At 42.4% G+C, this 144,179-nt stretch overlaps 2 protein-coding genes across 4 annotated transcripts; one reads left to right on the forward strand and one right to left on the reverse strand.

Moving 5' to 3' along the window:
- Nucleotides 1-17,295: 17,295 nt before the first annotated feature.
- On the reverse strand, nucleotides 17,296-59,360 carry rpap3 (RNA polymerase II associated protein 3). Of its 2 annotated transcripts, XM_080191263.1 has the most exons (17): nucleotides 59,150-59,360; nucleotides 55,725-55,865; nucleotides 53,585-53,686; nucleotides 51,504-51,631; nucleotides 50,004-50,125; nucleotides 49,721-49,791; nucleotides 47,970-48,098; nucleotides 46,704-46,831; nucleotides 45,208-45,329; nucleotides 43,609-43,679; nucleotides 41,667-41,771; nucleotides 28,258-28,481; nucleotides 25,418-25,616; nucleotides 24,029-24,126; nucleotides 20,593-20,693; nucleotides 18,390-18,495; nucleotides 17,296-18,201 (listed from the first exon to the last, which is right to left on the reverse strand). In XM_080191263.1, exons 1-16 carry the CDS (start codon nucleotides 59,309-59,311, stop codon nucleotides 18,410-18,412), a joined length of 1,989 nt encoding a protein of 662 aa, XP_080047389.1. In that variant the 5' UTR covers nucleotides 59,312-59,360; the 3' UTR covers nucleotides 17,296-18,201; nucleotides 18,390-18,409. The 2 variants fall into 2 exon arrangements, with proteins under 2 accessions (XP_080047389.1, XP_080047388.1); XM_080191262.1 differs by lacking the exon at nucleotides 17,296-18,201 and having other exon boundaries at nucleotides 18,292-18,495.
- Nucleotides 59,361-63,385: 4,025 nt separating this feature from the next.
- atp23 (ATP23 metallopeptidase and ATP synthase assembly factor homolog) lies at nucleotides 63,386-80,693 on the forward strand. 2 transcript variants are annotated; one of them, XM_080191264.1, is made up of 6 exons: nucleotides 63,389-63,666; nucleotides 68,056-68,101; nucleotides 69,403-69,484; nucleotides 74,912-75,049; nucleotides 77,422-77,505; nucleotides 78,717-80,693. In XM_080191264.1, exons 1-6 carry the CDS (start codon nucleotides 63,507-63,509, stop codon nucleotides 78,918-78,920), a joined length of 714 nt encoding a protein of 237 aa, XP_080047390.1. In that variant the 5' UTR covers nucleotides 63,389-63,506; the 3' UTR covers nucleotides 78,921-80,693. The 2 variants fall into 2 exon arrangements, with proteins under 2 accessions (XP_080047391.1, XP_080047390.1); XM_080191265.1 differs by lacking the exon at nucleotides 74,912-75,049 and having other exon boundaries at nucleotides 63,386-63,666.
- The last annotated feature ends 63,486 nt before the right edge of the window (nucleotides 80,694-144,179 follow it).

Genomic DNA, 144,179 nt, shown 5'->3' on the forward strand with positions numbered 1-144,179 from the left:
TGTTTGGCCATTTTGTCATTTAACCTCTCCTGTTTTTCAACCTGCCCTTTTGATTTGATTTGATTTAATTTATTATTGTCACATGCATTAGTATACAGTGAAAAGTATTGTTCCTTGCGCGCTGTATAGACAAGCATACTATTCATAGAGAAGGAAAGGAAAGTGTGCAAAATGTAGTGTTACAATCAGAGCTAGAGTGTAGAGAAAGAGCAACATAATATAAAGTTGGTCTATTCAAAAGTCTGATGGCAGCAGGGAAGAAGCTGGTCTTGAGTCAGTTGGTACGTGTTCTCAGTCCTTTATGTCTTTTTTCTGATGGATAAAAGCAGAAGGGATATGGTCTTTTTCCAACTCTGCACTTGCTGGTCTCCTCCTTTCACTTACTTTAAACTTACGGCATTTCTAACTGTTATCAGTGCTGACAAAGGTTCATAGACTTTGAAACGTTAACTCTATTTCTTTCTCCACAGATACTGCCTGACGTGCTGAGTAGTTCCAGCATTTTCTTATTTTACTTTCTTAATATTCATTCTTGCATCGAGTGTGGTTAGAGTTAAGCTCGTGTTAGTCAATAATTAACATCACTGCAAGCGAGTGTAACTCAAATGAAAACACGCTACTCATTTAAGTTCTAACTGTAATTGATTATACTAATAACTGATCGCAGTAATTAATTAATCAATTTGATTAATGTAGCTCTCAAATTTAGTTCAAGAACTAAACTGCAGATAACAATAAATAAATTATTTGAATAAATAAGGACCTGAACAAATAAAAACATCTCTATTATAACAAAATGTTGGAAAAACTCAAAAGATCTGACAGCATCTGTGGAGAGAGAATAGAGCCAATGTTTTGAGTCAGAATGAGCCTTTGTCAGAGCTAAAGACAAAGAAAATAGAACATGATTTATCTCTAAGGGTGGGGGGGATTTAAATTGACAAGGGGAATGTAAATGGTGATGATAGAGGCTGAGAAAGGTGCTAAGAATCAGCCCTATTGTCTCTCCACAGATGTTGTCAGACCTGCTGAGTTTTTCCAGTATTTTCTGTTTTTGTTTCAGATTCCAGCATCTATAGTATTTTTGCCTTTATTTTAATTCTCAATGATGCTTTCTACGCATAATTTTAAATTGAATTAAATATTCTAATTCCCAGTTCGTAGTTTAGACTTCGCGCGTCTCAGTCATGTTTCTTTGATCGGATTGTTTGAAGTTGAAGATACAAGTTGGCTTTTTAGAAACATAGAAGATAGGAGCAGGAGGAGGACATCTTCAAGCCTGCTCCACCATTCATCACGATCATAGCTGATCGTCCAACACAATGGCTTATTCCTGCTTTTTCTCCATAAGCTTTGGTCCCATTTGCCTCAGTGCTATATCTAGCCATCTCTTGAATACATTCAATGTTTTGGCATCAACTACTTCCTGTGGTAATGAATTCCACAGGCTCGCCACTCTTTGGGTGAAGAAATGTCTCCTCATCTCCATCCTAAATGGTCTACCCCGAATCCTGGATGCAGGAGTACAATATCAAGGGTAAGAGTCTTAGCTGTGTTGAAGAGCAGAAGGATCTTGGTGTCTGGGTCCATAGGACTCTTAAATCGGCCTCGCAGGTGGAGGATGTGGTCAAGAAGGCGTATGGTGTACTGGCCTTCATTAATCGAGGGATTGAGTTTAGGAGTTGGGAGGTAATGCTGCAATTTTATAGGACCCTTGTCAGACCCCACTTACAGTACTGCGCGCAGTTCTGGTCACCTCACTACAGGAAGGATGTGGAAGCTATTGAGAGGGTGCAGAGGAGATTTAGAAGGATGTTGCCTGGATTGGGAAGCATGCCTTATGAAGATAGGTTGAGGGAGCTAGGTCTCTTCTCCCTGGAGAGACGAAGGTTGAGAGGTGACCTGATAGAGGTTTATAAAATGTTGAGAGGATTAGATAGGGTGGATTCTCGGAGGCTATTTCCCAGGGCTGAAATGGTCGCTACGAGAGGACACAGGTTTAAGGTGCTGGGAAGCAAGTACAGAGGAGATGTTAGGGGAAAGTTTTGCACTCAGAGGGTGGTGAGTGAGTGGAATCGGCTGCCATCGGTGGTGGTAGAGGCGAACTCGCTGGGGCCTTTTAAAAGACTTCTGGATGAGTGTATGGGATCTACTGGCATTGGAAGTTACAGATAGTTCTATGGCTTGGTACGTGTAGATGTGATCGGCACAACTTGTGGGCTGAAGGGCCTGTTTGTGCTGTAGTGTTCTATGTTTTATGTTCTATGAATCCTCAGACTGTGACCCTTAGTTGTGGACTCTCCCACCATTGTAAAATCTTCCCTGCATCTACTCTGTCTAGTCCTGTTTGAATTTTATAAGTTTCTGTGCGATCCCTCCTCATTCATCTGAACTCCAGCAAAAACAATCCTAACCTAGTCAATTTCTCCTGCCATCCCCGGAATCAACCTTTGCTGCACTCCCTTGAGAGCAAGAGCATTCTTCCTCAGAAAAGGAGACCAAAACTGCACCCAATACTCTAGGTGTGGCCTTACCAAGGCCCTGCATAATTGCAAAAACGCATCCTCACTCCTGTACTCCAAACCTCTTGCAATGAGGGCCAACATACCATTTGCCTCCTTTATCACCTGCTGCACCCATTTTCTGCTATATGCACAACTGATTCCCCATGGAGGACACTATACTGAAAAGGATCACCAGTAAACACAAGTTGCAAATGGGCAACTATAAGTTTAATGAGAAGCAAATGTTCCTTCACAGCTGACCACAGGATTCATGCCAAACCATATTGAATTCAAAATTCACTCTTAATCCATTCTGTGCACATGGTTTACTGTTGCATTCGCTGCTGCAAACAATGAAACTAATTTTCAAAGGCCAAATGATTGATTTCATGTTGCTGGACTCTCATTTGTAGAATTTCATCTGCAGCAGCACTCAATGGCTCCATTGACCCCTCAGAGAGTAAATGAAGGTGTTTACTGCCTGTACATAGCAGTTTTCTCTAAAGTACTGCAAAATAGCTTTGTCAATCAGATGACAATCATGCTCGAAAAGCCTCGAAAGCACACTCACTGTCTCATTACCATTTTGTGACAGTGTGTGACAAAATAGAAATGGCACGGGCATGCAGCATTTTAATCTGCAGGTGACAAGAGCCCCCAGCAAGTGCTCCAATATCTGAAGTAGCGGGAGCAAAATATCAAGGGTGAAGATATTAACACTTTGAAGGTGTTTGCAGCTTATGGCGTGGCATGACAAGATAAACATTTCACATCATACAGCTTTCATTGGATGGTAAATAGCTTCACTCTCAACATATAACAAAATCCAATTCAGGAACTAAAATAAGTCATTCATTGATCAGTATTTGGGGATATGCATATGTATAGTTTAGCAGTTTGAAAGAAAGCGTGGCACAGTGGTAAGCACTGCTTCCTCACAGCGCCAGGAACCCTGATTCAATTCCCAGCATGGGTCCTTGTCTGTGTGGAATCTGTATGTTCTCCTGTGTCCATGTATATTTCCTCTGGGTGCCCCGGTTTCCTCCCACGGCCTGAAAGATGTGCTGGTTAGGTGCATTGTCCATGCTAAATTCTCCCTCAGTGTACCCGAACAGGCGCCGGCATGTGGCGACTAGGGGATTCTCATAGTAACTTCATTGCAGTGTTAACGTAAGTCTACTCATGACACTAATAAATAAACTTAAACTTAAGTTTTCTTCTCAAAGAACTTTCTGGTTTGGGGTATTGTTAATGGAAATTATAAATGTCATTTCACTTTGTTATAAAAAGTAATTATTCTTTTTAAATTTTGAATATGTGAAACTTACCTCATGTATTTATCTTCCTGTCTTTATAACATGCACGTATCTAAAGCTACCTCTCTACTTTCCAACACAATTACTGCTACTTCTCTGAGCTGGCTTCTAATACCTGTTGAAAACAATGCAAGTATCTTAGAATTAATATTTCAAGTATCTTTTGAATGACCTTCATTAAACCTTCCAGTGACCCATAATGGGTTGTCTGAGGTGTGGTGAGCCTCAGGTTAAATCACCATCCATCATGCTTATGGTCATCTGGCCTGGGACCATGGTGGCTTTACTTCCAGGTAGGTTGGTTTAGCTCAGTTGGCTGGACAGCTGGCTGGTGATCAGGGTGACTCTAACAGCATGGCTTCAACTCCTGTAGTAGCTGAGCTTGTTCACAAAGGTCTGGCTTTCTCAACCTTACCCCTTGCCTGAGGTGTGTTGATCTTCAGGTTAAATCACCACCAGTCAACGGTCATCTGGGGACTATGATGGCTTTACTTTATGTGGATTGCATTCATCCAACTGTGCTTATAAAAACTAATATCATGTCCTTTTTGGGAGTAGCGCCTTGCAGAGGAGGTTTACTAGGCTGATACCGGAGTTGAGGGGATTGAGCTATGAGGAGAGGCTGAATAAACTAGGCTTGTACTCGTTGGAGTTTAGAAGAATGAGGGGAGATCTCATTGAGACGTATAAGATGATGAATGGGATGGATAGGATAGAGGTGGAGAGACTCTCCCCGCTCAAAAAAGACAGTAGGACTAGGGGGCACAGCCTCAAGATAAAGGGGGGGCGGTTCAGAACGGAGTTGAGGAGGAACTTCTTCACTCAAAGGGTGGTGAATCTCTGGAATTCTCTGCCCGTTGAAGTGGTGGAGGCTGCCTCGCTAAATATTTTTAAGAAGCGGGTTGATGGGTTTTTGATAAGAGAAGGGATTAAGGGTTATGGGGAGAGGGCGGGAAAGTGGAACTGAGCCACGACAGATCAGCCATGATCTTATTGAATGGCGGGGCAGGCTCGAAGGGCTAGATGGCCTACTCCTGCTCCTATTTCTTATGTTCTTATGTTCTTAATACACAGCATGCCCATATCACTTTCATCTCTCAAGCGATGGTTTTGAACATCAAGGCAATCCTTTGTAGCGTTACCACAAGAAAGGGACTTTCTCTTCAGTGGAGATGATTGTGGTAAGGAGACTGTGCTTTGACTCCAGCAAGAAAGTGCTACAGAAAATTTGCAGTCTTGATACACTTTTCAAACAGAATGGAGGAGTTGCAGAAAAGCAGAAGACATCGTGGGCAAGAATGAAGAGTTACTCTTCTCCACCCACTGCTTTTGCAGGCATGGCACCAGCAGGGGTGGGGAGGAACCACTCATTGGGCAGAATTTCATAGAGCTCAAAGGAGCAGACATGACGGAGAGGGCCAATGGGGGGAGGGGAGGTGGGGAAATGGCATCAGATTTGGCTAAGAGTATACCCACATTGGAGAACTGCCCACAGTTAAGGGCAGCATGGTGGCACAGTGGTTAGCACTGCTGCCTCACAGTGCCAGGGACCCAGGTTCAATTCTGGCTTGGGTCACTGTCTATGTGGAGGTTGCACGTTCTCCCCGTGTCTGCGTGTGTTTCCTCTGGGTGCTTTGGTTTCCTCCCACAGTCTGAAAGACATGCTTGTTAGGTGCATTGGTCTGATATTCCTCAAATAATAGAAGTATTATTTGAGGAATATCAGACAAGTACTTGGTTGAACATGGCTCCTACATTCTATCTAAAATAGGGATGCTGAATATGCCAAGGGAACATTGCTTCAAAAACCTGAAGGCTGAATTCAATGGTTCAAGGTCTCAGTCTATAGATGAAATCCTGAAACAAATAAGCCACAATGAGATAATGGCTTCGTCTCAATGTAACAAAGAACAAAGAACAAAGAACAACACAGCACGGGAAACAGGCCCTTCGGCCCAATGAGCCCGCGCCGCCGTCCCACTGTCTCAGTGACCTATTCATGATTTTAGTCTACGCCTAATGTGCGAGGATCAGGGAGGTCCAATATAGGGACAATTTAGTACCCAATCAATCAGCCTAAAAGCACATCTTTGGGATGTGAGAGGAAACCGGAGCACCCGGAGGAAACCCACGCAACCACGGGGAGAACGTGCAAACTCCCACAGACACAGGCCCAAATCCATGTGTCCGCACAGCAACAGAGATAGTCTCTGAGCTGTCATGTTGCCCTCGAGATGGTCCAGTTTAAGCACACTAACGACATGAAGCAATAGGCAACTCCCGAAGCAACGTCCAAGAGCAGCCCACTACAACCTGCCGCATGCATGCCCCTTGCTGGACTTAAATGCCTGTGGAGACAAAAAAATTCATTATTAAACGTAATCCCAAGCCTACAATGTTTAGTAAGGCCTGCTATATCCCCCTATATGTAGCCCGCTCATGTGGCTGTCTAAGTGACTCTTAAACAACCCTAGCGTGCCTGCTTCCACCACCTTATTCGGCAGTGCATTCCACACCCCCACTACCCTTTGCGTGAAAAACTGCCCTCTAATATTTGTCTTATACCTAGCCCCCCTCACCCTAAGCCCGTGACCCCTCGTTCTATCCATTTCTAATAGCGGAAAAAGCTTACCACCATTTACTCTATCTATCCCCTTCATAATCTTATAAACCTCTATTAGATCCCCCCTCAGCCGACGTCTCTCAAGGGAAAACAGCCCAAGTTCGTTCAATCTTTCCTCGTAAGACAGCCCTTCCATACCAGGCAGCATCCTGGTAAATCTCCTCTGCACTCTCTCCAGGATCTCTACATCCTTCCGGTAGTACGGCGACCAGAACTGGACGCAGTTTCCCCTCCACATTATTCCGGCCAAAGTAACAAAGATGCAAGGGAATTTTGCTCCGAATTGGCCATGCTAAATTGCCCCTTAGTGTCAGGGGAATTAACAGGGTAAATATGTGGGGTTACGGGGATAGGGCCTGGTCAGTGTAGACTCAATGGGCCGAATGGCCTCCTTCAACAATGGAGGGATTATATAAGACTACGTAGGAGTCCTGCCTGCTGGCAGCAGGATGTCGACTAACTCATTAGTGATCAACTTAACACCAATTATCCCTAGGGCCATTGGAAGTTAGCGGTGGCTCAGTGATTAAACAGGACTCACCGAACACTTCCATGTGTCCTGAAGGCTTCCCAGCAAACCCTTGTCAGGGACGCCAAAGACATTAGTTCACAAATGTATTCAGTCTGAAACCCCAAGGGGATATTACACATTACAATTGACAAAAGAATTTGCAGGTGGACTACAATACCTTTCGAAATAGCCTGTCTCTCTGATCAGAGAGTCAGTGAGGCTGAAACGATTTACACTGACTCTATACTTTAACTGTCAATGCGCTTCAGTGATGGGTACAAAGTAGAAAGGAGAAAATAGGAAATATTCATCGCCTGTATATTATGAAAATAAACAAGGATCACAAATTGTTCACAAATTATCAGCATGAACATTCTTCATGTGTACTCTCAGAGTCAGGAACTTTAAACACCAGTTCAATAGAAATCAAAGTAACCTTGTTACTTCTACATTGCGGCTGAAGGCACTGGCTCCTGTAGCTGGTGTGGTCCCACCTACTCTTCAATACTTATTCAATTGCCTCAATACTTATCCTTTAATCATAAATAGTAGATTTTGGCAAGATCCAGTTTTCAGATATGAAAAACTAACCAAATATATCATCGTTGGATCTAACTCCAAATCTCAATGTGAATCCATCTGAAAATTTGCTGGAGTTTACTGCCAGCCACCACAAGCTCTCTCCCCAAGGACACTGGAGAGCAGACAGCTTCTTCTATTACATATTGTAACCTCCTTTGTTGGGCTTGATTTTAGTGATTTAATTCTTCACTAAAACTCTCTGGTGCCATCGTCTGTTCACTTGTAATATAAAACGTTCCTCCAAAGTTGCTAAAAGATAGAGGATCGAAAAGAATCTGAAAGAACAGGATCCAAAATATACAATGTGAACATATGGCGAGGATTTCAGAATTCAGAATCGCTTCACAATGTACCATCAAGGTACACAACTATTTCATGTTTCATCTACCACATGATTCTAGTATTGTTTCTTGCACGCTACGGACAAAGCATATCACACACAGGGAAGGAAAGGAGAGCGTGGAGAATGTAATGTTACAGTCATAGCTAGGGTGTAGAGAAAGATCAACTTAGTGCAAGATAGGTCCATTCAAAAATCTGGTAGCACCAGAGAAGAAGCTGTTCTCGAGTTGTTGATACGTGTCCTCAGGCATTTGTATCTTTTTCCTGAAGGAAGGAGGTGGAAGGGAGTATGTCCGGGCTGAATGGTGTCCTTAATTATGCTAGCTGCTTTTCTGAGACAGCAGTAAGTGTAGACAGAGTCAATGGGAGGGAGGCTGCTTTGAGTGATGGACTGGGCTGCATCCATGACCCTTTGTAGTTTCTTGCGGTCTTGACCTAATTGAGTTATGTAATTCTCTTTGTATCCAGGATAACACCCTATCAGGCAATATCAAACTATCAACTATTCAATGAGCTTTTTACTATTTGTGGGACCATGCTGCTAGACTTGCCTGCAAAGTAGTCAATGATTCACTTGCAGGGATCTGCAATGTGATAAGGTAGCAAGTTGATGATCCTTTATCCCCTCGTCACCATCAGCAATCAGTTATCAAGCTTTTCAGTTTTATATTAGGTAAGAGACAGTTTTCATCCAGCAAGCTCAAATATGATCTCAAAAAGGAGTTTGAGTCCTGGAAGTGTGCTGTGGATCAAAGGAAAGAACAACAACAAGAGATCAGACAGTTTGCCAAAATTGTCATTATCTAAAATGAACTGCTGGCATAATGATTCTGTGCAGAGATGTGGATGCCTGGTGAAATCATATAATACATAGTTGGTGTTTGAGTGAATTACAGTGGTTTTTGCAGCAGTGTAACTGCCACAGTGATCTCTAGAACTATGGTCCAAATGGGTTCTGACACCAAGAGAGACAAGCTGTTGTGCGTCTTTGCCAAAGAGTGTGCAGAAAGTGAGTCGAGTTGCTTGGCAGTGGAGGAACTAAGGCCAATGAACAAGAAAGGGGACAGAGAAAAAGATTACTTATTTTGAATGGCCCTGACTACACACATGGTGGCACAGTGGTTAGCACTGCTGCCTCACAGTGGCAGGGGCCTGGATTCGATTCCCAGCTTGGGTCACTGCCTGTGTGGATTTTGTACGTTCTCGCTGCATCTGTGTGGGTTTTCTCCGGGTACTCTGGTTTCCTCCCACAGTCCAAAGATGCGCCGGTTATGTGCACGGGCCATGCTAAATTCTCCCTTAACATACCCAAACAGGTGCCAGAGTGTGACAACGAGGGGATTTTTCACAGTAACTTCATTGCGGTGTTAATGTAAGCCTACTTGTGACAAATGAATAAACTTTACTTTCACATGTAATGTGTTATCCTGCTGAGCCTACCTAGTTCTGTGAGGACGTTACCAGAGCTAATTTATCATTGCAACAACAAAGTGAGTTTGGATTTGGAATCAACGCTGGATTAAAGACTAAAGGAGAATTTTGAAGATGAAACCGTTTGTAACAAATGTGGTAAAAAGGAATGTTCAATAGTGGAAGAATTGAAGTGGACTATATCACTGTTACGTTTGTATGTTTTGATTTTGTAAACTGTATATATACTTATTGTAGAGTATTAGTAGTGTGAAACTGAAAGGGTCTGAAAAATTAAACCAGTTTTAAATGTTGATGGTTCGTTCTTGTCTTAAGGTGGGAGGTGTGACATTAGTGTTCCTTTAAGAGTTTTTTTTAAATCATGTTCTCTGTAGCTCTCAGCTCTAATTGTTGCCGGGCTGGCTGTAGGAGTCCAGTTAAGGATCAAACACATCGCTGTGGGTCTGGAGTCAAATGTAACTAGTAAAGTTGACAGAGGAGAACCAGTGGATGTGGTTTATTTAGACTTTCAGAAGGCTTTTGACAAGTTCACACATAATAGAGTACAATGTAAAGCAAAATTTACATAGTAGGTGGACTCTGGGTCAGCACAGTGGCACAGTAGTTGGTACTGCAGCCTTACAGAGCCAGGGACCCGGCTCAATTCCCAGCTTGGGTCAATGTGCAGAGTTTGCACATTCTCCCTGTGGGTTTCCTCTGGGTGCTTCAGTTTCCTCCCACAGTCCAAAGATGTGCGGATTAGGTGGATTGGCTATGCTAAATTGTCCCCTAGTGTTAGGGGGACTGGCTAGGGTAGATGCATGGAGTTATGGATTGTGGTCGGTGCAGACTTGATGGGCTAAATGGCCTCCTTCTGCACTGTAGGGATTCTATGATTCTATGATAAATCACATGGGATTGCAGGTAATGACTTGAGATGGATAGAAAACTGGTTAGCAGATGAGAAGCAAAGAGTTGGCATAAATGGGTTTTTTTCAGATTGGCAGTCACTGACTAGTGGGTATCTGCAGAGATTGGTGCTTGGATGCCCAACTGTTCACATTATATAATAATGATTTGGAAGAAGGAACTGAATGTTTTATCTCCAAATTTGCAGATGATACAATGTTGGATAGGATGAGCTGAAGAGGATGCAGAGATGACTTGGCGTGAGTGTGTGAACATCTGTGTGGCAGATGCAGCACAATATGGATAAATGTGAGGTTATCCAATTTGGTAGCAATAGTAGAAAGACAGATTATCACTTAAGTGGGTGTAAATTGAGAATGGTGGATACTCAATGAGACCGTAGAGTCCTTGTGCATCAGTCGCTGGAAGTAAGTGCACAGGTACATCAGACAGTAAGGAAGGCAAATGATATGATGGCCTTCATAGTGAAAGGATTTGAGTATAGGGAAAGGGATATTTTACTGCAATTGTATAGGGCATTGGTGAGACCACATATGGAATATTGTACAGTTTTGGCAGTGTTATCTGAGGAATGATGTCTTTGCTGTAGAGGTAATACAGCAAAGGATTGCCTGGCTGAGTTCTGGGATACAGTGAAAAGTCTGACAACACCAGGTTTTAGTCCAACCTATTTATTTGATAATATACTCACAAGCTTTCGGGGTTAGCCCCTTCGTCAGGTGAATGGAGAGTTCTGGCCTCAGACAGAGCATATAAAGCACAGACAGTTTAGAGATTACTGATTAGAATGCGAATCCTTACACCTAACCTGCTGTTCAAGACCTGAAGTGGCTGATAATGTGAGTGGAAGGAGCACTGATCACAGTTTAAAGAGATGTGTATTGTCTCCAGACAGTACAGTAAGTGAAGTTTTGCAAACCTAGGCAAGTCACGGGGGTTACAGATAGTGCGACATGAACCCAAGATCCCTGTTGAGACCGTCCTCATGTGTGCGGAACTTGGCTATCAGTCTCTGTTCAGCGACTCTGCGCTGTCGTGTGTCGTGAAAGCCGCCTTGGAGAATGCTTACCCGAAGGTCAGAGGCTGAATGCCCGTGACCACTGAAGTGTTCGCCAACAGGAAGGGAACAGTCTTGCCTGGTGACTGTCGAGCGATGTTCATTCATCCATTGTCGTAGCGTCTGCATGGTCTCCCCAATGTACCATGCTTCGGGACATCCTTTCTTGCAACGTATCAGGTAGACAATGTTGGCCGAGTTGCAAGAGTATTTACCATGTACCTGGTGGATGGTATTCTCACGTGTGATGATGGTATCCATGTCGATGATCCGGCATGTCTTGCAGAGGTTGCTGTGGCAGGGTTGTGTGGTATTGTGATCACTGTTCTCCTGAAGGCTGGGTAGTTTGCTGCGAACAATGGTCTGTTTGAGGTTGTGTGGTTGTCTGAAAGCAAGAAGTGGGGGTGTGGGGATAGCCCTGGCGAGATGTTCGTCTTCATCAATGATATGTTGAAGACTCCGGAGAAGATGTTGTAGCTTCTCCGCTCCGGGGAAGTACTGGATGACGAAGGGTACTCTGTCCACTGTGTCCCGTGTTTGCCTTCTGAGGAGATCCATATGGATTTGGGGAAAGACACAGTGGACTTTTCACTGTGTTTACGCCAGTCCAACGCCGGCATACCCACATCATGACTTCTGGGATGCCAGGTCTGTCAAATGAGGAGAGACTAAGTCAGTTAGGATTATATTCAGTAAAAAGTCTGACAACACCAGGTTTTAGTCCAACCTATTTATTTGATAATATACTCACAAGCTTTCGAGGGGACTGCCTCTTCATCAGGTGAATGGAGAGTTCTGGCCTCAGACAGAGCATATAAAGCACAGACAGTTTAGAGATTACTGATTAAAATGCGAATCCTTACCTGGTGTTGTCAGACTTTTCACTGTGTTTACGACAGTCCAACGCCGGCATACCCACATCAGGATTATATTCAGCAGAGTTTAGAAGACAGGGGATCTCATAGTAACTTAAAAATTCTAACAGGGTTGAATAGGGTAGATTCAGAAAGATTGTTCCCAATGGCAGGGGCGTCCAGGACTGGGGGGATCATAGTTTGAGGATAAGAGATAAGCCCCATTTTAGAACTGAGGTGAAGAGAAATTTCTTCACCCTGAGGGTGGTGAAGGTATGGAATTCACTACCACAGAAAGTAGTTGGGGCCAAAACATTGTCTGATTTAAAAAAAATTGGGCATAACTCTTGGGGGTGGGGTTGCTAAAGAGATCTAGGGATGGGGGCAGTGGAAAGGGGGGAATCAGGACATTGAATTCAATAATCAGCTATGATCAAAATGAAAGGTGGAGCAGGCTCGAAGGCCCAATGGCCGACTCCTGCTCCTATTTTTTATGTTTCTATGTTGACCTGACCAAAGAACAAAGAAGAACAACCCAGCACGGGAAACAGGCCCTTCGGCCCAACGAGCCCGCGCCACCATTTCAACAAAGCATTCTCCTACACCTACCCTGCCCCGTGTGTACGTGAATGGTACCCCTAATGTAGCCAGATTCAGGGGAGAATAGCGTAGGGTCAATTTGGTACACCAATCAGCCTAAGAGTGCATCTTTGGGGTGTGGGAGGAAACTGGAGCACCCAGAGGAAACCCACACAACCACACAAGTGATGTTGACCAAGACCTAGGGTGATGAGTGAGTGGAATCGGCTGCCATCAGTGGTGGTGGAGGCAAATTCGTTAGGGTCTTTTAAGAGACTTCTGGATGAGTACATGGGACTTTATAGGATTGAGGGTTATAAGTAAGCCTAGTAGGTAGAGATAAGATTGGCGCAACTTGTGGGCCAAAGGGCCTGTTTGTGTTGTAGTTTTTCTTTGATTCTAAGTAAGGATGGCAAATTTCCTTCCCCAAGGACATTATTGAAGCTTTTGTTGTTGTGACAAATCATGATTGTTTCCATTTCCATCAATTTTAGCCATCTCACATGATATCCATCAGAGATGGTAAAGTGCACTAACAGTTTGTTTCATCCAAAAGACAAAGGATGTGAAATTCAGCTCCAGACTGCCAGTTGGTTTGGTACTATGGTTGCCAACTTAGTAACAAAATGCCTTTGCTGCTCCTGCCTAATTTTGGCACGATGATTTACAGAAGACACTACACGTATGCAGCCAGAAGAATGCAGTGTGTGTGGACTGCAAAGTCAGTCAGCTGATTTGAGGTACTGCGGCTGTTGGAATCTGAAACAAAAACAGAAAATGCTGGAAAATCTCAGCAGGTCTGACAGCATCTGTAGAGAGAAAGAACAGAGCCAATGTTTTGTATCTGAGTCATCCAACTCCAGCTCTATTCTCTCTCCATAGATGTTGTCAGATCTGCTAAGATTTTCCAACAATTTATGTGATTTGAGGTCAGGCCTGGCATTTTGGGTCTCTCTTTTTTAACAAATGACCTCTCAAACATGCATGAAATAGCATGAAGGACAGTCCACCAGTGTTACTGACAGGTACAATCATATACCCATTTCTCAATTTACACCAATTCAAGTAATAATCTTCCTGTTATTGCTACCAAAGTGGATAACCTCATAGTTGTCCATATCTGCAATGTAGATGCTCACACACCCACCCTGTCCAGATCATGCAAGAATTTACTGGTTAGTTGCTAATTACTTTCAATTGGCTTTGTTTGATTTTGTGGAAGTGCTGTGTTTGGGGGTGATTGAAAAGAATGTCGCCATAGTCCCAGTGGACAATAGAGCATGCTGACTGATGGTGATTTAACCTGAGGGTCATTACACCTTAGGCGAGGGGCAAGATTGAGAAAACAGGGCTTTGATGAATAGCCTGAATCAGGATGGGACTTGAACCTGCACTGTCAACATCACTCTTGACCCACCCAACTGAGCAAACCAACCCCTGATTGGGGGAGTTTAACACTGTGCTGTCTGTAGGGAAAAAACACTGCATGTGGGAATGGTGTTGGTCTTGACAGTAAGGTTTCAAGACATGGGTGCTGTAGTAGCAATTCTTCTTGCACCACAGGATTAGGGGGAAAGGGTGTACTGGCAGCAAAAAAGTCAAGCTGCTTACAAAGGAAGAGTGGAGAAAGTCTTTCAGCATGAGATCTTATCCATCTAGGATCTTATAGACAGAGCACTTACACCTTTGCCAATACTAGGTACAGTGTATGAGATGGTGGCTAAGATATAAAGGAGGTGGTCACAGAATTCTGTTACCTCTTGGAACAGTATTTGCAGCTTCAGAATAGGGGGAGAAAAAGGTGCTGCCAGTAATTGTGAAGGTGATCGTGGCCCTCAGATTCTTTTAAACAGACTGGAACAGATTATATAGTTGCTATCAACTTAGTTAGCCATCAACTGCTGAAAGAGGCTCTCGTTGCCAGAACAGGGGACTTGTGTTCTCCCCGAGCAAAGTAGGCACATGGATTTACCCAGATAGCAGATTTCCTCACAGTGCAGGGTGCCATCAACAACAATCACGTAGCTTTGCTAGCACCCCATCTCAATGTTGAGATGCACTGAAACTGCTAAGATTACCACTGACTCAATGGTGTGAAATCACACACAGCACATCATACTGGCGTCTGCTATACTGGCAGCAGGCATGACGTGTTTATTCTGCACTAGTTCACCATTCTATCCCTATTTTAGCTATCACGTAAAACTACAGCTTTTAAGTTATCAACCTGGCTATCAACTCTGCATCTAGCTAATGAACCCTCCCCCTCCCACCTCATACATACCCAAATATATACGGGCAGTATACTGAAATCGAGGTGGTGCTGCCATGGCGAATATTGAATAGATTATTGGGGTGCTTAAAAAAATGCCTCAATCACTCTGAAGGAGTCTTCCAGTACTCTCCAGAATTGGTACACCAATTCTTGGTGGTCTGGTCACTGACCGTTATGAAGGCACAGTCCTTGCCATCAGTGAATGCGACTGAAAACAGACATGGTGCCGAAGCTTTTGTCCTGTACTCTTCAGGATAAAAGCAAGAATAAGAACATAAGAACATAAGAAATAGGAGCAGGAGTAGGCCATCTGGCCCTTCGAGCCTGCCCCGCCATTCAATAAGATCATGGCTGATCTGTCGTGGCTCAGTTCCACTTTCCCGCCCTCTCCCCATAACCCTTAATCCCCTCTCTTATCAAAAACCCATCAACCCGCTTCTTAAAAATATTTAGCGAGGCAGCCTCCACCACTTCAACGGGCAGAGAATTCCAGAGATTCACCACCCTTTGAGTGAAGAAGTTCCTCCTCAACTCCGTTCTGAACCGCCCCCCCTTTATCTTGAGGCTGTGCCCCCTAGTCCTACTGTCTTTTTTGAGCGGGAAGAGTCTTTCCACCTCTATCCTATCCATCCCATTCATCATCTTATACGTCTCAATGAGATCTCCCCTCATTCTTCTAAACTCTAACGAGTACAAGCCTAGTTTATTCAGCCTCTCCTCATAGCTCAACCCCCTCAACTCCGGTATCAGCCTAGTAAACCTCCTCTGCACTCCCTCCAGGGCCAAAATATCCTTGCGCAGGTGCGGCGCCCAAAACTGCCGAAAATGCCGAATTTCTAACACAATTACAACAATTTATACTACAGAATAAAAAGGGAAGTTGACTGACCGGCCAAGCCATTGCATTGGAGAAAGCCTTTAGACATCCCAAGTTCACACATAATTCAACAAAACTATAAGACATGGTCACAGTCCCTGCTGGCAGAGAACATGTCACTCTGTATGAATGTATGATGCTTCTATCAAGGTAAATGAGCTGTTATGAGCTGGGCTCAAATTGGTTGTTAGTGTAGCTATTGGTGCACTCTGCATTGTTCAGCAAGTGATGCTGAGTTGCAGTCACATCTAACACTAGATGTTTTGTTTCAGGCTTTGCAAAGACAGGCTGCTTGAGTAATACGTATGCTGCTTATGACTAACTGAAGGAACAAGTTATTTGATTTAACCAGCCAATCACTGCAGCAAGTGACTTCTATACTTGGCAGAAATTCCTACACGTTGTTTTTCATTTGTATGGGAGGCAAGGAGTACTGTGTACAGTTTTGATCTCCTTACTTGAGAAAGGATATACTGGCACTGGAGAGGGTGCAGAGGAGATTCACTAGGTTGATTCCGGAGTTGAGGGGATTGGCTTACAAAGAGAAACTGAGTAGACAAGGGCTATACTCATTGGAATTCAGAAGAACGAGGGGAGATTGTATAGAAACATAAGATTATGAAAGGAATAGATAAGATAGCAGGGAAGTTGTTTCCACTGGCAGGTGAAATTAGAACTTGGAGTCATGGGCTCAAAATAAGGGGAAGCAGATTTAGGATTGAGTTGAGGAGGAACTTCTTCACACAAAGGGTTGTGAATCTGTGTAATTCCAGTGAAGCAGTTGAGGCTACCTCACTGAATGTTTTTAAGACAAGGATAGATAAATTTTTGAACAGTAAAGAAATTAAGGGTTATAGTGAGTGGGTGGGTAAATAGAGCTGAGTCCACGAAAAGATCAGCCATGATCTTGTTGAATGCGGAGCAAGCTTGAGAGGCCAGATGGCCTACTCCTGCTTCTAGTTCTTATGTTCCATCATCAACCTTTACTTCTTCAGTTGCCTAAACCACTAGATAAGGGTCCAGCCCACTAGGTGCTGCTACAGAGAACTCGAGGACAACTGGTTTGGTTGGCAGACAACATTCTACAGACTTTACAGAGAGCCAGTTGCCTGACAGACAGAAGTAGCCACCTGTCATCAAACCCCACCCTCCACAGCAAGTAAATACCTTTGTAGATCCCAAAGGATACCATTCTCAGTTAAATAAATTAGCCAACCCTTACATCAAGGACTTATTTGGGTGAAGAGGAGGCATTGGACTAGTCTTTGTTAACTGTTCCAGAGTGCGTGCGCGTATGTATGTGTGAGCGTGCGGGGGGGGGGGCTCCACTCAAGCCTATGTCTGCCCTGATAACAACAGATTAGCATCGCCACCTGAATGGCTCTGTTAATTAACATTCAAACTTGTTTTAGAAAAAAGATTTGATTTTATTAGCACAGAGTTCACTAGCTCATTGCGTATTACCAGCAAGCAAGGCACTATATTTGCTATTGTAATAATTGACATTCATGTGCATAATGTATTTAAATGTCATCAATTCCTATTAATAGTCCATAATTATTCAAGTTCATCTTGTTGTAGATTATTTGACAAGGCTGCTATCATGTTTTATCCTGATCTCCACAATTACCTCTAGGAATTGTCAGCTCATTTGGCCATCTGGTTTATTTGAATAGATGGTCCATTGGCTTATATTATTACTATAAGGAATTGTTAAAAAGTATTTTTTGAAATTCAAAACTCTTTTATAATGAAGTGGGCAAGAGCAGCTACAAACAAGTGGAAAATAAAATATGCGCTAAGTACATTAAAACAGTCATTCTGTTTACTGCTTGTACATTTCAAATTAACATTTGTCATATGATGCAGCTTAACTGAAAAATAATACTCAGACACAATCTCTCAAATTGGAATACTTCCTACATGGCTTGTTTCTTTTTACTTGCATATAATAATTGTTGGGAAACCTGATAATATTAGACAAAAGCTCTTGGAAATAAGTTTATTCACAATTATTTTGACCAGCGTCTCAAACATACTGAAATGCACAAGATCTCACACAAATCTGTACATGGAAACAGACGAAACAGGAAAAATATAATCAAAATTGGAATTAATTTCCCAAGGAAAATCTAATCAAGAAAAGTCCAGAATCAATATTCCCTGCAACAAAAACAAAACTGTGGCTTGGTAGCTCAAGCAGCCAATATCCAGTCCTCAATTTGCTCCTTCAATTTCCAAGGAGTTCTTCTGGACAAGTTCTACAGGCTCATCTGGGCTTGAGATTGAAGACAATGAGATGCTGAAGATATATCTCTTCATGGCTGCTCAGTGATTTCATCTACAGCAATAAAAAGAATGGCAAAGCACTAATGATCAATCCTTACCAGCCAAGAAAGGAACTTGCTCAGGAGAAAAGCCAAACAGAACATGGGACAAACTTTAGTATTTATTTATTTTTAATGGGAAATATACAAAGAAAATTAGTTTGAGGAATCTGGGTAAATTGAGGTAAATGTTGCCCTTAACTGTCCACGCCAGAGGGAGTTTCAAACGCTGTATCTGCTCTTCAGTGTTTTAAGTGACTCTTCTTCAATACCAGATTTCTGCAGATGCTCAAATAAATCTTTCACAACTGGAAAAGGAAAAAAAAACCTTTGTTTTATATCGATGATCATTGGTACAGTTTATGCACAATAGCAATAACACCAAGGCCAAAAGATATTGCAACATATTTTACCAGTTGCACTAATTGACATGTGGCTATAATTAAAAATTTTAATCACTTAGACCATTTACGCATTTATACAGATCCTTCAAAAATGGACAAATGCCCCACAGCACCTCAAAAATAATTCTCAGGTTACTAATATCGTTCAGAAAGCCCACATTTACCGGCCTTTCTAGTTGCCTTCAAGATGAAGGAACACTCGTGAACCAGTTGGATTCTAGTCAGTTTAATTTTACGACAATCCCAGTTTCATGCTCACTTTTATCAATGATGTGGAAATGCTGGTGTTAGACTGGGGTAAGCACAATAAGAAGTCGCACAACACCAGGTTAAAGTCCAACAGGTCTATTTGGCACTACCTTTCGGAGTCTCAGGCTCCTTCATCAGGTGAGTGAGGACTTGTGTTCACAAACACATTATATGTACAGACACAAACTCAATTTACAAGATAATGGTTGGAATGCGAAGTTGGAGGCTATCAGTTTCTGCTCAGTGATTCTGCGTTGTCGTGTGTTGTGAAGGCCACCTTGGAGAATGTGTACCCGAAGATCAGAGGCTGAATGCCCATGACTGCTGAAGTGTTCCACGCACGAGGATGGCCTCAACCAGGATCTTGGTTTCATGTCACACACTATGTGTAACCTCCATGACTTTCCTGGGCTTGCAAAAGCTCACTAACTATCCTGGCTGGAGACAATACACACCTCTTTAATCTGTGCTTGGGCATCTCTCCACTCACATCGTCTATACCTTTAAGACTTGATTACCTGCAAAGACTCACATTCTAACCATTATCGTGTAAACTGAGTTTGTGTCCGTATATGACCTATTTGTGAACACAAGTTCTCACTCACCTGATAAAGGAGCCTGAGACTCTGAAAGCTAGTGCCAAATAAACTTGTTGGACTTTAACCTAGCGTTGAGACTTCTTACCATTTTTATCAATGCCAGTTCTTTAATCAAGATTTTTAAAACTGAATTCAAATTCTAAGGCTTCATCAGTGGCATTTGAACTCATGCTCTCTGGATTACTAGTCTAGCAACATAACCACTAGATTGCTGTACTATTAACAAAAGCAGAAAAGTAAAACAGATGATGAATTAAATGATAAACATGTGTGGCCACAACTCATCACTAACTTGATTCTAGGTTCATTTCTACAACTCCTCTGAACACCAATTAAAGGGGTATCAAACTACCAACAGCAAAATGGCTCCAAATGATTGACACAGTATAAAAAGGCAGAATACAGCAAATGATCATTGCAAGTTATAAGATCGGCTGGGCTAACTCCTGAGTATTGGTCAGTGATCAGAAGTATTTCTACTGTACACCAAACAAATGGGTACAAGTTAAGACTAGTATTTTTATGATTTTAGTTAAAAAGTAATCTCAATGCAGATGTATAGAACACAGGGAACATTTCAAACTGCACCTCGCTGCTACCTGTCCTATCGTGTGCTGCACTTGGGCATAAATCCTCCATCAACAATTACTTATTTTAGGGCAGCACAGACCAAGAGCATCTGCTTTTTCACATCTTTCACAATAGGTCCAAGTCAATATAATACCCTGTCAGGAGCTATACTCCACATTGCTTAATTTTAATGCATTCTATAATCGTAATCCAAAAGGGTGCCCTTTTCAGTCCAAGGAAAATGGACTAAATGAAAAAGATTGCTACCTGAAAGTAGACAAAACTTAAGTTTTACAGGACCTTCTCATTTTTACTCCTTTACCTATAAGGGTGTGCTGTGATTTCTGCCCTCTCACATCTGAAATCTCTGACTGGGCTCATCTGTAATAACGTACTTGGAGATGCTAAAGGCCAGATGGCTGTGAGAAAAAGCCTAAGATCCCTGTGGCCAAACTATCGAGGGAGATGCCAAGATTAGCAGCACGTCTCTCAGAGCACTGCAATTGCAATCAGATCATCAGATACTAAGAAACTGAATCATAACACCTACTTTTTACATTGTAGTTGACTAACCATAGCTTACCTTTTCTTTCTGATTCAGACATGAACATCACTGCCATATCAAATCTTTTCACATTTGCTAAGTTCTTCAGGACATCTAGAATTAGGGAAGGTTCTTCAAACCTATAAAATGCAATGCAAGGGGATCAGTTTGATTCATCTGCGTGATTAGAATCTTAGGAGGATATAGCAATATTTCTGTATTGAATTAAAATTTAATCAATGACTCCCTTAGAACGCTGTTACAAATTGGAGCACAGTAATATGCATTATTCGGCAAAATCAAAGTGCAGCATTACGTGTTATCTTTGACAATTGAAAAACAATCAATGGGTCACATCTTCTCAAATTGTAGCACTCAATTTCATTAATTTATGCTCAGCGCTGCAAAATGTCAAGAAAATTTTCCTTTCCTCTGCCCAAGAAATAGAGCCCTTGGGATCAACTGCAATGTGACTGTACTTAGTTATACTAAATTAGCGGCCTTCGGATAAGTTACTTTGGTTATGTGGGAATTAAAAGTGTAAAGGTGACAGTGTGAGCACACTGAAAAACTGTAAATCAACATGCAACGGGTAGTGTCTTTGCAATTTACAGGAAATATTGTAAAACAATTCTAATTGTACACTTAAGATCTGAAATAGCAAACATTAAAATTAAAATATTAAGATTTATTCACAGGCAAGTTTCAGTGTTATTCTAGGATCTCTATCACCTGCCTTCATGCAGGATAACGCCGAATTTGAACAAGATCTCTCTGAATCACAACATATTGGGAACACCACCCTTGATATTAACTTCAGGAAAAGCTTTCTACTGTATTTCCATATTTCACACCAGCCATTGTCGTGGTCTATCTAGAACAATAGTGCCGATATACTGCTGTAGTAGCGACAGCTGTTTCATTTGAATTTGTGCCCTTTTCAGGATAGGTAATAAAAATGTGAAAACTTCATAGCACTGACAAATTTCCAAATAAACACATAGCAGGTCAGCAGAATAAAACAGCAATAAATTGTTTGGAAATCATCATTCCCAAAACTAGAAGCAATTTTCTCAAGTTTCTTTTTGTGGCTTTAACTGCCCTTATACTTTGTGACATGCCCTTCAGGCTCATTGCCCAGGGACTAGAATAGTCCCATAGGGTGAATTCATCACTCTAGATTCTAACTTATCGAGCATAAAGATAAACTCTACACCTGCTTAGATATGCTGACACATGGAATATCTTAGCACCAAATAGAGGAAATCCATGGTTTAGTTTAAACTAATCGATATTTAGCACAAAAACTGTTTTAAAAAAGTACATATGCTTGATTGGAAAAGTCATTCGACAATTGTAGTTAAGGATTTTAGAAGTCTTTGAAGATCACATTTTGATTATAGATCTTCATTACAAATAACAAAGAAAATTGCATCACAGGAACAAGCCCTTCAGCCCTCCAAGCATGCATGGACCATGCGACCTAACTTACCTAAAACCCCCTACCCTTCCAGGGACCATATCCTTTTATTCCCATCCTATTCATGTGTTTGTCAAGATGTCCCTTAAAAGTCGCTACTGTATCCACTTCCAATACCTCCCCCGGCAATGAGTTCCAGGCACCCATCACCCTCTGTGTAAAAAATCTGTCTGGAATGCTACTTTTCCACAATCATGTGACTCAGCTTTATTGAAAATCCAGCTCTGCCTTAAATTTAGATTCTTTCAAAAAAGAAATCTTCCCGTAACACCAAAGCATTGAAGATGCCCTTTCTGGTCATGCATTAAAAAAAAAACTTGCCATTGAATCACTCGGGAGTCTTTACAAATGTATATTCAAATGTTCTGTCTATAATAGGCACAAATAAGATATTTTTGCCCATATGCTTTGCTGATAAAATTTCTATTGACATAAAATTGCTGACTCCCAAATCAGCTGGAATAAAACATGGGTGATCTGATCAAAAACACCAAATTCGCGGCCAAATAACAGAAATCACACAAGACTATATATGGTTAAAAATATGGTTGGGCTCATCCACTGTTGGGTTTTTATGCTGCCTGATTACTCAGTGAAAAGAATTCCAATAGATTAATGCACATTCAGGAACTAACCAAAGATCTTCAATAATGTTCAACAATTTACCAACTTGACACAAATTGCTAGGTGGATTCTTGAAAGTGCTTTCTTTGATTTAGATGCTGCAATTAGTGAGTGGTCATTAACTATAAACAAAATTTAATCTCAAATTACGCAACCATTTGACTACAGAAATTTTTGGCTTCATCGTTGAAGTGCAAGTATGAATAAAATTAATGTATGAAAGGATACTGAAATGCCCATCTTCGCTTCCACTACAAGGTTTTTACATCTAGTAAACATATTTTCAAACTGTGTACTTAGTCTATTGGTTATTCCTTCACAAAAAAAGGCATGATCACTAAACTGGATTACTCCATCACATCTTGAACCAGCTGGTTAAGCATCAGCTCCCTGTAAAATCATTGCCTACTGGCAGTAAGACGCTTTATAGCTAATTTTAAAACATCAACTGCTGGTGGGATGCTGCCAAGGAACTACTAAAACCAGATGTGAACCACAAGTGTTATTAGACTATTTCCTTGAGCAACACCACACTTTTTGGTACCAGGACATGGGAAAACTGTTGAGGCCCAATACTACCTTTATATCCATCTTCATAAGGAACTGTTATGCAAAATAAACAGAGAAACATGATATCAGGTTTCACATTTTAGGCAGTGAAATACCAATGCCAATACCTGGTTAGTGGGCATCATTGTGGCACAGTGGTCAGCATTGCTGCCTCAGTGCCAGGGACCCAGATTCGATTCCCGGCTTGGGTCACTGACTGTGTGGAGTTGGCACCTTCTCCCCACGATTTCCTCCGGTTTCTCCACTTTCCTCCCACAGTCCTAAAGATGTGCAGGTTAGGTGCATTGGCCATGCTAAGTTCTCCCCCAGTGCGCCTGAACAGGCACCAGAGTGTGGCGACTAGGGGTTTTTCACACTAACTTCACTGTAGTGTTAACGCAAACCTACTTGTCACACTAATATATAAACTTAAAAACAATGATTCATACTGCCTCGCAGGAAAGATTAGGAAAACTTTGTTTAGCAAGCCATAAGAATGAACTACAACAACTTGCATTTGTATAGAGATCTTAATGTTGAAGATTGTACTTATAATGTTGCTTGGGACAATCAAAAATAAATTCCAAGCCAGTGAAGGAGATATTAGAACCTTTGATCATAGAGCCACTGCAAACAGGTGGTTACAATACTTTATCAAGAGATAAAACAATAATGAAATACATCTTGAAATGAGGGTCTTTCCCAACTATTTATCTGCCTTCATTAAGCTTTGATATCATGCAATTTATGAGTCATCACATTCACAGTCTAACAGCTTGAAACTATTCTTACTGATAAACTGAGAACTTAAACATTGCTTACCTGATATATGAATAATGAAGGATTCTTAAAATGTGATTTAAAATGTCAGGTTCCAATGACTTTTGAAACAATTGTGAGTAAAAAGAGGGTTCAATTTGCTATTCACAGGATCAAGAGAAAAATAAAAATTAGGATATTTACTTGATAGAAAATTAACATTTCCATAAACTCAAAAACCAAGTTAAAATATAATTTTTAAGTTTAAACTATGTTCACGGAAATAAAAGTTTACCAACTCACAGCATAAAGAAAACACTCGACAACTTGCTAGTTCCAAAAATTTTTCTAATGAGCAATTTATGCCTACAGACCAGGGTAGCCCAAGATCTAATCTGATGCATTGGGGAAGCTATAACTCTCCACTTCTGCTGGCTATTCAACAACTACTTCAGAAAGTGGAGACGGTGGATGCCAAATAAGGTTTGGGCTGTACTGAGCTGGGATCAAGCAATCTCCCTAACAACTGCACATCCCTAGATGTTACTGGCCAATGGTCACAATTGAGACGTGCATGCAAATTTTGCTTTGGATATCAAGATGTCTAAATTTCCATGCATAAAACCCCATCGCAAAGTAGGATATGGTAATAAAGAGCAACCATTACTCATAAAACTAATCCTGAGTTATAGAATCTCTACAGTGCAGAAGTGGCCTTTCAGCCCATTGAGCCTGCACCAACAACACTCCTAGCCAGACTGTACCTCCGTAACCCTACGTGTTTACCCTGCTAATCTCCCTGGCACGAAGGGGCAATTGAGCATGGCCAATCAACCTAAACCGCACATCTTTAGCAAGTGGGAGGAAACCAGAGCACCCAGAAGGAACCCATGCAGACACAGGGAGAACATGCAAACTCCACACAGCCAGTTACCCAAGGCTGGAATTGAATCTGGGTCCCTGAAGCTGTGAGGCAGCAGTGCTAACCACTGTGCCATCGTGTCACCCTTACCTGCAAGAGATCAGGGGTGGGAAATAAATTGTGAAGGGGAGAAAAAAATAACTTTCTGATTAGTCATTCAGAAAACAAGTTCTTCACTTACTATTTCTTTTCTCTAAGCGTTTCGCAAACTCCCTCAAACTTGATGATGAATTAACTTATGGTAATGTATGCCAAGTCTCTGAGATTAAAACAAAATCCTTTACACTTCCAAGAACAAATCCTAAATGTACATATGATTGTTACAGATTGAATGCAATAGGTTACTGTTCACCATCATAAATTTCTTGCAATTTTGATGTACTTTGGTAAGATCACTCTCAAGTCTCTTCAGAAACTGATTTGTACTTGTCAAACACAGATACATTTCTCAAAGTAATTATGGACTGGAAGATATTTTAAAGTTGAAAATCAAATCCATACAGAAGGGCATTAAATTCTTCTAGATTTACCTTTAAGTATTTATGTAACATCTCAGGACAATTTTTCAGTTTGCGAAGGTCTGCTTCAAGTTGAAAGGAGTTTGCAGGAGCGTGAGGGATAATCAGAGAGTGGGAAAACAGAGGTGCTTCAGCTTTCTTCATTCCTGCCAAGTTCTTTACAACACTTTCAGCTTTAACTGATTGCTTGTCCGACACAGCAGGATGTGCTCTTAGAAAAAGAATGACAGTTTTATGGAGTAAAACTGCTTGGAAATCAATAGTCTTTTAAATCTATATCACCAGACTTTATATCACTCAATCTAGCTTCATTTACAATATTTCAAAATAATTAAAAATGGTAAGTCACTGGTGAATCTTTCTAATAAAGGAAAGCCAGACGTAATCAGAGCCCTGGGTGGGTGAGGGTTAAAGACACAGGGCAGAATAGACAATGGTGGAACATACCCAAGGAAAGAGAGGAAGGGAATATTAAATTTGTTTGGTTTTGTTCTGGAAGTTACAGTCATGCAGGGAGAAGCGGTTGGGGGCCACAGCTTGCTTGGTTAGTCATTTCGAGTCACAGTTAATAAACAGATTTTTAACATTAATATTTAATTAAGTCTGCATGCAGCATTGAGTGTGAGCATACAAATTCATATCTGAGTGTTGTGCAATGAGAAAGGGTTAGTTGGCAATCTTGAGAGAGAGAACTCTTGGGGACGAGTGACCAAAACATGGCAGAATTCTTTGTCACGGTGGATAATGATGTAGTTGATTTTAAGACAGGATCCTGAATATCAACAAAGGTAACTGTGATGGTATGAGGCATGAATTGACCATGTGACTGGGAAACATTACTGAAAGAAAAGACAGTGGATAGGCAATGGCAGCATTGAAAGAACAAATAAGTGAACTCCAGAAGTTGTTTATTCCTGTTTGGTGCAATAATGGTAAGGAAATTGTGGCCAAACCATGGTTTACAAGGGAAATTAAAGATAGTATGAGATTCAAGGAAGAAGCACACAAATTGGTAAGAAAAAGCAATATGTCTGAGGATTGGGAACAGTTTAAAATTCAGCAAAGGAGAACTAATGGATTGATTAAGAAGGGAAAAAGAGTATGAAAGTAAGCTAGCAGGGAACATAAAAACTGACTGCAAAAGTTTCTATATGTAAAGAGAAAAAGGTTGACAAAAATGAATGTAGGCCTCTTACAGTCAGAAACAGGAAAATTCATAATGGGGAATAAAGAAATGGCTGAGGAATTACATTTGTACTTTGCTTCAGGCTTCACAAAGTAAGACAAGAATAATGTACCAGAAATACTGAGAGAAACGCGTTTTAGTGAAAGGTTGAAGGAAATCAGCATGAGTAGAGAAACGGTTTTGGGGAAACAGATGGGATTAAGGGCGAATAAATCTCCAGGTCTTGATAATCTTCACTCCAGAGTACTAATTTCTTCTGGAAATCAGACAATGTTTTGGTCTCATCTACATTTTGTGGGAGTGAATTCCATGCATTTACTCCCTCTGGGTGAAGAAATTTCTCCTCACCTCAGTTCTAAAAGGTTTACTTCTTATCCTCAAACTATGACCCCTAGTTCTGGACTCCCCCACTATTGCAAACATTCTATCTGAATCTACCCAGTTTAAGCCTGTTAGAATTTTATAAGCTTCTAAACGCCAATGAATTTAATCCTGACCAACGTAGTCTCTCCTTTTAAGACAGACCTGCCATCCCAAGAATCAGCCTGGTAAATCTTTGCTGTCCTCCCTCTATAGCAAGAGCATCCTTCCTTGGATAAGGGCACTAAAACTGCACACAGTGCTCCAGGTGTGCCTCACCAACACCCTATACAGTTGCAGCAGAACATCCCTATCCCTATACTGACATCTTCTCATTATGAAGGTCAACATATCATTTGCCTTCTTTACTGCTTGCCGTACCTGCGTGCTGACTTTCAGTGACTGATGCATGAGGACTCCAAGGTCTCGTTGAGTATCCATCTCTCTCAATTTACACCCTTCAAGTAACGATTTGTCTTTCTATTATTTCTACCAAAGTGGATAACCTCACATTTATCCACATTCTACTGCATCTGCAAATGCAGATGCCCACACACTCGGCTTGTCCAAATCATGCTGTCATGTAAGGCTTGAATCAATCAAGCTGCTCTGTGATTGGGAGGCCAGTAGTGCAGGGCCATCACACATTTGCCAATCTTAGTGTTGACAGATCGGCACACATGCGGTGGCCCAGTGGGAATAGGCCCCACCCATTGATACTTAATCACTCAAATTCCTGAGAAATGATGTAGGTTGTTTTTTTAAAAGCAAATCTATGTAAGATGCCATCTAACAATGCAGTTGTGATACCATGCTGTAACTTCATGATTCACTGAAGATACTTGAAAACATAACAGAATACAACACAGAATTTCACAGTAACTTCATTGCAGTGTTAATGTAAGCCTTACTTGTGACTAATAAATAAACTTTAAATAACCTGGGTTGGCACTAAAATGGCAAAGTTCAACCTTATATTTAAAATCTGTGATGTTTTGTTAATGCAAAATTTCTTTTTCTGCCTCCTGAACATTGAAAGAATGGCTATCCCTCGAGTGAGAAAATCTAATCAAAAAGCATTCCTTGTAGGAAATTCAGTTTTCCTGTAAAGAATATTAAGAAACTTGCCACCTCGACTTCCTCCATGGTTTTAGATTTTGTTATGATTTTAATGTTAAGAGTTATTCAGTTGAATGAGAAACTGGGGAGAAAGCGAGACCAATGCCCAAAGAATGTTACACCAGCAAAAGCTGCTGTCTTTAATACTAAATCTTCAAAAATAGAAACTGAATGAACACCAACATACCTCCCCTCAACTTTAAGTATTTTAGCACTGGGCGCTTCAGCAAGTGGCACAGAGGGGTCACCATGGGTGTTTATTTCCTGAATCTTATTTGCCTCTTCAGCCGGAGATAATACAGGTGGTTGCTTCGCTGCAAGATCAAAAGGGAAATTGATTGCAGCTGCCTCGGTGTTAATATTATTCACTGTATCTCCAACCTCTTCAATGGCAATTCTTATCAGGGGTTTCTTGGAAAGAACATATAACAAAAAAGGATAAATTAAATGTATGGCATTATGAAGAAGCTTGGTCAAGTGAGAATTTAACCAATGAAAGTCATTTTCCCTACAAATAAAAGATTTTTTCAATCTGTATTTACAGAAGATACTTAGATTTTTGGCAAAATTGTCCAACTCCTTGTTACCTTCATTGCTTTACTAAAAGAATGGACTTTTACAATCTCAATTAACTTCAATCATTAACTTGATTACAACTTCAAGGAATTCTAATTTATACATCACACTTTTCTTATCTCCTTGACATCTTTGCCAATCTCTCCTCTGCTCCAGCCCATCCTTAAAATTCTATTCTTCCTCACCTTCTACCCCAACTATATAATTACATTTTTGCCCCTCTTCAGTTCTGTAGAAGGGTCACGTCGACTTGAAACATTAACTCTGTTTCAATCCACAGGTGCCGCCAAGCCTGCTGAGTTTATCCAGCATTTTCTGATTTTACTTCCAGCATCCACTGTATTTTTGCTTTTATCTAATTTATACATCTCTGGTTTAAGCTGGTAGTTTGAGCTGCTTGTGATACACTTTTTATCTCCTTTAAACTCCCAGGACAATTAGTTTTTGAAACACTAAAACTGTCTCCAGACATGTTCTAAATTGCTGAAAGCATTTTAATTGATTAAACTGGTACAGTACATGCGATAATTCACAGACAAAAAGCTTCTCACATCAATCTCCTTCCTCAGCAATGCTTTAATAATTATATTTGAATGTTACTATCAGGTGATAAAAGTAATTTTTGTTGGTGTGTCTATAAATACATCTCTATGTAGAACAAACTCTACATGGTGACCTGCCTTAGTTTAGGGGCAAATGAGTTGCAAGTCATACAACATTGAATTTTCAGCAGGTTTGGCAAAAGATGCACGTAAGAATATAAGGAATGAGAACTAGTGTAGGTCATCTGGTCTTTCAAGCCTACTCCACCATTCAATAAGATCATGGAATTTCTTCTACCTCAACTCCACACTTCTGTCTCTATATCCCTCAATTCCTTTAATACCCAAAAATCTATTGAACTGTGTCTTGAATATACTCATTGTATTTCCACAGCTCTTTGGGATACAGAATTCTAAAGATTCACAGCCTTTTGAATAAAGACATTTCACTTCACCCAAGTTCTAAATGCCTAATCTCTTCTGAGATTGTGACCATGCCTTCTAGATTATTCAGCCAAGAAGACATCTTTCAGCACCTAACCTGCCAAGCTTATTAAGAATATTAAATGTTTCAATTGCATTGCTATTGATTCCTCTGAACTCCAGGGAACATAGGCCCAGTCTACCCAACCTCTCTTCATACTAGACTGGCCTCCCGGATTATTGTAAGTCTTCATTGCAAGTGTTCATTGCATTCCCTCCAGGGCAATTGTGCCCTTCCTCAGATAAGGAGACAAAGGCTGTACATAGTACTCTATATACAACCTAACCAATGCCATATATAATTGGAGGAAGACTTCTTCACTTTTATCCTCCAATCCCTTTGTACCAGAACACAAAGTAACAATTTGTCTAATTGGTTGGACCTTCTTGCTAACTTTGTAATTCATGTTCAAGGACACCTTGGTCCCTCTGAATGCAATCATTTCACAGTCTCTCACCATTCAAAATGCTTCTGTTTTCATTTCCAAAAAATCCTACCAAACTGGATAAATTTACACTTCACATTATATTCCATCTGCCATATTCTTGCCCCTCACCCAAACTACCTACATCTCTATGCAGCCTTATTGCATCCTTCTTGCTGCTTATTTTTTCACCCACATTATAAAAATCAGCAAATTTAGATTAAGTAACGCTCAGCCTCCTCATCTAAGTCAAAGACTGTGAACAGCTGAGGCCTAAGTTGTAGTTTTTTAAATGCCCTGCCAGCTACAGCCTGTCAACCTGAAAATGTCCTATTTATTCCTACGTGGTCCACTAACCAATCCTTACTCCATCCGAATGTATTACGCCAAATCAGCATTCTCTTTAATTGTCTTGCAGCATGCATCATTTAAGTGCGTGGGCCTACGTTTTTACATTGCCACACGAGCGATAGCTAGCTTCTCTGCCTACATTGGATTTACAAGGTTGTTCCCTTAGTTGTGCAGCTACACAACTGAAGAACATAGCCCCAATCTCGTGAGTTGTAATTTTACGTGGTAGCCTTCTCTCTACATCCCTTCCTACACTGAGCTTTTTTGGCTACCTTCCGAAACTTACTGATCTAGAATCTAAAAATTCAGGCAGACCAAAAACAAAGCACTGCACTATCTCTACAGCTACTTCCTTTAAAATTGTAGGATGCAAGTAGTCAAGTCAAGGGGTTTTGTCACCACTTAAACCATTAATTTCTCTGAAACCATTTCTTATACTGATTTCAGCTCATTATTGCGATACCCTTGGTAGCACATTATTGTTGGAGTGTTTTTGTGTCTTTCAGTATTTGTTTAATGTCTGTTATTTACATATTACATTGATTGGATCTGCTTTCATGATCACTAAAGCCTTTCTATTTACAAAGCAAAACAATACATTTTAAATGTTTTGACTCTTGCTAGTCTACTCTCAGTCTTTTCTCTTCCCTGATCAATTTCTTGGCTTGGCTTTGCTGAATTAGGATCCTCCTAATCCTTAGATTTACTACTTTTTTGACAACATTTTAAAATTGTTTGACCAATTTTTCTGTGGAGATTTTGTGTCTTAAAAAGAATGTATATTTTTTGTAAATTGTGTGTTGTTTAATGTTAAATATCATAACTTTTAATGTAGTTTCACAATCTAACTTATTCAATTTGCCCCTCATACCGCTGTAGTTTGTCTAGAATCTAGACCCCAGTTTTAGGCATAAGATCATTCTCAAGCTCAGTGGAAAATTCTATTGCATCATGGTCATTTTTCTTTAGAGTTTTCTTTACTGCCAGATTAATAATCAACCTTTTCCTCATTGCATAATACACTCATAGATCCAAATAGCTTGTTCCCTAGTTGGTTCCAATATTAGCATATTCCAACAACGCACCCTCCATACTGCTACTGCAAATTTAGTCTGCCGCATCAATATGAAGACAAGTAGCCCATGATTCCTATATTATTCATGCCTCCAATTTCCCGATTTCCTGTCCTAAACTACATCTACTGTTAAGAGGTTTACAAACAACTCCCAATGTCTTCTGCCCCTTAGCTCTGTCCAAAGGATTTCTACTTGATTTTGAACTAAGATCCTTTCTCTCTACTGCCTTTATCCCATCCTTTATTGATTCTACCCTCTTCATTTTCCCTTTTGCCTATTTTTTCTAAGCTTTAAATCTTAGATCATTTAGTTCCCAACCTGGGAATGAATTACTCTACAACTATCCTTGCTTCCAAGTGAAAGTTAGTGGATATCGGGACTAATTTAGCAGCATGGAGAAATACAACCTGCATGCCACTCGGAACCACAGAATTTCTGGTTCCATAGAGGGACATGCAACCATCTCTCAAGGTTTAGGATTTTGATTTATAAAAATGTAAATAAATTTGCAATATATCATAAATGAGCTTACTGCCAGAAACTAAGTTAAAACACATCCATCTCTAGCACAGAAAATTGGATCCAAAATAATTTTTTGCAGTTATCAAGTTTAGCTTTAGGCATTGAAAAGACTACATAGCGAAAACGAAAGACTACAGTGGCATTTAGCACACAAAAAAATAATTAAACTTAAGCTAATTATGGGACTACATTTAAACGTTCAATTAGCTGTGCATTTGTATTATAAAAAATCCATTTGGGTTGTTGTGATTTTTTTTAAAAATCAATCTTTTTTTGAATAAAAAATTTATCCCAGGGAAAGAAAGCAGGAAGGGAAGAAAGAAAGCAGAAGTTTGAATTTATGTAACACCTACACGGCATAGAACAGTGGATAGCAGTTTACAGCTAATTAAATGTTGCTGATTTGTCGGAAATGCCAATTTGTGTACAATAAGCTTATTGGTTTTGCAGATTGGTTGAGGGACAAATGTTCCTCAGGAGAACTCTCCAGATTTTCCCCCAAATAGTGGTGTTAACTCTTATGTCAACTGAAATGGACTCATTTTAATGTCACAATGCAACTGGTACCCCTGACTGCTCATCTTTCCATCTGTGCTCCATTTTTCAAAAAGAGACTTGAACCGACAACCTTCTGACGCAGAAGAGGGTTTAAAAAAAAGGACAGCATGGACAAGTTGGACCGAGGGGCCTGTTTCCATGCTGTAAAGCTCTATGACCTCTAGGAAAGATTACCACTTAGCTGAGGCTTACACCTTATTTTTGGATTTAATTGCATATTAAATTGATATATACTCTAAACTATTAAACTGATATGAGCAGAAAAAGAAAATAAGGAAGATGGTGATTGCATCCTGGGATAATTAACAGCAGGCATCAACACCTTTGCCGCCATTTTACTGTGACATTCATTGACCAACATTAGAGATTTCTCTAGACTGCTCTTCTGCTAAAAGCTGCAAAAGCATCAAGCCGTTGTCACCAAAGACCATGGCCATGATTCTCCCATCCGACTGCACTAATTTTAGTGGGAAGTCTGACAACACCAGGTTTTAGTCCAACCTATTTATTTGATAATATACTCGCAAGCTTTCGGGGTTAGCCCCTTCGTCAGGTGAATGGAGAGTTCTGGCCTCAGACAGAGCATATAAAGCACAGACAGTTTAGAGATTACTGATTAGAATGCGAATCCTTACACCTAACCTGCTGTTCAAGACCTGAAGTGGCTGATAATGTGAGTGGAAGGAGCACTGATCACAGTTTAAAGAGATGTGTATTGTCTCCAGACAGTACAGTAAGTGAGGTTTTGCAAACCCAGGCAAGTCACGGGGGTTACAGATAGTGCGACATGAACCCATCTGTAACCCCCGTGACTTGCCTGGGTTTGCAAAACCTCACTTACTGTACTGTCTGGAGACAATACACATCTCTTTAAACTGTGATCAGTGCTCCTTCCACTCACATTATCAGCCACTTCAGGTCTTGAACAGCAGGTTAGGTGTAAGGATTCGCATTCTAATCAGTAATCTCTAAACTGTCTGTGCTTTATATGCTCTGTCTGAGGCCAGAACTCTCCATTCTACCTGACGAAGGGGCTAACCCGAAAGCTTGCGAGTATATTATCAAATAAATAGGTTGGACTAAAACCTGGTGTTGTCAGACTTTTTACTGTGTTTACGCCAGTCCAACGCCGGCATACCCACATCATGACTAATTTTAGTGGAGCAGACCTAACATTGTAGCTTTGGCCGATTTATGGGATTCACGCCACATATGCATCTCCCAGTGCTGGATTTCTGGTGGTGTCTGCTCCGTGCCAGAAATTGGCAGGGAGGCACAAAGACCATTAACATGGTCATTTTACACAGGCTTTGGCATGATGGCAGTGCCAGCCTGTGCTCCCAACACTGCCCAAGAAACAAAGTGCCAATGCCCAAGGAGCACCTTGGCACTGCCCATTAAGCATGGGGCAGTGCCAAGTGGGCGATCAGTGGGGGTGGGGGGCCCCCCGCTGCCACTCTGCATAAGGAAAACTGGGGGAAGGCAGAAAGCCAGCAATCGGGCAGGCTGTGATGGAGGCAGGGGAAGGGGGTCAGAGAGCTGGCACTGCAGGCAACAATCGGGAGGCCAATGAGGAACTACGGCTCATCTGCCAATCTAGGTACTGACAGATTGGCGCATGTGCAGTTGCCCACTCAGCACACTGATCTCAGTCTCTCCAGCAGGAATAGGCCCTAGCCGCTGATGTTTAATGATATTCATGCTGGCAGCCTCTGCAGTACACACAGTGTGGGAGATTCTTCTCACAACACCCACTGAAAAAAAAAACAGGGTGAGTTACTCCAGTCTTTACACGAATTCAACACTTTGCATTTTTTTTGGGAGAATTCCACCTCATGACTGTCTGTACCATGAGATGAGGCCAGTTGTCTCTAATGTAAATTAATATGCAAATGTTCTTCCAATTAATTAACACGTACTGCAAGTCAACTAATTGCGGCCAAGCAATTTTCCACTATTAACATGCAATGAAAAAAAGGAAGCTCCACTAAATGTGGGACGACGAAAAGTTAACTAACTGATAATCCTTTCAACAATTTCAATAACCAGTGCTCACTGTACAAATTTCATGTTCACAATGGCATTAGAAGAAAGTGTGCTAACATTATTAGGATGCTACGCACACACAAACATAACAAAAATTCAACAAAAAAAAACAAAACTCATCTATTTGGTATCAACTTTTTTTTTAAGCATCACCAATCTTTTGCCTCCATAGGTTTACCATAAATCTAGTACAGTTTGTTATAATTAGGTCAGAAACGCCATAGTGTTTTATGAAGTCTACCTGGATCATAAGTTTTGCAATTTGAATTTGGCCAGGGCAAACATGTTTCATTTCAGGTATGATTCAGCTGACCCATAACATAAGAACATAAGAAATAGGAGCAGGAGTAGGCCATCTGGCCCCTCGAGCCCGCCCCGCCATTCAATAAGATCATGGCTGATCTGTCGTGGCTCAGTTCCACTTTCCCGCCCTCTCCCCATAACCCTTAATCCCCTCTTTTATCAAAAACCCATCAACCCGCGTCTTAAAAATATTCAGCGAGGCAGCCTCCACCACCTCAACGGGCAGAGAATTCCAGAGATTCACCACCCTTTGAGTGAAGAAGTTCCTCCTCAACTCCGTTCTAAACCGCCCCCCCTTTATCTTGAGGCTGTGCCCCCTAGTCCTACTGTCCTTTCTGAGCGGGAAGAGCCTCTCCACCTCTATCCTATCCATCCCATTCATCATCTTATACGTCTCAACGAGATCTCCCCTCATTCTTCTAAACTCTAACGAGTACAAGCCTAGTTTATTCAGTCTCTCCTCATAGCTCAACCCCCTCAACTCCGGCATCAGCCTAGTAAACCTCCTCTGCACTCCCTCCAAGGCCAAAATATCCTTGTGTAAGTACGGCGCCCAAAACTGCACACACTACTCCAGCTGCGGTCTCACCAATGCGCTATACAGCCGCAGCAAGACCTCCCTACTTTTATATTCAATCCCCCTCGCTATGAAGGCCAGCATCCCATTTGCCTTCCTGACCACCTGCTGTATCTGCAAGCTGGGTTTTTGCGACTCATGCACAAGGACCCCGAGGTCCCTCTGCACTGTCGCCTGCTGCAGTTTTTCTCCACGTAATAATCCCTCCTACCATTATTCCTACCAAAGTGGACCACCTCGCACTTGCCAACATTAAATTCCATTTGCCAGTTATCAAAGTTTATTTAAAAATACAGTTAATACATAGCAATAACTTTTACGAATTACAATCAAGAAAAATAACCAGATATATTGTATAATTCTTAATAAATATATATGATTTCAATCAAACTTCCCCATACAAAACCCTTGCTACAGGCTTAGTGCATAAAATATGAACGCTCATGTGACGCTGGAACTTAGTTCCTTGGTTGGAAGCTGTAGTTCTCTTGAGGCACACACAAACAAGCTTGGGTTCAGAACAGCTTCCCAAAACACCCAGGGAGACAGAAAGAGAATCTGGTGGTTTAGCAAAACAGCAACAGCAGAATTTTCACTCCAGGAAGGCAAGAAGCCTTGCTTCCAGCTAGCCAGCAAAATTCTCAATACCAGGGGAGAGACACATTGCTTTTCAGTCTGATGTCCACACCCCTTCTAAACTAAAATAGCAATCAGCAGCCAAACTGAACATGAAACCTCGAATTCACGATGAAGAAAAAAGAACTATCCAAAACACATGACCTGCCAGCCAATCTTCCCGCTAACAACGCAGAGTCATAAAACAAATCCCACAAAGTATCTGATGCTCAATAGAAATAAACAAAACCTTATTTAAACCATTAAAGCAACAATAAAAAGACTTCTAATCAACCGCCACCAACAACAGAATCAAAACAACAGCAGAGAACATGATTTAAAAAGCATTTCTTAAAGATATACTAACATCACAAGTTATTATTTCTAAATTTTCTTTGGCCGATTTATATTTGTCCTAGTTTCACTATATCCTAATTTCATTGCTTAATTTGAAATAGCATTTTAGACTTCCGTTATCTATATAATTCAGTGCACTCCATCATTACAAAATCAGATTCAATCACTGCCTTCTGGACTGCAAAATTGAGACTTCCATTTTTTTCCCTCAAAGTCTAGATTTTTTACAACTGGGGTTAATCTGGATGTTCTTCTCAGCATCCTCTCCAATGCATGGTGTGTTATCTTTTCCATATATAGGTGGCTGGGCTTAAATACTTTTATTGCTAGTTTGGTAAATCTGTTAGCTGAGGAAAGTCAGAATTCAACAATGCCATCTACAAAGTATTTGGAATAGCAAAACACAAGCTATTCAGACCTATTGCATTTTGTAATACCAATTCTACCTTTTACTAAGCAATGGGAAAATAAAACCTCTGAACAGATGTGCTTCAGTTTGGCTCAGTGTTGATTCACTTGTAAATGCAACATGCAATTTTAAATTTCTCTAATGAAACTTATAAATCCTCCTTTATTCAGTTTTCCTCATTCAACTCTCATACCAGATTTTGACTTCACAGCTGCAAATTTGTTTCGAGTACATCACTCAAGTAACTCTTCCTCCAGGAGGACCTGGATAACACACACACACCAGTTGTTCAAATAATCAAATCAGTGTAGCCAATTGCGCACAACTATGTCCTTACCAACATTATGTTTACATGTTTTTCAACAAACACCAGTTCTCCGAATTGGAAACCCGAGCCCTAGACATGCACTCAAATCCTCAGCAGCAATGTGTTTCGGATTTGTAAAGTTCAGTTCACCTGCTGTTGCTTGGCCTTTGCAAGTGCAAACTGCCACAATCTACACTAAAGCTTGAAAGAACAAAAATATTTCTCAAGTCTTTCCCCTCCATTGCCAAAATATTAGAAAAGCAGTATTACAATGCAGACATTTCAGAAAATTACAAAGTCTAGAACTGTATGTACATCTGCAAGGACAGTTACAGCAAAATGCTTTCAGCAGCAATGCAAACTTTTCACATGCATCTTAACAAAAGGATTTTTGCAATATGCACCTTTGTTGTAACTTAGATACAAGATGACTCAACGATAAATTTAATCACTGTGTTATAATAAAATGTGCCCAACTGCGCAGACATCACCCTGCTGTGCTCAACCTGCCAAGAAGCCTTCGAATTAAAGTATGCTTAATTAATATGAAAACAAATATTGCTCTGGCCCTTCAGTGAGAGCACCTAGTTCTGGGATGTACGAAGATAATGTAAAAGACAGGACAAGGTGAGTGACAAAGATAACAAGAAAGAGCTTAAACAGGGACTTAGAAGGGTAAAAAGGGGCCATGAAATGTCCTTGGCTAGGCAGGGTTAAGGAGAATCTCAAGGCTATTTTTGCATATATGAGGAGGAAGTGAATAGCTAAGGAAAGGGTAGGTCCATTCAAGGACAGTGGAGGGAATCTGTGTAGAGCCAGATGAGGCGGGTGAGGTCCTTAATGAGTACTTTGCAAGCGTATTCACAAAGGAGAAAGATGTGATGGATGGAGAGTGTAGAAAGGAGGATGTTCTTGGACATGTCGAGATAAAAAGGGAGGTGGCATTGGAGGTTTTGAAAAACATTAAGATGGACATCAAGTTCCCAGAGCCAAATTAGGGTCTATCCCAGAATACTGAGAAAGGCGAGGAAAGAAATTGCTGAGGCCTTGGCTAAAATCTTTGTATTCTTTTTAGCCACAGGCGAGGTACCAGAGGATTGGAGAATAGCTAATATTGTTCCTCTGTTTAAGGAGGGCAGAAGAGATAATCTGGGAAATCACAGGCCTGTCAGCCTTACATCAGTGTTGGGGAAATTATTGGTGAAGATTCTGACGGACAGGGATGTAGTCACATCTGGAAGAGAATAAGCTTATTCGTGAAAGGTAGCATGGTTTTGTGAAGGACAAGTGGTGTCTCACAAACTTATTTGAGGAACTTGACCAGGGCAGGGCAGTGAATGTTGTATACACAGTTTTATAAAGCCTTTGATAAAGTTCCTCATGGCAGGCAGACACAGAAGGTGAAGTCATGTGGGATCCCAGGTGAACTGATAAAATGGATACAAAACTGGCTTGGGCAGAGAGGAGTAATGGAAGGGCACTTTTCCAACTGGAGGGCTGTGACAAGCAGTGTCCCACAAGAATCGGTGCTGGGGCCTCTGTTGTTTATAATATGTATATCAATGATTTGAAGGAAACTGTAGGTAGTTTGATTAGTAAATTTGCAGATGATACACAAATTGGGGGAATAGCAGATAGAGAGGATTGTCACAGGATACAGCAGGATATAAATTGGCTGGAGACCTGGGCTTAAAGATGGCAGATGGAATTTAACCCAGACAAATGTGAGTAATGTGATTTGAAAGATCTACTGCAGTAGAGAAGTATACAGTAAATGGTAGAGCACTTAGAAATATTAGTGTACAGAGGGATCTAGGTGTGCAGATCCACAGTTCCCTGAAGGTAGCAACTCAGGTGGACAAGGTGGTCAAGAAGGCACGTGGCATGCTGGCCTTCATCTGTCGGGGCACTGAGTATAGAATTAGAAAATCAAGTTGCAGCTGTATAAGACTTTGGTTAGGCTACATTTGGAGTAGTGTGTACAACTCTGATCATCACACTACCAGAAGGATGTTGATGCATTGGAAAGGGTGCAGAAGAGGTTCACCAGGATGTTACCTGGTTTGGAGAATTATGAATTGTGAGAAAAGACTGAACAAACTTGGATTGTTTTCACTGGAACCTCGGAGGATAGGTGGGGACCCGATAGAGGTTTATAAGATTATGACAGGCGTGGATAAGAGTGGATAATCAGAGTCTTTTTCCCAGGGATGAAGAATCAATTATTCAGGAGCATGGGTTGAAAGTGAGAGGGGGAAGGTTTAAAAGAGATGGAAGGGGCAAGTTTTTCAAACAGAGGTGGTTGTGGAAGTAGATTCTATAACAACGTTCAAGAGGCATCTAGATAGATATATAAATAGGCAGGGAATAGAGGGACATGAACCACAGAGGGAAGAAAATATTAGAGAGGCATTTGTGTCAGCACAGGCTTGGTGGGCCGAACAGTCTGTTCCTGTTCTTTGACAAGAGTGAGTGAGGGCCATAAGACACAAAGTATTGGTACCAAAAACCTCGTAAACTCATGTATCAAAGGTAAACACTATCAATCTCACACTACGGATATTGCCAGCGAGAAATAAAAAAAGCTCAATACTTTTAACCCACTTTTACCCTTTTAATCTTTGTAGATAGAAATGTTTTGAGAGTCAGTAAACATGGTGGAGGAACTGTGGAATTAGGCATGCGGGGTGTAAACACAGCCAAATTCAAGACCTCAAAATGGGACGAAGATTGCCATCACTGTGTGAGGTCCTGCAAAATAGAGCTGGAGAGAGATATCAGCATTGACAAGCTAAGTTTTAGTGACACTAAATCAACAAACAGGATTACCAAAGCACTTTAAAATGTAAGCATTAGCATTTCAAAATCAGGACGAAAGATGCACAATATTAATTTGATTGAATTCATTTTATCTGGGATGATGATGATCAATAGTTTTTGACTTTCAAATGGCGAGACCACACGGCAGGATGAAAGAAAATCATGTAACATTTCATCACAAAAGAACAGTTAAATTTCAATTACTTCAGTGAAAATGATGCTCTGCAAATGTTTTTGTTACCTAGCAACAAAGACAATATACATAAATAAATTGTTTTTCTTTTGCAGAGCCAAATCACTGTGGTAGCTCAATTTCTTCTGGCAGTATGACTGCTAGCCCCAGAGGTTGCAAAATCACTGGGTTCCATGGACCAGCTGTTGTCCTTTGCTTTAATTCACATTGGACATTGTTGCTCTGTGCTTTAACTAAATTCTGTATTCCAAGTGGGAATTTCTGGTCTTGTAATAAATCAGGAATTGTCACCAGCAGTAAGTGTCCAATCTGAAAAGAATGCAGCATCAGGAGGTGCTGTGCTCATGAACAGCAGCAGACCACTAAGGAAGTAAATCGTCTGTGAACTCTGCAGTGGAGAATGCACAAATTGAAGACAGAGTGTCCTGTTAAACTAATGGCAAAAAGGAGGAAAGAGGCAGAGAGAAACGTGAGGGGAAGAGAAGAGGGCAAAGGAAACAGAGCAGTGAGCACAGGACAAAGATAACTCAGTTGTGAAATGTGCCTTGAAGAAGAATGGACATTAAGATGGCTTTTATGGAGGCGTGGACCTGAATGGAAAAAATGTCTCCATGAGAGTTGGTAGAAAATAGCGCTTTGAAAGAAAGTTAGCATTGAGATGAATTTGAGATAAATAGTTGTGTAGTGAACAAAGAGAAACCTGACTGTTTAAGATTCTTAAACTAAAACGTTATTAGGACAAGTATCAATGGTAAAATTGAAAAAGAAACATTATAATTTTAAAAATGAAACTTTTTCTAAGGGAGCAGACTCATCCCCTAAAAATGTACTGTTAATGGGCACTAGTGGTTTACAGTTGGATCAGCATTTTTAAGAAAATGTGCACAATTCTTATTTTGCTGCCTAGGCTCCTCATGTGATTAGGCAATTAAAAGAACAATTACATCTGCCTACATAACACAAACAATTGCAACGGTAAGCTCTGGGCTAAAGAATGAATTCACATGTGTCAAAATTAGTGCCGTTGGTGGAGGAAGAATCACATTTTAATTAGCAATCAAAATAGTTGAAAATTAATTAAATACAACTACTTTCATTTCTTTCTATTCCTAACTTGCCACAACACAATCAACATAGGTTATACATTGCCACTTTTTCCTGCTTGCAGAAATCAAAAACCTGGTCTTGTATTTTCAGAATAGAGTCTGTAAAAAAATTGGCATATCATGAAAGGCAACTTTAAAGATAAACTTCTGATGCACTGTTTCCATGGTGGTTAGCTTCCTATAACTGTCAGCAACTGTACTTTGATTTGCTCTGCAAGTTGTATGCTCTGTGGACACCAGCTGGTCCATGTACACTCATAATGCCAGTATATAAAACAGCTAATAAGAATGGATACCTTTGAAATTAAACTTGGATGGTTTAAGACTTACAGTAGATCTTAGATGGGGTGGTTTATCAATTGGTTTGATTAGTCTCCGACCTTCTTTGCTTTCTGAAGCTTTCTGGTGGGTGGTGGCTCCTTGTAAAGCCAATTCCTTAAAACATGAAAAATTAAATATTTAAAGTTCACCTTATTAATCAATTGGGTTTTTACAACAAGCCTGGCAATTTTCATGGCCATGCTTTCTTGTGCAGGCCCACTATTTATCAGATTCATTGAATTCAATTTCACAACGTGCTCTGCTGGGATTTAAAATTCAAACTTGCTAGTCTAGTACTGTTCCCACAAGGCTGTTTGCACAATTCTTAGTCTTCTGTCAAAAAGATTGAACTCCATTTCTCTTTTTGTAATTTTTTCCAACCTACCTGCTTTGCATGTTTTTGGACAATTCCATAAAAAAAATATTTTCACCATTACTATAAAGGCTCAATCAATGAATGCACAACAAATCTCTCAACTTGCCAACCTGGGAATCCAGGGTGAATTAGTTTTACCTTGCTCAAATAACAATCTTTTCTTTCTCTGTTTCTAATGAATTTGATGCAATATTATAATTTTCACCAGTCCATGCCTTGTGTATACATATGTAGTGCATTTAACGTAATAAAACTGCCCTACTGTAAAGCAAAATAGGACATCAAATCAGATTAGGAAATATCAGATGAATAAAGGCTGATCAAAGAGATAGGTTTAAGTGAGCTTTTATCTGATTATGCTTAATTTTTCTCTTTCCTGTCCACCCAATTCTAATTGAGCATCCTATTTCTATTCAGGTGAAATCATTTCAACCTCACATTCCTGATGTGGTTCCTTAAAATATAATGAAAACACAAACATACGAATCAGGGGTATGCCACTTGGCCCCTCAAGCCTGCTCTGCCATTCAATTAGATCACAGCTGATCTGACTGTAACTTCAATCCCACATTCCTGCCTACCGCTGATAGAAGATTCTGCTACTGCTGCCTTTCGTGGAAGAGAGTTCCAGAGACCAATAACCCTCAAAAAAAAAACCACCACGGATATCTCTTCCTCTTTTTAAATGAGTGACTCTTTATTTTTAAACAGTGACTCTCCAGTTCTAGAAGTAAAACAGAGAAAAGATGATCATTTTCCTAAATATGAAACTGCATCTTAAATTCTGAGAGTGGGTCACAGAGGTGGAAGTGGGTGTATCGTCTTGTTCTGCTCTTGCCAATTCCATGGCTTCACAGAGAATTAATGTCCGTTGAGACCTGAATTACCTTGAGGTGAGTCTTCCTCTCTCATCTGGGGAGATAGGCCCACTTTCAAGAGCTCCCATCAGTGTCAATGCGAGAAATGACCATTGCTGGGACTGCATCCAGCCATCAGCAAGGCTGTTGCTGGAATTGGATGCAAAGTACAGGGGCAGGCAGAAGAGGAGGGAGGTGGATCAGCAGCCAGGATGGATGGGCCAGGGAAAAATGGAGTTGTCTGAAGTTCAGAGAGGATCTCTCCTTGAAACAGGAGTCTCATGAAGGAGCGACTCACCCCGTTGCAACTGAAGTACAAGCAGTGTAACCTGGTAGGTTTCTGAGCCTAACACTAGCCTCAACCCACTATACGTGAAGCAGAGCAGAGGCAAGAAGTGGCCTTTAAGGGACTATTAACTGGACAAGTAAGGTTTCATGACAAGCCACCTTATGCCTCCTTCATTGCTCATAAACTGTAACACAGGTAGGAGCAGGAGCTGCCAACAGGTGTTGAGAAATGGCATTTTATTGAATCACTCCCCCACATACAAACTTGCTTGGGGGAGTATAAAATTCTGTCTATAAATTCTAGAGTTTGCAACAGGTCCAATAGATTTTTCTTGTTTGCTCCTTACTTTATCAGATGCTGGTTTAAAAATGTCATTAAAATAACGTATTCACCCATGTAAACAAGGCTGCTGAGTACTTTCATATTTACCTTGTTTATTTTTCCAAGTTCACTTAACGCTTGTTTATTTCCTGGTTCCAACAGCAGTACTGTTTCAAAATCTAGCACAAAATTATAAAAAACAAAAAACTTAAAATCATTTGCGTCCAGAAAAGTTGGGTATAATTTTAATTGTTCACTCAGGCCAGCAGACGTATTAATCTCTTGGATAATGGTAATTAGCCTTAGTCCACAAAGGGCCAGAGACATTCCTCTCCATGAGAGAGAGAGAGAGACAATTGGTTATGTAGCTTAAGGGGGAGCACTCTAAGCATGGGGCAAGGCAAGGAATGAGGCCTTCATGAACAACCACAGCCAGTACAACCTGTGTCTTTGGCATTACTCTGCATTGCACTCTCCATCTAGCCAACTGAGCTAAATGATGCCCGTCATTCACAGACAAATATTCAATCCAATATTAGTGAACAAAATGAATCAAGCAGGACATTACCTAAACTAGCTGCTAAACTTAGACCCAACATTGATTCAGGCTAAGAACATAAGAAATAGGAGCAGGAGTAGGCCATCTAGCCCTTCGAGCCTGCCCCGCCATTCAATAAGATCATGGCTGATCTGAAGTGGCTCAGGTCCACTTTCCCGCTTTCTCCCCATAACCCTTAATTCCCTTGCCTACCAAAAACCTATCTATCCGTGTCTTAAATATATTTAGCGAGGCAGCCTCCACCACTTCAACGGGCAGAAAATTCCAGAGATTCACCACTCTTTGAGTGAAGAAGTTCCGCCTCAACTCCGTTCTAAACTGCCCCCCCACCCTTATCTTGAAGCTATGCCCTCTAGTCCTGTTGTCCTTTCTGAGCGGGAAGAATCTCTCTACCTCTACCCTATCCATCCCCTTCATTATCTTATACGTCTCTATGAGATCCCCCCTCATCCTTCTAAACTCCAACCCAGAATATCATTAAAGAATATCAAAAAGAAAATCATTAAAAACTTAAACTTTATAAGGCACAACTACAAACTCCATGAAAGGTTATACTTTAACCAATGTACAATGCTCATAAAATACGCGACATAAGACAGATTATGTTTTAGTTCTATTAGAGGTATAAAACAATTATTCGTCTGAATGATTTATCATCATGCATTTACAATAATAAGATAATCTAAGCCAATCAGTTTATGAAGTGCTCAGCTGGTTTAAAAGGAACACATTTACAGAAAAGGGTATGAATGTTAATGGAGAGCTGTGGGGACATTCAACTCTTCAAAATGTAATCAGCATTTAGGCTTTGGTGGGATGAGCCCTGTGCATGTGTCATTCCACATACATGTCAGTCTACTTAGACTACATTTGACAGCTGCGTGAACAGGGAAGTGTACAAAAGCCCTTGTCAGCCTCTATCACCTTCAAAATTATACCAATTTGAGGACAGGTGCTGTATAACAATATTCATTTTGAAGCATTCCTTCTCTGAATATTAAATCCCACCCCCTTACCTGCCTGGGCTCAGGTTGCCTGCCTTGTTCAAGATAATACTCAAATGTAAAGTTATTAAATGATACGTGACTTTTTACAACAATGTTTTGTTTTTAAGTAATTCTGTTCCGCAAATTTTGTACCAATCTCACCTTCTTTTGCTTCCTTCGTCTTCCCGAGGCATATTCGGGCAGTTCCCCTTCGTGCGAACGCTTTGGAGTATGTATTATCCAGTGCGATTGCCTGGCTACAGTCAGCTTCTGCCTCTGCAAACCTAAAATATTTATAACTGGCTCAGAATTGTCAGGAACAATTGGTTCTGAAACATATTGCTTTCATTAACATTACATTAGGAACATACTGCATAAACCAAGGTATTCAATTTCAGTACTTAGCGCACGTAATTTCAATATTGTGTTTACAGTCTTGTTCACTAAATGATGAACCACATCCTTTGTGGAAAACCTGATTTTCTTTTGGAATGGTCCCTTTTAAGGCCAAAACGAAACTGGGATAATTCTGGAATGGGAGGGGATCAATTAGTTTTCACAAGGATGAGGTCATTAGACTTCTAGGAAGTGCTCACGTGATCTGAGGTTGCCATTGGGATGAAAGGCAAAAGGTAAAGGGTAAATACACAGCTAATTCCAGACTGAATTAGATCCCGGTAAAAAGCAGGGAAAAAATTCAAACGTTGAACAGAGAATGACTTATCGTATGTTTTATATAGTTGAAAAGCATAGAGAGCTTAAGACAGGGAGAAGAGTGTTTGTGACGTGACAAGATCCTCACTACTGCTGTTACTATTTTGCCAAAGCTAACCAGACAGTTTAGAAGTCAGAGAAGGAAGTCTCAGGAGATTCTGTGGCATCAAGACTGTTGTGAACCTAAGTTCTGCATGGCTCTTGTGTTCGGGTGTCAAACATATCCAGAAATTCCAGAACCCGTGAAAGCGGCTCACTGAAGGGCCAAATATTTATTGACTGGGTAGCAAGAGATTTTACATGCCAGAGGAGTAGTCAAAAAAGACTATTGAGAATGCACATGGTGTCACAATTGTGCAGGAAACGACATGAATACTTGTAACCAATGGAGGCATATCTTTGCTGTTAATTAAAGTGAAATTTGCTTCTTGAGTTAAAATATAATTTGTCTGCTAACTAATGTTTGGATTGTGTTGATTGTTGTTTCATTGCGACAATAAGCGTTTTAAAAAGTGAAACCCTGCCCCTTGGTTAACTTTCTGTTGATATTGTGGGGATTCCTTTCTTTAAAAGGTAACAGTTTCTACATAGATTGTAACAACTTTCTGAGACCCAATTTATTAGCATGTCTGTGTGGAATTTGCACATTCTCCTCATGTCTGCGTGGGTTTCCTCCGGGCACTCTGGTTTCCTCCCACAGTCCAAAGATGTGCGGGTTAGGTTGATTGGCCATGCTAAAATTGCCCCTTAGTGTCCTGAGATGCGTAGGTTAGAGGGATTAGTGGGTAAAATATGTAGGGATTTGGGGGTAGGGCCTTGGTGGGATTGTGGTCGGTGTGGAATCGATGGACCGAATGGCCTCTTTCTCTACTATAGGGCTTCTATGATATCAATGATTATTACTTAAATTGAGTGATATCCTGCAACTCCAAAACTAAACTTACTTTTCAAGCTTAAGATAAGCCATGGCCCGGTTTGCTGGTAAAAGTGCATTGGTGCCATCTGCTGCCATCCCTCTGGTATAGCACTCAATTGCTTCTAAATACTTTCCCTCCTTAAAGTATTCATTGCCCTGTAATGAAAGCAGTAAATTTTAAATCAAAATAAAAAAAGCTGAAAGCTAGTTAATTTATAAGATCGTTTTTTGAACAGTGGGAATGGGCAGAATTAAAAGTTGTATAAAAGTTGAAACTTCCAAGAAATGCTGTTAAATACTATGGACAGGATTTTCTGGTCACGCTCGCCTCAAGATTGGAAAATCCCACCCCAGGTCAACAGAACTCTGCGTGGTCCGTGTCCCACTCATTACAATTCCCGTGGCGGGCGCGACAGGAAAATTCTGCCCTATAACTCTGCCCAAAGTTTCCTATAACTTCAGCTGTCATGACAGGGTCTATAGGCATGTCGAGAGTAATTACCAGAGCTGGAATACACTTCGCAGTTGTGATTTATATTACTATCAGCCTGAGGCCAGCATAATTATTTAATCTCTTTCCCAGTGCAGATACAAAACTCACAAATCAATGTTTTCCATTGCAAATTAGAAAAGAAAAAAAAGACTTCAATTGATATGGCATTTTTGACGACCACCATCCACCATCTCAAAATGAACCAAGTACTACTTGAATCATAGTTCCTGTTGAAACATGAGGAACTCAGCTGCCAATATGCATGTAGTGAACTTTCACCGAAAGCAATGTGATAATGACCAGATAAAGTGGTTTAGTGACACTAGTTGAGGGATAAACATTGGCCAGGACCCTGGGAATTAGTTCCCTACTCTTCTATGAAATACAGCCTGTGATATTTTATATTCAACCGAACAGGCACATAAGGGCTTCCTTTCAGTATCTAATCTGAAGGGCAGTATGGAACTAGAGTGTCAGCTTTGACTTCTGAGCTCAATTCCTGAAATGGGACATGAACTGTGAACCCTGTGATTGAGGTGGGTGTGCCACCAATGACCACAACAAACTACAGCTAACATCTGAAGGGTCAGCAACATATAAATTAACAGGTTGTACTGTAGTTGCTGTCCAACCTGCTTGGTATTTCCAACATTTTCTGTTTTTATTTCTGAACTAGCTAATTTACAACAAAAATGCAGCAAAACCCAGGGTATTATGGTTGCCTGGCCAGTTAACCCTAGCCAGATTTATATCTGATTCTGACTGGCGTTTTGAACGCTTTTAATTACGAGACAGACATACCAAGTCTTTCTCAAAAATTGCCTGTTGTTTCGCATGTGTTCCAGACAGTTTCTCTTCTTTATTGGTATCCGTTTCTTCATTTTGACTCAATTGATTCTGATCTTTACCAGACTGTTTTAACCCTAAAGCCTGAGAAAAAAGACAGGTATATTTATCAATTTGCATAAATCCACATATGACAAAATATAAGAACAGCAGCCAGCATAATTAAGGACCCCACACACATATTCTCTTCCACCTTCTTCATTGGGAAAAAGATGCAAAAATCTGAAAACACGCACCAATTGACTCAAGAACAGCTTCTTCCCTGCTGCCATATTTTTGTATAGTCCTATCACACGTGAAGCTGATATTTCTCCACACCCTATTTGAAACTGCAACACTATATTCTGCACCCTATCTTTTCCTTCTCTCCTATATACTGTATGAATGGTATGCTTTGCCTGTATAGCTTGCAAGAGACAATACTTTTCACTGTATTCCAACACGTGACAATAATAAATCAATTTAATTCCTTCCTCAGAGTGGCAATCAGCATGAACTACCACTGTGTTCCCACTTAACTGCACCGTTTCTTCCGAACTTCTTCCCTCAGACCAGACGAGATCCAGGCAGTGCAGCTTTCACTGGGGCCCAGCTTTAAAAATTGGAGCAAAGGAGGATACAGTGGGTCTTTTTACGGCACTAGCTGCTGTAAAGCAGGTTAAGCTTAAAGGTCCCATTTGAAAATAACAAGCCAGGGAGAAAGTAAGTGTCCGAGATAAGTAAACGGCACTGGCGTGGGGAGAAACATTGCATTTCTGCTGTTGTCCTGACTGCCAAGAAATTATTTTAGTATTCTAGATTAGAGGATGTAAAAGGGATTAGGATCTCTGTTTCCTATTAAAGATTAGATTCAGCTGGTGTTTCTCATGGTCAACTTATTATAAGAAATATCAGAAAAAGTGTAAGAATGAAAAAAGGGAATAACATATATGTATAGACTGTTATTTTCAACAAACTGCAACACAGAGGGATATGGTCCCCGGAAGGGTAGCAGTTTTAGTTAAGTCAGGCAGCATGGTCGGTGCAGGCTTGGAGGGCAAATGAGCCTATTCTTGTGCTGTAATTTTCTTTGTTCTTATAATGTGACATGTGAAGTGACGCAAATACATTGGTTTGGCCTCTATAAGAATGCAAAACCAGAGGAATGCATCAACTCAAACACCCAGGTTTTAGCAGGCATCGCCATTCTGATTCTAAACTATTAATGCACATATAAAATCAGTATGTAACTCAGGTTCTGATGAAAGGTCACACCTGAAATGTTAATTCTGCTTCCTGTAACACTCTCCCCAATCTGATGTTGCTAAGCCTGCTGAGTATTTCTAGCAGTTTCTGTTTCAGGTTCTTAGGATACTACATTTGATCCATTTCCTCAGCTCATCGTAATTCCTTTAGACATCTGCAGTTTTCTTACCCTTTAGGTTAACTACTTATTGATTCCGACTTGCTGTCTCGAATTCCTACAACTTTAAAGCTTAAAAGCAGCAGAAAGTCACTGCGTGTTTTAAGAACCACATGCTTAAAATCCTTGCAACAGATAACTTTTACAAACATTCCAACTATCACTTTTGACAACTTCAACCTTCCCACTGGACACAAGAAAAACCAATTTAGTTAAAGGTTAACTACATTAATTCAAAACGTGTACAAAATAGAACATCTTTCAAACGTGGACAGAACGTTTGAGGGAAAGAATTAAATTTTACCTCATTTACTTTTCGGAGTTCATTTTGCGCTTCAAAATTTTGTGCATCCAAATTTAACACCATTTCAAAATCTGAAGTATTAGAGGAAAAGAAACAGTTTTATTGATAGAAACTAACAATGTTTCAGGACTGTGCAGCTTTTTAAACAAATATGAAAATTAAAATCCACATCTTATTCTTTACACAGAAAGTCATGAGTTCTTCAGTCCTCAAATGATTAAATGGTGAACAGAATCAGGAAGAGCTTTACAGCACCTCCAATTTTCACTTTAAAATCACGAACCTTCTTTTGCGCCTTCAAAGTTTTGCAGTTTCATATGAGCAGCACCTCTCCGAAGGTAAGCTTTCACGTAGGATTTGTCCAGTGCAATAGCCAAATTGCAATCTGATTCTGCAACGGCGTACCTGCATCAGAAAAAAAAAATCAGTTACACTACACACAGGGTAGGGTAGGTGTAGGAGGATGCGGCGGCGCGGGCTCGTTGGGCCGAAGGGCCTGTTTCCCGTGCTGGGTTGTTCTTTGTTCTTCTTTCTTTGTACATCTCATTCCACAATTTGTTTCTTCACAAAGGTTTAAGATGACCCAAAATCAATGAGGCTACGAGTGATACTACTTCCGAACGTCAACATACTAGGGTGCTACTGGAACTTGACGGTTTGAGTTATAAGGAGAGGCTAGATAGACTGGGGCTTTTCTCTGTGGAGCATAAGAGGCTTAGGGGTGGTCTACAGAGGTTCATAAAATAATGAGGGGCACAGATCAGCTAGATAGACAACATCTTTTCCCAAAGATAAGGGAGTCTAAAACTGGAGGGCATAGGTTTAAGGTGAGAGATATAAAAGGGTCCAGAGGGGCAATTTTTGCACACAGAGGGTGGTGAATGAATGTAACAAGCTGCCACAGGTGGTAGTAGAGACAGGTACAATTTTGTCTTTTTAAAAGTGTTTACATGGGCAAGTTGGACATAGAGGGACATGAGCCAAATGCAGACAATCGGGACTAGCTTACAGGTTTAAAAAAAGGGACAGCATGACAAGTTGAGCCAAAGGGCCTGTTTCCATGCTGCAAACGTCTATGACTCTATGCAATGCAGAATGCTAAATTCCCCGTGCAGCAAATTATTAATCACAGTCAAAGTTAAAATTGGTGGAGCAATAGGCCAATAGGAAGATAATGAAAGACACAACATTGACATAGATCTCGAAAACAGGTTAACGGTATTATGTGGGTACTACCTAGAACAAAGGATATTGCTGAGCACCACATTTCCTCAGGTGAAGAGGATGTTGAGGAGGGAGATGAGAATAATGAAGCGGGAAGGAGGAGGAGGAAGGCAAGATTATGGACAGGGCCAGAATAGGGCACTGAGCAAGAGCATCCCTTGTTACATCTCATTTTAGAGATAATGGGAGAAGCCCGTGTTAAGTCCCCTGTTCCCCCACCCCCCACACTCTCAGAAGACAAAGACTTTAACATTAAGGTTGAATATACACAGTCTTAATCAACACTAGGCACTTGCATATAACTACGTTGGAAAATTTTAAATGTATGATTTTCAGAGATTTGTGTAAATTATAAAACATCAGGATATGTTTGTGAAATCAAAGTTAGCCTAAGTGCTCCCTGTAGTGAAACTAGTTAAGACCTAAGCTGCAGTCAAAGTTAATAAATAGTGCATTCTACTTGTACTTCAATAGGATCAGTTCTGTTTCATGGAACAAAATATTTCTTTAGCAATAAACTAAACTCCTTACAGAGGTACACTTTTATTGCTGTACTTACTTTTTCAATTTTAAGAATGTTGATGCACGATTTGTAGGGAAGACAGGGTTATATGGGTCCATTGTCATGGCTCGGGTATAACAGTCTATTGCTTCATCATATTTCCCTTCTCTAAAATATTTATTACCCTGTCAAGAAAATCAAGTACATTCATTATCAAATCTGTTTGATTCACTTATGGGAGGATAATATGACACCATCTCCACATACCAGGGTGTGCCAAACTGATTAAAAGTATTCATTCACATCAAGATGCTAACTGCACCTTAGAACTAATTTTTCATTGCAAACTTCTAACCCCAAAAGACTCAGTTTTGAATTTTAGTGTCAGGAAATACAAGATAGAAAAAAAAAACTTATGGACAATTTAGGGCATCTTCAAAGGAAATGAATCCCTGATCAGTCCCTCCTCCCTGATACACATTGCACTGTGTAGTATTGTTTGCCCAACACATTTCTAATATTACAAGCCATATCAGGAGAAATGCATTGGGAACTGAAATTCTACATTAAAAGATGCTAAATTTAGACACAATCTATTCTAAGCAGTGAGTGGGCTCAAGATTCTAAAGATTCTGGGGCTGTAGGTGGTTATAAGCAGCACTAAAAAAAATTGACTGACTGGTTATCACATTGCTGTTTGTGGGACTTTGCTGTGCAGGTTAGCACTGCCGCCTCACAGCGTCAGGGCCCAGGTTTGATTTCCAGTCTTGGGTCACTGTGTGTGTGGAGTTTGCACATTCTCCCTTGTCTGTGTGGACTTCCTCCGGGTGCTCCTGTTTCCTCCCACAGTTCAGAAATATGCGGGTTAGGTGCATTGGTCATGCTAAATTATACCTCAGTGTACCTGAACAAGTGCCAGAGTGTGACAACTAGAGAATTTTCACAGTATCTTCATTACAGTGTGAATGTAAACCTACTTGTGACTAATAAATTAAATTTAAAAATGGCTGCTGCATTTCCCAGATTGCAACAGTAGTGTCTAACGTACTTATCACAAGTGCTAATTTGACGCTATGCATTTTGACTCATAGAATACTAAGCATTAAAGTTGCAGTGATAGGTACGATCAAGAGCATAGGTTACACCACTATTTGTCATCTGTCCCTAATTGAGCAAGGTGGAATGAACCACATTGCTTTTAGCAGGAATTGCATTTTGGTCAGGCCATTGCTATGTTTGTCAGACTATAGTTCAGCTGATGGGTTTCTAGTGATCTGGAAGCTGAAAAGCCAGTTGCTCAATTAGGCAAGAAAAATAGTCTGTTATTTGTTAAATTCTCTCTCTGGGTGTCTCTAAATGACATTGCATTCAGATCAGCAGGGTCGCTCTGTGAATCACCGTGAAAGCAGGGCCAACCTTCGGAAGGACAGTGGTCCAATTGCCTCAAAGCTTTTCTTGAGGAATGTAGTGACACAGGGGATGCTAACTGAATGCAGTTTTATTTAGCTGGCAGTTGGCAATTTTCGCAAAACAGCTAAAGTGAGAGAACAAGAGACATGGCTGCCAGTAAGAAATAAGACGTTTTATTATTTTGGGACAGTACATCCAAATGTGCTCAGCTTTGATTTTAATAGAAATGTTTAAACAGATGAAAAAGCATATGGTATCACTGATGTAAAAGATTACAGGAGGTTGGCCATGAGCTAAAGGTCTATTAAATGTCCAGATGCTATATTCAGAAAAGGCAGGTGACAAGAGCACAAGAGATGTCAATTTTGATGGGACAGTTCAGTCTTCAAAAAAACTGCTTTGAAATAAATTGAAGTATACTGTCAGAAACAGAGCACTTTAGATAACAGATTGTCACCACCATTTGCGTGTGTATGCAGGATTGCAAAACGCTTTTGAAACTTGCACTCTTGGCCTAATCTACCTAACCCGCACATCTTTGGACGGCGGGAGGAAACTGGAGCGCCCAGAGAAAACCCACGCAGAGGACATGCAAACTCCACACAGACAGACAGTCACCCAATGCCGGAACTGAATCTGGAGCTGTGAGGCAGCAGCAGCGCTAACCACTGTGCCACCACTTCTCCCCGGTAGCTGTTCATGATTGTCCAGTGACATTGGTGACGTACCTTTTCTTTCTCCAAAAGAGCTTTTTCCACATCTATTTCCTCATCTTCTGTATCCGGCTCTGGAGTGCTGTCATTTTTATCCAGTTCTTCCAGTACTTTGTCCTAACGCAACAGAAGAAACGCAAGATTAATTTGATCCCCTTTAATCCCAATGCAGTTATGTGCTCCTTTCACCTTACTCATAAAAACATAAAAACTAGGGAAGTAGACCATTCAGTTTGAGCCTGTTGTTATTCAACATGATCATGGCTGATCTCCGATCTCAATGCCATATTCCCACTTTCTCTCCATACCCTCTGTGCTATTAAAATCTAAAAAATATATCTCCTCCTTGAATACATTGGCCTCCACAGCTTTTTATAGTAGAGAATTCCACAGGCTCACTACCTTTTGAGCAATGAATTTTTTTCCTCATCTCAGTCCTATGTGATCTGCCCCAAATCCTGAGACTATGTTCCCTGTTTCCAGATTACTCAACCAGGAGAAACATCCTTCCTGCATTTAGTCTGAAAAACGTGGGCCCAGCATTAGTGTCTTAAATTAAGACAGTTATAAGAGTACAAGGGCAAAGTTGGCTAAAGTGAACTAAGAAAACAGGCTAAATAAGGCAGCACAGAAGAGGAACAGAAGTAGATATTTAAGGACATATTCCACAGCTCTCAGCAAAGATGTATTCCATTGAGAAAGAAAAATTCTATGAAACTGATGCAGCATTCATGGTTAAGAAAGGAAGGCAAGAGTAATATTAGTTGAAAAAGCTTACATTAGTGCAAAGATTAGTGTTTGATTGAGGGTTGGATAGAATTTAGAAATCTGCAAAGAATTGATCAGAAAATGAATGCGGAAAAATGAGTACAAGAAAAAGATGGCTAGGAATATAAAAAACAGATGGTAAGAGTTTCCATAAGTAATTAAAAGGAAAAGAACTGTAATCATTAGTCCCTAGAGAATGAAACGGGGGAATATAACGGGAAACGAAGAAATGGTTGCCGCATCGAACAGGTATTTTCAATCTGTCCTCACTGCAAAAGACAAAGAAACATGAATATTTAAAAATCAGTGTAAAAGGAAGGAAATGATAACAATTGCAATGGAAAAGGTATTGGGGAAACTATTAGAACTAAAGTCTAACAAGTCCAATTGACCTGATGCCTTTCATCCTATAGGCTCGAAAGAAGAGGCTGCTGAGGAAATAGATATAGGGATTGTAATCTCCTAAATTTCCTTGGATTCTGTAATAGTTCCAGCGATTTAGAAAATTGTGAACGTGATACTTTTATTAAAGAAAGAAGGGTGAAAGACAGCGGGGGATTATAGGCCAGTTAGCCTAATATCTGGCATCGGAAAGTGCTGGAATCCATTATTGAAAAGGTAAAAGGTAAAACTGCATTCAGGTAGAGTCAACCTTGTTTTGCAAAAGGGAAATTGTGTTTTACTGACCACGAAATATACTGTAGAACATGTGGAGACGATCCCCATGGGCCAACACATGTATAAAGGGAGAGACGGTGACATTGTAGTAATGTCACTGCACTAGCAATCCAGAGGCCCAGATAATCTCTCTGGGGACATCAGTTCAAATTCTAGCATGGTAACTGATGAAATTTAAATTCAATAAATAAAGTTGGGATTTAAAAGTTAGTTTAAGTAATGGTGATCAACCTTCATTGACCCATTTCATTCACTAATGTCCTTTAAGAAGCCATACTTGATCTGCCTTGCATGTGACCCCAGACCTGCAACCATGTAGTTGACTCTTTACTGCCTTTGAAATGGCAGTCCAAACTGCTCAGTTCAAGGACAATTAAGGGTAGGTAACAAATACTGACTTTGTTAGTGACATCACTATTCCATGAAAGAATCCTACAAAAACATAACAAATCTTTTTACTTTTGTGCTCATGGCAAAATGAGTCAGAAGTAAAACAAAGTCCAAGTTGTTTTATTACTTATTTATTCTATAATTTTTATTTCATAGTTTGATCAAGACTAAAGATGTCTGCCCTGTAATGTACTGAATATACAAATTACAAGTGTCCATCTCCACAAAAGAATGTCAAACAAAAAGTATTTGGTAGACAAGTGAAACAAGAATGGAAATCATGGTAAAATGCATCAGTGTCAAAATCATCAAAACTTACCACATCAAATTTTTCCCAAGACTTATAGTCGAAAGATTTTATTCTTGTTGATTTATTTTCTTTGTTCTTTCTATTGTTCCGAGAAACAGTCTTTTTCTTTGTATTTTTCATATAATTTCGATTTCTCACAGGTGGTAACGTCTGTAAATTTAAAAAGTACCATCAGCTATATTTAACCAAATGCATAAACCCTACTTATTCTATACGCTATATTGACGCAAGGCCACTTTGATTTCATGTTGATATATAACAATGTAACCTAGGCATGAGATAATGCCTAAAGCTCAGAGCAAGCAATCCTATCTGCTATTCATCAAACTATTAAAATTTAAGCAGCTCTTGCATATTAGTGAGCAAACTGCTCCTTACCAGGTCAGCAACCCACACAGAATTGCCATAGCTGAACTCTCCCCAACTTGGATGGCTAAAGGCCTAATCATAGTACCTACTAACACAAGATCAAGAGAAAGTGAATTTCTGAGTGCATTTGTGATGCTATAAATAGAGAGATTTGCAGCTTAAAACTCTGCCAATGGTGCAGGTGTAGCACCACAGACTGTCGCAAATATGAAAAAGCTCAAATAAATGGTTCTGACACGTGCAGTAAGTATTAAATATATCTTGATAATTTATCATACAAAATATAGTTAACACCCTCAATTGGATCAATTTAAGCAAAGATAATTCCCCATGCAGCAGCTGTGGCTTGGTGGTAGCACCCGCACCTTTTGAAAACTTAATTCAAAACTCAATGAGTTGAGCATAAAATCCCAGCTGGCACTTCAGCATGGTAGGGAGGGACTGCCATTCTATCGGAGCTGTACTTTCTCAAACATTAAATGAAAGCCATGTCTGCCCCTGCAAGTGACATATAAGATTCCATTGCATTCATTGTAAAAAGTGTAGGGGAATTGTGTGCATGTTTCCTGGCCAATTTAGTTCTGTAATATTCCAATGATGTTAGGGCTTGTGGGTTTTAGCAAAAAGAAAAGATGTGGTTTGCACACATAGATTCAAACACACAGATTTATTTCAGTTTATACAGAAAACAAAAACGTAAGCAGCAGCCTGTGCAGAACCTTAATACAGTAAGAAGTCCCACAACACCAGTTTAAAGTCCAACAAGTTTATTTGATAGTAAACCCACAAGATTTCGGAACACTGTTCCTTCATCAGGTGAGTGGAAAGTTCTGATCAGAAACAGGGCATATAAAGGCACATTTCTTTTGAATTAATTCTGCATCATTTTCATATGGTTTAGTAGCAAATACACAATCAGGCAATTCATTTCAACTAAGCCTTTCCGTAGTATCATTCACAAGACTGGGGAGTAAAGAATGTGATTCGGACAAATAATTGAGGTGACAAGTGGTCAGTATGGCGTCACTAAACTAGTTCAATTCTGATTTGAACCGTGTAAGAAGTTGGACTGGCTTTTGCTAAAACAATGGTTGGTACACATTTCTCACTTACGGCATAATTACATGCTAACACTAGATCTCCTTGTTGAAAATAGCATCGTCTTCCCTCATTTCTTATCTAGCAACTTGAGATTGTTGTTGATGCTCTACTTTTTCTGACATTTCTGGAGGTAATTAAAAAAAATCAAAAGTAGTTCTCAACTTTTAAGAATAGTATTGCAGAGGCAGTTGCATGAGTAGTATTTAAGGTGCCAAAAAGCTATTCATGTAATGTGATAATGAACCTTGGTTTCTTGAAACTTTTAAAGAACGTTTCAAGGATCGTGCATATCTTTCAGCTAATCCATTTGTTGATGGATGATAAGACGCGGATTTTATATGTTGAATACCACTTACTTTGAGATAATCCTCAAAACTTTTGTGAAATATTGCTAACAATCTGTTCAGGTTTACCAAATCTTAGAAAAACTTAATGACATTTTTTGTATAGTTTGTTCAGGTGTTGTAGACCTCGTGATAACTTCTGGCCACTGAGCGTGCACCAATTATGCAATTAATAGCAAAATCTACATGCAATCATTAACGTGATATTTTAGGCCACTCCCAAGGGTGTTAAGGAGACAAGAGTGGTGTACTTCCTATCCATGCACAGGACTGACACTGTGCTACTTTTACTTCAATTTACACATCCAGACATGGCCACTAAAAATTGTGCGCTAATTTCTTCATCTGGGCTATATCATGACTTCATGTAGCCATTCAAGAATTTTTCCATGTGGACCCCCAGGGTCACCTGAACCATTCTCTTAAGGGGTTATACCCCAACATACATAAGCGGGTTTTAACAAGACACACAAATTCAAACAACAACACATTTATTCTAGGAGCTTGTACAGAGAATAAACTAAAAGTAAGACAGCTTTAGATGCAAAACCCTAATGACAAAACTATAAAATCATGTGATCAGCTCTTAAGACAATCATGCAACCCCTTAAATATGTAACAAGTTTCTTCAATCAAACTTACTTAAAGAAAATTAACGGTTTGTTTGTGGGTGCTGGCTGTGCTTAGCATTTCTTTTCATTACGATATGCATTTCACAGTCAGTGGCTGTTAAATGCTTTGGGGACACCCTGGGGTTACCAAAGGTGCTGCTCAAATTATTTTTAAAGATATAAAAACAGGGGCAGGGGACAGTGTAAAACAAAAGCCATAACAGAACAACAGAATGGGGTGGCATAATGGTTCAATGCCAGCCTCGGGTCACTATCTGTGTGGAATTTGAACATTCTCTCCATGTCTGCATGGCTTTTCATCAGATGCTCTGGTTTCCTACAGTCCAAAGTTGTGCAGGTTAGGTTGATTGGTTATGCTAAATTGATCATGTCAGGGGATTAACAGAGTAAATATGTGGTGTTACAGAAGTACGGTCTGATTGGGATTGTGGTTGGTACAAACGTGATGGACCAAATAGCCTCCTCCTGAACAGAAGGAGATTCTATGACTCCAAGAACAAAACATTGCAGAACACAGAAATCCGAAATAAAACCAGGAAGTGTTGTAAATGTCCACCAGGGTCTGTGGAGTGAGAGAGAGTGAATATGAGCAGCATGGTGGCGCAGTGGTTAATCCTGCCTCCTCACGACACCTAGAACCCGGGGTCAATTCCCGGCTTGGGTCCCTGTCTGTGCAGAGTCTGCACATTCTCCCCATGTCAGCATGGGTTTCCTCCGGGTGTTCCCAGAGTCCGAAAGACGTGCGGATTAGGTGCATTGGCTATGCACCTCAATGTACCCGAGTGTGGCGACGATGGGATTTTTACAGTAACTTCATTGCAGTGTTAATGTAAGCCGACTTGTGATACTAACAAATAAACTTCAAAATGTCACCAATTCTCAGAGACATGTTTAATAGTGGCTCCCAGTGGAGGTGGGCAGTGCCCAGGATGGGAATGGGGCCTGAGTAAAAGGCCTGGTTACCCCCATCCCCTCCCGGTTTACCCACCGGGTCCAGGGCCGGGACCGCGCCGCTCTGCCGCCGGAGCTCGTCGTCCTTCTTCTTAATGTCTTTCTCCCAGCCGTCCAGCTCCCGCATGAAATCCTGCAGCTCCTCTGACTGATGCCGCACCTGCAACTGCAGCTCCACCGACTTGTTGATGCCCGACATGGTACCGGTGCCGCCACCACCACCACCGCCTGGAACCTTCTCCCGGCCACCGGGCCCAGCCTGCCCTGCGCGCCGGCGGAACTACCTCGTCGCCATTTTGGTACAGTGGGGAGAGTGCAGAGCCGTCCTGGAGAGGGAGTGGGTGCCGCCATCTTAGTGAAGGAGGAGGAGGCGGAGGATGCCGCCATCTTGCTGAGGGAGGGAATCACCTGGTAACAGATGGGAGTGTCGCCATGTTGGTGATGGGGCGGGTGGCTCCAGCTTGGTGTAGGATGACGGCGTCGCCATCTTGGTGAGGTCAGAACTAGCACAAGCGCCTTGAGAGGTATTGACAAGCTTCATGGGGCCAATTATAGTTTGGAGCAGCTAGGAGAGGCAGGTGAAAATGAAGCAGAAATCCAGGTGCAGTGCCACCTTAGCAATTTATGTGAGAGTAGGAGCCGTGCTGGTAATTGGAAGAACAGCTTTAAGAATCCAGTGGAAGAAGAATCTTAGGCGAAGAGATTGACCCACCGGAAGGTGAACTGTCATTGGGACAATCAGAGTTGAAGTGGCTTTTGAGAGACTTTAGAGGCTAGAACTTTAAAAATGATGGATCGAAATCTCTTGTGAGAGAGTGCCAGGAAACAGGGGTAGTTTTAAATAATTTATATTTGTATTTATGTGTTAGAAATAAACTAACTAAATAAAATAACTCTGCAAGTTAACTCCACTCGCATTGAATGTACATGTAAAGACTTGATTGCCTGTAAAGACTAGCATTCCAACCATTATCTTTCAATTGAGTCTTTGTCTATTTATGCCCTGTTTGTAAACCCAACTCTCCATTCACCTGACGAAGGAGCAGCACTCCAAAAGCTCGTGATTCAAAATACACCTGTTGGACTTTAACCTGGTTTTGTGAGACTTCTTATTGTGCTCACCCAAGTCCAATGCCAGCATCTTCACATGATAGTTTTAAGTAAGTTTGATGTTGTGTTTCTGTTTGTAAAAGGGTTAATGACTTTAGTTTGGTTTATATTCCTATATGGTACTGGAGTTTATGATATTAAAGCAAACAGGACTTAAAGGAAAACTATGTCATTGTTTAGCAACCAACAGCCACCCCAGGATAGAAAGTGTTTTTGAGTTAGTTGTAAGATGAACCAAGGAGAAACAGGAAAGGATCAGGGAGCTGCAGAAAGCACACTTCCCAGGGACAGAGTAAAGTCAAAAGAATGTCTCAGGAAGGCAGTTTAATGAAATAAGTGCAGGACAAGAAGTTGAACAAGGTTCTGTTCGAAAGAATTCAAGTAAAAAGCAGTGCTCTGAGTTAAAGAGACAGTTGCAGGAACCAACTTTAAAGTTAGTTAGGTGAGAAGCTAGATATAAGAACATAAGAACATAAGAAATAGGAGCAGGAGTAGGCCATCCAGCCCTTCGAGCCTGCCCCGCCATTCAATAAGATCATGGCTGATCTGTCTGGCTCAGTTCCACTTTCCTGCCCTCTCCCCATAACCCTTAATCCGCTCTCTTATCAAGAACCCATCAACCCGCTTCTTAAAAGTATTTAGCGAGGCAGCCTCCACCACTTCAACGGGCAGAGAATTCCAGAGATTCATCACCCTTTGAGTGAAGAAGTTCCTCCTCAACTCCGTTCTAAACCGCCTCCCCTTTATCTTGAGGCTGTGCCCCCTAGTCCTACTGTCTTTTTTGAGCAGGAAGAGTCTCTCCACCTCTATCCTATCCATCCCATTCATCATCTTATACGTCTCAATGAGATCTCCCCTCATTCTTCTAAACTCTAACGAGTACAAGCCTAGTTTATTCAGCCTCTCCTCATAGCTCAACCCCCTCAACCCCGGTATCAGCCTAGTAAACCTCCTCTGCACTCCCTCCAAGGCCAAAATATCCTTGCGCAGGTGCGGCGCCCAAAACTGCACACAGTACTCCAGCTGCAGCCTCACCTATGCCCTATACAGCTGCAGCAAGACCTCCCTACTTTTATATTCAATCCCCCTCGCTATGAAGGCCAGCATCCCATTTGCCTTCCTGACCACCTGCTGCACCTGCAAGCTGGGTTTTTGCGACTCATGCACAAGGACCCCGAGGTCCCTCTGCACCGTCACCTGCTGCAGTTTTTCGCCACGTAAGTAATAGTCCTTCCTACCATTCTTCCTACCAAAGTGGACCACCTCGCACTTGCCAACATTAAATTCCATTTGCCATTTCCTGGCCCATTCGCCCAGCCTATCTAGATCCTTCTGCAGACTCTCCACACCCTCTGCACAATTTGCCTTTCCCCCAATCTTGGTGTCATCAGCAAATTTCGACACCCTACACTCGGTTCCCTCCTCCAGATCATCTATATAAATGGTAAATAGCTGAGGCCCCAGCACCGACCCCTGGGGCACCCCACTAGTCACCAACCGCCAATCCGAATAGCACCCATTGACCCCCACTCTCTGTCTCCTATTTGACAACCAATCCTCTATCCACGCTAACACCCTACCCCCAACTCCATGTCCCCTAACCTTCTGCAATAACCTCTTGTGAGGTACCTTGTCAAACGCCTTCTGAAAATCCAGAAAGACCACATCCACCGGCTCTCCTCTATCCACTGCCCTAGACACATCCTCATAGAACTCCAGTAAATTTGTCAGACTAACAGTGTATATTCCTTAAACATGGGTTATTTGTGTGTCAGCAAGTCATCTTAAATAACAATTAACATCAATTTTCACAGATGATTATGTATAATTGAATGTCACATTTTGAGACATAATTCCTCTAGCGAGCAAAATGTAATAAATATTGCAGTAAAGCCATATATATTGAAACTGCAATCATGTATACAATTCACTTAACACAAACAGTTGGAGCATCCCAGAAGGAAGTTTAATTTGTGAAGAAATTGCAGAAATCCAAAACAATGGAACATACTCCTAATATTAGACTTATTGTAGCAAAATGTATAATCATAGAAATCACTATTCAGCAATGTGAGGGATACATCCAAGTGACACATCCTTATAGAATGACATATATGTATGGATCATTGTGCACCCGCTTTTATAAACTGTTACTTGAGCACAGCCGATTGACAGATTAAGGAACACCAAGAGCACAGTGGCTAGCATTGCTGCCTCACAATACCAGGATCTAGGGTTCAGTTCCAGCCTGGGGTGATTGCCTGTGTCGAATTTGTGTGTTCTCCTGTATCTGCATGGGTTTCATCTGGGTGCTCCAGTTTCCTCCCACAGTTCAAAGGTGTGCAGGTTAGGTGGATTAGCCATTCTAAATTGTCCCTTAGTGTCCCAAGATGTGTCAGTTAGCAGGATTAGTGATGTAAATATATGGAATTACGGAGATAGTGCCTGGGTGGCATTCTCTGTTGGAGAGTGGGTGCAGAGTGCATAGGCTGAATGGCCTCTTTCTGCATGGTAGGTGATTCTGTGGTACAGGCAATGGTTCTATTGTTCTCTACACCCTAGCTATGACTGCAACACTATATACTGCTCTCTTCTTTCTTTCTCTATGACAGTGTGCTTTGTCTGTATAGCGTGCAAGAACAAATACTTTTCACTGTATACCAATACATGTGACAATAATAAATCAAATCTAAGATATACAAACGATGCAGTTGATATAAGGGTTGTGAGGTCCAGTGGTAGCAACTGTGGGAGTCCAACATAGAAAACAAAATACATGAACAGTGCAGGCAGAGTTTAAAAGGAGAAACTGAGTTTATTTTCACAGTAACTTCATTGCAGTGCTAATGCGAGCCTAATTATAGCATTAATAAATAAACTTCAAATAAAATAAATAAGCTGAGTTTCTGTAAAATTTCCGTATTTTTCCCCAAGGTGGCGGCCTGTCCCAACATGCCCCGCCGCTGACGTCATCGTGAAACTGCTCTATCTCCCGCTCCGGGGACGTCATCCGTCACCGGATCACGTGCTCACCGCCACCAATCACAGCGTGGAACTCCCCTCAGCCACACGCATGCGCATTAGACAAAAGGGGCCGGGTTGAAAAAGACTTTTTTTTTCAAAAAAAATATGAATGATTGTTTTGTTAGATATCGCGTCAGGTCTCCGTGCGGATCTGTTAAATAAACCTGTCGATATTTTAGTTTAAAATTCCCGGGAGCAGATTTGACCTTTCACCTTCTCTCCCTCCATGGCGGTAGCTGTGTAGGGACTGTGCTGTGACCATGGACAAAGGACAGCAGCAGCAGGAGGAGGAGGAGGATTATGGATATGGCTTATTCCCAGAGAGGCAAACCGGGAAAACAAAGAAAGGCCTGCTGGCGGAAAGCATCTTCACTTTCAACCACAGGTGCCGGGTGATGCTGCAGGTGGCCCTGGACACCAGTGAGTGCAGGGGGGGTAGGGGTAGGGGCAGGGGCAGGGGGTAGGGGCAGGGGCAGAGGAGTGAGGGCAGGGGGTGAGGGGAGGGACAGGAGATGAGGGGAGAGAGTGAGGGCAGGGACAGGGGAGTGAGGGTAGGGGCAGGGAGTGGGTGACTCAGAGTAGAGGGGAGGGAGTGACTGAATGAGGGAGGAGGGGAGTGAGAGCAGGCAGAGGTGGTAACAGTAGAAGGTGGGGTGAGAGTGAAGGAGTGACTGCTGGGAGGGGGGAAATACAGGGGTGTTGGGAGTGAGTGGGAGAGAGAATGGGAAAGACTGGGGGAGTGAGTGATGAAAGAGTGCAGGGGCGGGGTGAGGGCTTCAGTTGTTTAAGATTATTTATTAGTGTGACAAGTAGCTTACAATGAAGTTACTGTGAAAGTCTCTAACTCCATCACCTGTTCGGGTACACTGAGGGAGAATTTGGCATAGCCAATGCACCTAACCAGCATATCTTTTGAACAGTGAGAAGAAACCAGAGCAGCCAGAGGAAATCCATGCAGATGCCACACGGACAGTGACCCAAGGGAATTAAACCCAGGTCCCTGGTGCTGTGAGGCAGCAGGGCTAACCACTGTGCCACTTCTCACTCGTCCCCTTCATACCAGCAGCACATCATTAAACTCCTGCCCATACTGCTACCCTCTCCTCAACATGGAGACAACTCAGAGTGGGAATGTCCACAACAAAGACAGAAAATGTTGGAAATCACAGCAGGTCTGACAGCACGTATGGAGAGAGAACAGAGCCAGTGTTTTGAGTCTGGATGAGCTCTGACGAAGGGTCATCCAGACTCAACGTTGACTCTGTTCTCGCTCCCCAGATGCTGTCAGACTTGCTGAGATTTCCAGCATTTTCTGTTTTTGTTTCACATTCCACCATTTGCAATATTTTGCTTGTGTCTTAGTGAGAATGTCCAGTTTGTGTCATTATTCTTTAGCAAGTGGCAGAATCGGGCAGGCTGATGTGTTGTTGTCCATCATCCAGGCCTTGTCCTCCACTTGGAGTATATGGCCACAATGTCTGTGTTTGTTCTTCGTTCAGTTGAGCACCATCCACAATCTATGTTGAAATTCAAAGTCAAGGACCTCTACTGTTGCGCCAGTGATGTGGAGATTCTTTATACTGCGTCTGTCCCCCAATTCCATCAGTCTTGAATAGTGGGTTGATATTAGCTGCACGTTATTGAAATTTATTTTTTGTTTAAAAATGACCTCCTTTTCACCATGGATGTCCAATCCCTCTACAACTGTATTGCCCATCAGGACAGTATGAAAGCTTTCAATTTAGTTTACTCGCTGCTCAAAATGCTATCTTCTCAAATGGGGAAGAAAGATTGGGTGACCAATTTATGGAAAACTTCATTTTTTTTTACAATGTAAGCTTGAATTTTGAGTCGCTTGTAGTTTTAATTTACTGCCTCCTCCCACTCTAATCTGTCTGTCCTTTTCCTCCTATATGGACCCAATGAAACTCAGTATAACTTCACGAAACAGATTACGGGCGGCACGTTAGCACGGTGGTTAGCACTGCTGCTTCACAGCTCCAGGGTCCTGGGTTCGATTCCCGGCTCGGGTCACTGTCCCTGTGGAGTTTGCACATTCTCCTCGTGTCTGCGTGAGTTTCCTCCGGGTGCTCCAGTTTCCTCCCATAGTCCAAAGATGTGCGGGTTAGGTTGATTGGCCATGCTAAGAAATTGCCCCTTAGTGTCCAGGGATGCATAGGTTAGAGGGATTATTGGGTATAATATGTAGGGATATGGGGGTAGGGCCTGGGTGGGATTGTGTTCGGTGCAGTCTCGATGGGCCGAAGGGCCTCTTTCTGCACTGCAGGGTTCTATGGTTCAGGTTCTTGTCTTTCACTGAGGCACTTGACATTTTTATGGCCTTCCAAACTTAACATTGAATTCAACAATTTCAGATCATAAATCTCCGTCTCTTTTTTTTCCAGACACCAATTGTTGGTAATGGTTCTGCTATTGCCATTACCACTTCCACTAGACTCAGTTTTTGTTTTTTTACTTGTCCCATTGCCACTCCTTTAACTTGCAGCCATCATTCCTTTTTACCACTTAATCTCCAATCTTTAATAATTATTACAGACGTTCCCTCTCCCCTTTCATTTTTTTTTTCCTGCCTCTGTACTTCATAGCTGTCACATCAGTATCTTTTTCAAACTCCGATGTAAAGTCATCGACATGAAGCATTAGCTCTGTTCATCTCTCCACAGGTTCTGCCTCGCTTGCTGAGTATTTTCAGTGTTTTCTGTTTTTATTGCCTCCACCAATTTCTGTGGTATGAGTTCAGTATTCTATCCACTCCCTGAGTGGAGAGATTTAGCCTCATGTTCCTTTTGAGATTAACAGTAACTCTGGTTTGTATTTAAGGCTCCTAGTTTCCCATTAATCCTAACCCTGATCTCAATCTACTGACCTTTACTGGTAAGCTTAGCACCAAGTCACACATTGTCATTAGCAGTTTCTGATCTTGGCCCAAACAGGTATCCTGTTATCAATCCTACTTTTAACCACTGACTCCAAAATGACACTGTGGGATGGCACAGTTGTTAGCCCTGCTGCCTCACAGCGCCAGAGACCCAGGTTTGATTCCTGGCTTGGGTCACTGTGTGGAGTTTGCACGTTCTCCACGTGTCTACATGGATTTCCTCCGGGTGCTCCGGTTTCCTCCCACAGTCCGAAAGGTGCTGGTTTGGTGCATTGGCCATGCTAAATTCTCCCTCGGTGTACTTGAACAGGCACTGGAGTGTAAAGATGTGGGGATTTTCACAGTAACTTCATTGCAGTATTAATGTAAGCCGCCTTATGACTAAGAAATAAATAAATTAATTTAAAAAAACATATATAACTCTTACTATCAGCCACACTTTGTCATTAGTTATGGTGGCATTATTGATTATGGAAGTCAATTGTGCTATTAACAGGCAGACTTTAAAGTTTATTAGTGTCACAAGTAAACTTACATTAACACTAATAAAGTTACTGTGAAAATGCCCTAGTTGCCATACTCTGGTGCCTGTTTGATTTGATTTATTTTTGTCACTTGTATTAGTATACAGTGAAAAGTTTTTTTTTGCGCGCTATACAGACAAAGCATTCCCTCCGTAGAGAAGGAAAGAGTGCAGAATGTAGTGTTACAGTCATAGCTGGAGTGTAGAGAAAGATCAACTTAAGGTGAGATAGGTCCATTCAAAAGTCAAATAGCAGCAGGGAAGAAGCTGTTCTTGGGTACGCTGAAGGAGAAGTTAGCATGGCCAATGCACCTAACCAGCGTGTCTCTCGGACTGTGGGAGGAAACTGGAACACTGGAGGAAACCCACGGAGAATGTGCAGCCTCCACTCATACAGTGACCCAAGCCAGGAATTGAACCTGGGTCCCTAGCACTGTGAGGCAGCAGTGCTATCCACTGTGCCAGTGTTGGTGAATATTTCAGTGAGATGGTGTGGTGAATACTTGTCAATTCGCAATTCTGTTGCATAAATAGTTCTAAAATAACTATAAGATGAATTATTTTGAAGTCTAGCCACCTTGAAGTGAAAGACCAATTAAATGTATGTTTTGGCCAAGGGATGAGTCTTGTTAGGGAATTAGGAAAGCTCCCTTGCTTTATTTAGAGAAACAAAGTGGTTGCGCAGATCTTTAGTGTTTCACCTCAACCACTGGAACAGGGAGAATGGGACTTCCACCGTTCAGGCAGCCTCCAATCGTGCATGAGCACTTCCACACATCTTTGTAGTTGAACCAGCCACGTTCTGGCAAAGTGATGGGATGGACCAAGACTGCTATGAGATATTTGTGGTGGTATGATAGCAAACGATGGCGAGATGTGACTATCTGCACAATGCAATCCACTCCTGACAGTTTGAAATAGCTGAGTAGCCAGCAATTCCTTGTGAAATAACTCTAGTTTCAGAGAACCTTGGAGGGAGCTGGTTTGGTGGACAAGAGAAAAGAAGGGATGTGGCACAGCTTGTGAAACAGATGATTTGGTGGGTTAAAGGCAAGCTGGTTGGCTATGTAGAGGTGCCATTGTGACTGACTCGGGTGGAAGCAGGGGTTTGCATTCAGGTACCAAATGCACTGAATTACTTCATTGCCTTTCAATTTCATCCTTGGCTATCTAAATATCACCCGAAGTGCATTTATGCCACTCATTTTGTTCTTCTGAAATGTAATATTTCCATGTAATTAACTTTGTCCCCCATTGTTCTGCTGTATTTTATTTGACTAATTTTGTAGTTCCCGAGGCTTTTTTTTTTAGAATGAACTTTGATCAATATGCATTAATTTTCTCTTAAAGTTAATACACGTTCAACATTGTAATCTGGTTCCTGCAGGTCCATATGCAAAACTTCTGATAGATGCCATGAAAGGTTCAGGATGGTAAGTTTAACCTTCCAATTTAAGCTGCTGTTAACACCCATCAAGCTCTTGCCCATCTGCATTGTTTTTTAAGCATATACTGACATTTGCTTTTTAAATATTGTTTATGATTTATTAAGTTGATTCTAATTGTTTATTATGCAAAAGCACAGAATTGCAAAGATACGAGAGTGCAAATTAACTGTAAGATTTAAAGTTTATTTACTAGTGTCACAAGTAGGCTTACACAGAAATTGTGAAAATTCCCTAGTCGCCACACTCCCGTACCTGTTTGGGTACACTCAGAGAGAATTTAGCGTGGCCAATGCACCTGATCAGCACAACTTTTGGACCGTGGGAGGAAACCAGAGCACACGGAGGCAACCCATGCAGGCATGGAGAGAATGTGCAGTCTCTGCCCAAGTCAGGAATTAAACCTGGTCCCTGGTATTGTAAGGCAGTATTGCTAATCACTATGCACCACTTTGCCACCAAGATGCAAATCATCAGGGAATTTGTGTGGCAAACATTCAAAATGCCACATGTTAGGTCCTTACCGAACCAACAGTCCGAATAAAAACTTGCTATGTTTTAATTTCTTTGAAGTTACTGAGCAGCTACCAACCTTGGGAGGCGTGTAGGTGGTAGTATTTCAGAGGAGCAGGGGGAGACCAATTGCTCAGTCTGTCTGATACATACTACCTTATCACCCTCGGTATACATTGTAAGATGGTTGTCATCTGCTCCAACCATTGTTACTGTCTTATGAAGACATCATGTTTATACTTTTCCTCATTCTTTTTAACAATAGTTTTCTACGTTCCAAAAAGAACATAGTTCAATGACACAATACAATATTCTGCATGAAAGCCCATTTAGGTTGTAACCATGTACAGAAATCTCTGGAACTGAAGAAAATCCACAGAGCCTAATAAACAAAATTCCTTAATGTTGTCATTATTTCTTGATGGAAATGGCATGGACCAATAGGAAGTATAAACAGTTTTGCAGAATACCCCTACCATCTTTTCTCCAAACCCATACTTAAAAATATTTTCATTTCGAACACCTTCCAGGTGAAAGGTCATGTGCTAGGAAATGGGGCCAGATTTTAATGTTGTGTAAGTGGTTGGGTTTTAAGTAAGTTAAAATCTGGCCCTTTTAATTCTGTTTCTGTCTTTGTGTATGTTGCCTGACCTGCTGAGTGTTTCCAATACTTCTATTTTTATTGCAGATTTCCAGCATGCGCAGTATTTTGCTGCTCCGTTGGATGACTATAGCAGGAACAACTAAATGATCTTTACAATGTTTTGTGTCTGCAGCGCGGTTTATAAGGATCGTCACTTTTCTTGTGAAGATTGTGATGGGACAGTCAGTGGAGGTTTTGATGCTGAAATATCACAGGTGGGTCATGAACCTGATATCATATTCTGATGCGGCACAGGAGGAGGCCTTTCAGCCCATCAAACCTACGTTTGCTTTTTGAAGGAGCTATCCATTTCATCCTCCATTCCCCATAATATTTTTTCACCATTATCCAAATCTCTTTTCATTGTATCAGCCTTCACCCCCTCTTCGGTCAATGCAATCAGATCAGAACCACTCAATACACAAAAATAATTTCCGTGTGTCATCTCTGGTTATTTTTCACAGGCACTTTAAATCTGTCTCCTCTGGTTACTGACCTTTCTGACAGTGAACAGTTTCTCTTTCTTTCCTCTATTAAAATCATTTTGAGATCTATTAATCTTTTCTGCTCTATGGAAACAACTCTATCTTCTATGGCCTCTCCACATATCTGAGGTACCTCATATCTGATACCTCGATGTCCTAAAATGCAAGTAAATTTTGGCATGATAGAATGTGGTTGGCGCTGCTGCCTCTCAGCACCAGAGACCTGGGTTCGATTGTGGACTTGGGTAACTGTCTGTGTGGAGTTCGCACATTCTCCCTGTGTCTGCGTGGGTTTCCTCCACTGCTCCAGTTTTCCCTTCACATACCAAGGATGTGCAGGTTAGGTGGATTAGCCATGCTTAATTGCCTTAGTGTCACAAGATGTGTAGGCTAGCAGGATTAGCAGGGTAAATATGTTGGGTTGTGGAGGTGAGCCTGGGTAAGATACTCTGGAGAGGTGATGCAGACTTGATGAGCTGAATGGCCACATTCTGCACTTTAGGGATTTTATGATTCTACTTAATGATGTACATAAACTAGGTTTTTCAGCATTCTTAAATATAATTTTGCATTGTTGACATTGTCTAACAAAGGAGTGGTGAGTTGCTGAGATGTTATTATCTCAGTTTAATCTTCTTAAAATCTGTTAAGCTTCTCACCTACAGCCAGATGGGAATTTATCTGTAGTCCATCCAACTTTGTTTCACACCTCACATTTTGTAAGCCAAGAATATATTTCACGGAATAAAGGACAAAGCAAAGTATAGCATAGGAATAGGTCCTTTGCCCCTCCAAGCCTGCGCTGCTACTCTACATCTTCTATGACCAAGCCAGTTCTATAGTTATCTAGCTAGCCCACTCTGAATCCCAGGTACTGGTTTTTGTACCAGTCTACCATGTGTGACCTTGACAAATGCCTTACTAAAATCCATACGAACTACCATGTCTCTCATGGCAAGCTGGTGCAGAAGGTGAAATCACATGGAATCAGAGGTGAACTGGCAAGGTGGATATAGAACTGACGTGGTCAAAGAAGAGAGAGGGAAGCAGTAGAAGGGTGCATTTCTGAATGGAGGGCTGTGACAAGTGGATCTGTGCTGGGACCTTTGCTGTTTGTAATACATTTTCCTCCAAATCATTTTATATATAATTGGTTTGATTAGTAAATTTGCAGACGACACAAAGGTTGATGGATTTGTGGATAGCGATGAGGACCATCAGCAGGATATAGATCAGTTGGAGACTTGGACGGAGAGATGGCAAATGTGAGGTAATACATTTTGGAAGGTGTAATACAGAATAAATGGCAGAACCCTTAAGAGTATTGATAGACAAAGGGATCCGGGTGTACAGGTACGCAGGTCACTGAAAGTTGCAATGCAGGTGAAGAAGGAGTCAAGAAGGCATACGGCATACTTGCTTTCGTCGGCTAGGGCATTGAGTTTAAAAATTGGCAAGTTATGTTGCAGTTTTATAGAACCTTAGTTAGGCCGCATTTGGAATGTAGTGTTTAATTCTAGTTGCCACACTATCAGAAGGATGTGGAGGCTTTGGAGAGAGTACAGAAAAGATTTACTAGGATGTTGCTTGGTTTGGAGGGCACTAGCTATGAGAAGAGGATGGAGAAACTTGGTTTGTTCTCACTGGAACGATGGCGATTAATGAGTGACCTGATAGAGGTCTACAAGATTATGAGAGGTATGGACAAAATGGACAGTGAGAAGCTTTCTCCCAGGGTAGAAGAGTCAATTACTAGGGGCAAGGTTTAAAGGAAATAGATGAGGCAGATTTTTTACACAGAGTAGTGGGTGCCTGGAACTCATTGCTGGGGGAGGTAGTGGAAGCAGATACAATAATGCGTTTTCGGGGTGTCTTGACAAATACATGAATAGAATGGGAGTACAGGGATATGATCCCTGGAAGGGTAGGGGGTTTTTGTTCAGTCGGGCAGCATGGTTGGTGCAGGCTTGGACGGCTGAAGGGCCTGTTCCTGTGCTGTAATTTTCTTTATTCTTTATTCTACATTCACAGACCTTCCCACATCAATTATCTTTGTCACCTCTTCAAAAAAACTCAATCAAGTCGCTGAGACATGACATTCCCCATATAAAACCATGTTACCTGTCACTAATGAGTGCATTTTCTTCCAAATGTGCATATATCCTGTCCCTCTGTATCTTCTCCTAAAGTTTCCCTACCACTGACATCTGGCTCACTGGCCTACAATTTCCTGGATTATCCCTACTTCTTTTCTTAAACTAGGGAACAATGTTGGCTATTCTCCAGTCCTCTGGAACCTGAACTGTGGCCAAAGAAGTATCCAAAGTAACCATGATTTCTTTTCAAGTTACATCAGTTAGAATCTTGTGGAAGTGACAGGATCTTGGCTGTTACTGGAAATCCAGTAAGAGCCCTGCATGGTCTCTCTTTCATGAGGATCTGCTACATCAGACAATTAAAAGACCAGCAATGGGCCCTTCCTCAGCATCAAGGACCCCAGGGACGAAGCTGATGCTTGCTGACAGCTGCCAGGTAATTGGGAGGCTGACGGCTCTACAGAATGGCAGTGCCATCCGGGTGGTGGTGGCTGCTACTGGCATGATGCCCACCTGAGAATTATCCCTAGATCCCAGGCCAGAGGCAGGTGATGACAGGGCGGAGGCAGGAAGGTGGTCAGTTTCCCTCGTGTCTGATTAAATGCCCCCCCCCCCCCCCCCCAAGCTTGCTGTGGGGAGGACATGACATTGTGCCCATTGTTTCTCTTGTAACAGATTAATTGATAACAATCTGGCAATCTGTTTTGTGCACACAGTTAAGACAGAAGTTAATTTTCAATTGGGATGAAGAAAGAGGTTCAGTATTCTGAATTAATAGTCTCCCATCTCCACTTTGCCCAAGATAATGCTTCTGATTTTTTTTCCTGATTGCAAGGCTGTGCTGAGTACTGTCGCACAGTGTGTGCCCTTTATTCCACATAATGCCAACATTTGCTTTTACGAACACCTCAGGGTAGGTATTCTCAGTACACTAGTTTTAATGAACTGACCAAGGATTTCAAGGGATGTTCCCCTGGTATTTTAGCAAAATCATTAACCTGTTTCCTTTAAATTGAATGTTGAGTCGATGGTCTTGAGTGTGTTAAGGCACTGGGTGCTAAATTAGTATAACACCGAGAGAAAAAGAAGTGTAATTTTATAACCTTTCTATAAAACTACAAAATCAAAGTAGTGATAGATATGAAAATTACTTTATATCACTCACAGGTTCAATGGATTTTATAAACCATCCAGATTTTATATTTCACATTTTTAATGTAATTTATGATTGAACCTGGTGGGAGTTAGCTTGTTGTCTTTTTTATTCCAGTACTGCAAGATATATTATGAAAATTCAGCACTTTTCATTTCCAGTTCAGTATATTTTTAAGTTAAAATGAATGTACATCCTAGATTAAACTAAGAAAGGAAATAACTTCAGAAAAGAAGGATTTCACCAGTGTGAGAAGACAGAATTGAAATGACCTTCTTGGCCATTGGTGTAAGCTGATTAATGCTCTCTTGAGAACAACAAAAGAAATTCTTACAAATGCAGCGAGCATAATGTAATTGCAAGCCAAATAAGTGGCAAATAGTACAAAACAAACTGATCCCTTTGTGGAGCACCTCAGTCCACTGGGCAAACATGAACCCTGAGCTTCCAGTTCCTTGTCATTTTAATTCTCCACTGTGCCCCCATCTGACCTTGCTATTCTTGGCCTGCTCCAGCGTTTCAACGGAACTCAGCACATGCTCAAATAAACAGCACTTCATCTTGCAGCTGGTCACTTTACAGCTCTCCGGAGCTCAACGTTGAGTTCAACAATTTTAGATTGTAACCTCTGTCCCTGTTTTGGTGTGTTTTTCATTGCTATTTTTCTCTCCTTTACTTCCTGATGGCAGCTATTCAGAACCTGCAATTCACTAATCCTCTGGACTAATCTTTTTCCTTAACTTGTCCCATTTGGTACAAAACTTTGCTGGTGTAGTGGGTGAGAGTGTTCCATAGAAACGTAGAAGAAAGGAGCAAGAGGAGGCCATTTGGTTCTTTGAACCTGCACTGCCATTCATTATGATCATGGCAGATCATCCAACTTGACATCCTAATCCTGCTTTCTCCCCATAACCTTTGGTCCCGTTCGCTCCCAGTGCTATATCTAGCCGCTTCTTGAATACTTTCAATGTTTTGACGTCAACTACTTCCTGTGGTAATGAATTCCATAGGTTCACCATTCTTTGGGTGAAGAAATGCCTTCTCATCTCCATCCTAAATGGTCTACCCTGAGTCCTCAGACTATGACGCCTGGTTCCAACCTGAAACATTGGCTTCTTGTGGTGTGTTGGTTCTTGGATATTAGTGAGAAACATCTGTGAAAACAGTGAGAACTCAGACTTCTATTTTGTGAAACAACAAATAAAAGTATTTATTAAAGCAGAAGAAAGTTAATAAAGCACTACAAAGAATAGTCTTGAGCTTCAGCAAATGGGCGGCACGGTGGCCCAGTGGTTAGCACTACTGCCTCACAGTTCCAGGGACCCAGGTTCAATTTTGGCCTTGGGTCACTGCCTGTGCGGAGTCTGCACATTCTCCCCATGTCTGCATGGGTTTTTCCAGGTGCTCCATTTCCCTCCCACTGTCCAAAGATATGCAGGTTAGATGAATCAGCCATAGTAAATTGTTCCTTTTGTATTCCCAAGAAGTGTAGGTTAGGGGGATAAATACATGGGGTTACGAGGCTAGAGCCAGGGTGGGATGTTCTGTCGGAGAGCTGGTGCAGACCCAATGGGACGAATGGCACTGTAGGGATTCTATGAAACAGGAAGCACTTAGTCCCTCAAAGACTGAAAACCCAAAAGTATCTGCTTTTTTTCCCCCATAATCCTAAACTTCCATTTTACAAACTACAACCATAAACCTATTGGTCAAATGTAGCTAGTGATTATTACGCTGTGCAGCTTAAGTGACCAGGACTTGAGAATAGTCTTCGGTTCAGCAAAGAATAGGATCTTTTACACCAATTGGCTTTTACCTTTAGCATCTTTGTCTCTTGCTGAGCTGAGCTGAGCTGATGGCTACCTTTGTAATTTGTATCATATCTTTCTTGTATTTTTTGAATTCAAGATTGTTTTGTGCCAGAATAATATCCACCAGCAGCAGCACATGAATCGGGTGGTGACCCACGAGTTAATACACACGTTTGATCACTGCCGTGCACACGTTGATTGGTTTCACAATATCAAGCACCTGGCCTGCTCAGAGGTAAGACATCCCAGGGGTTGGATAGGCCAAAAGTCTCAGGGTACACTAGCTATTCTGAATGGAACCTGATTAAACCTGAATTTGTTCCTGGGCTGAAATTTTATTTATCGAACCTGCAAGGAGCTGTTGAATCAAGAGTTGTGTGGAACCTAGAATTTGGGCTTCTGCCACAGGTGTCGCATGGCATCATTCTGCTGTGCCCAGAGGCCTGCTCGGTTGATAGGCTCACTCTTGAGTCAGATGGGGAGCTGGTTGGTGAAGGCCACAGGGGCACTGGGCGAGGAGAGGGTTGATCAAAAAAGGGGTGGATTGGGAGTTGGGGAGGTAGGGTCCAGTCAAGGAGTGAGAGGAGGAGGGGGCGGTGTTGGGTGAGCTACCAATTTTGGATCTGGTGTGTTGGGGATCTGGGGAAGAAATTGGAGGCCTTGTGATGGAGAAGAACAGAGGATAGGCAGAGGACTAAAGGCCTTGTACGTATGGCAGGGTTTTGGGGCCTGAAATGGGGGCGGGGGGGTGCAGAGATCGGAAACAGTGGTAGGCAATTGGGGTTTGGGGGAATCAGAGGCTCAGGAGGGGTGAGGTTATCAGGGAGTTAATTAGACTTTACGGGTGTATTGGAAGCCGTGGCTGGGGGAGGGTGGGGACTGCTCACGTAGGCAGGCACATGGCTTCTGAATCTATGTTCCGTTTAACGGAGGGAATTGTGGGGCTGTAGTACACCAGAAATGTTATTTTAATTTGAGTGGCTTAGTTTCCTTTAAAGTGTTTGTTTTCTGGCATGTTATGAACTGTTAGTGGCACCTGTCCCAAAGGGGGCATTTAGTTCCTCTTGACTGACCCAACCCATGTTTGAAAAGAGAGAGACATAAATTTGATCTACCTGTTGAACTGGAAGTAATGGTTTAGTATTACAGTAAAATTCATCATTTGGTAACACAGATCTTGAGTTTTGCTGAAAAGAGTCATATTGTCAAAGTTTTTCACCTTGCACTCATCAGGCTGATTGCAAGAATACCAATGTCAGAGAAGACAACTTTCTATTATTTGAGAAGAGAGTGCTGATTGGCTGGTAAGTGGTCTCTGGTAAAGGTGTTGCCGTGGAGAATTCACTAGTTAATGGTAACTGCCAAGCATTTTTTGAAAATTTAAACCGGGCTGCTTGACTCTGGTCAAGGCGTTGCCCTGTGCAGTGGATCAGTAAATGGCTTTCAACTATTTTTGTTTAGCTCAAACAAGCACTATGGTTTTATTTTTCTGTTTGTAAAGAACAGAGCTCTGTGTTAATGTACAGCTTCCTGTACATGCAAAAGCACCATACTGACAATCTTAAATTGCTAGTCAGTATAATTTTTAGCACACTGAGCAATGTTTTTAGCAAATGTTGGCCAATCCACAACTACACCTAATGTTGGACAATGTGTTTTGAATTTTGCAAGCACGGGCTGGTTGGGTACAATCTGTACCTTTTTCCATTGCGAACAGGAAAAGGGACATGCTATTTGATATGATCCACCAGTTTTTGGGTCATGCGGCCTACGTACCTTGGTTCACGCTAGCATTGAAATTCATAGTCGCATTATTCAGTTGTGTGATAGACAAAACACCTTTTTGGTTTGACAGTAGCATCCTGTTAGTGTTGAATATCACTGCACAATAATAACTTGAAATGGCTCGTTTCATTTGTTACCCAAACGTTTGAAATATCTTGCCTTTCCAGGGTACTCTGAGGTAACTGGGCATTTTCATGGTTGGACGTGATGGCCTTGGGATCCCTTCATGAGTTTAGGTGATATAGAATGTGAATTGATCTGATCAGGGTAGCCATTATCTTGCAGGATGATTTTGGGTGCACCTTATTTCAGCATCAAGCTTAACGTGGTGAGCAAATGGCTTGGGCCCTACTTACACGGTTGCCGATAGGACAAAGATGAAATGTTTCGACAAAATGCCTTTTTTCCACCAATACTCAAAAAGGCACATTTTGACGCTAATTACTATTAGTCAGGAAACTCTCTGTAATAAAATTTGACACAGCGGTGCATTCCTTCCTTCAGATGTTGAAAATAAGGGAAGAGTTTTTGGTTTCTTGGTGCTGTAGTTCGGTAATTTCTAGATTGCTACTCCTCTTGTGGAGAGAACAGATTAGTAAAGCAGAAAGAAAACAGTAGGAAGGGATTTGTTTTTTTAAAAAAGCAGTTACTTGTTTGACGTTAAGCTTCCTTATCTGTTGCTTTGAGTTTGTATACGCTGAACGTGTGCAAGTGTGAAGCGTACTTTGCAAATGTGACCTTTAGGCAAATAACAATAATGCCAGGTGCTGGGCTTCTACTATCGGAATGTTGATCTAGATGGATCTTTTACATTTTCAACAGATACGAGCAGCTAATCTCAGTGGTGAATGTACCTTTGGGAATGAAGTGTGTAGATTCAACTTCGGCCTAAAGCAACACCATCAAGTGAGTATGAAAATCGTGTGTATCGCTTCGCTAGGGATTTCATTGAGAATTTTCCCAGTTGGTCATTGTAACTTTGGCAGAAGCTTGTTTCTCTGCTGATCTTTTGGTTATGGTGGCCAATAGGGAAAATCCCCACCAAATCATTTTTAAATATTATCCGTGGCAGCTAACTTCTAATGGTGTTTGCACTCAGTGATGATTGTGTACATGCTTTTCCTTATAAAAAAGAGTATTCTAAATGCCAGTCTATTCAACACCTACATTTAGAATAGTCTGCTGCCATATACTTTCAGTCTCAGCAAGAGGGAAGAGAAACACTCATGTCCACTTCTGTCTCTTCATCTGGCAACTGTTTAATGTTTAATCCATGCTTAACAAGATTTAAGTGCGTGTTAGACTATTACATGCCATAATATAGTATTCTGGTGGAGGAGGGAATTAAATATATTACTTGTATTGCAGTATACTTGTATTCAAAAAATGGCACAATATTAAATGTTTAAAGAAAAGTTTTTAAAACTTTATTTGTCACAAGTAGGCTTACGTTAACACCGCAATGAAGTTACTGTGAAAATCCCAGGTCACCGTACTCCGGCACCTGTTCGGGTGCACTGAGGGAGAATTTAGCATGGCCAGTGCACCTAGCTAGCACATGTCTCAGACTCTGGGAGGAAACCGGAGCACCCGGAAGAAACCCATGCAGACATGGAGAACATGCAGAGTCCGCACAGACAGTGACCCAAGCTGGGAATGCCAGCCACTGTGCCACCCCTGCATATGGATACCTTGTTGTCTAATCAGAAAAGTGGTGTCACGTGGTCTGACTGCTTGATTTTTGATAGAGCAAAGGATGTGAGCTTTGTTACTCTTGAACACCCGAGTATGGGATATAACTTACACTGTGGTGTAAGTTGGTCAGTTTCTTTGGGTCAAGGAAAGTTTTGTGCTGTAAAAGAGTGAGCATTACCATTGTTTAAATTGCAACGTGCTCAAAAGGGGAGGGAACCTGAATCCACAAACCTTTTTAAGTTGTCTAAAGAGGTGCAAATAATCTTCTAAAATAATACAGAGCAGTCTGTTTAGTCCCCAAGAAAAGGGCCTAATTGCACCTTTCTGTTTGTGCATGGTACTTTTGTCAAATTTTGCTGTGTATTTATCACAAGCTTGGTTTAGAATCAGATTCTAACATTAGCCTTTGCTTCTCCACACAGAAATGTGTGCGTGAACGAGCCCTTCGTTCTATACTCGCCGTTCGTAAAGTCAGTAAAGAAACTGCAGAAAAGGCTGTCAACGAGGTTTTTGATACCTGCTTTAATGATCATGAACCTTTTGGAAGAATTCCACACAATAAAAAGGATGCAAAATATGCACATAGGGATTTTCAAAACCGGAATCGATATTATGCAAACCTCTGAGAAAATGCCAGACCTCTGAATAATTGTGACCATTAATTTGTAATAAAGTTTTATTTACATTATTTTACAAATCGTATTTGCTAAGAATCAATTACTATTATTATGTTTTACAAATGAGAGATTTTCAATGAATATATTTTCAGTCAACCAGTTAATAGAAAAATGTAAATCATTTGCAGTTTGTTTTGACCTTGTCAGATTTTTGTTAATCTATTAGTTTTGCTTGTTTAGTTCCATTTTGTGGTGTTCATATGCATTTTGCATGTAACCACAGTGATTACCATAAAATTTAAATTGTACTAGATAAATTAGTGTAATATGATTGAATGTGATTTCAGAGGACTGACAGTGTTACAGTGCCAATCCATACAAGCAGCTATTTGTTTGTTCATGTTACATAAACTTAAATGGTCATTATATTGCCCCTTTTCAAAGCACAAACGTTCAGTTCAGATAGCTGAATGAGCAATTGAATCACAATGTGTGCTTATTGAGCCAAGAACAAGGAAAGTCTGGTATGTTACCCTGAACTAGCTGCATTGATGGTCATAACGTTGGCGCATTAGGTGTGTGTGTGATTTCTAAAATTCTCCAGTGTTTTCACTCCTGCACCTTGAGTGTGAACCTGAACAGGATGCTAAGGGTGGGAGAACCAAATCTCGCTTGGATGCCGCACAAGGTCAACTGGACTAAACCAACACTGAAGTCCCCAGGTATACCAAAGAAGAATGGCTGTGTGCGCAAGATATTCAAGGCTTGTTAATGCATGTGAAGAAGTATTTTGGAGAGAGGATGAATCATAGAATCCCTTCAGTGCAGAAGAAGGCCATTCAGCCCACCAAGTCTGCACCAACCACTATCCCCTCCAGGTCCTATTCCCGTAACCCCACATATTTACCCTGCTAATCCCCCGACACGAGGGTCAATTTAACATGGCTGATCAACCTAACCCGCACATCTTTGGACTGTGGGAGGAAACCCATGCAGACAAGGGGAGAACGTGAAAACTCCACACGGGCAGTCATTCGAGGCCAGAATTGAATCTGAGTCTCTTGGACTGTGAGACAGCAATGCTAACCACTGTGCCAAGGCTGAGAAAGGAGAATCTGAAACCTGTGGATCAAATTTCATGAATTTGTACTTAATAGAAATAGTGAATCAATACGTATGAGTCATTTGGATATAAGCACCAACTTGGGAGCAACTGTTTTCCCCAGTAATTAATATGTCATTTGACAGTTTGCAACTTATTTGTCAGATTTTTAAGTTCATTTGGCTGTCCTCTTATATTATGCAGAGCCAAAATTATTAAAATAGTTGAACTGCATGCATGGCAGAAATATATAAAGAATTAACTAAGTAACATGCTCCTCTGTGTACAAAGTAGTGACAAGTCTGCTGTATGAGAAGTTTATACAGATAATGTTATTCATGACCAAATATATATACTATTAAAAGATGCACAAGAATGTGAAAGTGTATTTTCCAATTATCAGTTCTTGACCAGTTACTGTATCAAGCAATTATGTTGCCTGTGTAAATCTGTATTACATTGTAATCAGTGGCTACCTAACATGTTAGATATGTAGAACATGCAACTTCATAACTAATATTTCTTGAATATATATATATATATATATATAGAGATATAATGAATATAGTTGCATACATGTCATTTTCTGACAATTCCATGTCACTGTTGGACAGGAAAGAAGCAGTTTATTTCTTAAGTGTAAACCTGGTTTTTTCCCTTATATAAAATTCTGTATGTGCTATTCTGCTTTATTCTCTTTTATGGGTTTCCAGTTAATTTGAACACATTTCCGTGCAGTATTTTTTAAACAAAAAGACAGTAGCATAGAGGGGCCATTATCATTGAATTGCTATGTATATGCAAAATGAGTTGCTTTATAGTTTCTTATTGTGACTGTGCTAAAGATCATTGTTCATACCTTGAGGATATGCTCATCCAACTGAGAAAAGTCACTGAAAAATAAGAGATTTTATACCGTACTCTCAAAACTCAGGGGAGGGAATTTTCTCATTCCGCCTGCCACAGGAATTGTAGTGGTTGGGGGAGGATGAACATAGAACATTACAGCGCAGAACAGGCCCTTCGGCCCACGATGTTGCGCCGACCAGTTAAAAAACAATGACCCTCTAACCTAAACCAATCCCTTTTCATCCATAAACCTATCCACGGATCTCTTAAACGCCCCCAAACTAGGTGCATTTACAACTGCAGCAGGCAGGGCATTCCAATCCCTCACCACCCTCCGGGTAAAGAACCTACCCCTGACATCCGTCCTATAACTACCCCCCCTTAATTTAAAGCCATGCCCCCTCGTGCTAACTTTTTCCACCCGAGGAAAAAGGCTATCACTATCCACCCTATCTAAACCTCTAATCATCTTATATGTTTCAATAAGATCCCCTCTTAGCCGCCTTCTTTCTAGCGAAAACAACCCCAAATCCCTCAGTCTCTCCTCATAGGACCTCCCCTCCATACCAGGCAACATCCTGGTAAACCTCCTCTGCACCCTCTCCAAAGCCTCCACATCCTTCCTATAATGTGGGGACCAGAACTGCACACAATACTCCAAGTGCGGCCGCACCAGAGTTGTGTACAGTTGCAACATGACGCTGCGACTCCTAAATTCAATCCCCCTACCAATAAACGCCAAGACACCGTATGCCTTCTTAACAATCTTAACTTGATTCCCAACTTTCAGGGATCTATGTACACATACACCTAGATCCCTCTGTTCATCAACACTATTCAGAGTCCTCCCGTTAGCCCTATACTCGTCACATCTGTTATTCCTACCAAAGTGAATTACCTCACACTTCTCCGCATTAAACTCCATCCGCCACCTCTCGGCCCAGCTCTGCAACCTGTCTAAGTCTCCCTGCAAACTATGACACCCTTCCTCACAATCTACCACACCTCCGACTTTGGTGTCATCAGCAAATTTACTAATCCACCCAACTATACCCTCATCCAGATCATTAATAAAAATTACAAACAGCAGTGGCCCCAAAACAGATCCCTGAGGCACACCACTCGTAACTGAACTCCATGACGAATATTTACCATCAACCACCACCCTCTGTCTCCTATCTGCTAGCCAATTCCTGATCCAATTTCCTAGATTACCCTCAATCCCATACATCTGCATTCTCTGCAAAAGCCTACCATGGTGAACCTTAACAAACGCCTTACTAAAATCCATATATACCACGTCAACTACCTTACCCCCATCCACCTCTTTGGTCACCTCTTTGATGCAAAGGTCCATTGACACGAGGCAGGATTTTTCAGTTTTGGGGCTAGTGCAGCTGGAAAATCCCATCCATGATCCCATAGTATCCCCACAGTGCAGAAGGATGTGATTCAGCCCATCGAGATTATACTGACCACAATCTGACCTAGGCCATATCCCTGTAACCTCACATATTTACCCTTTAAATCCCCTGACACTAGGGTCAATTTTTAGCATAGCCAATTAACCTCATCTGCACATCTTTGGACTGTGGGAGGAAACCGGAGCACCCAGAATGTACGAACTCCACACGGTGACCCAAGACTGGAATCGAACCTGGGTCCTTGGCGCTGTGAGGCAGCTGTGCTAATCACTGTGCTGTTCCTAATTTCTCACAGAGTTGCTGAAAAGAGATATTGTGGAAGTTTTAGTTTTGCAATCATCAGGACAAATGCAAGACTGCCAACGTTCAAACAATTCTGCAGGAGCAAAAGTCGACTCTAACCAGGTGTTGTCATGGATCACACAACAGGAAGCTGGAGGCTCCCACATAATTCAAAAAAATGGTGCAAGACTTGAACGTCTTTTGTTCACAGCGAACATGTCCTTGTGCATGAATATATATAGCTTCTAGCAAGTATAAATGAGCCATGTCACAAGCTCGACTGACTATCTTCAACTTATTTTTAGTGTAGTTATTAGCGCACTCAGCATTGTTCGGTAATGCTGCCCCATCGTGGCATCAAATGTAACAATAGATTTTTTCTCTATATAATTGAAAGCTTTCAGAGTGCTGTCCCTTCATCAGGTGAGTCGGGGATTGGATTTACAAATGGCATATATAAACACACTCAATTTACAAGATAATGGTTGGAATGTGATTATCTTGTAAGTGGTAATTGTAAATTCCCTCATGATTTTTGAGAGTACGGTATAAAATCCATTATTTTTCAGTGAATTTTGTTAGTTGAATGAGTGTATCCTGAAGGTATGAGCATCAATCTTTAGAACATTCCCAATGAGTAACTACAAATCTACCATTATCTTGTAAATTGAGTCTGTATCTATATATACCCTGTTTGTGAACCCAATCCTCCACTCACCTGATGAAGAGACAGCACTCCGAAAGCTCGTGCTATTAAATAAACCTGTTGTGAGACTTATCGTACTTTGAAAAAGGAATCGGGCAGATACTTTTGTACAACATTGTGGTCAAAAAGCTAAGATTTAGAACTGAGCATGGTTGCTCTTTTCAAGAGTCATATCTAGTTCTCATTGGAGAGTATTCAAGGCATTTGGAACACAATTTTTTTTGATAGATACATTTAACAACTCTCTTGGGATTATAATTATATTTTGGATGTTTTTGAGATTTTATTTCCAATCACGTTTTATCTCAGTGGGAGTCCAATTTAGCAGCTTTTCTTGGAGTACCTCATTAATTGCCATTGTCTCTTTTCAATTGCTGGATTTTTCCAGACTGCAGCCTGCAATGTTTGAGGCAAGGCTGCAGAGGGAGCCTTAATGCCATTGTATTCGTAAAACACTATACATTGCTGATTAACTGTGCTGAGATGCTGCACCAAAACAAACCACTTCATTTGGCTGTCTAAACTGCACTCATTATGAAAAACATGTCTTGGGAGCAAATAAAAATTTAATCAACAACAAAATAGGTACCATAAACCTGTCCACAGTAAATACAGTGCTACTTCACACCAAGCTAAATGCTAACCTTGTTACAGAAGCATATAGCATAGAAATAGGCTACTCAGCCCATTGTGTCTATGCTAGCCCTTTATAGAGCAGTCATGCTTAATCCTACTACCCAGTTTTTTGACTGTAATGTTCTATAAAATTACCTGTCCAGCTCCCTTTCAAAAAAAAATTAATCAACTTTTTTTAATTAAAGCATTGCAGACCCTAGAAAGACTTACTGAAAATTGGCACAGATGTTAACACTGTTGCCTCAGAGTGCCAGGGACCCGGGTTGACAGCTCCAAACTTGGGTGATTGTGTGGAGTCTGCACATTCTTCCTATGTCTGCGTGGGTTTCCTCCAGGTGCTCCAGTTTCCTCCCACCTTCCAAAGATATGCAGGTTAGGTGGATTGGCTATGCCAAATTGCCCTTTAATGTTAAGTTGATTAGCAGGGTAAATATGTGAGATTATGAGATATGGTCTGGGTGGGATTGTTGTTGGTGCAAGCTTGATGGCTTGAATGACCTCCTGCACTGTGGAGATCTTGTGAATTCTCTGCATCTTCTCTCAAGATCAAACATTTTCTCTTTTTTTGAGATGTCATGTAATCTGGAAATGAGATAAAGCAAATTACATACTGCATTTTACTGTCTGATGTCACTTCCTACTTCTCCTGGACCAAGAACCCACCACTGAACATCAACACCATATTTAACAGTCATTAACCTCATTTCCTCCAGAGATCTTCCCTGCACAGCATCCAACCTCATAGTGCCTCAACCCTGCCCGATCCACATCTGCCACTCTCCCAGGAGCCAGGAACTGCCCTAAAAGACCAACTCGTTTCAATTGTCCTTGCCCCACAGGACTGATTTCATCCCAGTTTTTATTCTACATTTTCTCAACTAATCAAACCTTTTCCCATCTACGTCAGAAACTCTTCCTATGGCATTGGAAATTTAACAGTTTCCAGTTTGTTGGCCTTAACCATCTGCTTTTCATCGTGGATCCTGGTCCCTGTCTGCTTCTACACTCAGCCATGGTGGCCTGAGGGAGATCTGTATCCTTGAACAGAGACCCAATCAATCCAGTCCTCCAATACCAGCCTCCTTGCCTTTCTGAGCTTGTTCGCACTTTGAACAAGTTCTCCATTCACTTCAGTTACTTCCTCTAAATAAAAACTGTTGCCATGGGAATGGATATGAATGCTTGCAATGCCTGTTTCTTTGTGATATATTCTTTGTTCCATTCCTACTCAGGCCCACTCCCTCACCTCTTTTTGTTTTTGTACATTGATGATTTTATATGTTGCTTCCTGCTCTAATCTCACTTTGTTTCCAATTTCACCCTTTTCATACCTCCACATTGTCCATCTTCCTTTCTTATATTTCCATTCTTAATTTCACTCTCCATTTCTCAGGATGGTCTATCAGCCAATATCCACAACTGACTCCCATATCGACGCTAACTACTCCTCCTTCCATCACTTTATCCTTTTTGAAAGGACCCTTATATAATTCTCCCAGTTTCTCTGTCTTCATCACATCTGTACTGACAAATTCATTCAAGTGTTCTCAATATGTCTTTCTTTACCTTTGACCCAGGATTCCTCTCTATGGTGTTCACAGGATCCACCAACTGTACCCTTCCATTTCTCACACAGTTGCTCTCACTCCTTCCCCTTCCTCTCAGAGCCATGATAGAGTTCCCCTTATCCCCGTCTTCCATCCATTCAATAAATCATCTTCTGCCATTTTCGCCACTCCCACCTCCCACTCCTCCTTCAGCATTCCAAATGGACCACTTCCTTCAGACAGCTTGGATCATTCCTCAGCCACCTCCTCCTCTTCCCATGGCACCTTCTTGTGCAAGAGCAGTTGATGAAAAAGCTACCCTTTTATATAAAAACCATCTTAGTTTCTTGTCGAGGTTGGGAAATCCAAACCCCAATAGTTGACAGAACTTCTGTGCATGTGCGGACCAGGGACAGGGTATGTATGCTCAATTCAGCTTTTTAGTTCTTCGGGCCCAGCATGAGCTTGTAATGTTTTAACTATATCAGGGATTGTGGATTTTAACTGAAAAAGAAAAGATGTGGTTTGCACAGGTAGATTCAAAGTAGCACACAACAGGTTTTATTGAGGAGCTGCTCTCTGCTCTGCACCAGAATACAAAATTGAAACTGATGCTATTAGGATGCATGCCTGAGCATGCTGCCTAATGACATCACCATTAAGTAATGTGATCAGCACTGAAAGCAACCTGCAACCCTTTTAAATGTATAACAGAGCTCCACATTGAATTTTTAAACAATTTCAGATTGCCCAGTTTTTATATTTACATCTTTTCTAAATCCATCTTTTATTTCTTTATCTCATTATCACCACCTTTTGCCTTGCACCATTATCCTTTTTTTCTTATTTTCCCCTGTTTTAGACTGTATCACAGATTTTCCCTTTTGTTTTCCCCCTTCCTGCTTTACCCTGTCTCTGTATTTGCTTGAAGTTCTGTTTCCAGTTCTATCAGAAGGTGATTGAGCTGATGCATGAAATGTGTGTGTGTGTGTGTGTGTGTGTGTGTGTGTGTGTGTAGATTTTATGTCTATACTCTGTAGCAGTGAAGGTGTTATTGCAACAGCCCTGTACATTAGTATGGGCCTGTGGTGACTAATTCACATCTGACCTTGGTTTAGTAAGCAATAGCACAGCTTTACATTTCCAGCTGCCAAAGCCTATGACTTCAGTCGCTGTAATGTCAGGCCTCTCACACTCTCACAGCCAGGAAGCTCCCACCAGTCAGCAACGAGTACATTAAAATCTTGTTAAGCACTGACATAGACACTGGAGTTTACATACCCTTCATATTCCTTCTGGGTCTTGCAGGCAGCTGGTGTAATGCTGATTTGACACGCTGATATGATGAAAAGCAAGAGCAGCTAACATGGTCACCTCTTCATAGAAGTCTTTTGATCTTAGGTTTGACCACTGCATGTTTAATGGCTGAGAAGAATGGCAAACACAAAAGAATCATAGAATGAATCATGGTAACCCTACATTGCAGAAAGAGGCCATTCAGCCAATTGTGTCTGCACCAACTGCAATCCCACCCAGGCCCTACCCATATCACTACATATTTTACCCACTAATCCCTCTAACCTACGCACCTCAGGACACTAAAGTGCAATTTAGCATGGCCAATCAATCTAACCCGCACATCTTTTGACTGTGGGAGGAAACTGGAGCACCTGGAGAAAACCCATGCAGGCACGAGGAGAATGTGCAAACGCCACACAGACAGTGACCCGAGCAGAGAATCGAACCCAGGTCCCTGGAGCTATGAAGCAGCAGTGCTAACCGCTGTGCTACCGTGCCACCCCAAAAGAATACATTACTTGCTCAAAGTCGGAAAAAAAATGAACTGATGTCTTGATTTAATTTTTCATCAGTCGGGGAAAAGGAGTATTATCAAAGAATAATCATAGAATTCCTACAGTGCAGAAGGAGGCCATTCGACCCATCAAGCCTGCTCTGTGGCAGAGTATCTTACCCAGACCCTCTCCCCGCCTTATCCCTGTTGCCCCACACATTTACCATGGCTAATCTATCTAACCCACACATCTTTGGTCACTAAGGGACAAGTTAGCATGGCCAAACCACCAAACCTGCACATCTTTGGACTGCGGAGGAAACTGGGCCACCCAGAAGAAACCCACGCAGAATGGAGAACACATGCAAACTTGGAGCTGTCAACCTGGGTTCCTGGCACTGTGAGGCAGCAGTGCTAACTGCTGTGTCACCATGCTGCAAGTAGATACAGGAAAGTGGATATAGCAGAGCAAGGGGGAACTTGGTTTTAGGTCTGAAAGATTTGACTCTCAAATTCTCATTGTGAAATTAGATCATGCTTCTCTCAGGAAAATGGGTACCCATGGATTCAGTCTGCCAAATGCTGTGCACGCACTCACTCGCTCTTGGCAGATACAATTTTGCCTTTTAAAAATCATTTAGATGGTTACATAGATAAGATGATTATAGCAGGATATGGGCCAAATGTGGGCAAGTGTAACTGGGTTAGCGGTTAAAAGAAAGGGCGGCATGAACATGTTTGGCCGAAGGGCCTGTTTTTATGCTGTAAACCTCCATGACTCTAAGTACACTGTTCATTATATTGATTACACCTCCTCTGTAGGCCTCCAGTATGTGCTTGAATGGTTGATTGTATGTACAAACTGGATACCTTCAAACCCCTTTGCGAAAGTGAACTGTGCACACTATGGTCAGTTTATTCAGGTATTTAAGACCTGAAAGGGATAAGGGAAGTGGGAATGCTTTTCCAAGCTCTAAAGAGGTCATTTATTTTATGCATCCTTTCAGACTCCACTTCCACATAGAACATAGAACATAGAACACTACAGCACAAACAGGCCCTTCGGCCCACGAGTTGCGCCGATCACATCAACACCTATCTATAACCCCCAATCCCATAAAACCCCATATACTCATCCAGAAGTCTTTTAAAAGACCCCAGCGAGTTCGCCTCCACCACCACTGACGGCAGCCGATTCCATTCACTCACCACCCTCTGAGTGAAAAACTTACCCCTAACATCACTTCTGTACTTTCCTCCCCGCACCTTAAACCTGTGTCCTCTCGTAGCGACCATTTCAACCTGGGGAAATAGCCTCTGAGAATCCACCCTATCTATTCCTCTCAACATTTTATAAACCTCTATCAGGTCGCCTCTCAACCTACGTCTCTCCAGGGAAAAGAGACCCAGTTCCCTCAACCTAACTTCATAAGGCATGCCTCCCAGTCCAGGCAACATCCTTGTAAATCTCCTCTGTACCCTTTCAATAGCTTCTACGTCTTTCCTATAGTGAGGTGACCAGAACTGCGCACAGTACTCCAGATGAGGCCTGACAAGGGTCTTATAAAGCTTGCACATTTGCAAGCTTTATTTACCTTGTGCTCTGTGTTTCACCTCGAGCTGATTTCCCAGTCCAGTTACCTCACTCAAGTGGGTATCTTTGGAATGTGAGGGAACGGGTGAGCAATCAGATGGTGAACAGTTGCCAAGGATAATGGATAGAAATGTATATTCTGGGTCTTCATGTTCTCCGCAAGACCCTGAACTGCAATCTCTGGAAGAGTTTAATCTACACGAGTAGCATTCTATCTTGGGTGGCTACTTTGTGGATGTCTTATGAGGTAAGCAATAGCTTCAGAAGAACCTTCAGACCATCGCAGTGTTTCAACAAAGGTACATGATTTTACAAAGCCCTTGAAAATACAAACTCCCCCATATTAGGGAGTCAATGGCCTAATGGTATTATTAATAGGCTACTAATTCAGAAACTCAGCTAACGTTCTGGGGACCCGGGTTCAAATCCCACCACGTCAGATGAAGGAATTTGAATTCAATGAAAATATCTGGAATTAAGAATCTACTGATGACCATGAAATCATAGAATCTACAGTGCAAAAGGAGGCCATTTGTCCCATTGAGCCTGCACTGACAACAATCCCAGCCAGGTCTTGTTGTAATCCCACATATTTACTCTCTTAATCCCTCTGACATGAAGGGGCAATTTAGTAATAATGGCCAATTAATTTCTTCTGGGTCTTGCAACCCTAACCCGCACATCATTGTTGATTGTTGGAAAAACTCATCTGGATCACCAATGTCCTTTACTTGGTCTGGCCTACATGTGACTCCAGAACTACAGCAACTAGGGATGGGCAATAAATGCTGGCCAGCCAACAATGCCCATGTGCCACAAATGAATAAAAAACATATCTTTAACTGCATTCACCACACCAGTGTGGAATCCAACGGTTGACATTACTTCTTGGTCATGTGGTTTTACCTTGCTGGATTGGAGCAAAATTTGACTCTGAGTCACATAAGGAGATATTTGGTCCAATGGTCAAAAGGCTGGGCAAAGAGGCTAATTCTGAGCATTATTTCAAAGGACGAGAGAGAGGAGAAGAGAGGTGGAGAAGTTTATGGAGGGAATTCAAAGGTTAGGGCATAGGTAGCTAAAGGCATGGTCACCATTAGTGGAGCAATGAACTTCAGGGATGTGTAAGCGATCAGAAATTGGGGAGCAGGGAGAGAACTTCAGTTGTAGGGCCAGAGGAATTTGAGGAAATCAGGTTGCAGGAGGACTTGAATACACGGATGAGAATTTTAAAATAAAGTTGTTGCTTAACTGGGAGCCAATGTGGCTCAGTGAGCACGGGGGTGATGTGTGAAAGGGATATGGTGTGTGTTTGGGCACAGAAGGCAATGTGACATGCTGCAATTTGATACATTTCCTACATACGGTATCAGATCATGGGCGCAGACCATTCATTGTGTACATTATGCACCACTATGTATGTTCAGAAATACCACGGTGAAACCATTCCAACAGGTACCAAATAGGAGAGTAGCCCAGGTGCTCATGTGAAATAACCTTTTGTAAAGTAGACACAGCATAGCACAGACTCAACACTGATTAGCTGTGTGTGTACTGGAGCACGTCGTTATGTGGAACGACTGAAGCCGCAATTGACTATTAACCGGGAACATTACACAAATGCAAAATCCTACACTTATTATCGTATGGACTGTTAGAGTAGACACATCCTCTAAAACATTGTGTAAACCTAGAAATACTTCATTGGATATTACATGGTTTATGTTAAAAGTAATTATGGATCACCCTCAACAGCTTGCACATTTTTTCTCTCAAGCTGAAATGTACAGGATAATAGCGATGCTGGAAGAAGCAGAAATCAGTGCAGGAAATGAAACAGCCTGAAAATGGTAGGTACGCAGCCATTTTCCAAAAGGATATAAAAATAAAGAAGCTTTCACGAATGCTTTTTTCCCCTCAAGGAATTATAGTTTCAGTTGAACAAAAAAGAAAATGGGAGTGCAAGGGCTGGGGGTATTTCAGAAAAATGTGAAGTAAGTAAGTAGAGTCTGTATGTGTCTCACAGGTGTCCTTCTGTACATGTGGGGGTGTGCGCATGCCAAAAAGTCAACTTGTTCTTCTATAAAGAAACAAATATAGAATTTTAAAGAAGCAAATATGGTTCTCCAACAAGACTGGGCTTGTGAATGTTGAGGGGCTGCATGGGTTTAAGTATTAAGGGATCACTTGAAATATAATTGGGAATAAAAGCTTGGCTGAAGACTGAATTATAAATGCAGCAGTGATTGATATTTGATCACAACTTGAATGTGATTACATCTCTCTTATCTATTTATTTGCACATTTGCTCCAAAACATCAAGGCAAATTATGTAATCCTTTTTACTGTTTTTAAGTTTAATATCAAATCTAAATATTGTTTCAATATCATTGCACCCATAATAAAACTGCTCTATTAGTAATAAGCAATCACAACTCGGACTGCAGGATTAGCTGTATTAAACCAGTGGGGAGCTTAACCTTGGTCACTTTGAAGAAGCTGCTTCATTCTAATTGCAATTTAGTGCTCAGCTGTACATCCTTCTGTAAGGGGCGTCATAGTGGTACAGTAGTTAGCACTGCTGCCTCATAGAGCCAGGGACCTGGGCTCGATTCCCAGCTTGGCTCTCTGTCTGTGTGGAACAAAGAACAAAGAAAATTACAGCACAGGAACAGGCCCTTCAGGTCTCTAAGCTTGCAGTGACCATGCTGCCTGGTTGAACTAAAGCCCCCTACCCTCCAGGGGACCATATCCCTTCATTCCCATCCTATTCATGGATTTGTCAATACACTCCTTAAAAGTCACTATTGTATCTGTTTCCACTACCTCCCTGGCAGTGAGTTCCAGGCAGGAGAGGTAGTGGAAGCAGATATGAGAGTGAGTTTGTACATTCTCCCCATGTCTGTGTGGGTTTCCTCCCACTGTCCAAAGATGTGTGGGTTAGCTGGATTGGCCATGCTAAATTGCCCCTTAGTGCCTGGAGGAATTAGTTAGGGTAAATGCATGAGGTTATAGAGATAGGGCCTGGTTGGGATTGTGGTCAATGGAGACTCAACGGGCCAAATGGCCTCCGTCTGCACTGTAGGATTCTATGATTCTATGTAATTCACTAACAATGTGCATTACTATGAGAAGAAGGTTCAAAGCAGCCATGAGATTTTCCATTACCTTTCGTGGAATTTATTTTGGTACCTCACACCTGAGGCAATGAGATCATTACTGATTCATCAGATAAACTCTGATTACCCAACAGTTTGTTTTTAAAATTATTATTTAAAATAAAATTAAAGGGTACAGAAGAAGTTTACTAGGTTTACCTGGATGTTCCCTGGTCTGAAGGGTATTAGCTATGAGGAGAGATTGGATGAACTTGGTTTTTTTCTCACTGGAACAGCAGAGGTTGAGGGGCGACCCGATAGAGATTTACAAAATTATGAGTGGTTTGGACAGAGTTGAGAGTCAGATGCTCCTTCCTCAGGTCAAAAAGTCAAGCACTCGGGGGCATAAGTTTAAGGTGCATAGGGAAAAATTTAAAGGAGATGCGCGAGGCAAGTTTTTTATACAGAGGATGGTGACTATCTGGAACGCGCTGTCCGGAGAAGTGGGAGCAAGTACGATAGCGGCATTTAACGGGGATCTAGCCAAATACATGAATAGGATGGGAGTGGAAGGATATGGACTCCGTAAATATGTACAGTTTTAGTTTGGGCAGGGACCATGACCAGCACAGGCTTGGGGGGCTGAAGGACCTTTTCCTATGCTGTATTGTTTTTTGTTTAAGTGTTTTTTTTTATATTCATTCATGAGATGTGGATGTTATCGGCCAGGCCAGCATTTGTTGCCCATCCCTAATTGCCCTCGAACTGAATGATTTGCCAGGCCAGTTCAGAGGATATTTAAGAGTCCACCTCATTGGGTCTGGAGTCACATGTAGGCCAGACCACCTTCGGATGGCAAATTTTCATTGATTTATTTGATAGTAAACTCACAAGCTTTCGGGGTTTGTCCCTTTGTCAGGTGAAGGGACAAACCCCGAAAGCTTGTGAGTTTACTATCAAATAAATCGGTTGGACTTAAACCTGGTGTTGTCAGGCTTTTTACTGTGTTTACCCCAGTCCAACGCCGGCATCGCCACATCATGAAATTTTCATTGAACCAGATGGGTTTTTACAATCATTTCATGGTCATCGTTAGCCATTTAATTCCAGATTTTTCTTGAATTCAAACTTCACCTTCTGCCTTAGTGTGATTCAAACCTAGGTCACCAGAGAATTACTCAGGGCCTCTCAATTACTAGTCCAGTATTAATACCAGTACACTGCGGCACATAGATGTGACCTTATTGAGAAGTCACAGTGGGCTTGTCAAGGTAGGTGCAGTGAGGTTGATTCCCCTTGTGGGAAAATCTCAGATCAGAGGGCAGAAAGGGTCACCCATTTAAGACAGAGTTGAGGAGGAATTTCTTCTGAGTTGGGGGAGGGTGGTCACAGATGCCCGTTATGCGAGGGCTCATATGTACATTAACTTGGATCAGGACTTGATGAACTAAGATGCCAGGGCCGTGGACTTTGCCTGCTTGGCAGGCTTGCCCAAGTATAAGGCTTGATTGACTGCAAACTCATATCCCTGTGTGCTCCATTGTATCATGTGGTGCCATTCATGAACCGCAAGGAATATTCCTCCCTCAATGTGCGGCTCATCTGTGACCACACAATGTGCTTCACGCAGGTGTATGCCCATTTCCTGGTGTGCTCTCAGATCCCAGTGGCAACTGGAGGGATGGCTCCTCGGGGACAAAGGCCAATCAGGAGTGGCTGATGATGCCCATCTCTAATTGCCCTCGAACTAACAAACACCAGTGGAAACCTGTTATAGTGAGGCTCACGCTGCAATGTGTGTGCTTGTCAAGCAGGCAATTGGCCTGTTGAAGATGTAGTTCAGATGCCCTACACCTCCTGAACTGGCCTAGCAAATCATTCAGTTCTAGGGCAATTAGGGATGGCAAGGTAGCACACTGCTTAGCACTGTTACCTCTTAGCACCAGAGACCCAGGGTTCAATTTCGGCCTCAGGTCACTCACTGTCTGTGTGGAGTTTGCACATTCTCCCCATATCTGCGCAGATTTCCTCTGGGTGCTCCAGTTTCCTTCCACCATCCAAAGATGTGATTGGCCATGCTTAATTGACCCTAGTGTCAGGAGATTAGCGGGGTAAATATCGGGGATTACGGGTATATGGGCTTGGGTGGGATTGTGGTCAGTGCAGAATTGATGGGCCGAATCCTCTCCATCTGCACTGTAGGGATTCTATGGATTCTATGAATACAGCTCCCTGAGAGTCTCCTGCACCATTATAGTCTGCTATGCTCTCCACAACTTGGCGGGAGACCACCTGAACCTGTGGTAGAAAGATGATGAGTTACATTGAGGATAGAGTGATGTTCCTCTCGTCTTCAGCAATATGTCTGACTCTTGCTTGACAGAGAGCTTAATGCATCCTCCCATTGAATGGGCTTATCACTGGATTCAGCAATGTGGGTGCACAGTGTCACTTACTACAGACCTCACCAATGTCAGGTATCCTGGTGTTTACATCAGCTGACGTGGGCAGCCTGGAAACATCTCCACAGCCCTAGGCCTCTTGATCACTCGAGAACATGAATGTTACTTGCCCAAAGATACACTGCACAGGGGCATGGATTGCTTCATTATCTGAGGAGATGTGAATGGTGCTGAATGCTATAATAATCAACAATCATCCTCAATTCTGACCTTATATTGGAAGAGAGGTCATTAATGAAGCAGCTGAAGATGGTTGGGTTTAGGACTCTACCCTAAGGACCCCTGACGAATTGCAAACTGCTTTGTTTCTATTTTCAATTAGAAGATCAGACAGTAGCTATTAATCAAGAGATCAAAAGCTCTCTTTCAACTTAGATTAGCTTAGCTTGCTAATTAAAATGTTAATGGTGGTTGGGGTCATCCGAAAGGTGAACTTTATCTATTGTGTGTTGCTGATATCTTTGCAAGCTTTAGCAGCACTGAGGTCCCATTGTCAAAGGGTTTGTGCAAATTCAGACAGTGTTGAGGGATGCTGATGCGGTCTCAGTTGATGGGGAGACATTCCTTTCTCTCACAGAATCTCTACAGTGCAGATGGAGGTGCTTTGACCCATCGAGTCAGCACTGATTCTCTGAAAGAGCATCTTACCCAAACCCCTGTCCCTCTAACCCCACATATTTACCCTTCTAATCCCCTTAACCTACACATTTTGGGCCACGGCAGGGCAATTGAGCATGGCCAATCCACCCAATCTGCATATCTTTGGACTATGGGAGGAAACCCACACAGACATGGGGAGAATGTGCAAACTCCACACAGACAGTCACCAAGGGTTGGGATTGAACCCGGGTCCCAAGCGTTTTGCCACCATGTCGCTCCTGGATTTCACAGAGGACTGCAACATTGCTGCATGGGAATCAAACTTTGATAGTATGGGCAGTCAGGATGTTGGGGTTGAATTCAGGGTACCAGCAATACACTGCATTACAGTTTTCAGTTGAACATCAACAGATCGGATGTGACTGTTTATTTCTCCATACTGATGCAGAGTACAGAGAACTGAAGCAAATGCCCTTTTTTTTGCACATGCTAATTTATGGATCAGACCAAATCTATTCTTTTCTTGGCAGCTATGTTCTTCAGGTTCCAATAAAACCAGTGAAGTCCTTTTAAAGTATAGTCACAATTGTATTGTAACAAACACAACTGCCAATATTACACACAACAATCTCTTACCAACAGTAACATGTTGCTGATAAAGTTTATTTATTAGTGTCACAAGCAGGCTTATATTAACACTGCAATGAAGTTACTGTGAAAATCCCCTAGTCGCCACACTACGGCACCTGTTCGGGTACACCGAGGGAGAATTTAGCATGGCCAATTCACCTAACCAGCATGTCTTTCAGAGTGTAGGAGGAAACCAGAACACCCAGAGGAAACCTACGCAGACACAGGGAGAACATACAGACCCGGCACAGCCAGTGACCCAAGCCAGGAATCGCACCCGGGTCCCTGCCGCTGTGAGACAGCAGTGCTAACCATTGACCCATCGTGCTGCACTGTTCATTATATTGATGGAAAACATTGGCTAGAGCACCAGCGAGGTGTGCGGGGGAACACCCTTGCTCTTAGAGTCACAGAGTCATAGAGGTTTACAACATGGAAACAGGCCCTTAGGACCAACTAGTCCGTGCCATCTTTTTTTTATAACTAAGCTAGTCCCAATTGCCCACGCTTGGCCCATATCCCTTGAAAGCTATCTTACTCATATAGCTGTCTATACGCTTTTTAAAAGACAAATTGTACCCGCCTCTACTACTACCTCTGGCAGCTTGTTCCAAGCACTCACCATCCTCTGTGTAAAAATATTGCCCCTCTCAACTCTTTTGTATCTCTCCCTTCTGACCTTAAACCTACGCCCTCTAGTTTTAGACTCCCCTTCCTTTGGATAACGCCGTGGGAGATGTCAGTGTAACATCGCCCCAAAAGGCCAACACTTCCAACAGTGTAGCACCCCTGCAGTTCTGCACTCGAGCGTCAGAATACATTTGGCGTTCAGGAATAGAACTCGAACCCACAAAGCTGTTTCAAAGAGCAATGAATCCATCATATACTTTACCCATATTTGTCAGTGATTGTGGTTAATAGTGTTTGCACAATGTGCTTCATGTTTCCATTTCATTACAACAAACATATTAATTACTTTTGCCTTTAAACTGTGTGCGTGCCACCTCCATGTTTGATGTGAATCTGCACTGCAGTAAGCAATTCAAATCTCAAGAACGCTGGGATTTTTCACGGGTGCGTGTCTGCAAATATATGGTTTGAAGGTCACAAAGTCTGCTTACAGAAACTGCTATGAAATCGTTAAAACAAAACAGAAAGTCTAACACTTACTGAGAGGCGGTAATTACTCCAAATATTCCACAGTTGGTTAATTAGTAAAGGGTGAAGAATGCTTTAAACTTCAATCATTGCCATTATTCTGATGGTGGTGTAGTGGTAATAATACTAAACTAGTAATCAGGAGATGTGAACAGCTGCCCTAGGGGCATGGATTCATAATCCCATCATAGCAGATGAGGGAATTTAAATTCAATTAATAAACCTGGAAGAGGAATCTCTTTTTTTTTAGCTTATCTTCACCCCCTTACACTTTTCTCTCCTTGGAGAATAGTGGGTGGGAGGGGGAGGCTCGGTGGCACAGTGGTTAGCACTGCTGCCTCACAGCTCCAGGGACACCAGGTTCAATTCCGGCTTCTCTCTGTGTGGAGTTTGCACATTCTCCCCGTGGGGTTTTTTCCGGCTGCTCCCACAGTCCAAAGATAAGGGGTGGCACAGTGGTTGGCGCTGCAGCCTTGTGGCGTCTGGGAACCGGATTCGATTCCTGGCTTGGGTCACTGTGTGTGTGTGTGGACTTAGCGTGTTCTCCGTGTGTCTGCATAGGCTTCCACCAGGTGCTCCAGTCCAAAGATGTGAAGGTTGGATGGATTGGCCATGTTAAATTGCCCCTCAGTGTCAGGGGGAACTAGCTAAGGTAAGTGCATGGTGTTATGGGATAGGGCCTGAGTGGTATTGTGGTTGGTGCAGACTCGATGGGCCGAATGACTTCCTTCTGCACTGTATGATTCTATGTGCTGGTTAGGTTGATTGACCATGCTAAATTGCCCCTTAGAGTCACAAAGATGTGTAAATTAGGCATATTTAGCCAGGGTAAATGGGTGGGATTACAGGAATAGGGAGGGAGTGAAGGCCTGGATAACTCTGGGTACCTACACCACATGGACTCCAGCTGTTCAAGAAGGCAGCCCACCACCACCTTCTCAAGGGCAACTGGGAATGGGCAATGAATGCTAGCATAGCCAGCGACACCCCCATCCCTTGGATTAATCCCAAAAAGTACTACCCAAGCATCCTGTGTGGGTGTTGAAACAACAGCAGCCATTTTGGGTAGCGAGCACCCAACAAAAATAATTGTATTCCAGATTTACATTGCAAAGTAGAACTTCTGTCAGTGACGCTTATGGTATTAAATGCAGATTGTATTCTGGAAAATGGGATGTAAATATTCAGTGATTTTCCCTTAATAACATATATTTTTATCCGATTTTCTTCCTTCAAGAACAGTATTAACTGCTATCACATCCAACGCCAGGTAATAATATGGTTTTCTTATAATCTGTTGTAATTTTCATTTCTGTGCAGTGTCTCCCGGACAGACTGGCTGTCATCCTATCAGGGATTAATTGCATTTTCCATTCAATAAAAATGCATTCAAAAGTCAAAGTGCCATTCCTCTGCCAAATTTTCCAAAAGGTTTCAGTGAGCAGGTCTGCATTAATAAAGCACTGGGTGAAGATAGCTGTGTGTCTGAAACATTACACCAGGCTCAGTATAATTAACCACCCATCACAACGTTTTTATTCAACCTTCTAAGTTGATATCAGACAGAAGCTCATTAACATACCCCGTCACTCTGATGACATTTGTACAGTTAGTTCTGTATTATGATTTAACATCGAGGACAGCTATGTTTTGTGTATGGTGGCACAGTGGTTAGCACTGCTGCTTCACAGCGTTCGGGACCCAGGTTCCATTCCCGGCTTTGGGTCACTATCTGTTCGGAGTCTTGCACAGGATCTCCGCGTCTCCACGTAGGTTTCTTCCGGATGCTCCAGTTCCCTCCCACATTCTGAAAGACGTGCTTGTTAGGTGCATTGGCCACGCTAAATTCTCCCTCAGTGTATCCAAACAGGCGCCGGAGTGTGGCGACTAAGGGATTTTCTCAGTAACTTCATTGCAGTGTTAACGTAAGCCTACCTGTGACTAGTAAATAAATAACAAATTTACCTTGCTAATCTCCCTAACACTAGCATGGCCAATCAACCTAACCTGCGCATCATTGGAGTGTGGGAGGAAACTGGAGCACCCGGAAGAAACCCATGCAGACATGGCGAGAATGTACACAGACAGTAACCTGAGGCTGGAATTGAACCTGGGCCCCTGGCATTGTGAGGCAGCAGTGCTAACCAATGTGCTGCCATGCCAAATCCACCTTCTCGGGGGGGACATTTGTGCGCGATTGATTTCATTGCTTGACCCTTGACAGTAATTGAACTTTTGCAAACCTTCTAAAATTGATATCCCATTATATCCCCTCAACACTGACCCTCAATATGTAAATTCACGTGAATGATCCTGGTTTCAAAAATAGATAACTGTCTTGCTAAGTTTCCTCCACTGTCTCTCATTCAAAGCAGGCGTTTGTCATTTTCTGTGTTATTACTGCACTGATATGACAGTCAACTGATGATTTATTGGTATCGAGGATTTTGCTTTGTTTTGGCTGGTGATAGGCTTTCAAATCGTACATCTTCTTGGACGGAACAAATCGAAGGAGTGTACATTTATTGCAGACTGCAGTTATCTTTTGCAAATTTGATTAGTATGCATAAAAAAAAGCATGTTACTTTGGCCTTGATAAGTATTGACTTAAGAAAGCACTGTAATATTACTGACCCACAGAGGCATTCATACCGCTATGTTTTAATCATGCCTACTAGCTGCTCTGGTATTGAAAATAGATGAAATGGTAAACCTTTGCTGAATTAACACTTTTGAATATGGAAAAAAATAAATAAGCCTTTCCTTCTCTCGCTAATATAGGCGCCATGCACTTGACGTCTGAGCAATATGGCTCGGTATTTTTAGGGAACTAAATGCTACTATTCTCCCAAATTAATAGGAAGGAAGTGAACACACATATCTGGCTTGAGGTGCTCTGCCTGGTTGAGTGGTTGTGTTGTGTTGGTAGAAACACATGTCAAAAAGTGTGGAATAATTTATTTGAATTAGGGAGCATGCTTCTTTCAAGATTCATTTTGAATTTTGAAGATTTCAGTGCTTCACTCATAGAATCCCGATGGTGCAGAAGGAGGCCATTTAGCCCATCAAGTCTGCACCAACCACAATCCCACCCAGACCCTATCCCGTAACCCCACGCATTCACCCTTCTAATCCCCTGACGCTAAGGGGCAATTTATCATGGCCAATTCACCTAACCTGCACATCTTTGGAGTGTGGGAGGAAACCGGAGCACTCAGAGGAAACCCACGCAGACATGGGGAGAATGTGCAAACTCCACGCAGACAGTCATCCAAGGCCAGGACTAAACTCGAGTCCCTGGCGCTGTGAGGCAACAGCGCTAACCACTGTGCCACCGTGCCCCTTGCTGTGTGTTTAACTCACACAGTATGTACTTTACATGCCCACCACTCCACCCCAGAGGGTGAGTTTTGGGTGGGACATGTAAAAATGTCTGGTGCCCCATCCATCACTTTTCCATCCACCACGAGCTCACTTAACAATACAGTGGGAGAAGCAGTCGCCAAAATCAACAGCTCACACACCATGTTCAAAGGAACAATCAAGCATCAATTAGGCTCATAATCGATGTAATTGACCCTGATAAACCACTGCCCACACCATAAAACATTTGGCATGGGCAGCAAGGTGGGTGCAAGCACATGGATTTTCTGCCTTGGGTCACTGTCTGAGTGGAGTTTGCACATTCTCCCCATGTCTGCATGGGTTTCCTCTGGGTGCTCCAGTTCCTCCCAAAGGTGTCCACGTTAGGTAGATTAGGTAGATGCTAAATTGCCCCTTGTCAGGGGGACTAGCTAGGATAAGCTCATGGGGATAGAGCCTGGGTGAGATTGTGCTTGCTGCAGACTCAATGGGCTGAATGGCCTCCTTGTGCACTGTAGGTTTAAAATGGATGAAGAAAATCAACTTGAAATGTGAAAGAAGCACTTTTAAGGCATTTAAAAAGTGCTGGGATGGAATGGAAATGCTTTCAAAAAGAATGCCCATTGCTTTTGGCTCTGAACCCACACTCTACCCTTTCTATCTCTCTCTCAACCTTTCTGCACCCAAACGGTTCATAGGATTGTTTTGGTAGCTAATTACTATTGCCACAAGAGTATCAATCCAGAAACTCTGCTGATGTTCTGGGGGCGTCTGTTCAAATCCGTCAGGGCATGTGGTGGAATTTGAATTCAGTAAAAGAAATCCGGAATTCAGAATTTACTGATGACCATAAAATCATTGTCAATTGTTGGAAAAACCCATCTGGTTCACTTATATCCTCTGGGGAAGGAAATCTGCCGTCCTTACCTGGCCTGGCCCACATGTGACTCCAGAGCCACGGCAAGGTGGTTGACTCTCAACTGCCCTTGGGCAATTGGGGATGGGCAATAAATGCTGGCCAGCCAGCGATGCCCATGTCCCAGAAACAAATTTAAAAAAGAAATTAATCCTTGAACAGTTTATTTGGCTGTTTTTAGGGCCTTATTGCCTGAAGGGCTTTAAACTACATCAAGCATAGCCACGCTCATACAGACAACTTAAGTGGCAATTTAGTGCAGCCAATCCACCCAATCTGCATGTCTTGGGCCTGTGGGAGAAAACTGGAGATCCATGCGGACATGGGGAGAACGTGTAAACTCCACACAGTCACCCAAGGCTGGAATTGATTCTGCGTCCCTGGCGCTGTGAGACAGCAGTGCTAATCACTGTGCCACAGTGCCGCCTTACTCCTTTCTATGAAGGAGTCAAACGCTTCACTAGGTGCCAAACAAATCTCGATTTTCACACTGCGTCAGTGCAATCTGAAGAATGGTTTTATTTATTCATTATCAGACAAATACAAGTCAAAGGGATCACCCAAGCATCTGCTTTGACCAATGGAATTCACATCAGGTAAATCCATCGACTGCGCAGAAATGGGTGATGCTTCTGTCTGATTCTTTGTAGTTTGAAAGTGTTGAAGTCCGTTTAGCTGTGGTTTTGGGAGTTGCGAGTTGTTTAATTTTCAACATGATAACCAATAACACTGCTTTAAGCAGACAGCCCTTTCCACACTGCCCTGTTACAATCAAAACAAAGCCCCTGTGTTGAATACTGTATTGAAGACAAGTATTATAACTATCGTCAGAATACAACAGTGTCTGAGCTCCTGTGTAGATCTGAAGGGGTTAAAAGGTTCATTATTCAGATGACTGTCGCAGCTCCGAGCAAGTTTATTATGAGCCTCATCAGGTGTATATTGTGAAATGATGAACTCGTACCAGAGACAGGAATGGAAACGAGAATGAGGGCACCACCAAACAAATATGCACAAACTGAGTGATTGGAGAGATAGTGGGAATAAAAATTAAACACGTCCATCTCTGTCAACTCTCTGAACACCGAGCTCTGGATTTGATTTGATGGATCGTCACACTGTGAATGTTTTCAAATTGGCTCATCTGGATTGGTTAGCGCAACACATAGCAAAAAAAAGAGCACTAAAGCTGTTGAATTTTAAAATATCAGAATTGTCATGGACCGTGTTGATTCTAGATGTGAAATTGTAAAAGAGAGGGGGAATAAAGTAAAATTAACACAGTACAGGAGGGTACCAATATGCAAACAGTAAGCAGTTGCAACAAATATTCAGTGATAGCAACAGATAAGCCTCAGTGTAATATCAATAGGGCAGCAAGGTGGCACAGTGGTTAGTACTGCTGCCTCACAGTGCCAGGAGCCCAGGTTCGATTCCTGCCTTGGGTCACTGTCTGAGTGGAGTTTGCACATTCTCCCCATGTCTGCATGGGTTTCCTCTGGGTGCTCCAGTTCCTCCCAAAGGTGTCCACATTAGGTAGATTAGGTAGATGCTAAATTGCCCCTTGTCAGGGGGACTAGCTAGGATAAGCTCATGGGGATAGAGCCTGGGTGAGATTGTGCTTGCTGCAGACTCAATGGACTGAATGGCCTCCTTGTGCACAGTAGGGCTTCTTTGATCCCTCCCCAACTTGCAGTCTGATCCTCATTTTAGCAGAAATCCTAATGCAGTTCAAATGAAACCCCAGTGTGTGTTCAGCCCAGAATTTTCCTCTATTGTGATTTGGGAGTCTGTGGCCAAGTTTCACTTACAGGAAAGACATGCACGTAGAATGCAGAGCACAGAAAGGAACTTGGCATGAGCCAGCTTAAAATGTATTTAAAACAAAGATTCGTAGCATCGATTTAGATTCTGCTGACAGTCACATGTTCATCAGTAAATGTAGAGATGGTGAAGATGGGATGCATTGCTGGCTTGAAGAATTGCTAATCAATGGTCTATTCCTTAGAACAGTTTATAGATGGCACATTTCCTGAATCCCTGCATGGCTTTCAAAAGAGGCTTTTTATTTAATTTTTTAAAATTACTAGAAACACTGGGATGGCACAGTGGTTAGCATTGCCTCCTCACAGCACTAGGGACCTGGGTTCTAATCCATTCTCAGGTCCCTGTCTGTGTGGAGTTTGCATGTTCTCCGTGGGTTTCCTCTGGGTGTTCCAGTTTCCTCGCACACTCCAAAAATGTGCAGGTTAGGTGGATTGGCCATGCTAAATTGCCCCTTAGTGTCAGGGGACTAGCCAGGGTAAACGCATGGGATTTTGGGGACAGGGCCTGGATGGGATTGTGCAGAAGGAAGCCATTCGATGGGCCGAATGCACTGTACGATTCTATGAACTAGATCCTGATCTGATTGTTTGAAATGTGAAGGCTGAGATCTTGCACACCCAATTGCATCGGGCAGATTCAGCGATAGCTGTACGAATAACACAAGAAGGCCAAAATTGTTTTTATTTCACTGGGTGCAAGTGATCATCCCTGTCAGTGGTGGGCTGCGTTTCCTGCCCCTACACCATTGGGCATGCGTGAGTTGAAGGCAATGAGAAGAGTGACTTACCCAAGCAGAACAAGAGATCTTTCATCCTTTTCCAGCACTGAGTGGCTGTCCTCCTCTGCAAGGAGTTGATGCTAACCACCGCATCCCTTGCTAGGCTGGTGTCTTTGCTGGCTGGTTTCCACCTCGTGTGTGCGTGGTTATAGAGCATCACGTGGTGCCTACACTGCATCCAGGTGTTTCTCCATAAGAGGTGTCCGAGAATTTGGATGCAGGTTACTTTGCAGCTATAACTTGCCATCGACCAAGGCTGATAAGTGCACAGGGAGCCTTTAAATATAGCACCCCAATTGTTAAAATATTGAAACAGAAACTGTCTGCCAATGATATGGCATGGGAATTGTGGCTGAATATTTTTGACACAATATAGCAGGAAAAGCCACCATTGCTGTTGATGGACTTACCAGCACTTTTCCCACTCGCCCTTGGCCTTTGCCGATTTCTGGGAAGATCTCGCTCTAATTCTTCGCTATCTCCATTGATGCTGACAGACTTCCTTGCCAGCGTTTTCTGTTTCTGTTTCAGATTCTTAGTGTCTGTGGTTTGCCTTCTGTCTTCAAAAGCAACACAAAACCTCAGCAAGTTTGCAAAGCAGCAAATAAGTTGCGAGGGAGAGAGAAATGAAAACCTCTGCACAATCCCCAGTGAACAGAGCAAATCAAGCCAATCTTTTATTTATATTGACCAAGGATTCTGCCGAGTTGCTGATGGTCTTTATTGTTGTAACGCCATCAAATGGAATTCAAACTTATTGAACCAAGTGAGTTGCATAGCGCTCTGCTATGGTTGTTCATCATGGAATAAACCCTGGTGCAAACTGGTTTCCTCAGCTGATGGTAACGCAGTCTACCTTTGGAAAAATTAATGGTGTACATTTACAAAAGACTCAGGGCTGGATTTTACTGTCTAAAGTCTATTTATCTGTGTCACAAGTAGGTTTACATTATTACTGCAATAAAGTTATCATAGCGTCAGTAGATCATAGAATCTATAGTGCAGAAGGAGGCCTTTCGCCCATCGAGTCTGCACTGACAACAATCCCACCCAGGCTCTATCCCCAAAACCCCACATATTTACCCTCCTGATCCCCCTGATACAAAGGGGCAATTTAACCTGGGCAATCAACCTAACCCGCACATCTTTGGAGTGTTACTTGTACGGTGTACAAGTTACTGTGGAAATCCCCTAGCTGCCACACTCCAGCACTTGTTCGGGTATACTGAGGGAGAATTTAGCATGGCCAATGCAACTAACTAGCACGTCTTTCAGACTGTGGGAGGAAACCGGAACATTCAGATGAAAACCACGTTGACAACGTGCAGGCTCCGCACAGGTAGTGACCGGTGGCACAGTGGTTAGCACTGCTGCCTCACAGTGCCAGGGACCTGGGTTCAACTGCCTTACAGTGCCAGGGATTCAGGAATCAAACCCAGGTCTCTGGCACCGTGAGGCTGCAGTGCTAACCACGGTGCCGCTGGTGATTTTATTATACAACTCTTTGTTCCCTGCACATGTATCTGTGAAAATCCTTTAATGTGATTAATCTCTTGGATATCCTGATGACATTCCACACTGTGAATCCTCACTGCAATCAATGCTGAGGGGAAATAGAGGATGAAAAGCTAAAGACAGACACTGTCTTTAGGATGTCTTTAGGATGAGAGAGGGTGCTATTCGGATTGGCGGATGGTGACTAGTGGAGTGCCCCAGGGGTCGGTGCTGGGGCCTCAGCTTTTTACCATTTATATAGATGATCTGGAGGAGGGAACCGAGTGCAGGGTGTCGAAATTTGCTGATGACACCAAAATTGGTGGAAAGGCAAATTGTGCGGAGGGTGTGGAGAGTCTACAGAAGGATCTAGATAGGCTGGGCGAATGGGCCAGGAAATGGCAAATGGAATTTAATGTTGGCAAGTGCGAGGTGGTCCACTTTGGTAGGAAGAATGGTAGGAAGGACTATTACTTACGGGGCGAAAAACTGCAGCAGGCGACGGTGCAGAGGGACCTCGGGGTCCTTGTGCATGAGTCACAAAAACCCAGCTTGCAGGTGCAGCAGGTGGTCAGGAAGGCAAATGGGATGCTGGCCTTCATAGCGAGGGGGATTGAATATAAAAGTAGGGAGGTCTTGCTGCAGCTGTATAGGGCATTGGTGAGGCCGCAGCTGGAGTACTGTGTGCAGTTTTGGGCACCACACCTGCGCAAAGATATTTTGGCTTTGGAGGGAGTGCAGAGGAGGTTTACTAGGCTGATACCGGAGTTGAGGGGGTTGAGCTATGAGGAGAGGCTGAATAAACTGGGCTTGTACTCGTTAGAGTTTAGAAGAATGAGGGGAGATCTCATTGAGACGTTTAAGATGATGAATGGGATGGATAGGATAGAGGTGGAAAGACTCTTCCCGCTCAAAAAAGACAGTAGGACTGGGGGGAACAGCCTCAAGATAAAAGGGGGGCGGTTTAGAACAGAGTTGAGGAGGAACTTCTTCACTCAAAGGGTGGTGAATCTCTGGAATTCTCTGCCTGTTGAAGTGGTGGAGGCTGCCTCGCTAAATATTTTTAAGACGCGGGTTGATGGGTTTTTGATAGGAGAGGGGATTAAGGGTTATGGGGAGAGGGCGGGAAAGTGGAACTGAGCAGCGACAGATCAGCCATGATCTTATTGAATGGCGGGGCAGGCTCGAAGGGCTAGATGGCCTACTCCTGCTCCTATTTCTTCTGTTCTTATGTTCTTATGAATTGATAGGATGAGAGAGGAATTGGCAAATGTAGATTGGGGGCGCAGATTGGTCGGTAGGACGGCTGAGGAACAGTGCAGGATCTTTAAGGAGATCTTTCTTGGTGCTCAGCAGAAATTTATTCCGATGGTAAAGAAGGATCGTAGGAGAAGGGATAATCAGCCATGGTTATCGAAGGAAATAAAGGAGAGTATTAAATTAAAAGCTGATGCGTTTAGAGTGGCTAAAAGTAGTGGGCAAGTAGAAGATTGGGAGGGGTTTAAAAATCAACAAAGAATGACGAAGAAGTTGATAAAGAAAGGAAGGATAGACTAGGAAGCTGAACTAGCGCTAAATATAAAAAAGGATAGTAAGAGTTTTTATAAATATATAAAGAGGAGGAGGCTGGCTAGGGTGAATGTTGGACCCTTAGAGGATGAGAGGGGGGATTTAGTGGTGGGGGATGAGGAAATGGCTGAGGCCTTAAATAAGTTTTTTGCTTCGGTCTTCACGGAGGAGGACGCGAATAGTTTGCCGGGTACTAAAGATAGAAGGATGGTAGGACTTGAGGGCCTGAATACGATCACTGTCACTAGAGAGGTAGTGCTCGACAGACTAGTGGGGCTGATGGTGGACAAGTCCCCAGGACCGGATGGAATGCATCCCAGGGTTCTGAAGGAAATGGCGGAGGTGATAGTGGATGCCTTAGTGATTATTTTCCAAACCTCGCTGGATTCCGGGGAAGTGCCGGAAGATTGGAAAACGGCTAATGTTACGCTGCTGTTTAAAAAGGGTAGCAGGCAAAAGGCAGGGAATTATAGACCGGTTAGTTTAACATCTGTTGTAGGAAAAATGCTTGAATCCGTCATCAAAGAAGAAATAGCGAGGCATCTTGAGAAGAATTGTTTGATAGAGCAGACGCAGCACGGATTCGTTAAGGGGAAGCCATGCCTGACGAATTTATTGGAATTCTATGAAGATGTGTCTAGTGCGGTGGACGGAGGGGAACCGGTGGATGTGGTGTTTCTCGATTTTCAGAAGGCGTTTGATAAGGTGCCGCACAAAAGGTTGTTACAGAAGGTTAGGGGACATGGAGTTGGGGGTAAGGTGTTAGCGTGGATAGAGGATTGGTTGTCTAATAGGAGGCAGAGAGTGGGTGTCAATGGGTGCTACTTGGATTGGCGGTTGGTGACTAGTGGAGTGCCCCAGGGATTGGTGCTGGGGCCTCAGCTATTTACCATTTATATAGATGATCTGGAGGAGGGAGCTGAGTGTAGGGTGTCGAAATTTGCTGATGACACAAAGATAAGTGGAAAAGCAAATTGTGCGGAGGGTGTAGAAAGTCTGCAGGGGGATCTAGATAGGCTGAGCGAGTGGTTGAGGACCTGGCAGATGGAGTACAATGTTGGCAATTGTGAGGTTATCCACTTTGGCAGGAATAATAGTAGGAGGGACTACTCTTTAAAGGGTGAAAAGCTGCAACATGCTACGGTGCAGAGGGACCTGGGGGTCCTTGTGCATAAGTCGCAAAAACCCAGCCTACAGGCGCAGCAGGTGATCAGGAAGGCAAATGGGATGCTGGCCTTCATAGCGAGGGGGATTGAATATAAAAGTAGGGAGGTCTTGTTGCAACTGTACAGGGCACTGGTGAGGCCGCAGCTGGAGTACTGTGTGCAGTTTTGGTCGCCGCACTTGCGCAAGGATATTTTGGCCTTGGAGGGAGTGCAGAGGAGGTTCACTAGGCTGATACCGGAGTTGAGGGGGTTGAGCTATGAGGAGAGGCTGAATAGACTGGGCTTGTACTCGTTGGAGTTTAAAAGGATGAGGGGGGATCTTATTGAGATGTATAAGATGATGAAGGGGATGGATAGGGTAGAGGTAGAGAGGTTCTTCCCGCTCAGAAAGGACAGCAGGACTAGAGGGCACAGCCTCAAGATAAGGGGGGGGCAGTTTAGAACGGAGTTGAGGAGGAACTTCACTCAAAGGGTGGTGAATCTCTGGAATTCTCTGCCCGTTGAAGTGGTGGAGGCTACCTCGCTGAGTTTATTTAAGACGCGGGTAGATAGGTTTTTGGTAGGCAAGGGGATTAAGGGTTATGGGGAGAAAGCGGGAAAGTGGAACTGAGCCACTTCAGATCAGCCATGATCTTATTGAATGGCGGGGCAGGCTCGAGGGGCTAGATGGCCTACTCCTGCTCCTATTTCTTATGTTCTTATGACTGCTTAAGGGAATGGCTGACGCCGCCAAGTCCTATTCTAAGGTCCTTATTATGACAAAAGTAGACAAATGAAAGGTGTGATAGTTCCTAACTGGTCTACCTCTCAGAATAGACGCTGAAATCCATTGCATGATAGCACAGTAGATTGAGGAAATTGGATAAAAACTTGGAAGAATAAAACTTGCAGGGATATAGAGACAGGACAGGGGAGTGGAACAAGATGATAGTTCTTTGAAAGAGCCAATATAAGAATGATGGACTGAATGGCAACAGTTGTGGTCTGAATATCTTTAGTCTTGGTACCATATATTCACAGTTTGTTTTGCCAGTCAGATGATCAGATTTAATAATCTATCAAATGATATCAGGTAAACTTACAACAAAGCTGTTGAAACAATTTGCAGTTACGACAACTCAAAATAAGTAAATATCGGACATTCTGGTCGGAATGCTCCGGTCTTGTTTGCCCTGCCTCCACTGCCAGTGAGAACGGAGAATTTGGCGCTAGGCCAAAACTCCATCCACAGCAGTGGGACTGGAGAATCCCAGCCACGAGTGAGCTTGGAGAATTCTGGCCTTTGTGTTTTGGTTTTAAGTTCTATTACTTCTAGTTTATTCCCCCTTGGCACTCCAGCCTGCATGGGAAAGGAGTGAGTAACTGTGATGTTCAGGAAGATGCTTCAAAAGGGGCAGGAGAGACTCACACACTCATTTGTGGAGAGTATGTTACTCTCTTCACCACTCCATCAGACTGCACAGCAAGATCAGAGATTCACACTGTGAAACTACATGGACAGGTCCTCGTGTAGCTTCCTGTAACACAGCTCATAGGAGTCTTTACCTCACAGATAAACTGCCTTTAAAATCTGTGCTACTCATTGCAATATTTCAGCAATAGGAATGCTCAGAGTTTCACACTAAAGCTTGATATTGTGTGTAGGACCCATTCATTTCTTCCGAATAGACTGAGGGCACTTGATACGATTTAAAAAATGAATATAAAAATTGAATATAATTTTGAAATTTAAAAAATTACAGAAGGCAGAAAAGAGAGAGAGTAAGGGAGAGTTAGGGATTGGCTTTGCAGCCAGACCTTGTACAGACTTGATTTCAAAAGCTTGCAGCATTCAACTGAAGAACAATGAACTGCAGAAAGCTGTTACCACAATATAGCTTTTTGGTTTTCTTTTGTTATTAAATCACTAGGCACACACAGTCTCCAATTTTCAAAAACAGTTCACAGCTGTGTGACCAGGAAAGCTTGCTAATGACAAAAACTATTTCTGTTAACATTGCACTTTCAAATGTAGTCAATTTCTAAGCTAAACCCAGAATTTCAAGCTGAGTTTTAAAATGTGCCCAAATTAGCTTAGGTTAGCTTTAAAGCAGAGCATAATTAGTTACATAGATAGAAATATCTTAAAATGAAGCTATTTAACTAAATCAAACTATACAGAGGATCCCACATTGTAGCTACTATTATCTAAGCATAGCCTTGTCAAAAAGTATCTGTATATTAGCGTATCTCAGATTGTGACATGGTATTTCAAACCTTTAAATGAATAAAAACATGGAGGCGATCTTATAAAAAAATTCTAGTGCTGAACGAGCGTGAAAATGGGAGAGAATAACACCCATTTTTGGGGGAGATATCAGGCAGTCTTATCGACTTAGGAAAAAATGAAGCAAAGTGTGATTCTTGCCAATCGGGGGTGTGGGCAGAGCCTATTCATGCCGGGAAGCCGGCTGCTGAACTGTAGGTGTACCAATGCGCAGGTGCACCAATCTCACAGTGCACTGTGTTACCATCTCCATGACACAGATCAGTAGTGTGAAGGAATGCTCTCCAATTGCCTGGATGAGTGCGGTGCCAACAAAACTTAAATAGATCAACACCGCCCAGGCTAAAGCAACCCATTGTTTGGCACCTCATCTTCCAGCTTAAGCATTCATTCCCTCCATAACTGAGGCACATTGGCACCATCTACCAGGTACATTGCAGCAACTCAACAAACCTCTTCCAAAAGCATTTTCTAAACCCTTGATCTTGGAGGACAAAGAAACATGGGAACATCCCAACTCCAAATTCTTCCCCAAGTTACGTAACATCCCCACTTGGAAATACATCATTGTTCCTTCATCTTCACTGGGTGAAAATCCTGGAACACACAACTTAAAGGTATCGAGCAACATAGGGTGCACTGATTCAAAAAGGCTGCTCACTACAGCCTTCTCAAGAACAATGGGCAATGCCAGATAAGTGTTATTTTTACTTGTGACACCACATCCCATGAACGAATAATTAAAGGCAAAATAATTGTTGTTGCATTTGCATGGCACAGTGGCACAGCTGTTAGAACTCCTACCTCACAGTGTCAGGAACCCAGGTTCAATTCTGGCCTCGGGCCACTGTCCGAGCAGAGTTTTCACGTTCTCCATGTGTCTGTTTCCTCCGGGTGCGCCAGTTTCTTCCCACTTTCCAAAGATGTGCGGGTTGGTTGGATTAACCACGCTAAATTGCCCATTATTGGCAGGGGCCTAGCAGGGCAAATACATTGGGTTACGGAGATAAGGCCTGGGTGGGATTGTTATCGATGCATGCTCGATGGGCCAAATGGCCACCTTTTGCACTGTCAGGATTCGATGATTTCTATGATATGCGTTTGGTTATGAAATACTTGCACCCATCCTGAAAGTCAACATACAAATGCAAGTTTATTTGCTACCTGCCTTCAGTGACAGTGTACGAAGCCTCATGTTATTGCAAGAGTGTTGACTCTTGCACTGATTTCCGACTGTTTTGTAATACACTGATGTTCCTTTTGTGGAACATCTGAAAACTAGAGGAATGACACTTGAAGATATTAAACTATGAAGTGAATAAACAACTCTGTCATTCTCCATCATTTATGTATCTCTTTATTCCTCAGCATGAAAGCAATAACATACACCTAGAGCGAAAGAGAAAAGATTGTCAGCAGCATCAGGCTGGTATTGGAACAGTTATTGCTATAACGCTATGAATACCATCCTTGACATTTCCCTGTGTTCTGTTTCCAAGCTGTTGACATTTCATCTTTTCTCCCCCACTCTTCTCAGTTACGGTTGACTGTTTAGGTAGAAAAAGGCATTTCTTATCCAAGAAAAAATAAATTTGAAGCCAGATAAGATTAAATCCACTGGCATCTGTATTTCACAGGAAAATTAATTTAATATTTCATTCAGGATTGCAAAAATGATTGGGACAATCACTTTACTTTAATGTGCTTCTTATGAAGTGCCGCATATTTTTAGAATGACACTAATTTTTATTTTAATTCAGTAATCCTATAAGAGCTTATCCATCAGTTCATTTACTTGTAATTTTCTGTGATGTAAACATGATTAAGAACAAACCACCTGCATGTAAATGATTTATTCATGTATTTGGAAACAAATTGGCAAATTCTTTCCATATTACAAAAGTGTTATTCTGCAGGATGTGAAATTGGACCACAGATTGCAAATTACAGTTATGGCAAGTATTAATGAATAGACAACTTGCAAAACTGTATTAAAAAAAATCTGTAAGAATTCATTGCCCACGTGTGCCATACTGTAGTGCGTAATATTGGCAAATAGAGTGAAAATGACCATTCTGAGAGGGGGTTGGATTTACCAGAGACTGAACTGCATCAGCTATATATAAGTGCGGTTGCAAGAGCAGGTCAGAGGCTGGGAATTCTGCAATAAGCAACTCATCTCCTCACTCTTTTTTATTAATTCGTGGGACAATGTCTACACTTCGTGCTGCCTGAGAAAAGCAGCCAGCATAATTATGAACCTCATGAGCCCTGGACCTACTCTCTTCCACCTTCTTCTATTGGGAAAAAGATACAAAAGTCTGAGGTCATGTACCAACCAACTCCAACATTTATTGCCCACCCCTAGTTGCCCTTGAACCAAGTAGCTTGCTAGGCCATTTCAAAGGATATCGAGAGTCAACCACATTGTTGTGGCTCTGGAATTACATGTAGGCCAGATCATATAAAGAGGGCAGATTTCCTTCCCTAAAGGATACTAGTGAACCAGATGGGTTTTTCTGACAATCGACAATGGTTTCTTGGTCATCAGCGGATTCTTAATTCCAGATATTTTTTATTGAACTCAAATTCTACTATCCGCCATGGTGGGATCCGAACCCACGTTCCCAAACCATTAGCCCAGCAACAATACTACTGCACCATCTTTTTCCCTCCAAGGTGTGCCCACCATGTACAATCTGAGGTCCCTACCTGCTTCAAGAAGATGACAATCATCTCGGTACCAAAGAAAAGCCAAGCAGCGTGCCTTAATGACTACCATCCAGTGGCTCTGACATCCATCATTACGAAATGTTCCAAAAGGCACAAATCCATTGGGGCCCCCCAGGGTGCCTGGATCCACTACAGCACCTATCGCTGCCACAGGTCCGCAGCAGACACCATCTCCCTGGCCCTGTACTCAACCCTGGAACATGTAGAAAACAGGCACTTATGTCAGACTCCTCTTTATCGACTACAGCTCAGCCTTCAACACTATTATTCCTATGAAACTCATCTCCAAATTCCGTGGCCTGGGGATTGGCTCCTCCTTCTGCAAATGGATCCTGAACTTCCTAGCTCACAGACAAAATCAGTGAGGATAGGCAACAACACCTCCTCCACGATCATCTTCAACACTAGTCCTTCACAAGGCTGTGTCCTCATCCCCTTACTATATTCCTTACACACCTATGTCTGTGTGGCCAGATTCCCCTCCAACTCAATTCTCGTGTGCTGATGACACCACTGTAGTGGGTCAGATCTCAAACAATGATGAGACAGACTACAGGAATGAGATAGAGAATCTGGTGAACTGGTGTGGCAACAATAATCTCTCCTTCAATGTCAGCAAAACTAAAGAGATAGTCGTTGATTTCAGGAAGCATAGTGGAAGACATGCCACTGTCTACATCAATGGAGATGAAGTAGAAAGGGTTGGAAGCTTCAAATTTTTAGGTGTCCAGCTTACCAACAACCTGTCCTGGTCCCCTCATGCCAATGCTATAGTTAAGAAAGTCCACCAAAGCCTCTACTTTCTCAGATGACTAAGGAAATTTGGCTTATCAGCTGTGACTCTCACCAATTTTTCCAGATGCACCATAGAAAGCATTCTTTCCGGGTGTATCACAGCTTGATATGGCTCCTGCTCTGCCCAAGACCACAAGAAACTACAAAGGGTCGTGTTCGAAGCCCAGTCCATCACTCAAACCAGCCTCCCACCCATTGACAATGTCTCCACTTACTACTACCTGAGAAAAGCAGCCAGCATAATTATGAACCCCATGCACCCCAGACCTACTCTCTTCCACCTTCTTCCATTGGGAAAAAGATACAAAAGTCTGAGGACATGTACCAACCAACTCAAGAACAGCTTCTTCCCTGCTGCCATCAGACTTTTAAATAGACCTACCTCGCATTAAGTTGATCTTTCTCTATGATTGTAACACGACATTTTGCACCCTCCCCTTTCCTTCTCTATGTACAGTATGCTTCGTGCCTACAGCACACAAGAAACAATATTTTTCACTGTATACTAACTAATACATGTGACAATAATAAATCAGATCACAAAAAATCGAATCAAGTCAGGACAGTTGGGGTTGGTGATGAAATATTCTCCACCTGATTGGATAAATGTGGCTCAAGAAGCTCAACACCATGTATGAGAAACAGGTCCATTTGTCCAGCCACCCTTCCCCCCAGCTTAAACATTGACTCCCTCCACCACCATGTGTACCACCTACAAGATGCGCTGCAGCAATTCACCAGGACTCATTGACAGCACGTTCTGAACCTGCGACCTCTACCACATGGAAGGACAAAAGTGCAGTAGGTTAATACGAATACCACCACCTGCAAATTCCCTTCCAAACCACAAACTATCCTGACTCAGAATTATATCACTGTTGGAGATCTGGACCCTCAGTTACCCTGTGGTCAATAAACTGAATGTATGAAATGAGCCGTCTAACTCTGGCTGGTCAGCTCCAGGTTGGAGCAATATTAGGTGGATAGAACTTTAAGCCTCTCAGTTGCAGTCCAGTAATAAAAGATGATGCAAGTCCAGCTTCTTCACAAACACACTTTATTCTCTTTTACAACTCCACATACACACACTCAACCCCCACTACCACCTGTAACCCCTTGATGTATCCTGGTGAGTACTGTTAAACAATTAACATACAAATTAGGTCTAAAGTGGAAGATTGCAGTTAACCCATTTCTAACATTGGAGGCCAACTTTACCAGCTTCAAGTTGGTCCTGTGGGGGAGTGTGGGCTTCAGTTGAATGCAGAGTGGGAGAGACCAGGTCGGCTGCAATGCCAAGTACCCTTTTGGAGGCAGATGGAGCATTCCTGCCCCAACCTCTTGCCCCACAAAAAGAACACCTCACGTACCATTTTGGGGGCATCTTCCTCTTCACTGCCAGGGAGAACTGGGCAGAGTGGCCACGGTGCACACCTTGCCAATTTGTCCTGAACTTGCAGTTGGTGTCTAACAATATCCCTGAGGTCTCTGTCAGGGTATTTGAGCAGTCTTTGCTCTAAATCAGGTGAGCGGACTACTTGGCTAAACATCACAGTAGTTGTTGCCCAATAAAATTGCCCTCGCTCTCTGCACCCCCCCCCCAACCCCCTCCCCATCATTTCGAACCACTGGTGCCCACGGTTCTAGTGACAGATGGCAGACATAAATGAATTTCTGCCCCACAAGTTCATCAGAGCGCAAAATGTAAAACAAAAGAACGTGTGGGAAGGAAACAAATTAAATCGCGTCTTCAGAATTCCAGATGAAAATTTTCCAATTTAATATCTGTAGGTCACAGTTTAAAAAATAATTTTTAACCAGGACTGATTGATATGAGTTTTGTAAGCTATTATATGCAGCTTGCAATAGAAAGAGCTGATACCTCATATAGAAGTGCTGACAGCTCATTCACCAAAATCAGTGGACGTATTGGATTTTGCCTTCCATTATTCTAAATAAATATTGCAAAAAAGGATCATGTTTGAGAATTATGGAAACATCAATGTTTCCATTATTGCAATCTGCCCTCTTCTGTCTCAGCCACCCCCAACCCAACTGGAGTTATCATAGATTGTAGCTTACAATGCAATTACAAATTAAAATAGCAGTTGGCTTAAGACATAAAATAGAAATAAGGGATTGCCCAGTACAATCAGGTGAGTTGGTGGCATAATGGTTAAGTCACTGGGCTAGTTACCCAGAGGCACAGGCCAATGCTCTCGGTTCAAATTCCACCACAGCGGCTAGTGGAATTTAAATTCAATTAATAAAATATGGAATTAAAAGCTAGCCTCAGTAATGATGACCATGAGGCTAATCCTACCCTATGTATCAGAAAACTGGAAATCAGAAGAGTAAGGTTAGTGTTCTTTTTTTAATTCATTCACCAGACATGGGCATCACTAGCTGGCCAGCATTTATTGCCCATCTCTAGTTGCTCTTGGAGGGGCAGTTGAGAGTCAACCACGTTGCTGCAGATCTGGAGTCACATGTAGGCCAGACCAGGTAAGGATGGCAGATTTCCTTCCCTAAAGGACATTAGCGAACCAGATGGATTTTTTCCAACAACCGTTCCATGGTCATCAGTGGATTCTTAATTCTAAAGTTTGTATTGTTGAATTCAAATTCCACCATCTGCTGTGGTGGGATTCAAATCCAGGTCCCCAGAACATTGGCTGAGTTTCTGAATTAATAGGTTTGTGATAATATCACAGCGCCAGCACTTCCCCTAATGTGAGGGAAGGAGGTTGCAAGGGGTTCTCCTCACATTATTTGCAGTTTGCATTTCATGTCGGCTAGCAGGATAAAGGTGAGCTGGAAGTGAGAAGGGGCATAAGACAGGAACATGCCATCATCATCAGTGTTTTCAGCAATGCTGAAGTCCTGGAGACTATCATTGCCAGCCTCATGATAATGACCCATCGTCTCCATAGGGCTTAGAAAGTGCAGGCTCCCTTGTCCCCCTCCTCCAGTTCTTCCTTCATTGCTTATAGGTTATCTTAATCCGTAAGGGATTAGGAAGAATGTGACTCATTGCATGGTGCTGTGTCTGGGTGATGTGCCTATCACAGCTGAATAGGTGGAAGCAATGGGAACTAGTTGTGAGTCATCATAGAGTCTCTACAGTGCTGAAGGAGGCCATTCAGCCCATCGAGTCTGCACCAGCCACAATCCCACCCTGGCCCTATTCCCGTAACCCCACATATTTACCCTGCTAATCCCCTGACACTAAGGTCAATTTAGCATGGCCAATCAACCTAACCCACACATCTTTAGACTGCATCATTGGATTTTGTGAGAGAGTGAAATGGAGCATCTAGGCCTTGTTCCTCAGTACAAGGAACTGCCAATGGCTGAGTGATGATGAGGTAGTGACTTGAGTAGAATGAGGTGTTGGTGAGTTGGAGATGGTCATTTTTGATTGTTGATGTGAGGTCACTGAACTTTGTGTTTTTTGTTGCCAGGTCCCCATGCCCAGATATACGGAATTTGACCTCCCCAGCCACCTGCTCCCATTGCCTTCTGAGGGCAGTGTTAATATCACTTAGCATCACAAAGCACGACTACGATCAGGGAAAGCATGGTGGAATATAGGCTGCTGGTTACTAACACAGTAGCATCGTCATCGCAACATCAACACGATCACGGAAGACAATATTGAACGTAAGCTTTTGGTTACCGGCTCCTAGTAATTATTTCTCCATGCTTGGGAATCCAAGTCTCATGAGCTGAGTCAAAAAATTAGGACCTGCGCTTTTGGACGTGAAATTCAGCAACATTTATTCCCCCGATGGCTGGGTGAAGTTTGAATCTTCCTTCTGCAAATAACAATTGTTAATTTTAAAACTGTGACTGACAGGTTTTTGTTAGCCAAGGTGTTAAGGGATATGGGACAAAAGTAAACATATAAGCTGGAATTTTATCATCCTGCCTGCCAAGGTAATCGGAGTGGGCGAGGAATGGACCATGGGAAGATCTATTGACCTTGGGTAAGATTTTACAGTTTTGGGACGTGTGTGGGCATGAAGTCCTGCCCACAGAATCACAGATTAGTCATGGTCTTATTGAGTGGAACAGATTTGAGGGGATAAATCGCCTATGTCTCTATTCTTCCCTGTTCTTACTCTGCTCAACTGAGCGAGCTGTAACAGTCAAACTCACTCATACCCTGATGCAATGTTGCCACAAGTGCGTCATTCAGCAGGATTCACTCGGTAACTATAGGAACAGTAAGAAGTCTCAAAACACCAGGTTAAAGTCCAGCAGGTTTATTTGGTAGCACTAGCCACTAGCTTTCAGAGCACTGCCCCTTCACCAGGTGAGTTCATCAGGGAGTTGTGTTCACAAACAGGCACACATAGACACAAATTCAATTTACTAGATAATGGTTGGAATGCGAGTCTTTACAGGTAATCAAGTCTTAAAGGTACAGACAATGTGAGTGGAGAGAGGGTTAAGCACAGGTTAAAGAGATGTGTATTGTCTCCAGCCAGGACAGTTAGTGAGATTTTGCAAGTCCAGGCAAATCTTGTGGGTTACAGATAGTGTGACATGAACCCAAGATCCCGGTTGAGGCTGTCATCACGTGTGCGGAACTTGGCTATCAGTTTCTGCTCAGCGATTCTGTGTTGTTGTGTGTCGAGAAGGCCACCTTGGAGAACGCTTACCTGAAGGTCAGAGGCTGAATGCCTGTGACAGCTGAAGTGTTCCCCAATGGAAAAAGAACACTCCTGCCTGGTGATTGTCAAGCGGTATTCATTCTTCTGCGTTGTTGTGTGTTGTGAAGGTCATCTTGGAGAACTCTTACCTGAAGATTAACCTGGTGTTGTGAGTCTTCTTACGGTGCTTACCCCAATCCAATGCTGGCATCTCTACATCAAAACTATTGGGAGACAGGCTGCTGAACAATTGGTTCCCTCCCTGGCACAGACACTAATACAAATCATCTCAGATGTACTTCAGTATGGCTGACATCAGCTAACTCAGCATAAGCTAAGGGTGGATCAAATCCTTAGACCTTAGGAACGACACAGTAGCACAGTCATTAGCACTGCTGCCTCACAGTGCCAGGCTCGATTCACCATCTGTGTGGAGTCTGCACATTCTCCCTGTGTCTGTGTGTGTTTGCTCCAGATGACCTGGTTTCCTCCCACAGTCTGAAAGTGCTGGTTAGGTGTATTGGCCATGCTAAATCCTCCCTCAGTGCACCCGAACAGGCACTGGAGTGTGGTGACTAGGGGATTTTCACAGTAGCTCCATTGCAGTAAGCCTACTTGTGACACTAATAAATAAACTTTAAGACTTCTTGGTCTGAATGGAACAATACTCACAACATGTGGCGCATTAAACTTCAGGGAGGGCCATGCTTTACAGATTGGACCAGGAAAGTTAGATAGAAACATAGAAGATAGGAGCAGAAAGAGGCTATTCAACCCTTCAAGTCTGCTCTGCCATTTGTCCAACTCAATAGCCTAATCCTGCTTTCTCCCCATAATCTTTGATCCCATTCGTCCCAAGTGCTATATCTATAGAAACAAATGCTATATCTAAAGAAACAATATCTTTTACAAATGAGTTACAAAGTCATTTGAGAATTCAATAGATCTTCGTAATACAGCTTTCAGGTTTAATAGGATTCTTAGCAAGGCTTAATAATGTGAGTGGTTTCATTTTCCTTTATGCTAATGGATGTTCAGCGCTGCCGTTCTGCACAATCTTCCAAAACTGAGGAATGAAGGAATGATCTAAAGAAATCTGATGAATCTGCAGCACACATTGCATGTCCCAGGCAATCCCAGTTGTATGCTGCCTCCGGAGAGCTGCCTAACATATTCTAGCCTGCAGTGTGACAGCAATCAGAACTCATCAGTAATTCTTGTAAGTCAAAAGACTTTGCCCTGGCTGACATCAGATATGAGGCTTTCTGATCTCAGATCAACTACCTGTCACCAATGTCCTTTAAGATGCAAAATAGTCCAGGGATCCCATCTGCCCTGCCGTCACAATCAAGGTGCAATGCTCACTAATGTTCTCACTGCATCACCCCTGGGCTATTGTTAACGGAAGGGATGGAGATGAGATTTCGAAGATCCAAAATATATTCATTAGCAGAGTGGCAGGGTGAAATAATTCTGGGATAGATGTCATGTGCACCCACATAAATTGAATGAGAAACTCATTTATCTTTCCTTGATAAAAAGCATCACAGACATGCATAAAAAAAAGTATAATTTCACTGAAAGAAGCATAGAGCCAAAGGTTAAAGGAAAGCCTTGATTACAACAAAGCATTTTGGATTATTTCTGTAGTATTTTCGATAATAGGTATGTGATTGAAGACAGATGATAATAATTAGTGTTGAATCCCTTTTGACTTGCATGTAAATAGCGCTGTTGACAACCTCTGGATGTCCCCGTCTGCTTCACAGTCACTGGGGTACTTTTGAAGTTTGTCACTCTTTGTATTGTGGGAGAGCCGCAGACTATTAGCGCACAGGAAGATCCCACAAGCAGCGACAAAATAAAACCTCCATTGATGACCGTGAAATCATTGCCTCATTGTAAAAACCCATCTGCTTCACTGGTGTCCTTTAAGAGAAGGAAATTGTCTGGTCTGGCTTTTGGTGGCACAGCAGCACAGTGGTTAGCACTGTTGCCTCACAGCACAAGGGACCTGGGTTCGATTCCCGGCTTGTGTGACTGCGTGGATGTTGCACATTCTTCCTGTGGGTGCTCCAGTTTCCTCCCAAAGATGTGTGGGTTAGATTGATTGGCCATGCTAAATTTCCCCAAAGACTCAGGTGAACTAGGAGGGTAAATACATGGGGTTATGGGGATAGGGCCTGAATGGAATTGTTGTCAGTGCAGGCCTGATGGGCCGAATGGCTTCCTTCTGCACTGTAAGAATTCTATTCTATTCTAGCCTATACATGAGACTCCAGATACCTCGCAACTTAAGTGCCCTCTGAAATGGCTACTTAGTTCAAGGGCAATTAAGGATGGGCAAAAAATGCTGGCCCAGCCAGCGATGCCCACATCCCATCAATGAACAAACTAAAGACCAGAGAATCTTTCTCACTGATGTTGGGCGTAGAATCATAGAATCCCTACAGTACAGAAGGAGGCCATCGATTCTGTACCAAGCCCACAATCCCACCCAGGCCCTATTCCCATAACCCCTGCTGAGCAAGGTGTGAAGATCTCCCTGGCACTAGGGTCAATTTTAGCATGTCCAATCCACCTAATCTGCACATCTCTTGTCAAGTGTAGCCCCAGACCCCAAGAACACCACTGAGCCCTGGGGGAATGCCAGTACAGTCATCACTTTTATAGTGTTATGGTTGCTTGGCCGTTTGGAGATTTTTGAAGGCACATTCAGGGATGATAATGAGATCCCAATGCATAAGTAACTTCTGATTGCCTCGCTGGAAAGGTAAATGCTTGTGTGAAGAATCGAATGATGAGATAGCAACAAAGCCTGAGATACTGCACTGATTGCTGACGTGAATTTTAGAATGAGTGGGCTTTAAAGCTGAATTCAGATTGTTTTAAATGGACGCTTCAAAAATAAATCCAATTCTTTTTAAGTTTAACAGGAGCAAAGCAAATCACACAGACAAAGTGGGGAGTTTGACACACAGGCCTTGAGGGCAGGTGTGGGAACGGTGGGGAGTAAATTCAAAGCAGAGTTTGTTGGACTGGTTTGCTGAGATCTTCACACCTTGCCCAGCAGCAGCAGGAGGCCACTTGCGGTTGTTAAGGGAGCAATTATCAGCAATTTTACCAACACAATGTAATTTTCCCAGCATCGCATGGATGCCGGGCTGTGTTAGCACCTTGGCAATGCAAAGGAGAAGGCCACACGGTGAGAGGCTGGCCACTAATTGAGAGTTCAAGATTTTCTAATCTCCAACAGCAAAAAAAAGAATTTTGAAAAGACTCAACGCCTTGTGTACTGAGTTCATTTTCTTGCATGATACAATGAAAATAAAAGGAAAAATCTGATATTCTAAAAAAAGCAGCAAAATATGGCAAGACTGATGTCTTTAGCTGCTTGTATCTGAGTCACTGGCTCCTGGAGGCTGTTGTCTCTGATAGTGTGGGGGGTGATGCAGTGGCAGCTGTTCCCATCAGACTGTTGGCATCTCTGTTCCACGCCTCTCGGTCTTGTTGCATTCCCCTCAGCAACATCTCATTGAAGGCACAATGCAGGCAGTTAGACAGGTTTGTTCTGAATCAACCTCCCGAAACCGACTCAATGTCCTCATATATGGTTTGATTTGATTTGATTTATCATTGTCACATAAGAACAGAAGAACTAGGAGCAGGAGTAGGCCACCTGGCTCCTCAAGCCTGCTCTGCCCATTCATTAAGATCATGGCTGATCTTTCCGTGGACTCAATTCCACTTACTCGCCCGCTCACCATAACCCTGAATTCCTTTACCGTTCAAAAATCTATCTATCCTTGCCTTAAAAACATGTCCTGGGATACAGTGCAAAGTAATCTTTCTTGCGCCCTCTACAGACAAAACATACCATTCAAAAAGTACAAGTCAGAAGTCCCACAACACCAGATTAAAGTCCAACAGGTTTATTTGGAATCAAGAGCTTTTGGAGAATTACTGCTTCCTCAGGTGAGTGGAGAGTTGGGTTCACAAACATGGCATATATAGGCAGAGACACAATTGCAAGATAATACTTGGAATGCAAGTCTTTACAGGTAGTCAAGCCTTTACAGTTACAGACAATGCGAGTGGAGAGAGGAATACACACAGGTTAAGGATGTGTGAAGTGTTTCAAGCCAGAATAGTTAATTGGATTTTCCAGGGAAAATGGTGGAAGTTACATGGAGTGTGACATGAACCCAAGATCCCCATTTGAAGCCATCCTTATAGCCAAGTTGTGCATGCATGAGGACGACCTATACGGGAATCTTGGTTTCATGTCACACTATGTGTAACCCCCACCATTATGCCTGTGATTGCAAAATCCTACTAACTGTCCTGGCTTGAGACACTTCACACCTCTAGGTTCACTCGGCTGATACCAGAGTTGAGGGGGTTGAACTATGAAGAGAGGCTGAATAGACTGGGCTTGTACTCGTTGGAGTTTAGAAGGATGAGGGGGGGTCTTATTGAGACGTATAAGATGATGAAGGGGATGGATAGGGTAGAGGTGGAGAGGTTCTTCCCGCTCAGCAAGGACACAGCCTCAAGATAAGGGGGGGGGGGCAGTTTAGAACAGAGTTGAGGAGGAACTTCTTCACTCAAAGGGTGGTGAATCTCTGGAATTCTCTGCCCGTTCAAGTGGTGGAGGCTGCCTCGCTGAATATATTTAAGATGCGGGTAGATAGGTTTTTGGTAGGCAAGGGGATTAAGGGTTATGGGGAGAAAGCGGGTAAGTGAAACTGAGCCAGATCAGAGCAGCCATGATCTTATTGAATGGCGGGGCAGGCTCGAGGGGCTAGATGGCCTACTCCTGCTCCTATTTCTTATGTTCTTATGTTTAACCTGTGATTATCCCTCCCTCCACTCGCACTGTATGTACCTGTAAAGACTTGATTACCTGTAAAGACTCGCATTCCAACCATAATCTTGCAATTGCGTCTCTACCTATATATGCCACGTCTGTGAACCCAACTCTCCGCTCACCTGATGAAGGAGCAGCGCTCCGAAAGCTCATGACTCCAGATAAACCTGTTGGACTTTAACCTGGTGTTGTGGGACTACTTACTCCAATTTAACACCAGCACCTCCACCTCACGTACATAAAGTAGACAGGCGACGAGGAAAGGATGGGGTTCATGATATAGTGTTGCCGTTACAGACAGGGTGAAGAGAAAGTTTAGCTTAATATATGATAGATCCATTCAAAAGTCTGATGACAGCAGGGAAAAACTGTTCTTGAATTTGTTGGTACATGTTTTCAGATTTTCGTGTCTTTTTTTGACGGAAGAAGGTGGAAAAGGGTATGCCCTAGGTGCATGGGGCCCTTGATTATGTTAGCTGCTTTTCCGAGGCAGCGGAAAAGGAGGTAGAGTGGGTGGATGGGTGGCCGGTTTGCTGGACTGGGCTGCACTCATAACCCTTTGTAGTTTGTTGCGGTCTTGGAGAGAGCAGGAGCCATACCAAACTGTGATACACCTGGATAGGATGTTTTCTATGGTGTAGCTGTATCAACTATAACAACAGGATGGAAAGCCCAGGACAGGTTGTTGGTCTGTCCGGATACCTCAAAACTTGAAACTCTCAACCACTTCCACTTGATCACCATTGAAGTAGACAGGAGCATTCCTCCACTTCGCTTCCTGAAGTCACCTAATCAGATAGGGATCTCAGAGGCTTCTTAACTGCTCTCATTTTGGAGGATGCAAGTGTCTTTAGCCAGGCATTTATTGCCCACCCTTATTTGCCCTTGACAATGCGTGGGTGAACCATCTCCTTGAACCACTGCAGTCTGTATGGAGTAGGTACACCCGCAGTGTGGTTAGAAACTGGTAGGCAGTCTGCTGATGTGACCAGGCTCAGGACCTGACAATGGTCCCGCTAACTGAAACTCAATAACATTCTGCCCATGGAAATGTATAGGAGGCCATTCAGCCCACTGTGTCCCTGCTGAATGGTGTTACATCCAGCCTCATTCCCATTTCCCAGCTGTAATACATTCTAACCACACTGCGGGTGTACCTAATCCACACAGACTGCAGTGGTTCAAGCAGGTAGCTCACCATAACCTTGTCAAGGGTAATTAAGAATGGCAATAAATCATATCCTCTGAAGAATAAAAACAAAACTGTATGTTAGAGCATTACACGTGCCCATCCAAGTGCTGCGGACTGTAGACATGCACTCTAATGTTATTCTCGATATCTTAACATTTATTGTGTATCCTTTTGTCATGGTTTTCCTTTCCAAACAAATTGCTGCACATTTGACCAGATTGAGTTCCATTTGCCTCTTTCTTACCCACTTCACTATTGACGTTTCCCTTTAGTCTGCAGATTCGTTCCTCGTTGTCAACCCCTGTAATAAGTCATCAGAGACAAAAGTCACCAAATCCCCTTTATTTACAAGGCTGACAGCAGCATACAGAGGGCTTTTGGTTAGCAGCCTACACTCGGAGTCCCAGAGGAACTGACACGCCTGGTTAAATACAAAGCAAGGGGCTCCCTGATTGGCCCATCAATTTGGCCCTTTATCAGGGACCTCTTTTCAATCCAAACAATTAAACAAACTCAAACTAACTCAGGGACAAATGAAAAGGGGCAGCTCCCAAAAGAAGGGGAGCAGCCCGAAACAAAAGACAAAGTGCAAAGGAAACTTAAAACAAATTAAAATGTGATTAAAGGGGTTAATAGTGCACCCCAGTCCCTGCGGTGCCCAGCAGGCATGGAAGGCGTTGATAGTGCCCTCAGACACTGCATGCTCCCTCTCCAGGGACATCCAGCTGCGAATATAACTGCAGTAGAGGAGCAGACAGTCAGGTAGGCCCTTAATCAGGGAGTTCATATTCTAACAGGCCCATCTCAGTTGCCCGATTAAAGTGATTACGACACCACAATCAAATTTTGTATTATCTGCAAACATCTTAATCATGCCCTCCCCCCCCACCCACCTCTCTCCCCTACATTTATGTCCAATGACTCTTGGGTGAAAAACAAGATTAAAAGTCTTGAAAATTGACCTTGGAGGAAATAAATCATCTGTCAGTTGGGTTAGCAGTGTTATTATAGTGCAGTTTTAAATGTCTGTAGTGTGCTTTGATCAAGAAAGATTGTGCTAACCAACAATTCCGATTTGAGCTATGGTGTTCCGCTTAAGTCACCTGTCGGTGAAGGGAATGGTGGAACAGCACAAATTCCCAGGGCATTAGGGTGGCACAATGGCATAATGGTTAACACTGCTGCCTCACAGCGCCAGGAACCCGGGTTCAATTTCCAGCTTGGGTGACTGTCTGTGCAGAGTTTGCACATTCTCCCCATATCTGCGTGGGATTGCGCCAGGTGCTCCGGTTTCCTCCCACAGTCCAAAAGACATGCTGGTTAGGTACATTGGCCGTGCTAAATTCTCCCTCAGTGAACCCAAACAGGTGTCAGAGTGAAGCGACTAGGGGATTTTCACAGTAACTTCATTGCAATGTTAATGTAAGGCTATTTGTGACACTAATATAGAGCATTCAACATGCTTGGTTTCATTGGTCAGACCATTGAATAGTGGGGTTGGGACGCCTTTTTGAAGATGTACAAGACATTGGTAAGGCTACATTTGGAATATTATGCACAGTTCTAGACACCCTATTATAGAAAGATATTATTAAACTAGAAAGAGTGCAGAAAAAATTTACTAGGATGCTACCCAGATTTGATGGTTTGAGTTATAAAGAGAAGCTGAATAGATTGGAATCCTTTTCCCTGGAGCGTAGGAGACTTAGGGGTGATCTTATAGAGGTCTATAAAATAATGAGGGGCATAGATTAGTTAGATAATCAACATCTTTTTCCAAATGGAGGGGAATCTGAAACTAGAGGGCATAGGTTTAAGGTGAGAAGGGAGAGATACAAAAGTTCCAGAGGGGTAACTTTTTCACGCAGACCGTGGTGAGTGTCTGGAACAAGCTGCCAGAGGTAGTAGTAGAGATGGGTACAATTTTGTCTTTTAAAAAGTATTTAGACAGTTACATGGGTAAGATGGGTATAGAAGGATATGGGCCAAATGCGGGCAATTGGGACTAGCTTAGTGTTAAAAAAAAGGATGGCATGAACAAGTTGGGCTGAAGGGCCTGTTTCCAGCCTGTAAGCCTCAATGACTCTATAAATAAATTTTAAAACAAAACATTATGGCACTGTGTAAGCCACTTACGTCACCTTTTCCCGTGATTGTTTTGTAAGATATATATGCCATTATAAAGCAGGGAAATGGCACTTGGAGTGTTGGCATAGTTGAACTGCCCTCTTCTGTGCCGTAGGTGCTCTGAGAAATTCTGTGTCACAAATCCACTAGGTGGCAGTGCCAGTGCTCATTCTGGTGCTGCCCACAACTCTCAACCTGAATTTCACATTTGTGAATATAAACATCTTCCTGTAAAATATTGACTCCAGCTCTGGTCCGGATAATTTATTATGGTTTAGCCCTCAGTCTGTTTACTCTCACCTGTGTTATTGTCTCAGCAGTTTATAAACCACTTGTACGTGCGCTATTGCAGGCTTTCTTCTCAAACAATGAAATGATTAAAGGGGCACCCAGACTGGCTGTAAAATCTATGATCGCTGCTCCGAACGCTTTCGGTTGGCTGTAAAAAATCAGCGAAAGCTCCTTGGCTGTGACAGCTGTATCTGTCTTTGTTCTGTCAGGAAGGTGGTCGTTAAGACCACAGTTGGTAATTCTCCAGTAACAGGGGAGCAGGGTGCTTACACGTGCAAACTGATAGAAATAGGTGAAGCGAGGGTTCTTACGAAACTCACCCCACTCTTTGAAATGTCCCTTGTTATCTCAGAATGAAAGGACAAATGTGTACCTTCCACAGTCTAAACCAGAAAATGTGTTAATGCACTGCAATAAATGTATCAAAGAGAAAAAAAAATACATATCACCCACAGCTTAAGGTCAGGAAATAACAAATGGTAGCTTAAATAATGAGCTAAGCACAACAAGAACGTGTTATCTCTGGATTGTATCTAATAAATTAGATAAGATGAAAGAATGCCTGTTTTAGAAATATATCTGAATACATTGTATTCTTTGCTCAAAGGTAAAGGCTTATCTCCCTGTAATTAAAGGTTTTCAGTGTTATTTCCCATCATTTACTAATGATATGCATGATATTAATTAAATGATTAGCATAACAGTCATATCAGGTTTACCTATGGATGGAGTCCAGTAGGAATACAATGCCATGTTTCTCTTTTGGAGCTTGTTCCTTATTGTGTCCCCAGTCTCTAATTATTCTCAACCTTCAGTAACCTTCAATTACTTTGTCTAAATACCAACAGCATATTTAAAACTGTAATTAAATTATGGCTATCATTTTGAGCTCCCTCAGAACCTTTTGTTACCGTATTTAATTCGCATGCTCAATGCATCAAGCATTAAATATATTGACATTCTTAAAGAGGGAATTATGATACGCAGAGATTTCAGCTTAGTCCTTTGGCAAATAAATCATTTATCAATTCCGGAGCCAAGATGAAAAGCTATGTCAATGTTGTCTAATGTCACTTTTCTGTTCAAAGTTCCACTATCCTGTCCTAAAATAACCATAGGGATCTATTCCATTTCTATTTACTGGGAGCACTGCTGTGTGGGAGGAGAAAGCAGATGTGCCAAGAACTTAAATGTCTTGATTTTCCATTTTTTAAACTATCTTCTAATTAACCTGTTCAGGATGTAGAAGTTACAGGGATCTCTACTTTTTCTTCATTAATAAATGGATTTTGCTCACAATTCCCGCTGGAAAGCTCTTAACTGAAAGCCATTTGATGAGGAGTTGTAAAGATCCTAACAGGCGGCTTACTAAGCTTCCTAACTAGGTTACTAAAACTAGTGCTCTAATTAATTTCGACCCCAGATTTGATTGCATGAAAGTGCCTATCCAGGTTTTATTTCACAGTCATAAACTCATGGGTGTGACCTTGCCTTCCATTCATACCACACTCCCTCTGCAGCGAAATCAGACAATTTGGCAGCCAGACAAATCTCCGTTCACTGCGACGGGATGGGAGAATCCTGCCGGCGTGAACGGTGGCAAGATTCCGGCCATAGAATCCCTACAGTGCAGAAGGAAGCCATTTGGCCCATTGAGTCTGCACCAACTCTCTTACAGAGCATTTTATCCAGGCTGTCTCCTCCATCCTATCCCTGTAACCACACACATTTTGCCAAGGCTAATCCATCTAACCTACAGGTCTTGGGACACGAATGAGTAGAGTACCACCAACAGCCGCACCTCTTGAGGTGCATTGGCGCTGCCATTCAGTAGTGTTTTCCATGGGCAGAACTTCTGCCCCTAGGCCCTTTGGTTCAGCAGAAGACCCACCACTGTCTAGTTAACTGCCTGATCGGCACATAATACACTGGCGTCTTCCCTGCAAGTGACAAAGTGGGGCTCTCGCCAGCTATCCAGCTGTTCGGGTGAGATCCCCATTGCCTACATTAAACTCAATGAGTGTACACATGCAGATGTGGTGGCCAAACCATAGCCCATGCACATTTTCAATCTTTTTAATTTTTTTAAATAAGTAATTAATAGTTTAGATTTTCTTTCATTTCACCCTGCCACCTACTGTCCATCGCTCCGTTGGGCTATTCTCAGTTGTTCATGCATGAGTTCTGAACCCTCAGTCAGTTAGTGAGATTAAAGACTAATTTTCATCTCATCCAATTTGTCCCTTCACTTCTTATACAGTAAGCAAAGATTTCTTTTAACTCATGTATCTTAACAAGTCAAGTACTATGTTGTTGGGAATCTGCAGTTTTGCATGTTAGAATCCCTGTAGTGCAGAAGGAGGCCATTCAGCCCATTGAGTCTGCACCAACTCTTTGACAGACCATCCTAGTCAGATGCATCCCGCCTACCGTATCCCCATGCGTTCAGCTTGGCCAATCCACCTAACCTGCACATCTTTGGTAAACGCAAAATACTGCAGATGCTGGAATCAGCTTTGATGAAAGATCATCCAGACTCAAAACATTGGCACTACTCTCTCTCCACAGGTGCTGCCAGATTTTCCTATTTTTGCTGCACAGATTGGACTGTGGGAGGAAGCCTGAGGAACACCCTGAAGAAACCCAAGGCTGGAATTGAACCCAGGTCCCTGGCACTGTGAGGCAGCAGTGCTAACCAGTCTGCCACTGTACAAAGTTGACATTTCAAGCAATTGAATTTGTACATAGTAGGAGAAAACTCTCCACTTGTAACGCCTGTAAACTTCTTTGGCAAAAAATGTCTTCCGTAGTCCCATTTCCATTTAAAATTATCAACTTCGCTTTCATTAAAGATGCAGAAATTGCTTCTGGCAAAATCAGCTTTAATATTTTTCACTTTAGCTGTCTCTGTTTTATGCATCTAACCTGTATACATTGTGATTGTATATAATCCCACAACCAAAGTTCTGTACAAATATATCTCCCACAGCATTCTTTCAAGCAGCCTATGAATATTCAAGTGTTCTAGATTTTTAATAACCTTTCCATGACTGATCCTTGTTGCCTCAACAAAATTGGATGTCACCCAGTCCTGCACCCTTCAAAATCCACCAAACCTTTATTATACATTTTGATTTCCTCACTGGTTAAAATATGACATATCTCAGGAAATCTGCTGGGTAACCATGGCCTTTCTTAATGCGCTGAAAACCAAGCCAGAAAATCTCTTATTTTTCATTTAGAAAATTCTACAACGCTGAAAGAGGTCGTTCAGCCCATCGAGTCTGCACCGACGACAATCCCACCCAGGCACTATCTCCATTACTCCATGCATTTACCCTGGCAGGTCCCCTAACACTAAGGGACAATTTAGCATGGCCAATCCATCTAACCCACACATCTTTGGACTGCGGGAAGAAACCGGAGCACCCAGAGGAAACCCACGCAGACACGAGGAGAATATGCAAATGGCACACAGACAGTGACCCAAAACGGGAATCGAACCTGGGTCCCTGGTGGGGCACCAGTGCTAACCACTGTGCCATTGCGCCACCTTTCTCCTTCCACTGTCCTTATTATAATGCCTTTCTTTCAGTTTTTTTTAATGCATCAGGGCTATTATGTAGAATCTTATTTTGCTCCATATATTTTAAATCTTTTTCTCTTAAAATTCAGATGACTGCTCTACTGTTGCATTTTGAAATTTCTAATCTTTTGGGTCAAGGCTCTCACATAATGCCTCACTATTTGTGCTTTCTATTGGAATTTTAAAAGCATTCTGCATTAGCTTGTAGAGGCACACTCAAAACCATTTCTCGATTTATCCTCCCTACTTAAAGCTTCATAGCCTTTAGATCTCTTCATTCTGTTATCCCTCTTCCCTTCCTCTGCTGCTATGCAGAAAATATAATCACTGATCCCATATCCTAGACACATACCACCTAACACCGAATGCTGAGGGTGATGATACCAAACATCTTAATCCCATTTTCTTGACTGATTGTAATTATAAGATAGTTTTAAGCTTATGCAAGTAACATGCATGCTCAGCGCTGAAGGTAAAATTTGATTCCCAACTAGTTACGTCCTGTTAGTTTGGTTTCCATGTACCTTTCTCAAATGTAAATATTACTTTTTCATTGCTTTTGCTGATCAGTTACGTTTGTCACCCTCTTAATACCCCCTTTCACCAGTGCCATATAGCACTGTGCCCATGATGGCACAGTGGTTAGCACTGCTACCTCACAGTGCCAGGGACCTGCATTCAATTCTGGCCTTGGGCGACTGTATGTGGAGTTTGCACATTCTCCCCAAGTCTGCGTGTGTTTCCTCCAGGTGCTCTGGTTTCCCCCCCACAGTCCGAAGATGTGCTGGTTATGTGGATAGGCCTTGCTCAATTGCCCCTTAGTGTACCCGAACAGGTGCCAGAGTGTGGCAACTAGAGGATTTTCACAGCATCTTCATTGTAGTGTTAATGTAAGCTTATTTGTGACACCAATAAATAAACTTTAAAAAACATGCAGGTTAGGTGGATTGGGAATGCTAAATTGTCCCTTAGTGTCCAGTGATGTGTAGGTTAGGTGAATTGGTCATGCTAAATTGCCCTTTAGTATCCAAAGATGTGTAGGTTAGGTGGATCAGACATGTTAAGTACACAGGATTCCGGGTTAGAGAGGGGATGGGCCTGGGTAAGATGTTCTTTCGGAGAGTTGGTGCAGACACGATTGGCTAAATGGCCTCCTTCTGCACTGTGGGGTTCTATGGATGTCCAGCAAACCTGCTCCAAGATCTCCGCCCGTGTTACTCACAAAGTCCATTATGGATGAAGAAGTCTGTCCAACCCACTTAGCTCATTGGTTCATAGAAGCCCGTGATTCCACCTATTACACCATCTTGCTGCCTCGTGCAAAAATTCAAAGCTTTGTTCTTTACTATCCTGCCATGAAGTTTGTTCCAAGTGTTGACCATTTTTTTGTGAAGAAATCTTCCTGATGCAGCCCGAAACTTGTTTAAAAAAGAGTGTGTACATTTCTCCCATTTTCTTGCGGTTACATTTTTAGTTAAGATTGTGTTCTGGATCAATCCTTCCTCTTCCATTTTGAGTGCGTAGACCTCAGATGTACAAAGTCCCTTAATATTTTGCGGCTTAACACTTTTCTCACTGCTCCGTCTCCTGAGAAACTATACAGATGTTTCCTGCATTATCGCCAGAGATTTGGCATTTGTATACTCAACGTACGAACAGTTTGAGAATGGCAACCACAGAACAACAGCATTTTGATCTGGCAATAAAGCTCAACGGTTACAAGTTACTTGAGTTTCTTTCACTACATCGAATTGCGTCTGGCCAAGCACTTTGTGTAAAGATTATTTAGGCCCTTTTTTAAAATTTGTTCATGGGTTATGGGTGCCTCTGCCAACACCAGCATTTATTGCCCATCCCTAATTGCCCTTGAACTGAGTGGCTAGACCATTTCAGAAGGGCAGTTGAGAGTCAACCACTTGCTGTGGATCTGGAGCCACATGTAGGCCAGACCAGGTAAAGGTGGCAGATTTCCTCTCTGAAAGAACATTAGTGAACCGGATGGGTTTTTAACAATGATCAACAATGGTTTCATGGTCATCAGACTTTTAATTCCAGATTGTTATTGACTTCAGATTTCACCCATCTGCCGTGGCGGGATTCGAACCTCGGTTCCCAGAGCATTACCCTGGGGCCCTAGATTACTAGGCCAGCCACAATACCACTATACCCTTGCCATTCCCTTCCCTTTCGCATTAACTTGATTTCGGCATCAGTTAAAATTTACTCCTTCTCCCAGCTTCACAAAATTATATTCTGAATCAGGTTCCTTATTTTAAAGAGTCAGGTCCCCAGTGATTGGTGTCTCATGCTGACAGCTCAGTGTCGTACCGAGGGAGCATAGCACTGACAGATATGTCATCTTTCAGATGAGATGCTAAACTATCTTCTCTCTGTTGTGGGTAAGAGATGATCTGGTCTGGAGATTTATCTCACTCCTGTTTGTCGGATGTTGTGATGTGCAAACTGACTGCCTCATTTCTCCATACTACCGCACTGTTTTGAAGTTTATTTATTAGTATCACACGTAGGCTTACATTAACACTGCGATTAAGTTACAGTGAAAATCCCCTGGTCACCACACCTGGCGCCTGTTCAGGTACACTGAGGGAGAATTTCATCAAAGGCCTTTCTAGTGTTCATTTGAAATTTCATTTCTTTACCAAATCAGGCAGACCTCTGATTTCTCGCTGCGTGCCATTCGTAGATTATTTTCTTACAAATTCCATTAGTTTGTCAGCCTTATAACTCGATTCTAAGGCTTTAAAGTTTATTCATGAGTCACAAGTAGGCTTACATTCACACTGAAATGAAGTTACTGTGAAAATCCCCTAGTTGCCACACTCTGGTGCCTGTTCGGGTGCACTGAGGAAGAATTTAACCAGCACATCTTTGGCCTATGGAAGGAAACCCACGCAGTCACACGGACACTGTACAAACTCCACACAAACAGTGACCCAAACCACGAATTGAACCTGGGCTTCCGGCGCTCTGAGGCAGCAGTACTGACCACGGTGTCACCATGCCACACCTTGTGCTACTGTGCCACTCCTATGAGCTGGAGCAGAGCAGCAAGTTCAGCCCTTCAGAATGTCTCTACATCCCTGTGAGCAGGAGCTGGGAGCAGCTCCATTAGCCAATACAGTGACCAAGAAGGGAACGGGTTACACAGGAGATGACTTCTTGATTTGATTTGATTTATTATTGTTACATTTATTGGGATACAGTAAAAAATACTGTTTCTTGAGCACTGTACAGACAAAGCACGATGTGGGTATGCCGGCGTTGGACTGGCGTAAACACAGTAAAAAGTCTGACAACACCAGGTTTTAGTCCAACCTATTTATTTGATAATATACTCGCAAGCTTTCGGGGTTAGCCCCTTCGTCAGGTGAATGGAGAGTTCTGGCCTCAGACAGAGCATATAAAGCACAGACAGTTTAGAGATTACTGATTAGAATGCGAATCCTTACACCTAACCTGCTGTTCAAGACCTGAAGTGGCTGATAATGTGAGTGGAAGGAGCACTGATCACAGTTTAAAGAGATGTGTATTGTCTCCAGACAGTACAGTAAGTGAGGTTTTGCAAACCCAGGAAAGTCACGGGGGTTACAGATAGTGCGACATGAACCCAAGATCCCTGTTGAGACCGTCCTCATGTGTGCGGAACTTGGCTATCAGTCTCTGTTCAGCGACTCTGCGCTGTCGTGTGTCGTGAAGGCCGCCTTGGAGAATGCTTACCCGAAGGTCAGAGGCTGAATGCCCGTGACCACTGAAGTGTTCGCCAACAGGAAGGGAACAGTCTTGCCTGGTGATTGTCGAGCGATGTTCATTCATCCGTTGTCGTAGCGTCTGCATGGTCTCCCCAATGTACCATGCTTCGGGACATCCTTTCTTGCAACGTATCAGGTAGACAATGTTGGCCGAGTTGCAAGAGTATTTACCATGTACCTGGTGGACGGTATTCTCATGTGTGATGATGGTATCCATGTCGATGATCTGGCATGTCTTGCAGAGGTTGCTGTGGCAGGGTTGTGTGGTATTGTGGTCACTGTTCTCCCGAAGGCTGGGTAGTTTGCTGCGAACAATGGTCTGTTTGAGGTTGTGTGGTTGTCTGAAAGCAAGAAGTGGGGGTGTGGGGATAGCCCTGGCGAGATGTTCGTCTTCATCAATGATATGTTGAAGACTCCGGAGAAGATGTCGTAGCTTCTCCGCTCCGGGGAAGTACTGGACGACGAAGGGTACTCTGTCCACTGTGTCCCGTGTTTGCCTTCTGAGGAGATCGGTGCGGTTTTTCGCTGTGGTGCATCGGAACTGCCGATCTATGAGTCGAGCACCATATCCTGTTCTTATGAGGGCATCTTTCAGGGTCTGGAGGTGTCTGTCACGATCCTCCTCATCTGAGCAAATCCTGTGTATACGGAGGGCTTGTCCATAGGGAATGGCTTCTTTAACATGTTTAGGGTGGAAACTGGAGAAGTGGAGCATTGTGAGATTGTCTGTGGGCTTGCGGTACAGTGAGGTGCTGAGGTGACCGTCTGAGGTGACAGAACGGATTACTGTAAAGAAGTGTACCGACAACTGAACAATGAGGAACACTACAGAGAACAGTGACCACAATACCACACAACCCTGCCACAGCAACCTCTGCAAGACATGCCGGATCATCGACATGGATACCATCATCACACGTGAGAATACCGTCCACCAGGTACATGGTAAATACTCTTGCAACTCGGCCAACATTGTCTACCTGATACGTTGCAAGAAAGGATGTCCCGAAGCATGGTACATTGGGGAGACCATGCAGACGCTACGACAACGGATGAATGAACATCGCTCAACAGTCACCAGGCAAGACTGTTCTCTTCCTGTTGGCGAACACTTCAGTGGTCACGGGCATTCAGCCTCTGACCTTCGGGTAAGCATTCTCCAAGGCGGCCTTCACGACACACGACAGCGCAGAGTCGCTGAACAGAGACTGATAGCCAAGTTCCGCACACATGAGGACGGTCTCAACAGGGATCTTGGGTTCATGTCGCACTATCTGTAACCCCCGTGACTTGCCTGGGTTTGCAAAACCTCACTTACTGTACTGTCTGGAGACAATACACATCTCTTTAAACTGTGATCAGTGCTCCTTCCACTCACATTATCAGCCACTTCAGGTCTTGAACAGCAGGTTAGGTGTAAGGATTCGCATTCTAATCAGTAATCTCTAAACTGTCTGTGCTTTATATGCTCTGTCTGAGGCCAGAACTCTCCATTCACCTGACGAAGGGGCTAACCCAAAAGCTTGCGAGTATATTATCAAATAAATAGGTTGGACTAAAACCTGGTGTTGTCAGACTTTTTACAGACAAAGCACACCATTCATAGCATACATAGAGGAGAAGAAAAGGAGAGAGTGCAGAATGTAATGTTACAGTCATAGCTAGGGAGTCGTAAAAGATCAGCGTAATATATGCTAGGTCCATTCAAAAGTCTAACTGCAGCAGGGAAGAGACTGTTGTTGAGTTGGTTGGCACGTGACCTCAGATGGACTTTGCCTGGGACTTCACTGATCCAGAGTGGCACTTATTGATGTTTCAATGTGTGAAAAACAACCCCTACACTCAAAATGCCCATTAAATCACAGAATGCTGTCTGGCCATTCTCTTTCTGGTTCTTGAAACTGCCTCCAAACACCATTTCGTTCAAAGTCGCCTGTAAGTCAGCCCTGCAGGAAGGAACACAGAAATGCTTGTGAGAAATGGATTCAAGGTGATTAAATGCTAAAATATCCTTCAGTGGAGCTGCGAAATGCCTGCGAAAAGACATGAGATGGCCTCTTTGGTTTTAATATTAAAATTTTTGCACTCACAGCGATGCTAAATCTAAAAACAAAATCAATTATTGTCAATTTCACCCGTGAGATAAATATGGCCGTGAAATGTTAATTCAATCTCTCGTGGAGAGAAAAATATCCACAGTGATTGGTATATTCATTGAGCGTTCCTTTTGCTTTTTCATTTTTCACTCCCTCCAATCATTTGAACATCGTTGCCTGTCTTTCACAGAAGCAGCAAAATATGAAATATCAAAAGCCGCAGATCTGACTCAATGCCCAAAGGCTAAAATACTGTGAACTATAACTAGATAAATGTGCATATGCAGCAATGGATTTAGTAAATCAGTCAAGGTAACATTACTGAGGCAAAAGTCAGTATGAGAGTTGATGGTGACTGCTATATTGATATGATGTGCTCTAGATGCAATACAGCTTTGGTCAGAATGAGAAGCAAACTGTTAGACTTTTTAAATCGGTTTAAAGGCCAGTTAAATCTGAAAGGCAACACGCTGGAGAATGATTACTTGCAGACATTATTTTATGGGTGGCACAGTGGTTAGCACTGCTGCCTCATAGCGACAGGGGCCTGGGTTCAATTCCCAGCTTGGATCACTGTCTGTGCGGAGTCTGCACATTCTCCCTGTGTCTGCATGGGTTTTCCCCCAGGTGCTCCAATTTCCTCCCACAGTCCAAAAGACGTGCTGGTTAGATGCATTGGCTATGCCAATATTTTCCTCGGTGTATCTGAACAGGCGCCGGAGTATGGTGACTAGGGGATTTTCACAGTAACTTCATTGCAATGTTGATGTAAGCCTACTTGTGACACTAATGAATAAACTTTAACTTTCATGTTTTATAGGTATGTGTTTATTAAACATTTCTGAATATCCATGGTCTCTGTTTAAAGACAAACTTTGTTGGATTGAAAAGTGTGAGCAACTTTACATTCAAACTCATGCTTTTGTTAATTCTGTAATAGCTTAAGAGTCTTTTATGTCTTAGAATGTGAAACATCAACACATTTCCCTCAGGGTAAAGCTGGGTAAATGGGAACATTAGATGGACTGTAGCTTAAATCTAAATCGTAATTTCAAAATACTTTAGTTGGTTTGTTTGCATCTTTTATCCTATGCTTATAAACAAGTTCTCTCTCGCTTATTAATTTTCTACAGTACACACCAAATCCAGGTACAGAGAGCCCTCAACTTATTCCCCTGGAAACACCTGCATGATGCAAGTTCCTGCTGGCTTTTGCTGATTCTCACTGTACAGTTTGGAAAGTCTCATATGAGTTCAGGTACCCAGGGGAAATGCAGGACAGTTGAAACCCACCTCATGATATCTTGTCAATGATATAATGACTGAGGCCTGTCCTAAATCTTGAAGTCTTTTTCTTACCAAATAAAAACAATTAGGATAAATTGTTTGCAACAGGTTGTGGGCAACTATATAGTTCAACAAAATTGGCTCAGGTGGGGAAAAGTGAAACCTTTTGTCTGTTACATTTATTTAAAATGCTCAGCTGGAAGTCAAAGTGTCAGGGTCATAGTCATAGGCTGGAATTCCCCCACCGTTCATGCCAGCAGGATTTTCCAGCCCTGCTGCAGTTAACGGAGATTTGGCTTGCTGCCAAATTCTCCATCTTCGCTGCAGCGGGAGCATAGCGTGAATGGGCACTGTGATTGGGCCCAAACAGCCTTACAGCGCAGAAAAGGCCCTTTGGCCCATTGAGTCTGCACTGACAATAACCACTACCAAAGTCACGCTACTCCTATTTTCCAACACTTGTTCCCTATCCTTGATGTTATGATGTTTCAGGTGCTCATCCAAATACTTTTTACCACACCCTCAGGCAGTGTATTCCAAATCTGAACCAGTTTACTGAATCATAGAATCCCTACAGTGCAGAAGGAGGCCAGTCAGCCCATCCAGTCTGTACTGACCACAATCCCACCCAGGCCTTATCCCTATAACCCCATGCATAACCATTTACTGGTCCCCTGACAGTAAGGGGCAATTTAGCATGATCAATCCACCTAACCTGCACATCTTTGGACTGTGGGGGGAAACCGGAGCACCTGGAGGAAACCCAATCAGTCATGGGCAGAATGTGCAAACTCCACACAGACTGTGACTTAAGCCGGAGATCGAACCCAGGTCCTTGGCGCTGTAGGTATTAACCACTGTGCCGCTGTGCTGCCCCACCTGCAGGGTGAAAAATTATCTCTTCATATTGCTATTGCTTCTTTTGTCAATTATCTTAAATCTGTGTCCTCTGGTTCGCAATCCTTCCACCAGTGGGAACAGTTTCTCCCTATCTGCTCTGTCTAGCCCCCTCATGATGTTGAGGGGATCCTTCTTCCCACCTTCTCTTCCTCAAGGAAAACAGTTCCAATTTCTCCAGCCTATCAATGTAACTGAAATCATTCATCCCTGGGACCATTCTGGTGAATCTTTCTGCACTCTCTCTCTAATGCCTTGATATAGAGTCATAGAGTTGTACGTTGCAGAAAATGCCCTTCGGCCCATCGAGTCTGTACCAGCAGTAACATTGCACTAATCCCATTTTCCAGCATATCATTGATGTTTCAGATGCTCGTCCAAACACTTAATAAAGGTTCTAACGTTTCCAGTCTCCACTATCTTCCCCGGCAGTGCATTCCAGATTCCCACCACCTTCTGAATGATTTTTTTTTCTCAAATCCCTTCTCCTCTGAATCTCCAGCTCCTCACCCTAAAGCTATGCCCCCCACCCTCCCAGCCCCCGTGACTGACCCCTCAACGAAATGGAACAGCTGCTTCCTATTCATCCAGTCCATGCCCCTCATAATCCTATACACCTCAATCAATTCCCCCCTCAACCTTCGCTGTAGATAATGAAGGAAGATAATTTAAACCAGAAATGGATAAACAGTCATGAGAATTATCATACCTCCTAGAAATGGACAAAATCTCGTAACCACTCCAACTACAAGCAAAAAAAGTCATACACCGGAATTCTACTGCTTTGCTCGCCACGGGAATTGGAGTGAGCGAGAGGCGGACAATGGGAAGGTCCGTTGACCTTGAGTAGGATTTTCCGGTCGCGGGTCGAGCGAGGCTGTAAAATCCCACCCATTGAGTGGATCCACAATCATTCTTCAAGTCAGTATTTGTTCTTCCACTGAGATCCATGTTATGACCCAAGTGAAAAGTCAGAAAAATGCTAGATACCAAAGTGAAGGTCAAAAGCTCAGAGTGTAAAATATCAGGTAATTTTCTTTTCGTTAAAGGGGAACATAAAGGATTGAGAGAGAAACTATTTCCATTGGTTGGAGAGTTTAAGACTAGAGGACTTAATCTAAAAATCAAGAGCCAGACTTTTTAGGAGATAATGTAGAGAACAATTCTACAAATAAAAGATTGAAGCTTGTGTAACTCTTTTCTGCAAATGGCAACGGCAATTTTAATTTGAAATTAGAGGTTGATTTTTGTTAACCAAAGGCATTAAGCAATATGGAGTATGTGACTGTATAAAGTTAGATTGCATATCACCCATCATCTGATTGAACAGTGGAATAGATTTGAGGATCAAAATGGACCCCTTCAGTTCCTGTAATGTATTGCTGCATCATGTGTAAATAACAAAGAAATCCTTAGCTAGAAACTAATGTGTTATGTGTGATTGTTCCAAGGGACCACCTTCTACATCTACACCAGAAGGGATATGTAAGGCAGCTTAATCTGGTTTCACAAACTGAAAGTGTGATCATGATCAGAGTATGAGTATAGATTCTACAGTGCAGAAGGAGGTCATTTGGCCCATCAAGCCTGCACTGACAACAATCCCACCCAGGTCCTATCCTGTAACCCCATATGTTTACCCTCCTAATCCCCCTAACACTAAGGGCTAAGTTAGCATGGCCAATCAACCTAACCTGCACATCTTTGGACTGTGGAAGGGAACCAGAGCACCCGGAGGAAACCCACGCAGACATGGGGAGAACATGCAAACTCCACACAAACAGTGACCCGGAGCTGGAATTGAACCTGGGTCCCTGGCATTGTGAAGCAGTAGTGCTAACCACTGTGCCACCATACTGCCCCATGTTTATTAACAACATCTGGGAACCAAATGAAAACCACCTTATTGCAGATCCTCTGGCCCAAGGATATTTTTGTCTTATTCATTTATGGGACATGGGTATCACTGGCATTTATTCCCTGTCCCTGGTTGTCCTTGGAGGGCAGTTGAGAGGCAGCCATATTGCTGTGGCTCTGGAGTCACATGTAGGTCAGACCAGGTAAGGACAGCAGATTTCCTTCCCTAAAGAATATTCATGAAACGGATGGGTTTTTCCAAGCATTGAAAATGGTCCTCAACAGATTCTTAATTCCAGATTTTTTTTATTGAATTCAAAATCCACCATCTGCAATGGTGGGATTCGAACCTGGAACATTAGCTCAATTTCTGGATTAATACTCTGGTGATAACACCACTAGGTCATCGCCAGATTTGGGCAGCATGGTAGCACAGTGGTTAGCACGGCTACGTCATAGCTCCAGGGTCCTGGGTTCGATTACCTGGCTTGGGTCACCGTCTGTGTGGAGTTTGCATATTCTCCTAGTGTCTACGTGGGTTTCCTCTGGGTGCTCAGGTTTCCTCCCATATTCCAAAGATGTATGGGTAAGGTTAATTGGCCATGCTAAGAAATTGCCCCTTAGTGTCCAGGTATGCGTGGATTAGTGGGTATAATATGTAGGGATATGGGGGTAGGGCTAGGGTGGGATTGTGTTCGGTGCAGACTCGATGGGCTGAAGGGCCTCTTTCTGTTGGGTTCTATGATCTATGAAGCCTGCTCCTCTTCTCATTACGCATGAAGCTTCGAATTGTCCTTGTACACACATTTCCCCACCCACAAGCTTCTCATACCTTTCCCAAATTATATCTAATGCCACACAAATAAGCTGACCTCAGAACATGGCAGTGAGCGACACTCTTCTCCCTTAATCTTTCCAAATACTCTTCATCAGCCACGGCACTGAAAACAGCAACCTCTGCATTACAGCCAATTTTCCCTTGGAACAAGCGGGCAGGTGACAATCACAGCAGCAACGTCAGCCCAGGAAGGAATTTTGGACTCAGATCCAGGGGGGAGAGAAACACTTGCCAACCACTAACTCCAACAAAGGATCAGTTCTTCTCCGTCAACCACAAGGCAGCATTGTCACTAGCAATAGCAGATGGAGGGGGGAAGAACAAGTCATCTTTGCTTCTGAGATATTTCAGCATTGACAGCTCAGCCAAAGAATGCAGCAATTAATTGCTCATATTATTGGTTGCTCAACATGCTGCCTCATCCACGGCAGACACAGTTCTTGGCTCTATTTTCATCTCTGCTCATCCCTTCAGGCTGTTGCTCATTGATGTTCTGCATGCTGATGCTCACTTGATTGCAGTGTAAGTCCATCATCACCATCTTGCACACAGTCTCCCAATGATCGCTCCAACAGCAGCCTGGCTTTGACAGGAGACGTTGTCTCTAACGTCCCGCTGTCCTCTTGGCATTCAGCCCCAAGGGGCCTCGTCCAGCCGAGGTCCGAAAGGGCAAAGAGAACAGAAACGAAACGGAAGGAAATCTGCTTGGTGCCCATCCACCCATTACATGGTGGCACAGTGGGTTAGCACTGCTGCTCACAGCACCAGGCAGCCAGGTTCAATTCCAGCCTTGGGTCACTGCCTGTGTGAACTTTGCACATTCTCCCCATGCCTGCGTGGGTTTCTCAGAGTCCAACGATCATAGAATCATAGAATTCCTACAGTACAGAAGGAGGCCATTTGGCCCATTGAGCCTATCCTGACCACAATCCCACCCAGGCCCTGCTCCTGTAACCCCACCTATTTACCTTGCTAATCCCCCTGACACTAGAGTCAATTTAGCATGGCCATCAACCTAACTCGCACATCTTTGGACTGCGGGAGGAAACCATAGCAACCGAAGGGAACCCATGCAAACACGGGGAGAAAGTGCAAACTCCAAGCAGATAGTGACCAAGGGCCGGAATTGAACCTGGGTCCCTGGTGCTGTGGTGCAAGCTAGTTAGATTGGCCAAGCTAAATTGCCCCTTAGTGTCTCAATATGCGTAGGTTAGAGGGATTAGTTGGGTAAATAAGTGGGGTTAAGGTGACAGAGTCTGGGTTTGATTCTCTATCAAAGAGTCAGTGTAGACTCAATGGGCCTCCTTCTGCTCTGTGGGGCTTCTATGAAATTTCCCAGATTATAAATGTTGAGCTGCTACAATATCAGTCACAACTGCTCACCAAATTCCTGCCGTTAATCAGGGGAATATTCTCAAGTTGATATTACACATTCCCTGAATGTTCTCCTTTCCGGATGAAGCCCTAATGGCAGTATGTATGTAACAGGTGGTGTCCTATAGCTTTGGGCAGATACTTGCTGCTGAGTGTCTGCTGCTGAAAACTGGTAGCAGGTTGCTTGCGGCGAGTACAGCCTTGGTGCTGGATAAGGCACTGCATTGTATCATAGCTCACTCCGATAAAGTGACTTGTTCCAACCGGGAACCATCCCAACGTGTACAAAAATCAGCACTCAGATCATTTTCAAGACCTATTTGCAAAGCTGTGCTTGTTACTGTCTGGCACTGTGCTCTGTAGTGATATCCAGACTGTACATATGCTCCAGTGGGTATAGACTGTCAGCTGTTGATAGCCTGATATGGGAGCAGGTCCTAGATCTCTTGAGGCACACTCTTGATTTGTGCATTCTTTTCTACATATGTTTCGATTTATCCGCTCGTACTCAATTTTATTTCCCTTCCCTTTCTCGTCAATTGTCTCGCTGTCATAATCTTCCTGTTGTTCCTTCCCACTAGACGCCTGCACCCTAAAATAAAATCTCAAGTTTTTTATTGCATAGTGGGACTTTGCACTGACGGGTCCTGTTTGAAATTGTTCTGGTTATTGGACTTCAGCACCTTTCAGGTATTTAACTCTTCACACGCTTTTTATGGATGTGTGTGTGTGTGTGTGTGTGTGTGTGTGTGTGTGTGTGTGTGTGTGTGTGTGTGTGTGTGTGTGTGTGTGTGTGTGTGTGTGTGTGTGTGTGTGTGTGTGTGTGTGTGTGTGTGTTCTTGGTGGGGTGGCGGTTACCCAAAAACTCAAATGCTGCAAATCTGAAATAAAAGCAGAAAATGCCAGAAATACTCAGCAGGTCAGGAAGAACCTGTGGAGAGTCACTTCCTGGCTTCCCAAAGCCTATCCACCAACTACAAGGCACAAGTCAGGATTGTGATGGAACACTCTGCACTTGCCTGGATGGGTGCAGCTCCAACAACACTCAAGAAGCTTGACACCATCGAGGAAAAGGCAGCCCACTTGATTGGCACCACATCTACAAACATCCATTCCCTCCACCACGGATGCTCAGGAGCAGCAGAGTGTCCTATCTATAGGCAGCCAGTGACACCCATGTCCTACAAATTAATAAAACAAAACTGGGTGGTTTATATGGCAGTCAGCAATTCATATGATCATCCACAAGGTGGAAACAATTCCCCACCCCTCCAATATAGTTCAGAATTAGTGCCAACATGAGGGAGTAAGGTACAAGGCAGTGCAAAGCAATAAACTGATGGCTCATGAAACACAGAAAGAAAAGATACAACACTCTAGAAGCTCAACACCATCCAGGACAAAACAGCCCACTTGATTTGCACCCCATCCATAGACATTCACTCCCTCCACCACCAACACACAGTAGTATGAATGTGTACCATTTAAAAGATGCACTGCAGGAACTCACCAAGCCTTCTTAACAGGACCTTCTAAGTCCACAATTGCTACAATCTAGAAGGACAAGGACAGCAGATACACGTAAACACCACCACCTGGAGAGTCCTCTCCGAGTCACTCACCATCCCGAATTGGAAA

The sequence above is a fragment of the Carcharhinus amblyrhynchos genome, chromosome 6, assembly GCF_965287045.1.
Source record: "Carcharhinus amblyrhynchos chromosome 6, sCarAmb.v2.hapA, whole genome shotgun sequence".
Classification (NCBI taxonomy): Eukaryota; Metazoa; Chordata; class Chondrichthyes; order Carcharhiniformes; family Carcharhinidae; genus Carcharhinus; species Carcharhinus amblyrhynchos.

Excerpts from the sequence above, each read along its gene's own strand:
- rpap3 (XM_080191263.1), bottom strand. The coding sequence starts at position 59,311 with ATGTCGGGCATCAACAAGTCGGTGGAGCTGCAGTTGCAGGTGCGGCAT. Across the intron at positions 55,866-59,149 it reads CGGTCCCGGCCCTGGACCCG|ACGTTACCACCTGTGAGAAA; the intron begins GTGGGTAAACCG and ends TTAAATTTACAG. Across the intron at positions 41,772-43,608 it reads AACTTGGAAAAATAAACAAG|GAATTGGCTTTACAAGGAGC; the intron begins GTAAATATGAAA and ends TCATGTTTTAAG.
- atp23 (XM_080191264.1), top strand. The coding sequence starts at position 63,507 with ATGGACAAAGGACAGCAGCAGCAGGAGGAGGAGGAGGATTATGGATAT. Across the intron at positions 68,102-69,402 it reads GCCATGAAAGGTTCAGGATG|CGCGGTTTATAAGGATCGTC; the intron begins GTAAGTTTAACC and ends TTGTGTCTGCAG. Across the intron at positions 77,506-78,716 it reads GCCTAAAGCAACACCATCAA|AAATGTGTGCGTGAACGAGC; the intron begins GTGAGTATGAAA and ends TTCTCCACACAG.